The sequence below is a fragment of the Vanellus vanellus genome (genome assembly GCF_965231255.1).
Source record: "Vanellus vanellus genome assembly, chromosome: 4".
Taxonomy (NCBI): Eukaryota; Metazoa; Chordata; class Aves; order Charadriiformes; family Charadriidae; genus Vanellus; species Vanellus vanellus.
The window spans coordinates 2,496,171-2,639,801 of record NC_138909.1 but is presented as its reverse complement, the minus strand read 5'-3'; the positions used below and the strand labels follow the sequence as shown (position 1 = coordinate 2,639,801).

At 46.8% G+C, this 143,631-nt stretch overlaps 3 protein-coding genes across 3 annotated transcripts; 1 reads left to right on the top strand and 2 right to left on the bottom strand.

Annotated features, from left to right (window-relative positions):
- Nucleotides 1-21,988: 21,988 nt before the first annotated feature.
- On the bottom strand, nt 21,989-29,183 carry CCNG2 (cyclin G2). Its single transcript, XM_082482537.1, has 8 exons — nt 28,935-29,183; nt 28,622-28,760; nt 27,533-27,670; nt 26,257-26,507; nt 26,007-26,085; nt 25,813-25,911; nt 24,713-24,918; nt 21,989-24,182 (listed from the first exon to the last, which is right to left on the bottom strand). Exons 2-8 carry the CDS (start codon nt 28,730-28,732, stop codon nt 24,050-24,052), a joined length of 1,017 nt encoding a protein of 338 aa, XP_082338663.1. The 5' UTR covers nt 28,733-28,760; nt 28,935-29,183; the 3' UTR covers nt 21,989-24,049.
- Nucleotides 29,184-44,687: 15,504 nt separating this feature from the next.
- On the top strand, nt 44,688-78,866 carry CCNI (cyclin I). The gene is made up of 7 exons (XM_082483154.1): nt 44,688-44,887; nt 61,543-61,699; nt 71,571-71,705; nt 75,105-75,179; nt 75,350-75,490; nt 76,290-76,520; nt 77,173-78,866. Exons 2-7 carry the CDS (start codon nt 61,586-61,588, stop codon nt 77,629-77,631), a joined length of 1,155 nt encoding a protein of 384 aa, XP_082339280.1. The 5' UTR covers nt 44,688-44,887; nt 61,543-61,585; the 3' UTR covers nt 77,632-78,866.
- Nucleotides 47,599-142,983, bottom strand: SEPTIN11 (septin 11). Its single transcript, XM_082483153.1, has 10 exons — nt 142,933-142,983; nt 113,503-113,617; nt 109,534-109,729; nt 106,848-107,034; nt 104,402-104,563; nt 102,526-102,622; nt 101,300-101,468; nt 96,436-96,568; nt 95,200-95,387; nt 47,599-47,947 (listed from the first exon to the last, which is right to left on the bottom strand). Exons 1-10 carry the CDS (start codon nt 142,957-142,959, stop codon nt 47,650-47,652), a joined length of 1,572 nt encoding a protein of 523 aa, XP_082339279.1. The 5' UTR covers nt 142,960-142,983; the 3' UTR covers nt 47,599-47,649.
- Between the last annotated feature and the right edge of the window lie 648 nt (nt 142,984-143,631).

Genomic DNA, 143,631 nt, shown 5'->3' with positions numbered 1-143,631 from the left:
AAAGCTGGTGTACAGCAGAGCTCCCTGGGCTCAGCACCACTAGAGAGCGGCAGACACCAGCGCCACGGATGGCAGCCGAGCAAGGAAAAATGGAGTGGGAAGGGAGATTTTAATACAGCCCCGGATCTACCCAAGTGTCTGGGTCGTAGGCAGAAGATGACAGTAAAAGCTGACCGACTGTACAGGAAAAATCTTAACATGTTTGTAGGTGTTACATGCGCCTGCTCTCATCACGGAATGGTTCCCCCCCCGCCCCCATCAAGAAAGGTAATTTTCAGAAGTATTTCTGAACCACCAGCTTTAAATTTTTTTTCCCAGTTTGTCATTTCTGTTAGCGACCACGGAGCAGTAAAACTGGATGTTGCCAGTGCCATGGCATTGCCCGGGGTCATCAGACCCGAGCACAGGTGGGTGCTGCACAAAAACGGGGGTGCCCCAAGGAATGGGCATAGAGACGGGATGCAGACGAGAAGGACCAAGCAAACGGGTGACGGGATGGGAGTAAACAGAGGAAACCTGGGGAAGGAAAAAGGGAAGGAAAGAGATGAGATAAAAGGAGAGCTTCCTCGTCTCACGTAACACACAGGTTGGGGCTCTTTGCTCAATTCCCAGGTGAGAGCAGCAGCAACCTGTGGAACTGGCTTGTCTTGATGTTCTGCAGCAAAGCACAGTTTAGGGTAGGTTTTTGGGTGGGGAGAGGCGCAGAGGCATCCTGGAAATCTAGAAATGCGGGTTAGACCCTACAGATCCTGCAGCAATGTAAAGGGACCTTCATTTGAGGGAGGATCGAGGAAGACTGCTGCATAGAACAGCTATCACCCTGTAAGATGAGAAGATGTAGACAGAAAGCCTTCTTTCTCCTCCGCTTCAGGGGCACTGGCCGAAATCTACAGTGTAGGAAATGAAAATAGCCTGCAGTCAATGTATTGCCCTGGAGAGACAGAGCATTCCCAACAGGGAAAAGTGCACAGGACTACCTGTGGGTGGAAAGAGGAGGCTGGAGAGCAAAACCACCAGAAATGGAATAATCTCACAGCATCGTGCTGCTGCAGAGCAGTCAGAAAATGCCTCCCATGCCCAGTCGGGGAGAGCCTGCGCTGTCCTGGGGAGGGCAGAAGGAAAAAGGGACACTCCTGTACAGCTTCACCATCATCAGTGCACCCCTAATGCGTTTAGAGGTGTCCCCCAGTGATGGCAAACAAAAGCAAGCCCTGATAAGCAAACTCGGGGTGCGCGTTGCTGCGTAGGCAAAGCACTTCAGTGACTGAAAACACAGGGGCAGGAGGGCACTGGGGCAACATGCAGGCCAGGAGGTTTTGCACTGCTCTTCAAAAGTTGGCATCACCCTCCAGACAAACTGTCGCTCTGCGTATCCAGCACAGCAGGCTTAGGGATGATCACGCGGCCGGCCGATCCTATCTTAGGAAAGGCATCCCTCTGAGCAGAACCAGGTAGACAATGACGTTTGTTAGTCTACATGTTGTACGCTGCCCTGCTTCGGGCTCTGAAGCCCAGGATTTCCTTCAGGGAGACTAGAACCCTTCTTTCCAAATACACCTGGAAACCTTAGCGGGTATAACCGCTGCAGCACATCTGCCTGACTTCGCAAGCAGCCTAAAACACCAGAGTTGTTTCCGAGTTAACCAAAATACACATTTCTTGTGCTTATGGCTCGAGAGAGTATTAACGTAGCTACACATCCTACCTAAAGCCAGCGTGGCTGAGGAATACATACTGCGAAGGACTCCCACTGCTGAACTATGCTGCAATAACACACTAAAAGCACGTCAGCATTAAAAGGACAGTCAGCTAGGAAAGCATCACCCCTGTTTTTCCAAGTCCAAAGACACTTACTATTAATATATCTAGAGCTTTGCTCGAAGCATGAAGATGCAAGTTTATGTGCGGCGCCTTTTTAGTATGTGTATACTGGCGATATTCCTAGCTAGAAAGCTTGTAGGTTAAGTAGCTGAGACACAAGTGTTACTGTTCAGCTGCACACCTGGAAACAGCTGGAACCTGTTAGTGTCACAGGAAGCCCGTGTGCCGCATATAAAAGTAGAGAAATACTGCAACGGCTGAGGCTTCCCACCAGGAGCAACTGGAGAACCAGAGCGCTTTGGTGGCTGGAGTACGTGATCTCGCCGCTTTTGTGTTTAACTGCCGGGAGAGCACACACTTGGGAACTCTGTTCCCTTGAATCCCAAAGAGGAGCAATGGTGGGACCAAAGTTGAGGGGAGCTCGAGATGAACTCCCTTCCTAATTTCTCCTGGGTTTTGCATCCCATAGACACGCTTCCCCCAAGACAACGTTGGATGCTTATTTGCTAAGAAGTAACACGGGTGCGGACCTGCAGTGTAGGACTTCCAGAAAGGAAAGATAAAGGAGGGAGAGACTGAGAAATGGTACTGTTACCCTAACACCCAGCTAAGCCTGTGAGCCTTATGAGAAACTTATGAGAAACTACTAAGTTACCCCAAAGTCCTCTATTCCAATAGTTACCGAGATTTGCCCCTGTAAAGCGCAAGACAGCTTGTGAACACAACGCATCACGATCTATCTGCTTTTGTACAGCATTTCTTGGTTTTGTGTCAGTACTTCTGCATAAGTGATACAGGTGTCAATTGACAAGTTGTAAACTACACAGTTCAGTAGAAACACAAAATCCTTCTAGAATATTGAAGTATATATGGACACAATACCCGGTTCTTTCCGGACAGGCGCAGGAGGGCAATACAGGAGCCAGGGTCGCATTTTCCCCAGGGTTTGTGCAAACTGCCACCCAGAAAGCATTCAGGCCTGGGTACCAGTTGATATAACCAGCCTGTTTTACAGTTATCTGTCTGAGCCTCACTTGAGCCTGGTTTTTCCTGTTTGACATACAACTGGTTATCGTTGGAGCTGGAGGGGAGCGATACTGGGAAAGCCACGGGGCTGGAGGGCATTCAGCTGCTTCCTGGAGAGCGACACAACTTGGCAGGGAGGGTGGGCGAAATGCGTTTCCACACCAAACGTCTTCAAAAGCTGGGATTTTTAATACTTTGGAAATAACAGCCAACAAAAACTAATAGTTGAACGATGCTTTAAGTCTATCGCACGGTAAACCTTACCTGCTTCAATGCTCCTCCAGCGTTTGTAGGCAACTGCAATGGACCCTCCCAACTGTTTAATTTGTCATGCTAAAGCAAACGATGTTTACCCGCCCGGAACTCAAACGTGTGGGACTGGGAGACCACATAATGCAGTGGACAGCATCACAACAGCGTGATTCACAGCAGATTTACACTGAGCACAGCCTCACCCAAAGTGCTCTCTATACTCCAGTTGAATCAGCCCATGGAAGTGTTTAAAGGTCACGGTGCTAAATGCCATTGGAATATTTTTGCCACTCAAAGGACTCCTTCCTCTGTCATCCCTAGGATTGGGCCTCCACTACTTCAGGCAAGGAGAGAAAGGCTGCTATATCCTGCCTCCACCGCTGCCAGATATTTTATGACACACACGAGATCAGTCCCTACCCCGGCTCTTGCACAGCTCCAAGGTGAGCTAGCCATGTTTCGTCCCCCATCACCGGCTCTCCATTGCTCTCCTGTCAGTCTCCCCTGAGACGTCCTCTCAGATGGGCAGCCACAGACCCACAGGCAGGAAGCCCTGCCTGCCTCCCCTCCTTCTCCTTCTCGTTTAGACAAGTGAGGTGAAGGCGAGAGTCTGATTACACGTCTGTGTCACGCTCCCAAGCTGTCACCAGTTCCACCTCCTCACAGGTAACGCCACAGCTATTTGCCCTACCCAGCTGATATTTCCTCGTGATATTTCCTCAATTTCTGAGATATTTTCTGAATTGCTTGAGCCATCAGCATGTTTGCCTAAATAGCAGCGCGCTCACACCCTCCTCCCCCAGCCTCTCCTAAGGTTAGTCACCATTCTGCTTAACCTCAGACTAACCTGCAAGCAGGAAGCCCACGCTTCTACCACACCTACGGAAAAACCCTTCTTTTGAGGCGCAGTTACTCTGTGCTACTCGTACCCAGAATAAGTGCTAGCATTTGGGAGTCACGACAGAAGCCCACCGCACGCCTGCTTCTGTATAATCAAGCCTAGGAGACATCAGGAGGCCCTTTGCCAACACACAAGATCTGAAAGACGAAGGAAATTATTCAAGCCCATTCTTCGTTCCTGCGCAACACCTCCCAAGCAGTGGCAGTCATAGAATCGTTTTGGTTGGAAGACACCTTCAAGATCATCAAGTCCAACCGTTAACCCAGCACTGCCAAGTTACCACTAAACCATGTCCCTCAGCACCACATCTACACGTCTTTTAAACACCTCCAGGGATGGCGACTCAACCACTTCCCTGGGCAGTCAACCACAGGACACACAGTGAGTGTCCCACACCTTCCCGACCAGGTATGCGACAACACAGACCCTTCAAAACTGTGTTTAAAGAGATATGAGTCACATGGCCATCAGCATCAGGCCAGACAGTATTATTTCAGTTGGCAAAGGAGCAATTTTGATCACTGGCTGGTGCTGTCTGAGCCCCACCTGCACTGGTGCTGAGTCGAGTCACTGGTAAAAGGGGGAGGCACAGCTATATGGCTCAACACAGTGCTTCAGGACAGGAACCCTTCCCTCGGTTTGCTTTCCTGGTCCCCTTTAGATTGAAACTTTGCCCTGTCTCCTTCCCCATTAGGGCAGCAACTCCAGACTTGGGATGCTCAGTTCACCAAGATCTATACAGGAATTTGCCTCCAGCTTGCACTGGTTTAAGCAAAATATCAGCCATGTACCATTCTTACCCCAAACATATTGCAACGGCATCAAAAGCCTCTTCCCTACCTCACATTGCAAACACACTATGGGAATTTCCACCTTCTCTGCAATACCTTGCAGAAGTTCACGGGAAACAACGGACCTTTTTAAATCTTTATTTGAGCCTGAGCGAATTTTTTTGCTCTCAGCAAAGTCCCTGCTCCTCGTAAGAGCCTCAGATTACCTTCGCTACTGAGGTACGCCAGGTTCTCCCGAGAGACTGGCTACCTCGCTGTGCTCGAAAGCAAGCGGGAGCCTTGCAGTTTGTTTGCGCTTTGAAGCGCACGGAGGAAGTTGTGGTTTCTTCTACAATTAGTAGCAAGGAAGAGGCAAATCTTCCGCCTTTTCCCTCTGGAAGGAGCCTGGGACCTGTCAGCAGCTTTGTACACATCACTGTTCCCAGCGCTTACGCGTTCACCAGCAATATTAGCATGTTTGGGAAGTTACTTCAAATTACGAGTACTTAAAATGGATGTAGAAACGGTCACTGTCCTAACCCGAAACCTCTGTTCTGTAGACATCATTTTCACTGAGAAAAATAGGTTGGTTCGAAGACACAATGGGAAAGCTTTGCATGGAAAAAGTAGGATCCTGGGGCAGTAACAACAGAACATGGGTTTTCCAAACACACAACTTTTTTCTTCTTCCAAAGTCCAAACAGTCCCAGCCTGTCCCCAAAAGCCAGAAGACACCGTCACCAGGCAGCAAGTCCTTTTCTCGCTTGCTGCTCTATTTGAACAGTCACAGCCCTCTGAAGCCGAAATCGCAAGCCCTTCCTGTGCTTTGAAAAGACTCGAAGGGAAGGAGGGAGGAACGCTGCTTTTCCCCCTCCCTCCCCGTCCCCGAGCTCCTCAGCTCCCAGTATTTGGTTGGAAAAGCTACAGGGAGTTTCAGAGTCATTTCTCTTCCCCACAGCCAGCATGAGGGTGAAACTAATTTCTTGGGTGCTGCTCCCGGCTGGTTTTCTGCTCCCTGGGGCAGAAGGGGGTTGTTTGTGACCTGGTGGCAGTGCACTGCACTACTGTTACCCGGACAATCGTGTCCTACTAGACAGGGACATAATTTGCAAGCAAGCTACCTTGAAAGCCTAATAGAGGAGCCCATGTTCCCATTACTGGTTGGGTTTTTAAGCTCTAGGTGAAAAAAAAAAAACACCAGCAGGAGCCCCTTGTTTCACCTGTTTCTCAGTTTTAAAAGCTTGACTTTATCCCTGCTGTCTATTTCCCAGCTCCAAGTTTCAGATGCTCCGCACCTCCACTGACAGCATGTTACTCACTGGCTCTCTGAATGGAGAGCACCTATCCAACTCTAGAAAGTTTAGGACTTCTCAAAGGAGCAGGTGGAGCTCGTGGGTTGTTATTTTATTGAGATGAAGTTTCAAGCCCTTGAAATAGTCACGTTTCCTCTAGGAAGCTTTTAAAATGTAGAGGTGAAGAAGTCCCTACAATTCATTGGGACCTTGGAGCCAGAACTTCAGCAAGTATTTTGGGATCAGATGTAGTGAGATCCAAGGACTACACTACCTATAGGACCTTCAACACTGCCTGTCTATTAGCTTCCTCAGGTGTATGCTGGCTCTGCTCCTTCCTCCATTCATTCTCTTCTTATTCCTCTGCTTCAACAAGCCTCGTTTGGCAGACAAAATAACACATCTCTCCCCAGAGAGAAAAAAACAGAAGAAACAAGCCAGAAACAACCCCAAAAGCTATTACTGTGGGTTCAAAACAGGGTAACGGCCACTCTCCCCAGTGCACTCTTTCCTTGTTTCAACTTAATTAGAGGAAAAAAAAAGACTCTTTCCTTTGTTCCCCAAGACCACCCTTTCAACTATTTAGAAAACCACTATGCCAGCACAGAACTTTCTAACAGAGGATAAATTTCAATTCAGCATCTTCCACGACAAGATGTGTTAACACCAACAAGCCTGCGTTCTTCAAAGGACAGTACGCGCTCCCTCACCCTCATGCCTAGTAACACCCAGCTGAGAAAGGCTCCCCACTCTGCTGTCAAATAAAGACTTCTACTTGCACTTGGAAGAAGATGAGGTCAAGGCGTATTTCTATGAATAAACAAGTTCCTATTCAAGTTAAATAGCAGCCACCAGCATAAACTACGAGTAAAACAATTGGGAAAACTGTGTATACTTACATATCAAAGTCTAACCGCTGTCAGTAGCTGTAAGAGGAGCAGTGAAGCAAGACTTCTGTCATCTCTGCAGCCAGACTGGGCTTCACAGCTCTGTTCCCAGGGGCCTCTCTGCTAAGAAACGTGGCCACCAGCTTTCCTACAACCAGCAGGAAGCTCGCTGCGAGGGCAGTGTCTACACCTGGGCTCAGCTGGGAACTCGTAGGCTGCCCAATTCCTTGTAAAGCACTCCCAGCTGGGAGCCTGGGAAGGTGAGGGACAGCGATGCTCGCTTCCGTGCATTCCTCAGCTATCTGGTGATTGACAGCAAGAGAAGAGGATGAGTTGAGCTAATTAGAGGAAGACAGAAGCAAGTTAATGACATTTTACCCCCTGACTACTTCCTACAGGCTTCTGTCAACCCCTTTCAGCAGTTAATTCCAAGATTAAATTTTACAGGCTCCAAGTGGTGTGTTAGTTTGCAGAAGTGTATGACCTGTGAGGGGAGCACCTGGTTTTTCCCTACCCGAGAATCCACCACATCGTCCCGAACGCTGGGACAGGGGAGTTATAGCATCTCCTCCCTGCCGAGAGCGGGGTAACGCTGGGAATTTCCTTTGAAGTGCAAGGAGAGGATGCTAGAGGAATTCTACAAGCGCACGAGGAGTTTTCTTCACCATGTGGAAAGCCGCTTCCATACAGCGGTACCGAAACGGGAGCACACTTCCAGAAATCCTCAAATGTCTTAGTAAATCACTGTTGCTTGCAGCGGCACGGGATTTTCCTTTCATTTATGTTCTGCTGCTCTCTCCCCTCTTTGTAGCAAAGCTTTTCAGCACGTTTCAATCCCTCAAGTCAGAAAGTAGTTTAGCATTAAATTTGTGCTCAAGGAACCAAAAAAATCCAGGATTAACAGGGTCGCCTCCCTCCTTTCATTCTGCTTACATGTTTCCAGTGACCCATTTTACACAGCCTTGAGGGCTGGAGGGACTCTCCAGCCAGATTTCTCCCAGTTGTTAGCATTTCAACACGTACGCAGAGCTTGTTTTTCCCCAGCCATGATAAAGAGGATGCAGATTGCAAAAGAGGTAGTTTCTCACTATTCCAGCCACTTCGTGGCAGGGCTACACAGAAGAGCCCTACAATAATGCAGTAAGAAACAGAGACACAGTTCAGATAACTGATTAAGACTGACATTAAGTACTGGAAAAAAATCAAACTGCCCTTCCCTTATTACTTCCTTTTTTTTTTTTTTTCTTGAAGTCTCATTCCCTGAGAAAGGCAGTGAAACGACAGGATAAACCGTGTGACTTCCAGGAGATTATTTTCTTTCCTAGCCTCAAAAGGCTTTGTTTTTCTCAGTACAGCTAAGGCTTACGCCGAAAGAAAACTTTAGGAAGTTCTTGATAGGAAAGCTGTGCCGTAGGTTTAGTCACGTTCATAGTCACCCACTCCAGCAGCGGGCTGCTAGGATTGGATCACGTAACGTTTTGTTCACAATGCAATACCCCAGATAAACACAACACCTCGGTTTAAAAAAAGCCCCTTACAGGGGCTGCACGTAGAGGCATGTCAAACCTCAAGTGCCCCGCAGGCTGCGCTTTAAAAACCTCTGTCCTAGATGATTTGTCTGTCAGGTAGGTTCTTTTTCCCCCTGGCCCTCTCTATTTGCAGGTTGTTTTCATCTGTGGAAGTTTCATTTCTGCTGATGCTAACGAAGCCGAACCCTAAGCAAAAGAGTCTGATTTCCATCAAGCCCTCCAACTCCCTCGAGATCTGGTGTGAAGTCGGCTAAGAAATCATTTCCCTCAACATCTATTATCTTCCTACAATTTCTGCTCTAACATGCTTCTCTACACAAAAGCATTTCCCTGTCATTTCCCCATCAACTGCAGACAGAAGAAAAGACTACCGTTTCCCTAATCTGTCTTACCTCTCTGCGTTTCCCCCCAGCCTTCCCTTAAATTAGCCCTCGCCATTTAAATATTACAGACAGCCACAGCCTCCTTTTTACAGAGGAATCTGCAGCTCCGTCTGCTAAATTTAAACAAACGGGACGGCCGCATGATTTCTCTTTGCCCATTCTGCCCCAAATAGGCTATTTTATAGACCAGTGACAGCTGCCACTCGGCACTTCTTCCCCATATAAGCCCTGGGGCTGCAGGTTTGCCTCTCCATCGCCCTGCAGGAATGGCTCTGTTACTCCTACCAGTCTAGCACTAAGCGTGAGCAAACAGAGAACATTCGTGTCTCGGCTTGAGCATGTTGCGCTTCACCAAGAGGACATTGCGGGCATCCTCTGGCCAGCTCTTAGCTTGCAGAAGACTCACCTATCTATGCTGTTTCAAACTCAGGAGGACTGATTTGGCCAAGCGTCAGTGTGAGATTACATCAGAACGCCTGTCCTCTGAACGGGACCCACCCTGCCCTCTTTGCTCAGGTTTTGAGCTGAGAGGGTTTTGCTGGTGTCGATGGTGCCGAGCAACACACACGCAGAGCGAACGCAATATCCCCCTAAGGAGTGTTTTGTGGTCACGTTGTCATCTGCTCCTTCGAAGACAGGCCAGCTCCCAACACAACCGGCAAGGGGGTAGGTACGGGTGGAGAAGTCAAGGCATCCGTAAAAGCCCAAGGGAGGTATGGGTGGGTTGTGAATGTAAACTTGGAAGCAGGGAGGAAAAGAAAGGCCTCTGGTCTTTGTAATACACTCTGAATAAGGGATTGGCTTGGTTTTGCAAAAAAAACCCCCACAACTGTGTCTGAGTTATCAAGGGTGCTTGAAAGGCACTCAGCTACACCGGATTGGATCTTTCCCAGCTGTCAGCAGCAATTTCACTGGAAGACTGTGAATGAAGAACCCTGGAGAAAAACAACAATTCCTCTGCAAGGCTGGGCACAGGCAGCACTGGTGGTGTGACACACAGCGCATCGCGCTTAGTTACATCCTTTTTGGCTCAGGGGGTAACAGCAGCCCGTGGGGGATCTGCTTCTGCAAATTTATCTGCCAGAGGTGAGCAAGGTCATTTAATCAGCAACTGCCTCTTGTGTCAAGCGACTTAAAACTACAAATTCTACCTCTGAGCTTGGATTTCTGTCCAAATCTCTCTCATGGAAACAGTCTTATAGCTCAACCGTGATGAGTGCTGGTATTTTTCCATTATCAAGAGACCACATAAACAGCAAAGACATCCTCTGTTGCTTTTTTTGTCATACAGGAACCTGTCCTCTAAGAGTTTCCCAATTCCGGGAAGGTAAAAAAGCCCATCGAGTTCTTGTTCCCATCTCACTTTTGTTTCTCTTCATTTGGCAAGATGAAAGCATTGCTGCCCTTAATAACTTAAAGCATTTTGAGAGTTTCAAACCCCTGGCAGGGACATAAATTGTCCTGATTTTTTACCCAGAAGGGCACGGCCACACTATCAGGAGGTTCACGTAAGTAATCATGGTTAGGTAGCATTCCAAACACGTACCAAAAAGGTTTACATGCCTTACTTAAGCTAGAAATAAGGGAAGAGTCGCTCCCCAGTCTGGGTTTTCATATCCCATACCAGCTGCTATAAACCATAAGAAGCCTGTTGCTTAACACCTTACCTGACAAAGGCCAGCGAAGGCAATAGCGAGCTGAGGAAGAAATACTGTACTGGAGCCAAATAGGAAAAAAAATACAGCTAAAGTAAAAGGAAAGTGAAAACAAACTATTTGCTAAGACAACAAAAAAAAAACCCCAAACTATTTGCTATTAGGACACAGCAGAGTATGTTGCCACACAGGACACCTGACCTCCTTCACAAAGCTAACCCCGTTCAGCCCAAAGAACAGATCTGGAGACCAGGCTCAAGGCTGTTCCGCAGGGGCAAGAACCGGGCTAGTGGGGCTCGAGTTAGTGTTTTGCCGGGTCAGGATGTGGGGAACCAACCGCTAGCATAATGGATGGCTACGCAGAGCAAACTGTCACAGCTTCACAGTATGGGAACCCCTGTTTCAAGGATGGGTTTGGCTGCGTGCTACATTAGAGATGTCACCAGTCACCCTTCATCCTTCAAGGTTTTTTTTAATATGCTTCTCAAAATAGTTTATTTTCAGTCCTTTAAGGTGAGTCTTATGTCCAGAATCTGATGTTCCTTCTCCGGCCTTGATAGGGTGCGGGAAATAACTTCTGCTAAGCGCCCACTTTCTGGAAATTGTGCTCCAGCCTAGATCCTCCTCCCTGCTCGTACAAACAAACCAATCGGCATCACTAGTCAGCTCCAGACATGTTTGTGGCTGAAGATAAAATAGTAAAGTAGATATTCTCCATCTTATACCTTGTGATCTTTGCTTATATCCATCTGCTCAAAACTTTAAGACACTAGGTCTGGCCAGTTACTCCTGGCCCAATCTACTGCGGGGTATTTCCGCTTCTGAAATGGAAATTAAAAGACTGGCCCAGTCTCAAAGTGCAGATTTGAATTTCAGACTTCCTGAACTTCAGGAGCATTCTGACTTTGTTTTAATTCAGCCCACAGTAATGCGGGACAGCTTTGCTCGCTTGTTTGTTTTCAAAACCCTGCTACTAAGATAAGAACTTACTCCAGCATTTGCAAAACTCAGGTGTTGATTGGGTATTTTATACCCAAAGTTTTCCCTCTGGCATAACCCTAGGATGTATGAGACCTGAGTTTCGAAGCTCATAAGTCTCTTCAACTCCTTCAGAAAGCAGTGGCAGATGGAGGAGTTCAGCTACTGGAAAAACCATCCTCTCCGCACATAAATGGAAAAATGCTGCTCCTGTTTCGCATCCAAACAGCCTCTGTAAATCTCCGCTAGGAACAGGGACAGTCCTGCTTGAGCAGTATTCCTCAGAGTTCCGTATAACAGGTATGCATCGTGTCGAGGGAGCAGCCTCTGCTCCAACAGCAAGCTCTGTGATTACAGCCCAGCCCGTGTCACTGTTGGAGGAGACGGGGCAATCTGCCAGCTCGAGCCAGGCGCTTAGGGGATCCAGCAAAGGTGGACCAGCAGCCCGAGCGCAGACTGGCCGCGCTCCAGACTTAAGATTTATTGTGAATGCCTTACAAGGACTGTTGCAAAAGCAAGTCCCTGTAGCTACCTACCTCCCCTTCCTCAGCTTCTCCAGAAATAGTGAATCCTGGGTATCCTTGAGTGATACAATAACACAAGGACTAATCCAGTCCTTCCACTGTTTCGTAGCCAAGATGACACTACAAGACTGAGCCTGACACAGGCAACACCGATGGAGGCAGTAGCCTGGGGATGTGCAGCTTCTTTCATACAGAACTAGTTGCCTTGCAAACGACCAGGCCAAATTTTGCATACAGATGTGCGGGGTTTTCCAACCAGGCGGGAAAGCGGCTCTACTCAGCTAGCTAAATTTCCATAGCATAAACATGCTGCTCAAAAACCAGCCTCTTGAGGTCGGGTTTGAAGCACGGACTAGAGGAAGTAGAGAAAAGTGTGTGCTGCTGTTCGCTACTTGAAAAGGACTTTGATCTCCAGAGCTGACAACCTAACACCTCCAAGCAGCAATACATTTCACAAAGCATTCCGTTTGCCTTTTATATAACGTAAGGCACACAGGACATCAGTTGAGGGATAAGTAGCAGATACACAGAGCTGCCATCTTCTATTGAGTATTAAAAAAAGAAGGAGGGATTTCCTGCTCACAGCTCAAGAAAAAATGTCAAAAGATATAAACTGATCACAGAGCAGCAACATCAAGCGATGGCCAGTGCAGACCTAAATGCTCCACATGCCACAGCGTCTAAAAGATTCGACTGGAAAGACCTAAAGAAAGCAATAATGTAAAAGCTTTCACATTTATGACCGGTGCCAGCACAGCTTCAGCCCTCTGAAGACTGAAAGCTATACAGAAAGCAGTTCAGCCCTGTGACTTCAGGTGGACTTTTTGTAACAGATCAATCAGAGGGGCATTCGGAAGGCAGGCTTCTACAGCAACTGTGGGCAGAGCCCATTAAGTAGAGTAGGAGAGTTAGCAAATTCTCCATTACACAAAGTCTCTCTCCAACAACTGTGGCAGTACAAAAAAAAAAAAAAAATTCCAAATGAACAGTGATTGATATGTACCTCAGTATACCCAGCACATTGTAAATAGGATTTCATTTAACAGACAAGCCTTTACCCGCTTTCTGTAGAAACCTGAAGCCATCCTAATCTTTTCTTTTATGGAGAATTACATGCCAGTTGTAGGGTGGCCTCTAGAGCATCCCATATTAAATGCAAATCCCTCATCAAACTTCTTGCAACTCTGCATTTGTGCACCATGGAAATGCATTCGAGGGGTGCATTTCTTACGGAGGCAGAGTTAGCCATGTAAAAGTGGGACCTTCAACAAAGTCCCCAGTGGCATCAGCGAGGACAGCAGGGCATAGGTTATTGCTGAGTGCCTGGGGAAAGTCCAGCCCTGCAGAAGTTTAACAGTGTCACTCAGGCTCATTTTAGACACAAACACAGCTCGCTATTTGCATTTGAAGAACGGTGCTCTAACAAGGCAGCTGGCTGAAGATCCTGCCCAGGGCAGTCAGATGAATGCTAGAAAAAGGGAGGCTGAAGGGCTTTGTCTCATCTTTCAACATTAAAAGGGAAAAGAGTGAAAGAATTCTGAGATTTTATAAATTAATTCAGTATTATATAGCTGGGGGAGAGAGAACGTTGGCCCACCTGTACAGCAACCGGCTACTCTGAAAGTGATGGTAAGAAAAGCAGCAGTAAGCGAGCCTGGTTCCCCCCCCAGGTACACCTGGCAAAGCCAGCCCAGATGCCTCTTTCTGTGTTGCGGCACGGATTTACCCTTGTTCCTGCCACAGTCCAACTTTTCCAACGCTACCGTCAGTCTCCATAAACTCGTGAGAAGGTTACCAGGCTTCCTTCTCATTCCAAGGGCACTTCGAAATACTGGCTACTGAGATCTTTCTCCAGACTGCCGATTTGCGGAGAAAGGCTTTCCACACTGCTGACATCCTCCATATATTCACACTGGTGGCTCACGCGTCTCCCTGCCTCTCCTGGTACTCCAGCACTGTGCTCTTGGAGCTGCAGCCACTGCCTGCTCTTCCCTTCAGGCCCAGCGATGTGTTGATTGCCTTTAATAGCAGGGCACATCTGTTAAATTGCACACATCCAGCAGCCTTTGCAACTAAAGGTCCCCCCTAAAGGCACTAAAGGTCACCCTAAAGCAACTAATAGGACACAGCTGAGCCATTCACAGTCCCTGCCTCAGACATTGTCTCTTTTTTGCAGAGACTCAAGAGAGGGATCCTAAGTGGTTTATTCAGCAAGAGAGAGATGATATCCTAAAGAAACATTTACTCATCCCAGACACTGAATAGCAGCAGTCTGCACAGGAATGGCTGGTCCCACTTTCTGCTTAATTGCATCTAATTCCCCAAACTTATGTTTGAGAATACGTGCTTACTGCATGTGCAGCTGCCAGCGGCCTATCTGATCAGTGAAGCAGGAATAAAAGAGTCCCCTCTTTCTACAGTACCATTCTCTGATCATCAGACAGGTTAATTGCCTGCTTTTTCTTCAACTACACATCTAAGAGCCAATGTTTTTTCTGCTTTGTAACTACGGCCTGGCAAGATCAAAGCTTATCAGCAAATATCCTGGGCCAAACCCCCTGCTGAGCGAAAGCTGCCTGCTGCACCCCGAGGACGATGTTATCATAAAACCTACTTGAGGCGGGCAGCAGGCTTGGCCATGCTAAGCCTGTAGTCAGCCCTTTTGACTTTGCTCTCTCAGGTCCTAATGTTCTCCGAGTGCTGAAATAGTCCCAGGGAAAGAAAGGAAGCAGGGGACAATGTCTTTCATGTCTTTGGTAGCTGAATCTGGCTGGAAGCTCCAGGCCAGTGAGCATCAATGTCCACCAGGACTGAGATTTTGCCTGCAGGACCACCTTGCTGGAGGAGCCGAAAGGTGGAAGAGGGAAATACTGGAGAATGCACAGTGACATGTAACCGGGAGCTGTGCACTAAAAGCTCTGATGTTAAACCAACCCAGAGAAGAAAAGACCAAGGATTACACTTGACTGTAGGTACTCAGGAGTCAAATGTTGCTGCCAGGTTGCTTGACTAAAGCAGAGAAGCAGAGGCACTGTCGCAGAGATTAGAAAGAAGAGGAAGTTACAGCCGCTGTTATTCCCCTGGATGAAATTAATCCATATTCATCCTGGAGATCTGAGAGAGTGCTAAGCTACCACCACAGGTAAATTCTTGTTTATTAAATCAGCTAGTAGATGAGAGGATAAGAAACCAGACATTATTACAGCCAACAAAACAGCCCTGAATTATAGTGATCTTTTGTATTCGGCTGTATCCAAAGATACCAGGTGAGACTGCTATATGCAAATAGAAATAAGATACACTACATGATAGACTAAATGCACAGCAAGTAAGCGCACAGCACTTGGTTCACTGCAGTAACATACCAAGCACACAAAAATGATAGGGAAAGATTATCATTCTTATTTCGCAAATGGGACAACGATTAGCTAAATTTAGGGTGGGACAGCAACTACTCAAAAGTCACGTTGAAAACCCAAGACAGAGCTAGGAATCCAGCCTCTATCATCTTCCTGACAGTCAAACGCTTTAACTGACCTTTCCAGTCTGTAGGAAACCACACACCCTGAACAGCCATGCGTGACAGCAAAGACGACGGGCCCTTTTCTAGAAAGTCATGGCCACAGCCTTTGGAATCTTACCTGCATCAGTGACTGCACCAATACACAACTGGTACATAAAACAAAGATGTAATAAGCAAGGTCCAACACTAAGCACAGTATCCCTTCTCCTTTCCTCTTTGTTTTTACAAGTGCAAAGACATATAACTGCAGTAGAAAGACAAATCCAAGCACCCTCCCTCTAAAACCCTCCTCTAGAAACCCAAAGGAGAAGAGGCTGCCAAAAGAGAAAAAAAAAACAACCAAAAAAAAAAAAAAAAAGAAAGAGGCCTGTTCCTGTTAGAAACTTGTGGAATATCACCAGTATTCAAATGTTTTCTGCACTGTCTCACTGCAAACCAGAAAGCCTCAGTGTTGTGCTCATCACTGGAAGAGCTCTCTTCTGCACTGACCCTTGTCTTTATCAGCTCCTGACCCAAACCACGTGGAAGAAGAGTGGAAATGCATTTCCCCCTCCTTGGATATTTAAGGCATAGTACACACTTTAAGAATAGTTCATAGGCTGCCCATAAGAATAGAATGCCTCACTCTTTGCCAGTTACCCCAAAAATCAGCCTTAATAGCAAGTAACGAGAATGTGAAATCAAAGAAAGAATGTATTTCGTATACTCCCAATATTAATGCTACAGTTACTTTGTTCTTTTATCTGCAACTTTATCCAAACAATGTACTAATTTCTAAGGATACTTTTGAGCAAATCCATGAGATGTGCTCTGTTCATCCAGGTTAAGAAAATCTCAGGACCCAGACGCTCAGGTGGAAGCCACCCCTCACGCCAAATGTTCACACCGGAGATTATTTTCAGACAACGTTCCCCCATTTAACATACCTTGGGCAAAGGCATATCCCCTCCAAATAACATAGTTAATAGTTGTCTAGCATTCAGCTAACTACAAACAAACATCCAACATGTTATATGACTGTACGTTCCTCTCTGCTTGGCAGGATAAGGTGCATGGTTTTTACATTGAAACAGAAATTCATGTTTTCATAAGCATTAAGCGCCACACAGCGCGCATGTGTGCGGATCAGAGGAGTATGCATCATCACCATCCACTGATGTTAAAGAAAACAATATTCTGAGAACTAATGTGGAATTCGAGAGTTTGGGGTGCAAGAGTCAATCCCTAACTTGGGATTGTAAGAATACCGTTAACAGCTATTCCAGTGGCTGTGGAGGTAACTAATCAAAATACACATCCTGAGAACAGGACAAAACCAAATTCCTTCAACAGAACCACACTGGATTTCACAACTGATCTAAGTAGCTCATGTTGCATTTACAGCATTGAGTTTGTGGCTTTCCCTGATTGCCCAGGCAGGATAAAGGTGGCAGGATTACATTTAATGGAACAATAAAAACTTAGAAAAGCAAAAGGCATCAGGCAGATGACCTCTGGATGCACTGGACAGTGCCACTGGTAAGACAGCACTGCTGAATTCAGTAAGTGGCATTCCAAAAAGGGGAGGTCTCAAGCTCATGAGCAACACACCAAAATTGCTTCTTGCAGCATGGTTTGAGTGAGGGACAGCATGCAGCTGCTGAAGGAGCACGCAGAGCATCAACCATGACATGGCAGCGTCCCTTTGCTCTCCTGATACAGCGAGGGAGGAGCACGCTACCTTGCTCTTTGTCACAGAACAGCTTTGCCTTCCTATTTGCCTGACACCGTGCCAACGTCTCAGGCAAGGAGATGGCACGTAAACCGCACCTAGTTTCTGATCATCTGCTGCACAAACCATTAGACTCCTTTGCTTTTGTAATCTTGGCAGGACAGCAAGCCAAAACCAGGGGTGACCTCAAGTCCTTTTGCTTCTTAATGTAGTTAGTAATTGAGCTCTGGATTAAAAAGACGTTCGAGATCCCTGGCTCAGTCACTGTACATGAGAAAACTGCCATTTAGACCACAGTAATGTTTTCCAAAGTTCCTTGGAGACTTGCGGTTATAAATTCAACCCTAACCTTTGAAACATTTTACCCACAGCTACGTAAAATCCTCAGAGAAAGAGCATACAGGCCCCTGCAAAGTAAACAGAGAAACTGCATTTCCATCCTTTGCGTAACTTGCACAACTGCAACTCTTTAGCTTGGCCCACATACCCACCTGTAATGTGCAGCAGGCAAAGCTCTAGGTGCACACACAAGGCTGTTAAAGAAACAGTGCCCTTCAAGGCACAGCACAGGACCTTCCCAGCAAACAGAGGGTATGTGTACTTGGAAAATGCTGAATACGTCCTCCCACAGCAACTGGGGCAGACGGGGGATGTTATCAACCGCTCCTAAGACCGGTCCTGCCATGCTACCAAAGGCAACATTACATTTGAGTGTGCATCCCTGCCCGGGCACATCTATATGTACCAGCACTATAATATCCCGCTGGGAAGAAAGAGGTGGCCTAGCTCTCCTCCCAGCTTTGTCTGCGAGCCCGGCTTTCTCGTGATCCCTTATGCATCCCACCTTTCCGCAACAGCTATGTAATGCTCCGTTTGCAGCTGATTTACCCTTGACAACAGACAGCTACAGTAAGGAGCTATTCCTATCTTTGTTCTACTGAGGGGGAACAAAGGAAGCGAGAGATGCAGAAACACACAGAAGGTCAAGGAGGAAGCGTGTGACAGAGGAAGGAGTTGCATTTGCCTTTCTAGGACCAGGAGAGTTTCTCACCACAGACTAGTTCCCCCACCGACTGCACTGGGTGGGAATGAAGCCAGTGCCGAGTGCTCTGGAAATCCCATCACGAATGCTTCCTTGATTTAGATGTTTTAATAGTGTTTACATCTCTATGATGAAGACGTACTCGCTGCAGCCAAGAAAACCCCACCAGCACTCTTTGAAGGAAAAATGAAACGCTTCATTAATTCAAAAATTGTTGAGATTGCAAATCAGGAACAGAACATACAGGTCTAGAGGCAAGATTACTAATAATTCATGAGCAAAATGCTATGTTTATGCAACACTAAGGATGAGATTTTAATTGCTTATTACACTAATTGATTTCATTCGGTTGTTATGGCAACTTTCTCCTTTTAGTATATGTACTACACCAGACTCTTACAGGCTTAAGCCATAAAGTAAGGCTGCGTGACACATCACAGTTGCAACACGTATGGTAAGATAAATAATACTGATTATCTGCTCATAAGATACACAGTAGACAGAGACCATACTGTCTAACACCTTCTAGCCTCATGCTTTATAAATTCTACAGTTTCTCTTGCCTGTCCCAACTGATGACTTTATGCTTATCTCCACCACTAGCTATTCTCAGTTTACATTACTCAGCGCTCTGCTTGAGCAAAAACAGTGCCCATTTTGTGTAGAAGCTAGTTAGTAATGGCAGCTTTGACAGCGCATATGTTAGACATTATCCCGTTTATATTCTGACTCTTTCCCAGAAAAGCTTTTACACAACAGGAATTCAGAGCAAGTGCTTGAAACCTGACAGTCGAGACCTGAAGTCGAAACCATGCTTTTCGCTGTTCAGAAGAAAGTACGCAGTGCAGTTAAACAAGAACACCCAGCACAGGCTTTGCTCAGTTATACTTACACATCCACTCCTAACTATCCCTCCTGCCCAGTCTCTCCCCAGCGATGGTGGAACTGCTGCTCAGGTGTAAACATATCCACTGACTTGCGCGCAGTAAAACGCCTCTTGCTCTCTGAGCAGGTATGCTAGCGAAGCATGTTTTGCTGGTCCGCTGGAGTACATCCTTAAAATCTCTTGCGAGTCACCCGTCTCACATGCATCAAGTTTTTAGGGAGCTGAAGACAGCAGCTGCGAAACAGACATTGTTCAGAAATGGAAACTCAGACATTTTCCCGTGTTACAGGCCCTATGCGATGTATTTTGAACTGGAAATTGCAGAAGCTGGTTTCTAGTCTTGCCCTAGTATCTACCAATTCACATCATGCTGAGCTTCAAAGCCCCGATAGCAAACTGGTATCACAAGTCCAGCCCTTTCACAAGCAAGCAAAGAAATGGTATGAAATGGTAAGGCAGCAGTGTCATTAAGATCAACCGTTTACTGTATGGTTCACTACAGTCATGCACAGAGCCTGCTCTAAGCACTGACCAACAGAAACACATCACTTATTCAACCACAAAAAAAGGGGGGAGTTGTTAAAGGCCATGGCCTGAACACACCGATTGATTTATGCTGAAAGGTTTTATTGCTCCGTGTCACTTGTTATGTGATCAAGCAGCAAAGAAGTCAAGTTTCTTGTTTAAAAGGCCATTATCGTTACTTAATTATAGAATGACAATTCACTAGGAACAGAAGGGGCTCCACTACTGATCCCTCGCTGCCCAGTTCAGCCACAGGAGAGCAAGTGAGGAGTGTAACACCTCAAGATCCTCTCAGAAACCAGGGCTCATCTATACCAATGCAAACCTTCAGCACTACACTTGAAATATACGTTAGGCAACACACTATCTCAGAAAGGCACTGGGAGTAACATCCCACAGCTCATACATAAACCACGCAGCTAGGAGCTGTCCCAGGGGACGTCCTTCCTCCCCACAGAAACATTCCCTTTCAGCCCCCTCATCCCCACCCAAACCAGTCTTACTGACAAGGCAGTTATGAAAATGAGCACATATTTCAACTCTCGAGACTGTAAGTGTTGGAAGTTTCACCTCGTGGTACAAGAAAGCCCAAAGCAGTATTTAAAAACCATGCACGGCTCTGCTATTAAAAATGAGCCAACCACCAAAAGCCCCATTCTTTGAACAAAGCCAGGCAAACCTCCTTTGAGGGATACGCAGCTATCTGACCCGGCAAAATCAAAGTTGAGCCTAAATTATCGAACCACAGAAGTAAACCTGACAACGTTCTTGCAAGCAAGTTTCTTTTCATGTTGAGATGAACTTGAAAGGGGCCAAATGTCACACCTCAAGCTTTATTAAACAGACTCATCTCACAAGCTGTTAGTAAACCCAGGGACATCGCCCATGGCTTCCTACCTTGGTAACAGCCCACCTACGCAGCGCACGCATTATGTGCCCACTCCCAAGCAAGGTGGTTGCTGTACTGAAGCGACCCGAGTGGGCACCTTTGAAGTAGAAAGCTGAACATCTTCGCTGCAGTAGCTTTCATGTTCAAAGCGGTCACAACAGAGCGAGGAAGCCATTGCTCTTAAAACATTACAGTGCACGTTTCAAAGATGAACGGCTCCATTACATAGTTAACTTTCAATGTGAGTTATTAGACAGCAGGGAATTTCATACAGAACTTAGGAATATCAAGTATCCATCTCTCATCTGTTGTATGTGGGAAGTGAGAAGCCTCGTAGTATGCTCCTGCGCTTAAAAAAAAAAAAAGTAGCTGTGAAGGCCGTGAAGAAAAAAAAAAAAAAAAAAAGAAAGAGGATTATTTTAACAGTAGCAGTGGGCCTGTTCTTCCCACATGCGCTCCCTGTCAATGAGTGACACTCATTGCCAGCCTCACCGCACCCCATTCATTCCCAGCCTACACATGCTGCCCCAGTGCTGGAACATCCGAGGCAGGATTTCCCTTCACAGCAGCAGTGGCTGGAGCTGGAAGACAAGCGGGCCTGGCAGAGGGAGCACCTTTGTGCTTTCTCTTACTCCATCCCTTGCACAAGGAAAAAAAAAAAAAAAAAAAGAGGACAAAGAGAGGGAAAATCTGTATCAAGCTACAAGGTACAATAGGTCTATCATTACGCTTTAGAGCCATCTCAGTGGGTAGCTGTGTGCAGCTTCCAACTCCTTTCAGTCTCTCTAGGGCTGGGAACACCTCTCCAACAAGAAGCACTTACAACCCCCCTGATTCCTTAATTTTTGCAACATAGGCACCATTTGAAAATACTTGGGCAAGATGGGCAGGATGAGACGAAAAAGACACAAGATCAAGTTTGTGTCTGGTGTTATTGTAGGTGTTTCAGATTGCCAGGACACATTCCGAGACCAGGTTTCACTCAGAACTCTGGGAACAACAGCAACCGCAAATCCAGCAAAACCCGTAACTTTTTGCCGGTAATGACCCCTAACTTAACCACTAGCGGGAGCTCCCATTTGCCAGATGTGCAAATGCACCATTCGCAACACTAGTTCCAGCATGACAGCTCCCAGCTACAGCTGGGTGATAAGCAGAGGGTACCTCACACGACCCTCTAAAACTGATAGGATCAAAGCAGAGAAGAGATTCCCATCCAAGGCATACAGAAGTCTGTCCTTTTTCTTTGCAAACTGCTTACCAGAACTTCTGGGGAACTCTGAACACACCTGCGGTACCATACGAGCTATACAGCCAAAAATAATAATAATAATAAAAAAAAAACACACAAAACAGGCCAAAAGCTTCAACTAACCAACTGTAACTCACACCAGTTAACAAATACAGCAATTGGTTTATTTTTGTTCTCAAATGAAACAGGACTCAGTAGGTTCGTTACCTGCAACCAAAGTACTCCATTTCAAAAGTGAGCTTCCAGGCACAGAGACTTGCAGCAAGAAGTCTTCAGATGTACAGTATTTATATCATACAGAGTACACAATAAATTACTATCTACATGCAACATACCTACAAAAAGTTACATACAATGTAAAAAAATACAGTATTTTCTGCTCATTTTTTTGTTTTAAATTTTTTTCTGTACATTTTTTAATTTACATTTTTATATACATTTTTGTAAACTTTTTGTATTTTTATAAAACTGAAATCACATAACAGTTACAAACTCACAGCACCGCTCTTACCGTTCTAAAACAATGCTTTCGTCTACAAAACAGCCTTTAGCTTGTTTGCTCCTTCATTTCTACTTTGGCACCAACACACTTCACACCCTTATTCTGAGCTAATTAGTCTGCTTGCTACCTAACCATGTTCTCAATATGGAGAAACACAATCATACTTCAATTTGTGCTTCAATAATAAAGTTCAGAAAAAAACATTAACTACTTCATCAACATCACATTTACCTGATATTACTGCATTATGTCAACTTCTCCTGCACTAACTGCTTTATATAAGCATGCAAACAAGTCGGATTATGACTCAATCAGTAACATGAATATACTGAAAAACAACTACAAGGGTTAAATATTAAAAGGAATGGACTTCAAGATTTACCATGTTAATAAGTCTAAGCTAACAGTATGGTTGACATGTTAACATTTAAGATTTTAAACACAACGTGAATTTTGGCATAGAAACATCTGCATTAAAATATGAAATTACTCCCTGCCATACACTTTAGACTATCCTTTAGCGGAAAACCAGTATTGACTAGAAAACTCCTTCTTATCATACATATTCCTGTTGTGAAATAGGGATTCCTGAAGTTTATAAAAACCAAGCTTTAAAAAAAAATATCCACTTAGGAGTACACAACTCAGGCAGGATCCTGCTGAAAAGGAGCATGGCACACAAAGTGTTAAAGCAGTTTCAGTATTTGGCCCTTTTGACAGTAAATCATTTCAGCCTGGTACTATGTATACATATCATTCCACATAACCTACCCAGCCCATTTGATCTAATCTCAAAATACTGGAAGAGTGGAGGTGCCCTCAAGAGGACTCCAATCCAACCTCCTGCTCAAAGCAGGGTCAGTGCTGCATTCAAGCCAAGCTTGGGGTTTTGTCATGTTGAATCCTGACAACCTCCCAGGACAAAGACTGCACAGCTCCTCTTGGTCCACTCCCATGCTTGACTGTCCCCACGGAGTAAGCTTCTTCCATTAACTGAGGTCTTCACGTTTCAATTTAATGAAATCCTCTCATTCTTGCTCCATGCTTCTCAGCCAAGACCCTGAAATAGTCTCCTCCTCAGTGACCTCCTCTTAGATACCAAAAGGCTGCTGTTCAATCCTATTTCCCCCCCCGGCGAAAGCCACTTTGCCAGGCTGAATAAGCTCATTTTGCTTAGCCTCTCCTAACACATCCTGTGTCCCAAATCGCTTAATGATTTTGGCAGCTTCCCGTTGGACTTGCACAAGTTGATCAAGGTCTTGAGCCTAAAACTGGACACTGCTCCAAATAAGAATGAATGCCTAGTCAAGGGAGGAAAAAAAAAAACCCTACTGCCCTTGATCTATTGGCTACACTCCTGTTAACACAGTGCAGTATGCCATCAGCCATCATGGCTGCCAGGGCACAGTGCTCATGTGTTTAGCTGCTAAGCATTTTGGACCATCAGGTACAGGACTACATTTATGCTTGTTTACAATAGAACTATACATTAACTTTTTTGCTAACCTGGGAACCTGAATGGGATTTTTTTTTCTTCCTTCCTTATAATGACAACAGAAAAACACAAGGCAGGCATTCAAAGCGTTGATATGCCACAGCAATTCTTGCCTTAATACAGTTTACAGATTACCACCTCATTTATTATTGCCAAAAGACTATGGTGCAGTAAAAATCTCAACTTAATACAATCAAGACTTCATGCTAAGACCGACAGCTAAGAGTTTGCCACTTTGCTTTAGGTTTGAGTTCAAAGAAGAAGGTGCCTTCCAGGTCACTCGGAGGAGAGCTGCTAAGGCTTTCTTCTCCGCTGCTCATGTCTTCGCAGGAGTCTTCACTAGAAGGAACAGTAGGAAAGGTAATTTAAACAAAGCACAACCCCTTGAAAGTGGCAAAGTACTCCTCAATCCTGTGTTTTCTTGCACGCTTTTCTGTTCCTAGTATAACATGCCAGATCTAAACACTTCTCAGCACTAAGGCTTAAATCATAACAAAGTACAATTTCCTTTTTCCTAATGCCAAAAATCTCCTACCAACCAAGAAGCCAGCGTTCAAGACATCAAATATAAATTACTTCAGAAGACTACAATGCTTTAACCCCCATCTTTTAAAAAAAATAAAAAAAGAAAAAGCTACACCTCCCCCCCCACCCTGCAAAGCATTTGTACTTTCTGTACCACAATCAGTTCCACACTTTCTTTTCTTCTGTTTAAGATATATTTTAAGTCCACCAGTATTTTCAAAGCTAGCAATTTTTTTTTTCCCCAATTAGTACTGAATAAGCCCAGTTATACAGAGTTGCCATTAATTATCTCCAGAAAACAAGAAATCCCAACAAATTAAACACCCGGTAGAAGTTTTACCAACCTCTCGCTTTCATTGAAGCATCCACCCTCTGGTATTGTTGGCAACTCAGGAACACTGTAGTAACTGTTTTGTAGATTCTGGGCTGTACGTCTCGAAACAATCCAAACTAGCTTTTTATGATCAGGCTTGCAACATTCTGGAGAAGAATAGTCTGCTAGGCATTTTGAGACCAGTTCCCTCCAGTAAAGTAGGTCACTATCACTTATCTGAAAAGCAAAATAAGAACCTATTTAGTTTATTACACACAGGCCCTAAAGATAACCCCTCCCTCCATTTTACCTTCTTGGAAAAGACTTGATAAACATATGAGTCATAACTGTGATACCTTTGTCAAAGTTGGGCTGCTTTTGAAGGTATGCTGCTATACACTAGAAATATCCATGTTGAAGTGTGAGTTGACAGTTTGCCTGTCAGTTGCTGTTAGCACTTTTATTTTCGCTTCCAAAGGAAAAATGAAACCATGATTATTCCATTTTGAAACGGAATAATGTCATGCTTTAAGGAACTACTTCCACCCCTCAAGAAACTGGGTTAGTTCAATTTGACTGTAAGAGTGAAAAAGCTTGTTTTACACCATCAACTGATACAGCATGCAGCTAGAAACTGTAAATCCTATGTTAATTATTCAGGATAAGAGAATAACAAGCTCAGCAGTCGTTATAGTCCCACGAACCGATTGGAAGTTTCTCTAGAACATACAGCTAGAACTGTACAAGCCAAATCAGCTGCTTGTTAAAGCATGTATTGTGTAGGCATTAGGTCAGCACTTCTGATTTTATACATTTAAGCTATTTTTTTTTAAACCATAATCCTTTTGCTTGCCAGGTAGCTGCCAAGATGTGCCAGTGCGAAATGACTACCTAACCTCATGCTCTAAGCAGCATGTTTTTTGCATATGGCATTCAACCAAAGAAGCAATATTAGTTGCAAGAGTTGCAGGCAGATGCTTAAAGACCCATTTCATTGCTCATTTCAGCTGATGCCAAACAGTGCCTGTAAAGACTGTACACTGAAGGTAGGGGTACCTTAAATGAAACATTGTACATCACTGACTGCACCAGTCCCAACAACTGCAAAGACAATCCACAGAAAATACCTACCTTAGAATGCTTCTGAACTCGAAGAAGGATCTCAAACAGCTCAACAGATTTCAAAGTCTGAACTTCTAGAGTGAGAAGGCACAAAGCCAAGACAGATGGCTAGAAGGACAAAAAAAAAACACAACACCAAACATCGCTCAGCATTATATGAATCAAAACCTACTGAGAAGTCAAATAAAGTCACTTGTACTTACTTTTGCTTTAGAAAAGACCAGACGACAGTTGCAAGCTTTTAGCTGTGCTTCCAATTTGTCGAGATTCAATACTTCTTTCCTGTAAGGCACCCAAGAGAAAAAGCATTTGGATCAACAAGCATTCACTTGTCAGGAAGTAAAAACTAAGGAGCTGCCTCTTCTACAGCTACTGCCATAATCAATTAAGGGGCAACTGAAAAGAAAAATGGCTTAGCAATCACATAAACCACCACCGGTTAACTCAACTGACCTTTCTGAGGTATGACAGAGTACAATAGTATGGTACAAGTGCAAGAAGGTTAAGGCAGTAGTAGCTTTAAATTCAAAGTGCAACTTTTCTGAAATTATCTTTTCCATCCGTTTCAGGTCGGACACAGTGCATTTACATTGGCTGATCCGAATGATCTCATGAGCAGATGGAATATTGCATTCTTCTTCAACTACTCGGGCAGCCAGCTGGAAACAGCAAACTCCAATGCAAGATAAATGCTTCGGTTTCACCTAAAAATAAGAGGAAGCACTATGAATACTTCCCCCGCCATAAACAATGTGATTATCAAACAGCAACATGAACAGCTCACCCAGCCTCAGTGAGCTGTTTAGAATATTCTTAGTTCAATAGAAAGAGATTTGCTTAGCTCAACTAGACCTGACACCAGTCAGCACGTACACCTCACTTAGTCATAATTTATCACTTAAGTTTCAGTGAAACACACCTGGCAGAGCCAATAAAGCAATATCGACCTGCCATAGCTAAGTCACAGGAAGTGAAGTTCAACAGCTGAGCACCCTCTGTTGAAATTGCTCCACATCACAATAAAAACTGCAGTGAGAATTGCAATACCCCGCTTCTCCAGGCAGCAGTGCTCACGTACACTCATTTAAAGCCTATACAAATCCAGCCTGAGCCTGTTCTAGGCAGTCCTATCCCTCCACAACTCGTTCCGACCTCTGCTATTCTCTCCCATGTACTGGCATAACATTTTGTGCAACCTCAATGCCAGTCAGACCAGAGAACTGATGCAACTTTCGTTTTTGTGCCAACTTAATAATGGGGAACTCGTTTAGGTTCAAATGGTCTGCCATAAAGCAGCACAAACACAAAAACATCCAGGGAATGATCATTTGGTGTTAGTTCCAGCATCAAGCTAAGCTTTAACACAGTACCTAGAAATAGTCTGTAACACAAATTGTTTTGTTCCTTCTTAATTCCTCTTTTCTTAGTCTTTCACATCCACATGATGAAGGCTACAGACTTAGAGGAAATAAACCATGCTGCAACTTGCCTTTAGAGGTAAAACCACCCCATAGTATAAAATAGTTAATAAGTCACATCAATGTAATCTCATCTGTACTCAACTTTAAGTTTACAAAGGACTTCAGAAATGTTGCCAGCATGGAAAGAAAAAATAGCCACAGTTATCTCCTAGATCACAACCTTCCTCTTTTTATCAGACAAAAAAGTTCACAGGAAGCTCGCATACTCCCAGCTGACACTATAGCAGATCCTCTCCCCCTCAAAATACCTTCATAAGAGCCAAGAATCTGTCCAGAATGTTAACAGCCAAAACAAACGTTTCAGTTGCAAAACCAAAAAAGTTGGTCAGACTCCAAAGATCTTCCACCTTGGCATTCCTTTGTCTTGGACACAGCGTGTTTTCATTCTATGGCAAGAAAAGCAAAGTCAGAATTATTCAGTGGCAGCAGTGACGACTGCAACCACTCACTCCCCAAGTCATCTTTTACTTAGATCAAAAGCAAGCAATTATTTTCTTCCATAAATACTTTATTTCTCTTAAAAAAATAATTTAGATACTTGAGATTCAAAACACTTGCCCAAGGTACAAGGATTACAGCCAGGTCCTGAGTCTCACTGCTGCAATATCCAGCACAACCACATTTCCAAGTACGCACTTGTTATTTTAAGACAATAGTTACCAAATGCATGCAATACACAGCGACTCCTGACCTTACGGAAACAGAGATGACCAACCTCAGCTTAGTCTCCTCTCCGCCTACATGTCAATATTTAAGCAACAAAAGTTCTGCTTGTAAAACAAACAACCAGACTGATTTCAGAGGCTTTGTAAGCCTGCCCCAAACTCAGTAAGGAACTCTTGTCATTAACGTGGAAATGTTTATGCTTAGTTCATTTCTTGCTGTTCAGCACTGAACGTTTCTAGGTTCATTTCCCTATACCTTGCTAATGAAAAGCAAGTCACTTCCCCATTTGCTAATTGCATACGTGACATCCCAGCTTTCCCGCAGTGGTACAAGACAGCGGTACAAAGCTCCCGAGATGAAAATAATACACTTCTCTTATGTGTGCACTCGAAGTTTAATAAGCAAGCACCTAAATATTTTACTTGCCCTGTAGGTCATAGTTCTCTGACAATGTACTGTATGTTGATCAGTACAGACGGAGTTAAAACAAAAGGCAAGCGCCATTCAGAGGAAAGAATTAACTTTCCGAAAGGAACGCACATCTCCCTCCCTTCTAGCTCAGTTTTTTTTTTTTTTTAAAAGCGCTTATTTCCTGCCCTGAAGAGGCAGCCTTATCCACTCCCCCAACCTCCTCTTACCCACTCCCCCCTCCAGCCCGGCCCCCCCCTCACCTCGGCGGCGCACTCGATGAGGCTGAGCCCCTTCTCGCGGGGCTGAAACCGCCCCTCCTGCTCCAGGTGGAGATTCAGCTGCTTGAAAAGCCACAGCGCTTCGCTGCTCATCTTCTCCCCTGCCTCCGGAACCTTTCACCTTCACGGCAAGACAACGAGCCGTCAACAGCTGGCAGCTCGCCCCCTCCCCGCCAGAGGCCCCTCAACCGCTCCCCCCCCACCGAAGGAGGAGAACCACCCACCCAGCACAGAACAAAGGGGGGCGACAAGACGCCTCAAAGAAGGGGCAGTCCGGCCCTGCCCGTACACTCACCCGGAGCGGTGGTTGAGGGGGCACCGGGCCCCCCTCCCGCGGCCCTCACCGCCCGGTTCCTCCGCGGCGGGGAGGGGGAGGCGAGCCCGGCCTCCCCTCACCGCACGGACGCGGGTCGGCTCCGCCGCTGGCCCCGCATCCAGGCAGGGCCGCCTGCGCCCCCGCCCGCGGCGGGTCCCGCTCGTGTCCCCCAGCGAGTCACGGCGATGCCCGGGGCAAAGACACCATCCCCGGTGGCCAGCTGCCGCCGCCGCCGCCCCGGCCCCGCATCAAAATGGAGGCGGCGCCGTCCCCGCCCCCTTGTTTTTGTTCTGGCGGCCCACAGATGGCCCCGCGCGGAGCGCTCCCTGCTAGGCCCGGCCGGTGAGGCGCCGCCGAGAAGTAAAGTAGTCCGCTCTCATTCGCGCACCCGAAGGATGCCCCGAGAGGGGCTGGAGATCAGGGAACAACTCAACCATCCAGGGGCAGCCCTGCTCGGCGAGAAGCCGGGCGAAACTGCGCTCCTCCGGAGGGAGTACTAGACACCAGCGGAGGAAGACATGGAAAAGCCACAGCACTCCTTTAAAGGGCTCCCACAGCGGAGCCTTTGTGGCGGCGGACCTGTTTTAAAAAGTCCGCCCAAACCCTCCCCTGCTCTGATTGGTCCGCGCTCTCCAGGGGCTGATTGGCCGGTAGAGCGACTCTCGCCCCTCCCCTTCCACACCCGGCTGAGAAGGGAGGGGGTGTTGTTTACCCGCGGCGATTGGTCGCTCAGCGAGGGTGGGTCTCTCCGGATTGGCCGGACGAGTTCTACCTCTGCCCCGCCTACGGCTCCGGGCCTTAGCAACCGTGAGGGATCCGTGGGCGCGCGCGGGGCGCCCCGCGCTGAGGTGTTGGGGGGGCGGTGGGCGCCAACGGCCGGAGCCCAACCGTCACTCGGCTCCACACAGCTGGACCGGCCGAGGCTCCGGGAAACGCCTCCCGTCTCCACAGATCTCTTCGCGGTAATACAGGATAAAGGCAAATGCTGACGTGCTGCCCCCCAGGGGGGGCGGCCTGAGCTAGTTCAGCTACCCGGGTGCCGTTTGGGGGGGACCCTTTTCCTCAATGCCATTTCTCCAAGGTTCAAGACACCCATCTGGATTTAAAAGCCCCATTTAAAAGCTTCAAACTTCAAAAGCTTCATCTGAAAAGCTTCCAAGAATCAAACTTATTCACAGTCTGGTGTTTCAGAGTTTCTAGGATGTGTAGTTGCAAGGCTTCTCTTCATAATTGCAGTCCATCTGTGTGGAGCGTGAATCCCAAGGTTTCAGGTAATGGAGGGCTAATGGGAGCAGCTGGCAGCTGTGCCGGTGCCCATCGAACCCCGAGCAGATTGCTCGTCAGAGCTTGCATCAAAGGGCTCCTCAGCCTGCAGCTTAACGGAGGCCTAATGACAAGATAAAACGGGATCTCGCAAAATACATCATCGTCTGGAGGATTTGTGGGGCTGTTTCAACATGTTCCATGTGCCGTCTGTTTTTCGTGGACAAACACAAAGGAACAAATGTCATAGGACAAAACCAGTGAAACCACAGCGACTCGTGATGTGTACATATTGGAGACAAAAGTCTGTGGTGGCGACTCCAGCAGATTAGCATTCAGTTTGATCTAGCGAGGTTCCACCGTTTCAACAAACAGAAAATGTTTATTAAATGTCGCAGTCTGGAAAAATAAGCCGCCTTCTCTACAAAACAGTCAGCAATGTTGCTATGCCAATCTCTATTTCTAGGCACAGTTCCTGTCTGCTCTGCCAGTGATGACGGCCAACAATTTCTTCAAGTTTATTTTGATGACAAGCGCTCTTAGATTCCCATAAACATGCACAACTTTTCCTCGGGTTATTCCTGACACAGGCCAGCACTCTTGTAGGTACCATCAGATACATCTGAGCACCCTTAAACACAGCACCCCTGCACGGCGAATGAACTGGCATGGCGACTGGCATATTTTTTGTGGGATAAAAGTAGTTTTAGGCACTGAAGTTGTGGATCTGCTTCAGTTTGAACAACACTGATTACTCTTAATGGAGTTGACTTCAAACTGACTCCTTGCAGTGGCGTCATCGAGGTGATGTTTACAGGATGAGGCTCTGAGCTCCAGTCTCTGTTATCCAGACTGCCCTTGGCAGTCGCCGCTTTTTTTTTTCTTCTCTACATTCTGAAGCGTATCTTGCCATCACAGAGATGGAGTATGGATGTTCTTCCTTCTCCGACTGCTGTATTAAGCCACGTAGTGGAACATATGTTTCGCTTTACCTAAATGGCAAGAAAGGTTCATTTTGTAAACACCTAGCACGACAACTCTAAAAATGCTAATTCCGACATCTACTTGAAGACATACGTTGTTTTCCCCTCACTAATGTAAACCTAATAGAACACTCTGCAAAATTATCATTCATACATCATGTAATTTGAGGGGGGGAAATGTGTTATAAGAACATGTCTCAACAGCGCTTTCTCTGCAGCCTTGCAGCAGAAGGGCTCATTTTCTACATTAGGAGAGAAGGATCCCTGCCCCATCTTTGTGCCTCTGTAATTACCTGATCTGTTGCAGAGAGCGGAGTAGGATCAAGAAGAAAACAAACCAACCAATCCCAAGGAGCCTTATTATAAGTGATGCAGTCATCAGCTTTGGGATTATAAATGGAAAATTAGTCTGCTCCCTGTACTGTCTGGACCTGGCAGAACCATCAAGTGTTGCGCACAAAGGAGGAATCATGGTAAGGTCTAGAAATAAAACCTGTTTTTTTTTCACTTATGCAAGGAATAATTTTCTTTCAATGTGGCATTTATTTGTGATTAAGGGAAGCGTGTATGTGGGGGAGAAATGAGAAGTGTTTCCAGTATTATGAGAAAACACAATTTATCTATTCTCTAACATGCTGTACTTTACAGAATACCAATTCCTTCCTGACATTCTTTGAGACCCTAAAGATGCATTAACTGAAAATAGTTATAAATTCCTTAGCTACACATGCTATAGCACTCATTGTTTAGAAACAGTGACAACAGCCTTTGAGAGGGGAATTCTTGAGTTACACTGAAGCAGAAAGCTGGTGTGAAAGCAACAAAAAAAAGGAATGAAAACCCATCGGAAATCTTTTGGGATCCTAATAAAAGCAAAGATTTATACCGAAGCATTAACTCCTGCAAGACAAATTTTAAACTAAATAAAAATGTGTTCTGATGTGAGACTTTTCAATGCCATCAAATTAAAGAGATATTTTAACTAGCCTTGCTAAACCGTCTTCCAATACGGCTTGGCAAAACTTGTCCTGGCACATCTGCACAGCAATTCATCGGCAATAGTTAGGGATGGCTAATAGCTGCCTATCGACTAGCAGGTGATGGTATCGGAGATGTTAATTGGGCCTTGTGGCATGTGGATTTCCAAACTGAAATAGGATTACAAACCTTCATGATTAAAGGACACACAGTAATTAACACCCTAGACGGTCTGCCCACTCGGCAGTTGGACACCTAGGTAAAAACAATAGGGGTCACTCAGAACAATAGTTTCCTTTGAACCACTTAACCAAAGAGCTCCCCACGATTTACAGCCAGTAATTAACCCAAGTGCCCCACTGCTATCCCATTATACTGGTATGGAGGACAGCGGCACCAGGAAAGCAGCAGTGCTGAAAACTGGAAGGCAGAAGTCACAGAGTTGTGACTACTTCTCTTCCCGTGAGACCAAACTGCTGCTATGTGATGATTAGGGGCTTAGCACCTAATTCTGTGTCTCGTTTGGCCAACATCCTTGTTTTCTGCAATGATGGAAGAGACAACAGCTCATGCGTGAATTAGCATTTTCTTCAAACATAATTCACGCTCATTTGAGAATATGGGTAAAGTATCAAACATCAAGAGAGCCTGTGTCAAATGAGATTAGCCCTAGAATCCTTCCCCCCTTGAGAGCCGCTTATTCTTTCATAACTCTTTAAGAGGCATGATATGAAAAAAATATAATGTCTGTTTTAATTAAATGGGATGATTTGACAGTTGGGTGTTTTCTGTTTAAGAGGGGAGTAAAAGTAGGTTCTTTAAGCAAATAAAATAACCTCAGGGTGTAAATTTTATTTTTATACTGAAATATACATATTAGAAGACACATATAAAGGTTACATACATATGTATATGTATACACACATATATGCATACCTGAGAAATATTTTGCAGATTCTGTTGCTTTTGGAAGCAGTTAGACCAGCGCCTGGTGATAAAAGCTATCAAAACTGAAGCCTTTGCATAGGATTCCCCTCTCTAGACCCTTTGTGAGGGAACCAGTCTAGGAGATGAAATGATTCAGAAATCTGCCAGAATTTAAAACTTGTTCCCCTGAGAGAAGCTGCTAAATGAGAGTGGCATTTGATCCTCTAGTAGCCACAGGAGTAAATGTCGCCACTGGAAACAGCTCCTGTCTTCAGTACAGAGGAGTATAATTTCACACGTTTCACCTTGTGCTCATGGAAGTCGGTCAAGTTCAGGATTCATAAATAAATGAAATTATTCAGATGTATTAAGTGCTTCCTAAAAGACGTAAGAAGAGCAAGGTTTGCCGCTCAAGGATTAACGTAAATATAAGGTTGGGGGAAAGGTTTGCTGGCAACATGAACAAATATAGAGCCAAGCACTGACAGTGCGTGTATGTCTGTCTCAGTGACCACACCCCGAGTTCAAAATAGCTGTTGAAATTAGGAAGGGAGCGTGCAGAAAAAAGAAACCCATCTTGTTTGCTCAGGAGAAGGGAGCTATACTTAACAGAAAATATTTTGAGCCGACGAGACCCAAACACAAATCAATGGAAACTTAGTAAGTTCAGGACAGACTGTAAGCTGTTAAGAGACTGTGATTTTTGTCTTCCCGCTGCAACATATTGCAAAGCAGGGCAGAAATAGCATCTAACAGTGTTCATGGGTAGGTGAGAGGAATTTCCATGACAAGAGGAAGCTCACCACAAAGGGAAACGCAAGTTAGCCTACACAAGACATTTTCTACCAGCACAGCTGTGCCGTTGAGGTGTATCGCTTTGTTTTACAGTGCAAAGTTTACACGTTTTTTTGATGGGCATCCAGAAATGCTTTTCAGATGCATCCAGAGAGCGAGCCTGGCAGTGCCGCTTGCTCGTTGGGATCTTCGTTAAGCTGTGAGGCCTGCCACATACAGCTGACTGCTGGGCACCTTTGGCCAAGCAGCTTGCATTTTTTGACAGGCCAGACGCAAAGAACCCTGGTGGTATACAGAGCTGGTTATAGATACCCTAGAACACCAGTGTATATTTAAAGGAAGCATCTATAATTCTTGTACATATTATAGATATTTACATAAAATTATGTATGCATTTAAGCTGGTATAAAGCTGCCATTTACTGATGCCACATACTTTGTTTACCAAAAAAAAGCTACCATTTTTATACCATTATATTGGTGTAAGTACCCCTATACCAGCATAGCTGCATCGAAGTCCTGGGACAAGAGGAAGTGCATCTGTATAACTTAAATTGCGAAACTTCCTAGTACAAAGGCGGCCAAACTACAGCTAAACACCGAGGGAGCAGCATCGGACTTCTAGAGGAGATGAAACATTGATGTGAAGCACTGAAGGTGACTACAGACCTCCATTTTCACGGACTCAATTAATATCCAATTTATGTGGGTTTATTGCACTGTTCTCCTCCACACCCATTTGATCTGGTTTCATCAGAGGTACTTTTGACATTAAACTGTCTCAGGAGGCATTTCTGAATCCCCTCTGACAACAGAGAAACCTCACTTCTGACTCCCAAGATGAGGTTACTAGAAGAGAGAGATCAAAAAATCTATTGGAAAACAAATCTTTCCTAGAAAACGTTCTTATTCCCTGTACAGTATTTGGCATAAAACTTGTGAAACACAGCTAAAACCTGAATTGCTTGTAGTGCTAAAATCTTGGTTCATGAAGGAAATTCTGAGTCTTCATTGAGAATTTTCACTGATGCAAAAGGATTTTGCCTATTATTTCACGGCTCTGAGCAAGCCCATGTATGGTATGCTGCTAGCCACAGAAATCCGTGATCCCCGATACTGAGAGAGGGTGAGGAAATGGCCAAGAGTGAACAGCATTCTTGGGCAAGCCTGATTCTCTGCCTGTGTTGTCATGAAGACCTCTCTCTACGCAGAGCTGAAAAGATCTCACTTGGTGTTAAGGAGCTAACCACCAAGCTTGCAAGCACACTGCCCACTGCAACCTACTTTTGTAACATCACCAAATCTCATTTTGGAGGCCTGGAAAATTGCTCTGGCATGAGAAGAGGAAGGGGAAACTAGACCCCACACCCATGCAAACCCTCACGTAAAGAGGGTGAGAAGGGGAAGGCACAGGTGGATGACTTCACCAGTGCCACGTCAAGAATATTTGCAGTTTTGTTGCTCACAGGTTGTTGTTGCCCCACCTTGTTCAAATTCCACTCTCTGTGCGCTGAGAAAAGGAAGGAATCACTCCAAATCTGTGACACATTTCACCCCTTACTCAGTGAATACAATTATTATTCATGATTTCTGTGTTGGGTAGGTTTAGGTTCCCTTTGTATTAGTCCCCTTGCAGCTCCTTTGTGAGCCGGCTCAGTCGCACTGATTTCCATTACAGCTATTGTCAGAAATCTATATTGCGTCTTTGAGTCTATTAAAATATTGCTTCCTGTCTTTTTTAGATAATAATATCAGATGCATATATCAATTTTCTGCCCGAACACATTGCAGGCAGTATTTGTAATGGCAGCTGAAGCAGCAGACCCCACTCTGATCCCACTGACGTTGTGCAGTGAGGGTAATCTTTTAGAAACCAATAGAATTACACCAAATGCCTCAGCAACGTGCTACAGTGCTTTTATGGCAATAATTTGCCTTCGGTGCAAGTTAAATTGTCTGAAAGGAAGCTGTATGTTTCAATAACCTTGTGCTTGTCTAAGCATGACCACGTAACTAGCAGTTTGCTTATAGTTCTCTTTTAGTAACGATTTGTTACTGGAAGGTGTGTTTCATTCACTGTATATTTTTGTCACTTATTTCAAGTGGGTTCTTTTATTTAATTGACAAGATAATTCTAGGCAATGTTGTACTTAAGGCTTTTTAAAGTATTTTTTTAGAAAGGTAGTTGTGCATAATTTCAGAAGGCATTTTAAAAATCATAGGGATTCTGCATAAATGGAATTTAAATGAGTGATTAACAGTTAAACCAAGAAAAAAAGAGCAGTCACCTTTCTGACTGTAGAACCAGGCAGCTGTTGAGTAAAATGATTTGCTCGGAGGCATTCAGTTACAAGGACCGGGAATAGATATTTTAAATTTATTTTCAGATCTTACGTGGTGCAAATGCATTTTATATAATTTGGATTAAACACTAAGACACCGAAAGACCCTTTGCACAAAGCATCCTCGAAATAATAGGAAGATACGTCCATCTTGATTTCTGTTTTTTAATCACGGTAAGCAAGTATCATGAGAGAAAATAGGTAAATAACGAAGTATAGATGTTCTGTACCACAGAGCTCATACATGGCTATTGGGAGATAACATGGCAGGTCACACCTTGCAAATTACACCTCATCGGCTCTTAGCAGAAGCCCTCCTCAGTAGCAGTCAGTGACAAATTTCTGGCCACCAGTCAGATATCCCCCCTCATTACTCATCACGTCGCGCCCTGCTGCCTTACCAAAGACATTCTCAATTCTTTACACACTCGCATTTCAGATTATCCAGTCTGAGTTCTTAAATGCAACAAGCCATTATATTTCAGTAAGGCCACCTTCTAATGAGCCAGGCTTAATTTGAAAGCCTCGAGATGAAAAATCCCTTAATTATCTAATGTGCTGCGAACAAAATACATCTAATTGTCCTTTCCCAGGATTTCTTAAGCTTACCTTCTTGTAAATCTTTTGCTAAAATTGAGTTCTTCACGGCAATGTCTTCTACACTTTGCATAGGGTAGCCATTAACTGTAAATAAGAAATCATGTCAGCCTGTATATTCTTCCCTTTGTCAGACTATGCAAACACAGACTGTTATAAATTATCACAGACAGAAGGTTTTTTCCAACTGTAAGTGTGAAGAATTTCACCCCTCAAATCTAGCGGATTGGTTATTCTTACTCAAATAACTAGCAGTTGGAGTTCTGGATATCTGGCAGAGTCTGCCGATCTTATTTTATTTCCTGTGCCAGAAATGGAATATTCCATTTTTTCCCTTTCTTTCCAAACGATAACTACCTCTAGTCATTTCATGTCCATTGGTGCATAATGTGCTTCTCGTATTTCCCAATAATAATTTATACTTTGTTTCACAAGATTAATTGCTGTGTGCTAGCGTGAACAGAGATGTACAAATTTCCATGCACAGTACCACAGATGTTTTCCAAGTAACAGCTGCAGGAACATTTCCAGCATAGTTCTATCTTAAGCTATCATATCCAGGCACATTTCACTAACATACTCTTGATACTTGCCAGAAGAAATAATTCAGATGTACTTTCTCAGATGTACGGTCAGTAGGTAGCTCTGCCTGTCTGGAAATAGCTGGGTCTAACTCAAGAGTTCAAACTGCCTAACCTTGTATTTAGGATCACATATCGCACGGTTCCGTAAATACTTACAGAGTGTGCAGAAAATCCTCCAACACCTTGCCTAATCTGTGTCTGCTCTCCTCCTGCTGTCAGTGCAGTCCGTGGCAAAGCTCCCATCTCCTTCAATGGAAGAAAAGCCAGGCCTTAGCAGCAAGGATTCCGGAGCGAGGACAGAAAACAAAGATTGCTGTATCCAGTTTTGCTGCCAGGTGATTTTTAGCAAACGGGAGTATATGTCGCTTTTGTAAAATCTGCAACCTTTCTTCTATCCGAAAGAGCGTCAGTGAAAATGATCCTGACTCACACAGAATAGTACAAGTCACTATGTTACTGGGCAGCAAATTATCTATTTAAGAAGGCATGTATACAAGTGTCAGAGAAATACTATACATTTTGCAAGATTATAAACTCCTACAGTGCTGAGCTCTCTAGGACATAAAATATCCAATTACAGAAGATGATGTCTACAGTGAAGCATAACCACAGTCAGGTAATTAACGTGAACCGCCTTTAAGTAGTCACATGGAGAAAAGAAAGGAATTTTTATGTTCTGGAAGGGAAAAATGTAAGTAAACCTGCATTGAATAAGCCAGACAGAAAGAATTTTCAGGTATTGTTACTCACATTTTCTCCCTTCCTGAAAACCACAATAAAGTTGCTATAGCTGAAGGCTTGTTTGGAGTAGGTATGCTCAAGAGTACACAGCTGTCATTACCTTGATTTACCTTGATGTCTGTCCCCATCGTCTTTATTACACGCCATGTGGAAAACTATTCAACCTCATTTAACTTTGAAATTAGCCCTGCTCTGAGCAGGAGTTCGGCCTAGGAAACCTCCAGAGGTCCCTTCCAACCTCAGTTATTCTTCAATTTTATGACTATTTACTGCAGTTAACACCTCTGCGTTTATAATGCCCATAATGCCCATTTGCTTATTGATCTTGGATTGTGAAAGTAGGTCATTTTCTGCTTCTTCTGTACTGCCGTATTACCACTGTTTTGCTTTTAGCACTATTAAGAAAGGCCATAAGGCATTATATTGTAGTGTAGAAAGCAATTAAAGAAAACACATCTCTTCAAATCAAATTATACAAGAATTAAACCTAATGGCAGATTATGACTATTGGAAAAGACTTTTTCAGAAATTGGGCACCATTTTATCCTTTAGAAGGGCAGGTCAAAAAGGTTTGGATACACACAGTTAAACTAAGGAGGATTTTTTTCCCTATAGTGATTTGGATTCAGGCACGTAGATCATAGATATGAAGCAAAATTAAGGAGAAATGTGCACGAAACATTACTATCAGCTAGCTGTTCCACTATATCATTGATGCTGCCAATACTGAAAAGGTAAAATTGGAAATGCTGTAGAGGAGGAGATATATTTCCATCTGCTGTTGGCGTTCTTGCATGTTACAACGTGCGTTTCTGACTAGTCATCTATTTTTTAGGAAGAACGATTGATTTGCAGGTGCGATCCCTAGGGTAAGGGACACAGTCTGAAGTTTTTACTATTAGCAAGTTAAATGGAATAGATTGGAACATTTTCCAAATAGTAAAGCAAACCGCAGAAAATATCTGTTCTGGTTGAGAAAATTACATTATGGGGCCATTTATTTAGTAAAAATAGATCGGGTAAAAAGGTTAATTTAGTGTTTGCAGTTCTCCTCTCTGAATTCATCACTGAATGTGAAAGAGGTACTTCATTTGCTAAATGTAAGCATGCATTTCACTGTTCTGGATGAAAGCAGATGTTCTGGATGAAAGCACTGTTCTAGATGAAAGCAGTATGTCTGTGTTTCAAGAATCTCTATGATGGGAACAGATAGTAAGGGAATCTTCTTCAGCTCAAATAGCAGGGTTTGCTTCCCTAGTAAATAATTTATATTCCTGCTGTTAGGAAGAAGTTGCAAGAGACTGTCGGAAAGCAGCGCGGTAACAGCTATGAAGTCCTAAGAGGCCGTGGAGATGTTACACTTGATCTGGCTCTCCTGTGATTCAGCTTATGATGATTTCTAATTACAACAGACTTCTTTTAACATGTGATTCTGCGGACTTACAATCAAAACCAAGTGGCTACATACCTGCGAAACTGCCTCTCCCAGCATGAGAGGTGATAGCTTCTGATAAGGGAGAGCACTAAAACTGACAATTGGTTTAAAATAGATGGAACAGATTGCACAATTGCATGTTGACTGTGCATGCTACGTGCAGCCATGGCTGCTCTTTCTGTTATCTTTTTTTAAAAAATTTAGGTATCTGAGATACTCACTGTACAAGCGATTTTATTGTTAAGCTTGTTTTTTTCCTAAAGCCAACAAGTATTTGGACAGGGAATTTATATTGCTTTTTTTCCTCATCTGTTTCAGAAAAAGTAAACCAACGTAGAGTACTTTGGGAAGGGGGCTTGCTTGCTGCTAGTCTCTCTTACTGGCCAGATGCTTCTTCCTGTTCCATGCCAGGACAACAATTTAGCTTCAGTTTCACTCATGGAACAGCTGAATTCTGCTTGTGAAAATGAAGCCAAGGTTTGTCTGTCCAGCTGCAGTGAAAATCTACATTTTAAGCTGAAAGAAAGAGCCTGCATCTAGTTTCTTTTTTACCTTTGCCACATACTTCAGGAATACTAGATTATTTTTTTTCAAAGGGCAATTCATTATTGCCTGTAAGAACAAGCATAGCTAATGTACTTATAAGGTAGAACAGTTTTATAATTTCTATGTGCTGACTTCCACACTATTTACTTAGAAAATTAGCATTCCATTGATTGATTTATTGCAGAGAAAAAGGGTAGGATTTGCAAAAACAACTAGTGATTTTGGATAGTTCAGTTTTCACAGGTCAAAGACAGTTCAGTGCTCAAACCCGTTTCATTCCTGTTTGAGAGCTCCTATGTGCTGATGATTTGTATTTGATGAGCACTTAGTCCCAGGAAGCTGGGAAAAGTCTTGTCAGGTGATTTCACCATAAACCATTTCTTAGGATTCTCCTTGTTTCCTTCCAATGCTTTTCCCAATGTTCCACAATATTGTTTTGCAAACTGTGCCTCTAGACAAAGAAAAGGGGGTGTAACTTTCTTTGCAGTTTTTGAAAAATCACTTCCTGAGAGTCTGTGTCATTCCAGCCTTTGAAAAAAGGAGTTCCCTCCAAGAAAAGAAGTCTTTCTGAGCCCCGAGTAAGCCTCAGTATGATATTTCTACAGTACTATCAGCATACATATCTCTCCTGATTGCTTCGATGAGCCCTCAGATGCCTCTGCAAAGGTTTCCTCTACCAACGGCCCAAGCTCAGCCTGCCTACGGGCAGGCAGCGGAGATGCTCCAGGCCCTTCCTCTTTCGTGATGAATGTGACTTCCGATGAGAGCTCTGCTGCTCACCAAATGTTATGTCTGAGATCTGTTTTGAAAAGCACAATAGGACTTTTTCCTTTTTTTTTTAAACATTTTGTGTGTTCTTCAAACCAACATCAATATTGCCTTCATCGGGCTGATCAAAACTTGCTTGCTATTCCAAAGATCTCAGGTTAGCAATAAATACAAGTTAAATAATGGTTGGAGTCAAAGCACAAACTCAGGAATAACTAGACTTGGCCACACTACACTGAACTCGACCAGCTAAATCCAAGCAGCAATTATTATTAAAAGTTTGCATGTCTCTAGCCCCTCGGGATATTCGAATGCTTTACAAAATATTTTAATTGAGCCTCACAACCAAGCTGACATGAGGGTAAATTTATCCTTGTTCTGAAGCTACTGTCTGCATACATATTTGAACTCATCAAGCTTGCTTGCCTGTGCTGGACTTTGTGTGCACATAAGTTGGGTGGATATGAAAATCAGTATTAACCTTTGCATCTGCGGGTTTAACTGACTGGTCAGAAGTCACGCAGTGAGCAGCGCTTGGGTCTCCAAAGCAGAACCCAAAGCCAAACCACAAGACCATCTGTTTTTCCCTCTGAAGGGTGTTTAAACAGCACAGATATAAATGTCTACGGCAATGATACATGTCCTTCTTCCCTTTTCCACATACTGGGATTTGGCTGTGAATCCTGTAGCACCTCTTCTTTCCCTCCACTCAGCGGCAGAAAAATCAGGCACTGCGCAAAGTGAAAGGCAGGTACTACAAATGCCTTATATGTGGGATTTTTCCATTAACGTGGATCTCTCAGTGGTCTAATATTTACTGGTTTGTCACCTCCCTAGAGCCCAGTCTGCATTAAGGCAGTGGCCACTTGCATGCCATCACACTGTCTTGGGAGCCGGGCTTGATTGATTTTGCTATCACCAGAGCAACCCATATTGCTGTGAGCCCCCTGCACACCCGGACAGAGTATCCACTGTACCTGCTGGCTGTGCCCATGCAGTTGTCCCATCAAGTCTCTTTAAAATAGACGTGCTTCATGTCCTTCCATGCGGATGAAAAGACCTTCTCCCTGCTACTGAACCGTACTTCTTCCTTGGCTGACACGGTACTTGGGGTCTTTATACTCTTCCAAGGTGTCTGATTTTTGTACAGTGCATCAAGTCCCTGCATGCGGAACACCTGACTGTAATGGTGCAACGGCCTTACTCCAGGTGCACTTCATTACATTCACCTGGTAATTTTTTTTTTTCCTACGTTTGATATTGCCTCCTTCACTTTCTCCCCAGGCAACAGGCCCAAACACATGGAGTTGTTGCTGGCTGCCTCCATCTCTTTCTCAGCAGTCTCTCTAAATCCCTTGGCCTTGGCAGCCACTTACTTATGGCAGCCTGCCCACCGTAACTCTCACCTGCTCTGGGCACATGCTGTGTCTTTCTTCTCGCAGTATGCACAACTGTGCCGCGGTTTTGACCCCTAGCCCAGACCTAGGCCACCTCCTACAGAGGCTGGAAGTGGTCCTGGGAGACCTCGCCTTCAACTGACCACCCTGCTGGGACAACCTGGTCTGAGGTTCCTTCTGTGCCAGGGGACTCACTCCTCAGTCTCAGGATATCCTTTGGAAGGAGTATCGATCCCATAGCTGACTAGTTTATTGAGCTACTTCCAACTAAGTTGTGTGCCGCCTCAAATGTCCCTTCCTACTGTTGCTGACCATATAGGATTGTAATAGGACATATCCAGCTGAGGGCATATTCAGCACAAGACGAACAAAAGGAACTCTGTTGTGGTATGTCAGCACTAGAGGTTCCTGCCAAACTATCAATTCCACAGTCTGCTGGTCTGAGGACATGCCACACTGTCTCGGCCTCTCAGCGCTCACATGCGAAATGTTCTGGGAAGGGCCCGGATGGAAATCCCTTGAGCAAATAGTCAGAATATGCAAGAAGTGCTGTAACTGTGGGAGTGGGACAGTCTCGGGGCACTGTCGGTCAGACCTCCAGCAAGAATTTCCCAGCTAGAGCATCAGCTCAATTATCTTCATGCAGTCACTGCCACAAACCACCAGTGGGACAACCAATTTTGGAAAACCGTAACAGCTTTACAGACTTCTTAAACACTGATCCTTAAACAATGAGACCCAGAAGTAGTAGAATGAAATTGGGAACGCTAGATAAAAATTCCAGTGGGACTTGCCCTTCTCTGTGCCATCTTAGTTCTGAAAGGCGTCTCCTCTTTCAAGATAAAAAGCAAGAAAAATGGAAGGGAGCAGCACGCAGAAGCTTGGATTCGAAGAGCAGTTCAGCCTATGCCCAGAGGAGTTTGGTTGCCGCAGCAAAAATAGCCTTTTCATTTCAGTCTCACAAGCGCGGCCCAGGAGTTACTAGAGAAGGGGTTAAAAAAAGCTTATGACAGATGAATTTTTAGCAAACCGATTCAGAGTTAATTTGTCAGGAAATAAATAGAAAAAAAAATTCCTTTGCTCTCTCTATGCTTGATTTATGTCCCTGTGCTTATTATCTCTAGAGGAAATCCTCCTTTGTGTGCTGTCTGAACAGCTAATAACTACAGATACTGGAAGGAGTTTAAAGAAAATGAGCTGCCTTTGCTCTGAACTTCGGGTTTTTATCTGCTAATCTCAACCTCTAGTGGTACAGCAAGGTTTCCCCGCTCATCTTCACAGGGCCAGGGTTTTCATGCAAATATTTATTCTGTTCCTGGTCTTTACTGTACAGTATTATAATACACCCCTAGCCCCCTGCGGGAAAATAAGAATTAAAAAAAAAAACAAACAGCAGACTTATGTTACAAAAAAAAAAAAAAAAAAAATTGAACACTCACAAGTTTAGTTGTCCAGTTCTTAAGAGGAGCGGACAAAAGGAGTAAAATGGAGCTGTGGGAAACATCTCGCCTTCCCTGGCACTTGAGGCACCTCTGTCAGTGGGACAGCCGGGCGGAGGGGACGAGGACGGACAGCCAACCCCTCCTGCCGCCCTTCGTGCCGGGGAAAGGCCCGAGGAAGTAAATAAAGCACGAAATGGCTAAATTCCTGTTTACATCTTGCAGTAAATAAGGCGACTCTGGTGACAGGGAGCTCTGTCGCAGCAAACACAAACACGGTACGGACATAAACGCAGGGCGAACTCGACGCTTTTGCTGAGCGTCCGCACAAGAAAGTGTTTGTAAATAAGCGTCTTTCCTTATTGTTTCACGAGTGTTTTAAAGGAGAGAGGGGCGGGGAGCCGAGCACCCGCTCCCCACAGCCGCGCAGGCGCCGCGGAGGGACGGCGGAGAAGCGGCTGCTCCCGCTACCTCCGCGCGATCCTTCCGCCGGGCGGCCGGCGGCAAGGAGTCCGTCCCCCTCCCTCCCTTCCTCCCTCCCGGCCGCCCGCTCCCGCGTACCGGGCGGGCACGGGCGACCGGCGAAGCCCCTGAGGGTGGGCGGCGGAGGAAGTGGGGGGAGCGGCGCGGCGGGAAACGAACGCCTCCGCCCGGCGTTGTCCCCCCCCGCGGTGGTGCTGAACTCCAACGGCCGCCGCGCGCGCCGCGCCGCGCCGCTCCGCCCCGCCCGCGCGGGAGGCGGGGCTGGGCTGAGGGGAGGCCGCCCCGCCGGCCCTTCTTTCCCTCCCCTGCTCCCCCCGGGAAGCGGCTGGCTGCGGGCTGCCTCTCGCTCCCTCCCCCCCCCTTCCCCTCCCTTTTAATTTTTATTTTATTTTATTTTACTCCCCCCCATCCCCACCCCCGCGCGGCGGCGGCGGCGGCCCGCCTTCACCCCCTCATCATCCCCCCCACACACACCCCCGGCCCCGCATCGGCCCCGCCATGGCGACATGAGCCCGCCGGCCCCCGCCGCCGCCGCCGCCCCGGACATGGGGCCCGCACGGTGCTGAAGCGCCGCGGAGGAGCCCCGCCGCCGTCGCCCCGCCATGGGGTGCTGATGGCCGGGCCCCGCCGGGCACCCCGCCGCCGCGCAGGGGAGGTGAGCCGGGGGGGGGGGGACGGGGACAGGGGGGTGGCCGCTGCGGGATCGGGTGCGCAGGGCAGCGGGGGGGGGGGTGGGGTGTGCAGTGCGGTGCCTGGGTATACATCGGTGTGTAACGCTTGTGCAAAGAAGGTGTGCATCGCACAATGAGTGCCAAACACAAATCTATGCGGAGTTGCCCCCCCCCCCCCCCCCCTTGTCCCATCCCAGCGCATCTGTGCCCCAGGTGTGAGCGCTTCTTGTCACAGCCCTGGGCCGGGTGGCTGGCTCTTGGTGGCGCACGTAATTTGTTTTTGTTCTCTTGTCTTCGTGGTACTTGGTTTGCAGAGGTGGGCTACGCTCTCCCCCCTTCCTTCTTTGCCCTCCCATCTGCGATGGAAGAAGTTTTCTTGAAAGAGCGGCCTTGTGTTCTATAAATCGGTCTCCAAAGGGGTGAACTTAAAAAAGTGGGGTTACTGTCGCTTATTTCATGCTGGTGGTAGAAAGCAGACTTGCAAAAAAACCTCCGGAAAACTTGTCTGCTGAACACAGAAAAGCCCGTTCCCTTCTCCTCCCCTTTTGACCTTGTTAAGGAGGGAAAAAGGAACAATCCCGCATTTTCCCAGTCTTAAAAATAAGGGTGTTAGAAAGCAGACTGTTTCGAGCCTGAATTTAAAAGTGTGTTTCAGCATCAGCCTTTGTGTGTTCCCAAACCATTCTTTCCACGGTGTACTGCAACAGCCTGTACATGGCACGGCCCCTTTTAAAGATAAAAGGGTGAGATTTTTTATTAACCAAATATTTAAATTGAGCAAAATGCATGTGGTTGAGAAGTGCCCTTTCTGGAGCATATCTCACCTTTTTCCTCCAGGGGTGGCAGATGTGGCTGTGGCCTCTCCCTCCCCTGGGGCCACTCTCTGGCTGGGGCTGACTACTGCCCCCCTGCCCCAATTTAAAGCTGAGGGGTGTGTGAGTGTGTGCATGCATGCGTGTGGAGCCTGGGTTTTGCAAGGTGAGGTTGGACAGGAGTTCGTCTCTCAAAAAGCAAATCACAGCATCTTTTCCTTGTCTGGAGGGTTTGATTTTGGATCCCTGCAAATAATTCGGTTTTGCTTCTAAAGTAGTTTGGCTTGCTCGTAAAGGTAGGGGATGGCTTGCTCTCATTTGTGCCTGCACAGACCTCGGCATGGGATGTGGGAAGCTGATCTTTTGGCTTCTCCCCATCAGGAATCGAGCTTTTACATGGTGTGTATATATATATATACACTTCTAATTATCCTTCAACCCTATTTAGAGCTTGTGCATAGCTTGATATGACAGAAGTGATTTGAGATGCTTCTTTTACTGTGTCCATTCTGTGTTCTTACTGAGTCCTGTGCTTTGTTTCCTCTGGGTCCTTATTTAAAAATACTCTGAGAGTGCTTCTGTCATTGCATGATAAGAGCCTTACTCTATCAGGACCCTCTCCACAAAAGGTCCTGCTCGGTGCATGCCTGCTGGGGCCGGCTTTCCCACTTTTTCATGTTTGGGGTGCAATGGAGCTGCAGTCAGTGTTGATGAGAGCTAGTGGTGAGCAGACCAGTGCTCCTGCGGGGTGTTTCTGCTCTGGTGTTGCCATCAGCAGCCACTCGTGGATGCAATTGAGGGCATTGACATGCCTCAGCACAGCCTGAGATTTTCTGGGTGGGGGCTGCCCCAAGCTAGCAGCCTTGCCCCCCCCCCCCCCCCGAGGGCAAAGACACCCCATTGTCAGCCCTGCCACAGGCCCTGGCCTTTGCCAGTTGTCCCCTCCTGAGGCTATCAAAGAGTGCAATCTGGGGCCACCTGTGTCTCACTGAGGCCAGCTGTGCAGCCTTACTTTCTGGACTCTTCTGCACAACCAGGTGGTAAAGGGGAGCTTGGATTGATTCAGGTATAGTTTTAGGGAAACAGCCATAGCTCAGTGGTCCATATCCCTACACCCTAAAGGCCTTGGTATGCCTTTGTCTGAGGGACCCAACAAGTCAGGTCTTGGGAATCTGTGTTTTCCAGGGCAGGGCAGTATCCAGGGCTGTCTGTCTGCCATCCTATATTAACTCTTTGATGCAGTCTACATTTACTTTTTAAAATGTGTTATTTTCCTATTTTGAGATTATTTGTTACAGTAATCTTTACACAAATTTATCAATTTAAATACACTTCAGTCCAAACGTGAGGCTGTTGAGTGAGCACCACTACCTTTGCTTGTGTCATTGCCCGAGGATTAACATTTCAAGTCAGTAGGTAGACCCAAGCGTTTAGCTTTTTTACAGCTTTGAGCATCTCCCCTGTAATTACAGTCTCTTAACATTTTCCCTTCTCAACTTCTCTGTGCTCAGCTGCTTCTTAGTGTACCTCATGCAGGCAACAGAAATGAGAACATGAGCAGTGTTCGCTCAGTGGAGTATGTCTTCCCCCAGGGCCTGTGTGAAAGATGCTTTCCTTTGCACACCTGCAGCAATGCACTGGTTAAAACGGTAATTAATCTTGACCTCCCACTGAACTGGCTTTTGGGGAGCACATATATTCACAGGGTTAATCTTTGTGTTTTTCATGGCATTTTTTAGGAAATAAATTTGGTGCAGCTGTCATGCTGATATAAATTATCCATCTAAACTGGGTGATAGAATGGACAGATACGCAATCTGCAGTTTATGTCACACTGCTCTGTAGCCTACCAGATAGAGATTTTAAAAAGGCCAGGCAGGACCAGTGGCTTCAGGAAACCTAGACGTTGTATTTTGACTGCCAAATGATAACCCTTAGGACTCTTTTGCCCAAGCAGGGAGCAAAATGCGAGTAAAGAAGATGATGTCTATCTCCAGATGGAGTGAAACACAGTTGTGGGATCTGAAGGTCCTCCCCCTGCAAGATGTAAAGTGGGTGACTAGAGCCAACCTGCTCAGCAACAAGTCGTGGCTGTTTTCCTCCACTCCCATAACACTGTGGGGGCTAGAGAAGGTGCAAACCTGGATACTTGTCACCAGGACACTCCAATGAAGAAGCAGTAAATCCAAGCTGGCCATCGAGGAGGTGGATTTCAAGGGGGATTCTGGTTCACTGTGAACAGAGAATGGTTTGAGAATTCAGCACAATAATAGCTATTTTCAAATGCTAAAAAAGCAAGGTGAAGTCACTCCGATGGAAGGAAAGTCTCACGTGTCTCCCATCACAGTATGAAGCAGATATAGTCTGAAATGTTCCCTTCCTGTGTTTGCTAACTGCAAATAGTATCAACACTGATTTATTAACCATAATGGGTATTTGCACTTGCAATAAACTCATCTAAAAGCTCACTCATGAATAACATGTTACTGCAGGTACCCCATTTTGCTCATCAGCCCAGGCATCAAACACTTTCTTCACTGGGATGACGGGAGGTGCTGGATGAATCCATTTGCCAGAGGCTTTTGCGCCTTTTTGGTGGTATTTTGCAGTATACAGTAAGATCCCTTTTCTTGGCTGGGGTAGCCCTTGACTACAGTGGTCTCTTAGAGAAGAACTTGGCTCCCAAAATCTTCAACCTTTACCTCCCTAACAATTTCAACTGTAGATTTTGGGGGTGAACAGCTGCCACGCAGCCAAAAAGCCTGCTTCCTTTAAGGATGCAACTGCTGTAATACTGTGACCATCAAATGCAGCTTAGTCTCCATTTATGAAAGCACTGCAAATATGTCTGTACTTGCATTAATAGGAGCAAAGGGGGACTTTGCACTACACGCTCTGCGGAAACAGCGGCAGAACTCTGACTGCCATTACAATACTGCCTCAACCATACCGTTTTCTCTTTTATCAGTACCCCCACCTCCCAAAGTTTCCTTCCCTGGGTTTATTTTATTTTCAGCTGAGAACTGCTGTTTTTTGGTTGTCTAGAACAGGGGATATCAAGGCTGTTACATTCGTTCTTGTTGTGCAGGAGAGATGAGTATGTAAGGAAGAGCCAGAGCCATGCCCGTGCCATCCTATTTTTGCAGACAATTAGAATTAGGTCCTTTTCCGTATTGTCTAAACAAGAGGCTAATTAGTCAGCAAGCTCGAGCTCCTGGAGGATAATTAAGCTTTATAACTGTGGGTTCTCTTTGGTTGATGAGAAAGAGGAGACAGTACCCTCAGAGCCTAAGAATGCTGCTCTGCAGCTACTGTGCTGTACCTCATAATTGATCTATTGTTTCAACAGCAGATAATTCCTCATTTCCTCATAATTACTTCTTTTTAGTGCCTCACACTGTATCCTGATATTAGCTGTAATCACTGATAATTTACCCTGAAGCCAATCAAAATCTGCAAAGCGAAATATTGGCCTTGGTGAGCATTTATGCTTTCAGATAAAATTCTCTTTTGTTGTTGTCAAGAGGAATCAAGCCATTGTAGTTACACATTTTTTGGATGTGGGTGTTGAACTGGGTATAAACTTGTTTGGTTTTGTTGCTGTTCATTTATGTTAATGACTGACTAGTGCCGAAAGACAAAAAGAGCTACTGCTGAATCCTGTTTCTGTGTTTTTGCCCGTAGAGGCATTGTATTAATTTGGTTTCAGGGGATTATATTACTCAAAAGGTAGTGCGTGATGCTTTAGATTCTGAATGCCTGTTGGCCCTTGCCTGTAGAGAGTTAGCTTTTATGAGCTTGAAAGCCTCTGGCCCTATTTTATGAAATTACAGCTCTCATACTTTGCAAGCTTGATTTTCCTCAAAGTGAGTTTCTTCAAGTTACTGTTGATTTATACCAACTTATATTGGTGACAGGAGAAGTGAATCATACTCTACATGTGTTGCTTTTAGGAGACTAGCAGTGAGATATTACATAATGCCAGGTTTGGTTGCCTGCCCCCCCCCCCCCCCCCCCCCCCTTTTTTTTTTTTTAAAGCCTTCCTGTTCTGCCTTCAGCATTTGCTGCTTGAAGAACTGATTGAGTAGCTGCTCTGGGCATACAGCTGAGCCCTCACAACTGTGCTGCTTTGAGCCTAAAGCCCTTAAGACCAGAGTGGTTGAGGCTGGAAGGGACCTCTGAATGTCATCTTGTCCACCGCCCCTGCTCAAGCAGGGCCACCTAAATCCAGTTGCCCTGTACCATGTCCAGATGTCTTTTCAATATCTCCAAGGATGGAGACTTCACAACCTCCTTGGGCAACCTCTGCCAATACTCTGTCACCCTCCCAGTAAAGAAGTGTTCCTTATGTTTAAAGGGAAAATCCTGTGTTTCATTTTGTGCCCCTTGCCTCTGGTCCTGTCACTGGGCACCAGTGACAAGAGCCTGGCTCCATCTTCTTTGCACCCTTCCTTCAGGTATGTATATATATTAGCAAGATCCCTTCACCCCCAAACCTTCTCTTTCCAGGCTGAACTGTCCCATCTCTCTCAGCCTTCCCCCGTAGCAGAGATGCTCCAGTTCCTTCATCATATTAGTGGTTCTTTACTGGACTCTCTCCAGTATGTCCATGTCTCTCTTGTTCTGAGGAGCCCTGAACCAGACAGCACTCAGGTGTGGCCTCATCAGTGCTGAGTAGATGGGAAGGATACCTCTCTGCTGGCAACACTCCTCCTAATGCAACCCAGGATACCATTAGCTCAGCGGGTCACAAGGACACACTGCTGGCTCATGGTCAATTTCATGTCCACTAGGTCCCTCAGGGCCTTTTCTGCAAAGCTCCTTTCCAGCCAGAAAGCCACCAGCTTATACTGGTGCCTGGGGTCATTCCTCCCCAGGTGCAGGACTTTGCAGTGACCCTTCATGAGGTTCCTGTCAGCCCATTTCTCCAGCATGTTGAGGTCCCTCTGGATAGCATCACAACCCTCTGGCATACCAGCCACTCCTCCTCATTTGAGGTCATCTACAGACTTACTGAGAGTACTCTCTGGCCCGTCATCCAGATTATTAACAACATTGAACAGAACTGGACCCAGTATTGACCCTTGGGGTACACCACTGAGCACCACCCTCTGGACACAGTCATTCATCCATCTCACTACATGCTCATCCAGTCACTGCTGTCAATAGTGTGCCCACATTTTCCCTGCCTTCCTTTTGTTACCTATGTACTTATTCAAGCCCCTCTTGTCTTTGACTTCCCTTGCTAGATACAATTCCAGCTGTACTTGGGCTGTCATAACCTCATCCTCAGCTGCTCAGTGTTTCTGTATTCTTCCCATCCTTGCTTCCACCCTCTAATGCTTAATTTTTGTGTTTGAACTTTGCCAAGAGCTACTTATTTATCCACACAGGCCTCCTGGCCTTTTTGCCTGACTTGTTTATCTGTTGGGATGGAACTCTTGAGCTTTGAAGATGTGATCCTTGAATACTAACCAGCATTTTTGAGCCGCTCTTCCCTTCAGGGCCTTGCCCCATGGGACACTTCCACGCGGACCTTCGAAGAGTTCAAAGCCTGCTCACCTGAAGTCCAGGGTTGCGAGCTTGCTGCTTACCTTCCTCCCTGCTCTTCAGATCCTGATCTCCACCATCCCGTGGGCACTGCAGCCAAGGCAGCCTTTGACCTTCACAGCCCCAACAAACCCCTCCTCATAGGAAATTATGAGGGCCAGCAGAACACCCCTCTTTAGCTTCTTTATCACTTGGGTCAGGAAGGTTGTCATCAATGCACTCCAGGGACCTACTGGATTGCTTATGCTGTGTTGTCCCTCCTGCATATGTCAGTGTGGTTGGAGTTCCCCATGAGGACCAGGGTCTGCAAACATGAGGCTGCTTCCAACAGACTGCAGAAGGCCTCATCCACCTGTATTCCCATCTACTACAGCATCACCCTTAACTGTTTTCTCATTAATCCTCACCCTCACCCCAATCCTCTCAGTGGGCTCCTCATCCAGCACCAGGCAAGTGTCCATGCATTCCAGCTGTTCTCACATTGAGGGGAAACTCCACCATCCTCCTCTTCCCAATGTCTTTCCTATAAAGCCTGCATCCCTCTGCTGCAGCACTCCAAGTGTTCCAAGTTGTGGGAACCATCCCACCACCTATCTGTGGTCCCAAGAAGACTGTAGCCTTTCAACTGCACACAGGTTTCTCACACCATGTTTATTCCCCACGCTGTATTCATAAGCATACATGCACTTCAGAGAAGCGCCCCAATGTGCTTACGCTCCAGAAAGGGTTTGGGAAGATTTTTCCATAATGGTACCTTGTAGGTGTGTCCTTGCTTACATGCAAATGCTGGCAGTGACCCCACTGAAACCTCATTTTGTATTAATTTTGTGATCCTTTCCTGTTATGTAACCACACACCCTTTGCTCATTAACCCTGTCCGTCACTCTCACAGGGCTCCTGGTAACTATCCCTGCTGTATCATACCTAGTTTGAAGCCCTCCCTATAAGGTCCCATCCTAATAGCAAATATACCTTTTCCTGGCTTGGTGTGGTAGATGCCATCCCTCCCAAGCAGATGCTGCTCCAAAAGCAGGATCCCACGGTCCTAGAACCCAAAACCCTGTCGCCAACACCAGTTCCGTAGCCAACTATTAACCTGCACTGAGGAGAACGTCACCAGGGCCCCCAAGCTTTTGACTGCTGCCCCCAGATCTCTCGACACTCTCCAGGTTGCCCCTGATAGTATCACTGATGCCCAGGTGGAAGAACAGCAGGGGTAGCCATCAGAAGAATGGACAAGCCCAGGCAGTCCCTTCACAACACCCCAGATCTGGGCCCCCAACAGGCAGCAAGCCTCTCTAGATGATAAGGCAGGTGAGCGCCTGTCCCCTGCAGCAAGGAATCATCCATTACAGTCACTCACACATTCTTCCCAGAGGTCTTGCATGGTTTAGGGTCAGGTGGCCCATATCTTTTGCTTAAAGACACATCTGGCTCCTCTTTTAACAATAGTGGTGAACCTGTTTTGCAATTACAAGCCCTTAGGTGGGGTAGGAACTTTCCTTTTAGTGGCAGAAGTCACCCACGTCCATCCTTCCCATTCTCTAGTGGTTTCACTTACCTTGATGGTGGGGGTGGATGCTGAAGTTCTTCCGGCTGCTGAATCCCAGAAAAGGTGCTCTGTCTCCCATGAAACTTCTTTGATGCTACCCAGCCTGCTCACTTCCTCCTACAACTCCTTCACATGGCACCACAGCTCATTCAAAACAACATAACTCCTGCAGGACAGAGGGCCATCTCTGCCAGCCTCAGAAAGAGGCCCTAGGCACTCCCTGCAGCTTCAAGTGCTGGGCTTATCATCCAAAACCCTGCCTTCATCAAACCCTCTACCCTAGTGGGGGCAGCTCCTCCAACATCTGCTGGTGGAATTGCCCTGTGGCATGCCACCACCATATCCGAGACTGCTTACACTGGAACATGTCCAGCTCAGTCCCCCTTCACAACAGCCTTCTACAAAAACTTCTGCATTTAGTAGTGGGGCCTTGGGCCTGGCTTTTATATAGACCTCACCCAAGCATTGGCTAACAGGGTGCTTGACCCTCCCTAATTAGGGGGCAGGTGCACCCTGGGTAGCTCATTAGAAGTTGCTAGAGCTTCCTCAGGCCTATGGTCTTGTGACTCCCCTTATCTTGTCCTTACCTAGCAACAGCAACACCCTCAATTTTCTCAGAGGGTTCCCAGGTGTTTCCCAGTGATCCTGGACCACATTGTCCCCAAAAGATCCAGAAGGTCCCAAAGCAAGACCCAGAGACTGCTGCGCAAACCGGGGTTGGTTGCCTCTGGTAGCTGTGCTCGTTCCTTTGTTGATGGTGTGCAGACAATTTGCTACAGGGCTCAGCTGTTTCTTTCCAAGATTTACCCATCATTTAGGTTGGAAACAGCATAAAAATAACTGGCGTCATTTCAGCAAACACTAATTTGCAAGTGCTTTATACCTGTCTTGTGCTTCAGTTCTGAACAAGGAGGTAGCAACATCTTTTCCACGTGACCTCAAATTGTCCCATATGAGGGCTGTCCACCCTTGATGTGATACCCCAGTGCACACAAGAAAGGCTCACATTCCTGACGTGGCAGCACGGCTGTTTCTAAGCATCGAGATCTGCGTGCCAAATAATAGCAGGGCCCTTTCCTGCCAAAATGTTAGCCCGAGTCCCTTAGCTGATTGTGCGGAGTTTACATCTTAAAGGGGCATCTTGCATGCATATCAGCAGCCAGATGATGAGCCCACACTGTTGAAAGAGTATAAAATGTAAGCATTTCTTTTGCAAGCGTTCAGAAAATGGCATAGAGGGGGTTTTGGTTTGCAAGGGGTTTGTTTTTGCTTAATTTAATACATGCAAGCAAACAGCCTCCATCAGTTAATAACTTTTCCTTTGATTTTTAGGTTCAAATAAACCAAAATCTCAAAGCAGAACTCATTAAAGTATATTGAGTTTCATCTCCTCTTTGCATCAAATGCATACGTTACGCAGCTGGAGCTGGTCTCCTAGGGCTGGATTCTGAGTTTACCTTTTATCCACAGTTTACTTGGTATGTTGCCACACACTGCCTCGAAAGGGAAAGGAGCCGTGATTGAAACAGCTTGTTTGCATCACTCGTGAGCTGCGGCACAGAAAATTTAAGCTGTTGCTGACCAAAGGCCTTTCTGGGCAAAAGCTGCTTGGACAGACTCATCTTGGCAGTTGCTGAGACAAAAAGGAAATGCAAACCTCCTCCCTGGAGCCATTAGAAAAGGGGGTAGGGCAGGCATGGGTCTGGAAGCATGCCTGTCTCGCCAGGAGGGAAGAATGGTGACATTGTCTAAAAGTTCAGTCAGGAGTTCATCTTCTACCTTGTTTTTTTTTCAAAGTCCCTGCTTTGAAAATATCATTTAGGCTTCCCTTAAATAGCAAACCTGTAGTGTCAGTCATGAGGGTTGGGGAATGAAGTACACCAGAGATTTCTTAGAACTAGTCTGGTTTATGGGTGCTGGGTGTAGGAGAGAAAAGGCTGAGCAGCAGACATAGATTTTACAAAGCGGCTGCTGTAAAATAAAGAATGGCTCAGGCTTGTACCTGCAGAAACCCCCCGAGTGACAGCCATCAGACAGCAGCTTTATACCACTCCCGTCACCAGGGGCTCATTGGCACCCTCTCTCCTATTTAAAAATGCCCTCATCCAGTTATTTTTCCCTCCCCTCAATTATTCCCCCAGTTTTCTTGATGATTTTTTTTTGTTACCCTTAGGGAATACCATGAAGAACCAAATCTGTTTATGTTTTCTCCCACATTGCTGTATGAATCCAAAAGTGTTATGGTGCTGTGGCAAATTCCATCTGAGCTTTCCTTTTTGAACAGAACAGAAATAGAAGATGGTGGCAAGAACAGTGCACTGCTGTGGGCCATGATGCAGCCCTCTCCAAGAGTGCTCCTGCTCCTCCTCCTTAGCTGCTAAATAAGCCCGGGGATTTCTCTGTTTCAAAACAGACTTAAAAACGCCTCCCTCCCCTCCCATCAAAACACTGCTCTGCATTCTCTTTTTGCAGTTGCAGACCAGTGTTTTTTAACTGTCAGGTTTCTTTAAAATGTTTGGAAAAACTCTTCAGTTTGGAAAACTGGTGCTAAAATGAGGTCAACTTTATTTGCGCTCCCAGGAAAAATCTGGTTGGAGGAAAAGAAGTGGTGAGTGTGTGATGTACATGAGCCTGCCTGAATGATGCTGCCAAAATATCTCACAGACTTGCCTTTGTAGCAGGTTGTGGGAGTTAGCTCTGGGTGAGTCACGCAGACAAATGGCAAGGGCCCTCTTCATTTCCCAGCCTGAATAAAATTACCTCTTTCCGAATTTAGGTCTGTTGGCTGGCTTATACACAAGTCAAATACGCTGCTTGTTAAAGGTGCAATATCATATGCGTACCTGAGGCATATTTATGTTTGATACTAATGCATTTCTCATGGGGGAACACGTTCTTATTTTAATGTATATTAGTCTTCATTCCATAGAAGTCAGTGTGTTGCTTCAAATACACTCGCTTATTTAGATGTTGAAATTTGAAACTATATTCCCAAACATCTTTTTCCCAGTCATTTACCTTGAAAAAGATCGTATATTGTCTCACAACTCCATCAAGCTATTTCCACTAACCAGGCTGCAACATGATTTGCTTTCTACACTCAAACCAGTTGATTTTAACCCACGCTGGTCCTCTGCTTGTCACTCTTACATCAAGTTGTGCTTTGGCAAGTTGAAAAGACAGAAAGCTAGGCATTGATTTCCAGTAGTGAGGCATTCATGGGAAATTTTACTGTCTATACCACAGAAACATTGTCCTCTTAGAACTGTGATGTGGCACAGAAATAATGTAAAATTGTAAAAGTAGTTTATGCCTGCTGCTTTTTTATTCTCAGAAGTAAGCAAACACTGTAGGCATTTACCTCTGTCTGGCATAAATTTCCAGACTGCTTTACTGGCATGGGTGGAGGAAAGCGTTAAGCTAAGAGAAAGCCCCAGATACTAAAATTAACATCCATCCCACCCCCCCGCCCACAGCTTTGAAATTTCTAATCACGACTTGCAGTTAGACGATTTCTTCTAGCAGCGCAAACTACGTTTTGATCATTTGAAATCACAGATGGCTGGCTGGAGCTCGGAGGAATTCAGTCTCCTTCCTCTCTTCCTTCTGCTTCACCTTTCTCCCCCGCCCAGGAAAGTCTGTTTTCAGGTCATCTGTAAGATTGTATCATTGCTTGCTAAAGCTGAGGCAGATTTGGCTGCTGGTTGCTGAAAATACTTACAAGTTATGCAGTGTGGTGGTTAAGCTCTATTGGAATTACCCTTCTTGTCCAGAATATATCACCTGGATTTATGTGGAAAATAAAGGTAGCATTTTTTAGGCTCTCTCTAGTCCTAGAAATCTTGTTAATTATTTATGGAATGAACTATATTTAAAAAAAAACAACCCACACAACGAAAAACAAAAACCCAACCCACAACCAAAACAAAAGAGGTTTTTATTCTTGCCCCAAATGATTTCAGTGATCCTATTCACAGTGCAGTTGTATTGGCACAGCTGAATTGCAACTGGAGGTAGGGGAAGATCAGGAACTGTGTTATGAGCTTGTTCTGCCAGTGGATAATACGTTCCTGTAACTGCGTCTTTTGTCTGCAGGAGGTACTTTTTATTGTCAGTGCAACAACAACAACAAAAAAGCCTAGGAAAAAAAAATTAAAAAATGGACTATTTTGCATCCTACACAAATGGACACCCCCCAAACCAAAAAGCCTTTCTGGTTGGGTAGCTATCTTCCCCAATTACTGCAGAAACTGCTTTTGAAAACGGTAGCCTGCAGCACTTAGCAGCATAAAACTTCTCTAGGGAAAATTAAAGTACCTCTTTAAGTAAAGTTAGCTATAAACTTGGATCAAAAAGAGAGATCTTTATGAGATGGGTTACATTTTATGGACCAAGTTGGGGTATTTTTAATGGAGAAGCAGGTGATTTTTAATGCCTCTCACAAGTGAAAACCTGACACCGAAGTTTTGACTCTCTAATTTCAGAGCAAGATTCAACCTGCAGCTTGTGACCTTGCTCACAGGAGACTTCAAAACAAAGCCAATGCATTGACTTGGCTCACTTCTCCTTTACTAACTTTCCAACTGTTCTTTAAGAAGTTTCAGTGTAGCCAGTTGGCCTTCCAGTGAAGATTAAGAAACTTTAAGTACTGTTTGAACAGTGGTTTAAAAACTCCCAAAGTGACCGCAGGAAGAAAAAAAACCAAACAACAAACCACCACCCTGGAGCTAAAGTTTAATTTTAAATCAGGGAAACAGAAGCAGAAAGCTAGACTGAGTTAGTTTATAGTGACTGTCACAAATGCAGCAGTTCCTCTAGCTGTGGGTCTGTTGGGCTCAGTCTCAGAAAAATGCATGCAAGTTTTTTGGCTGGAGCAAATCTTTGCTGCCAGGGCAGTCTCAGCCCTTCTCTTGCTACCGCTGTTCTCTTCAGAGATGCAGGCTACCTTGACAATATCTTTACTGCTGATGGGAGCCTCGACGTTGCTTTTCTGCGATGCTCAGGTTTTACCATCTTCAGCTGAGCAGAAAGAAGGCAGTCTGGTCCCTCTGTGGTCTTCACCCGACTTCCATGAGCTGGATTTCGGGAAGCTGGGCCATCCATCCCGTTTCTCATCCTCTCTGAGCAGTGCTCACTCTGCAGTGGCTCTCTTGTTTTTGTTGTGAAGCGCTGCATACATGTAGAGCATGCTGGCATTTTTTTTTTTTTTTAATGGCGTGCATTTATCTGATTAGGAGCTATGTAAATTTAGATGCAAACTCGTTTCAGCCCTCAGGGTGCTTGGCGAGTTGCCTGGCGTGCTCTTGGTGCTGGAAAAGTCTGCGCAACACTGTTGCTCCAAGGGAAACTTTCAAGCGCGTCATTCCTCTTCTTTTTTTCCTTATAAAGGTTATTGTGCCTCAGCCCTCATTGAATTACCTCCCTAGTTCAGAAAGGAAAGGTTATTTTTCCCTCTCTTTTCCTCTTGGCAACTCAAGAAGAGTTTGCCATCACTGCTCACTAAAAATGTCCCTTGCAGGGCTATTGGTATTTAAGCGTGCTCCAGGGACGCCCCTGGGCTCTCTGCTGGGGCAGCTGACCTGCCCAGGCAGTACAAGGACAGCCTAAAAAAGGATCAGGGTAACGAAAAGATCTTTTCTGGGCCCAGAGGCCTGTGAAACCTGTTTGTGTTGTAAATACAGTGGGAATGTTTGTCAGTCACAACAAAAAAAAAAAAAAAGATGCCTGAGGATGCTCACTTTGGCCTGAAATTTTTCATGTGTTTTCTCCAGTGATTTGAGGGGTGGCTAATTGCTCTCTCTTTCCTGCAAAACCAAGAAAGGACCATCAATATTTCATATTAGGAGACATGGTCGAGCTAAATATAGCTACTGCTTTTCTTTTGACAAGCGTGCAGCAAGGAGCTCGCTGTCGCCCGGCTCTCCGCACTCAGTGCTGGTCCCCGTCTCTTGGCCGAGCTTTGGGTCTGGTCCTAACTTTTGTGTTTTTCTCCGTGCATGCATTTCACCTTGTGCGTCGCTGAGCGCTTGCACGCTCCTTTAATTGTCATCTTCTTCAGGTGTGGTCTGAGAGACTGTAGCTGATACCCTGTTGGATGTTACCCAGTTAGCATTACCCGATACATAGCAAATGACGATCTGCAGGCTCAGTTAAATAATAAATAAATTATAAAAAAAAATAATCACCCGTCTTTTGCTCTGCACAGGCCTGGATGCGGGTCCTGGATGGGACATTATTTCTAGGGTCTCCCAGCTCAACTCCTTACCGTCTGCTGGACAATCTCCCCAGACAAAATATTTCCCTTGCACCTGCAATTTGAACTGGTTTTTTCCATCAGTGAAGGGGGGGTGCAGCCCTCATCAGTGCTGTCCTCATTTTCCAGGGCTTTACACCTCCTTTGGAAGCGCTGATGGATCTGGAAATGGTGGGTGATCTGACCTTTGGGTGATCCAGCCCAGCCCACAGGGAAACCTGTGTCTGATGGGAGGATAATGAGATGCTAATGAAGACCCGGGGGAACGAGCTGGTGTCGGGGGAGGCTATGAATGTGCATCCCTGTTTCCCCTTCAGCTTCACCATCAGCCCCGTTTCCAGTGGTAGGAGTGTCACCAGGATCACCCTGAGGTTTAAAAAAGAAATGCCAAAAAGACTAAAGGCGCATAAATAAGCTGCGGTACAAGCCACGGTTCTGTTCAGAGGAATCACCTCTTCCCTGGCAGAGTCTCCCTCTTGTCAAGCGAGGAACTTCTAATAGCGATTTTTCAGTCCACGGTGATACTCAGTCAGCCATTTGGGGGCTGATGGGAAGTGACTTTGAGACACGCTGCAGAGCACTTTGAGCCCTTTCAGGAATCCTGGTTTCGAGGTGTTCCCTCTAGCTGGAAAATCTGTATATGGCCCCAATCACCTTGGGTCATTACAGTGACAGGCTGGAAACCTCGTGCAGGGTATGCCAAGCCAGTACAGCCTCTCCTTTGTTCATGGAGAAGCATTTGTTTTATAAAAATCTAATATAAAAGGGGTTTCTGTTCAGGACTGAGAGGCTTGATGTTAATTTGCCACTTAAAACCTGCTTGGCTATAAGTGGGACTAGAGTGCGGTTTTATGCCTCGTGCAGGTTCTGCGTGAATCGTGCCCATTAAAAACTCCTGTAAATTGATAAAGAAAAATATTTGTTCTACAGTTTCCCTTAACTCCCTGAAAGCACTCTGGATCTGCATTTGTTCAGAGCTGCCGTTGTTATTATTTATAACAAACTGATTGTTTTCACTGTGAATTTTGTTTATTTTCTCTGATGGAACATGTTGCCTTATTTCCTGTAAATACAGCATAAACTGTTGTATTAACAAACTGGTCTTTATAAAATAGCCTGGTTAGCGTTTGGCCAATATCCACCTATTGCGGATTTCACAAGAGCTCACAGAACGAATCGAAAGTTTAAATAACTTTCCCATGGATTTACCCTTCAGGGCTGAATTGTTTTGCCTAAATGATTTAATACTGTCAAGAAATTTGCGGCCAGCGTGATGGTAAGCAGTATTAGAACAATTTGAATAAGCTTCTCAATCAGATCGTCTTCTCCATTTGAAAGCAGGTGGTGGAATCTGTTGTATTTTAAAAAAATTCAAAATCTGGCCTCTGCTTTGTTTTTCATTTCAAATTTACAAGTTTCTTGACACATTGTTACTGCTGAGTGAGGCTGCACTAGGGCCAGGAGAACCCCCTTTTTTCTGTTTTGTGTATAGCTGAGTGTTTTTGCTTTAAATTGTGTGCTTTTTGTCATCGCTTCTGCCAGTGGAAGCAGGTGTTTCTGAATCCTGTGGGCCTTGCAGAAATTTTGTCTGTCACTTACCTGGCTTGTAGTCAATTCATGCTTTGCAAACGCTGTCACTCGGTTTGCTGTTTTTTTCTTCCTTTAAAACGCATTTCCTATATAAATTAGAGATGTGCCCTAAAGTTTTGTCGATCTAACATATTTTCAGAGTGATTAGACCCAAGAGGAACCATCCTGAACTCCCTGGTACATTTGCATTGCACATGAAAACGGGTCGCAGCTTCTGTGAGAAGCTACAAACCATTTCCAGAGAGGAAAAACATTGATCTTTTTTTGTCGGGCTTCAGCTTGTAAATCATTTAAATTCTCAAACAAGCGTTCCTCTGTTTTGCACAGAACGTCCTGTTGCTGCTGGGAGTGCTGGGCTAAGGCTGGCACCAACCAGACTCCTGGGCTGGGGTTTTTGAAAAACGTTTGAATGTCAGTCTTAACTTCCTTTGAAGTCACAGGTAGACCGGTTGTAACTTCAGCAAGATTAGGGCCAGGGCCACCAATTTACTGAAATCCCCTTTATATTTGCCGTACAGCTCCTCCCTCTTCTCAAGTATTTTTCGTACAACACCCCTACCTTTTAGTGCTGCTGAAGTGGGAGAGGTCTTGCCAGATTGCCTATGTAACAGAGAAGCAGAAAACCTCAAAAGTGGCAGGACTCTCCAGCCCACGTATGTGTTGGGAGATCTGTGGACGATTTTGGCCCAGCTTCATCTGAATCTGAGCCGACCGGTTTGGGTTTCCTTGGGTAGGTTTGCCAAGTACCTGACGATTGCTGTCTGTGTTACAGATGAGCCTGTTCCATTTCTTGCAGCTTTTAGTCACCTTTGTGCTTTCTTTTGCTCGGTTTACCGGACAGGCACGGCTCAGTATTTCACCAGGCTGTCTTTGGTTTTGCAGGTAGCTGTATCCAGCTGGGTGGCAGGTGGATCCAAGGGTTACCATGAAGTTTTCAGGACCCCTGGAGAGCCAGAGGTTGTCTCTCCTTCTGGAGATGGCAATCTCTAGGGAAGCTCAAATGTGGAAAGCACATGTGCCGAAAATTCAGCCCAATCAGGTAATGTCTCTTCTTCACATCGTTCATCTTAGTAAAGGCATGAGACTGTCCTCTGGTGTATTGTTATGTGAACAACTGAAGGTGTTGCGTGAGAAGTTACCTACTGCTTGAGACCTGGGAAATCAGCCTCTGAAGTATGTGATTACTTTTTTATTTGAGGGACATACGTGCCATCAGTGGTACAGAACACACTCTACAGCATACAATGTTAGAGCTCTGCTGTTGCTTGTGAAAGCACATACGGATATTGTCTCAATTAAACTCATTTTACTAATTGTGTGGCTAATTAACACACATTTCTAGTGGGTATCAAGTCTGCAGCAGTTGTTAAAAGCAGCTTAATTTTCGTGGACTAAGTTCACTAATAACAGCGTTGAAATGCTGGTTGCTTTCCACGTGAAGTGACATCTTCTCACATGAACCGTTACCAGTAGCTTAGCCCAGGCCTCCTCCGGAAACAGCATATTCACAGCGAAAGCCTGACTTTGCCGTCTTTTCCCATTTGGAGGCCTATTCTTCCCTAGTGTAAATCAGCCCAGTTCTGGAGGGCAGGCTGTAGCTGTATCAGCTGAAGCCAGATGAGGACCTGACTCGGTAAGGCACCCTCTACTTCAGGAAGAACCCCACTGACTGTCATAGGACTATTTATGCAAGCTTGTGTCGAGGGAAGCAGAGCCAGGCGCCGGCCTGTTCCGGTGAGGAATGTTCTCATAGGTTGCCCAGAGAGGTTGTTGAGGCCCCATCCCTGGAGGTGTTCAAGCCCAGGCTGGACGTGGCCTTGGGCAACCTGGTCTAGTGGGAGGTGTCCCTGCCTATGGCAGGGGGGTTGGAACTTGATGACCTTCAAGGTCCTTTCCAACCTAAACCGTTCTATGATTCTATGGCTGGGGGAAAATTCAGGGTGGAAGGGACTGCAGGGGGTTCCAGTCCAGACTCCTGCTCAAATTTTGCAGCAGTTGGGAGGTCGGACCAACTCGCTCACGGCCTTACCCAACCTGGATTGTGTTGTGCTCCTTGCGGAGGGGGTGTCTGTCTAGTATGTGCACTCAAATTGCCTGTGAACTCCACAAAGTTTTGTTTAAAACAGATTGTGAAACGTGAGGACGCTTGTCATAGAGTTTCTGGTACTTTGTCATTGGGTTGGGCAGAAATAACCACACTAATGGGCTCAGGTCCAGTCTTTCTGTTCTTGATTCATAGAAAATGTTCACGCAAGTGTGTCAGCTGTTGTCAAAGCTAATCAGGGTAGTGTTTGCTTTTTCTGTCTGGCAAACAAAAAACCTGCTGTTGTTGTGTAGGAACAAATATGTTTATAAGGGGCTCAGTATTAGTTTTGTTAATCCACATTTAGGTTTCCAAATAAGCGACCTGGTTGTCAGAGGTGTTGAGTATATTGTAGCTGTGGCTGTCTTTGGGGACGTACAATTTAAGACCCTGGTTTATGGTAAACCAGCCTGTTATTCCATGCTGGCGGTATTCCTGGGTTTCGTGATTATAATGTAGGGAGATAAGATTACAGTATAACGAGATAGGTTAGGGACTCGGAGAGTGTAAGCAAACCAGATTCTTGTGTGAAGATTTCACAGGGACAAGGCGCTTGCATTTTTGCCGTGGTGAAGTTGGTTCTGGTGGCTCAGAAACTACCACTGGCATTAGACAGCCTTCCTAGCGATCCCTCCCTTGCAGCATTGCGTTGTCACTCTTTGAAGATGAGGTTCCCCACGTTCGAGTTATCGCTGCAGCAGAAGGACTAACCTCAGCCCTGTCTGCGGTAAAGAGCAGTTGTCCTGCTACCAGGGACCTTGAGGGGGGTCTTAACGTCACTGCGGTCGAGGTTTACAGCACCTCGCAAAGTGTTGTCCTCAGTGGTAAATACTCAGAGATGTTCACGGGACTTTGGGTCGTCTGCTGAATATGAAACCAGGGGGGCAACTCTATTGCCTGCTGCAAAAAGTCAGAGTAGGATACAGTATGGAAACAGCCTGATGGCTAAAGCCAGTGTAAAGTTTGTGCTTGATAGCAGAGTCTCAGGTCTGGCCTGGACAAATACCAAGTTTGTCCTTTTAGTGTGTAATTATGTCGTGATGATGAAGGATCTCTCCCCCCTAACCCTCCCACACTTTGACAATATCGCTGAGGTCTATGTTTGGGAGTATTTCCCTTTCCTCTCTGCTTGTCCTCTAGGGTTTCTACTCCTGGAATCTCCAAAACTCTGTTGTCTTTGTAACCTTTTTCTCTATATTTTTCTACGTGTCAGTTCTGACATTGACTTTATCAGCCAGAATGCCTTACTATTAAATGTTTTCTAGCAGTAAATAATCGTTAAATTGGATCGAAATCTCTGTGTGTGTATGCGTAAAATGTACCAGAGTCAGATTTAAAAGAGAACATAAACACAGCTGTCTGCTCTGGGGAAATCCTGACTTGCAACGCCACGGCGCAGCTGAAAACCCTGTATTTGTAGTCACGTATTTCTTGCTGTTCCTACAGTTTGTGACACCCGACTTTTCAAACTGTCACGTGTTCCTCCACTTCTGCAGCATTCATTTTGGCTGTGTTACAGTCATGGACATTCAGTGTGAATGATCCTATTTTCTGTAGTACGTGGAAGAAGGTCATATTCCCTAACATCTACCGCCTTCTTATGAAAACAGCTGCAGTAGCCTAAAACCTCACTTGTATGAAGCTGTTGTTTATTTCCCATGACAGTCAGGAAATCTGCATCCTTCTGAGTATCAGATCTGGCAACCCGAAGCGTGTGTAACTTTCCATTCCTTGCTGCAAAGGTAGACTGACTACAGGAAAGGTTTTAATGAAGTCATCTGGTTTGCAAATGGGAAAATGTGAGTGCATCTACATAAAGAATCTAATGCTCAGATTGGAGGCATGCTGTAACTATTTTTTAGGAGCAAACTTTCAGTTTTGACTTGTTAGGAAACATTTTTGGTTCTAATGTTTAAAACCAGAACAAATTCAGTTTCTAAATATGTGTCAGAATTGAGATCTTTGAAAGGAAGAAAGAAACTCATAGTTACAGAAACAGGAAGACTACATCTTTAGTACAGGATGCAGAATCTGTTGGGGACTTCAGTCCTGATAATGTATGTAATTTTTCTGTTTCGTTTTTACTTTTTGTCTGAAAAGTCCCATTTCCTACTGGCATGTATATTTCTTTTAGTTTCCCTCCTTTAAACGTAGGCCACTGGCTTCGGATGTGTTGTAATATATCAAAGTCAGACATCACAGGGGCTTTTCAGCCTGAAAAAATAGGTGGGCTGAGTCTGGAACCCTCTTAGCGCTTCTGAGTGTATTTGTTTTTTTTGCCTTTTTTTCTTTAATCTTTTTTTTTCCTCTCTTCGGTTATACAATATGCAGATGACATTCAGAAGTTTTCATGTCATTAAGGCTTGAGAAATCAAGTGGTAAAGACTGGTCAAAGGTTGATTTTTGTGTGTTACCAAGTAACTTTGCAGCAGAGGGGTGTGTAAGCCAAGAATTTTATTTTTATTTTTTATAGAAACACAGTGTCACTTCTGTCATTTCTCCTTTCTTGCCCGTTCTAGCTCTTTCTTTCTGTCTTCTCCTTTGTTCTCTGTACCTCTAGAGGAATCAGGAGACCTCAGTTTATCTCCAGTTTTTCCACTGTCTCAGCACATGACCTTGGGTTGGTCTTTTAACCTTCTGGTGCCTGTTTTATCCAGCGGTTAAATTGGAGGCTGACTTACCATTTTTGTAAAACATTGTGAGGTTAATGCATCCCACTCTTCTGCTTTGCCGAGCGGTAATCCTTCTCCCCGGTGTTTGTGCACTTTATTGTGCAGATGGCAGCAGCTGTGCTGCTTAAGCTCTCTGCTGCATCACTAAACCGTGGGCAAACCCTACAAAAGGCCACTTCTGAAAGGTGTCAGGAGAGCACCTCTAATTCCCAACTGGAACAAGTGAGAAGCAACCCAGTGGGTGTCACTTGGGGGTCGCTCTGCCGTAAAACAAGCGTTCCTGAGAACCAAGGAAGGACCGATTTGGCCACGATGTTTACAGCTGCCCTTTGCAGAAACCTCCCAGTCCTGCTAAAGGTCACCTGCTTGCTCTCCGAGGAGCCCACAGCGGGACTAGGTAGAAACAAATAGGGGAAAGAGCAAAACATCTCTGTCTGGGACAGCTGACACTAAAGAAAGAAAGTTATCAGGTAAGGTGTTTTTCCTAGATTAGGCAGCAATAAAATTGAGTCATATTTGAGTTCACAGATAGTATTTTTTTTTAGACTGCATTTTTTTCCAAGTCTCAAGGGGGATTTGTGCTGTGCTTGCACTCTGGAACCTGAGTCACAGCTTCTGGCCCTCCAGTCTCACGCAGCGAGCATGCAGTGGGCCCCGTGGCAGGGTTGTTGGGTCAGGGACGGTAACACGGTGATTTGGCTGTCTGTAAACAGGAAGCAGAACAACAGCTCTGCATGCCTCTCACCATCGCCAAGCCCTCACAGGCAGCTTTCTGACAGAATGCCTAAGAAATGGGGTTTGGGGCACTGATTTGGGAATCAGACAAATAAGATCTTAACCGTCAAACACGCTGGAGGCCTCAGGTCTGTGTATTTCATATGGGGCACTGTACTCCCTCCCTTGGGCAGAATTAGACCTCTGCGCTCACTCACTTTGGAGTGGCAAAATGACAGACACGGTGAGTGCGGCGCTGCCGTTATTCGGTATAGTCACCTGCAGTGCCGGCATGTCGACTGGTCTCATGTCATGTTACTTAAAATACCTGCCAGGAACCCCTCACAGAAGCTTCCTGTTCGCTGTCAGTGTCTTCATCGATAGAGTACGTGACAGACAGGATATTTCTTGATAAGGAATCCGGCAGATAATGGCAGGAAGCAGGTAATTGTGATGTACCTCTGTTTACGCAATGAGAGAGAGGGAGAAGTTCCCCATTCACATCCCAAACATTCTGTTAGCTCCATAGTTCTGCAAGGTGGCTTATTTGTGTTCGTGCTGAAACACAAAAGCGATGGGTTTACACACACTGTTGTGCTCTGAAAAGGTGGGAATTAGCATCACATCGTCTGCTTGGAAAAGAAAATAGAGGTCTGTTGCTCACATGTGGGTTTGGAATAGCTGTGACAGGTTTGCACACCTGACAGGCCTGTTGTGTTCCTCGGGTATCACGTTTTGCGCTGGTACCAGCCGGGCTCATTGTGTGCAGCATTCTCACCATTGCTCCCGATGGTTGGAGGTGTTTGTGTGCTCCACAGGTGGAAGATGGGAAAAAACCTGCAGAAACCTCTTCTTTTTTATGGAGATTCCAAGCAGGACTGAGCAGGATGGAGGGGGAGGAAAGGAGTACTGTTAAAGAGCAGCAGTTGATGTTGCGCTCTGCAGGAGCATTCAGCCTGCCACCTTACACATCACTGTCGGTCCCAAGCACAAGGTAGATGAAGAGATAGCTGTGAGCAACCAGCTGTAAGTGCGCAGGGCAGTTTGTAAAGATTACTCTAAGGCAGTGCGGCAGCAGTCTCTTCACTCTCAGCAAAACGCTGTAAGGCACATCTGCAAGAGTCCTGCCTGAACTCTGTGGGGTGTTTCCTGCATAGCAAAATAGTTCTGAAATCCCTCATGCTTCGTGCAGCTGCCCACTGGCTTCCTGCTGCGGGCGAGCTGAGCGGCGCCTCCTGCAAAGATCTGCACGGGCGCCAGTCCAGGAGAAAGCACTCTGGCACCTGCACGGGCTCAGGCTGCGAGTGTGTGTGTGTGTGTGTGTGTGTGTGTGTGTGTGTGGCAGGTACATAGTCTCCCTGCAGCAGTGGGGGTTCCTGGGCACCCACAGTCGCACAGGGCGAGCAGGGCTGTGGCTCAGCCAGGCGCCTGCTCCTGGTGGTGATTGTGGTGAAGAGCTGGGAGTGCCGTCACTTTTTCCATGTCAGGAGTTATGCGCACATTTGCTAACCTTTGGTGCCGGGATGGGCAACCAGATCTGTAGGCCGGGCCTTGCTCTGATCTGGCCTCCCCTCCAAAAAAAGGGTGGGGGGAGCACCAGCCACAGGACATGGATTGTCTGTCAGTCCTGAGCACGGTTGTTAGGGCCGTCTTGGAGCAACCTCCTGCTTCTGTGTGAAAACGGAGTCTGCCTGTCCCAGGCTTGCATTGCTGTCCCCTAATTAATGCCGTCATGCCAGGCTAGCGGGCTTGTCCACCCTGGGGGTTAAGTCCTGCAACAGTGGATTTGTGGTGACAAAACAGAGAGCTGGGCACATGCAGATGCAGTGAGTGGCAAAAGGCAACATCTGTGGGAAAGCACCTCCACACCAAAGAGGAACTTTTGCTTTCCAGCCCAAAGGGACTTTTTTACATTCAGCTGCCATCGTGTCTCATTTTTGCTTTTAATTTTATGTAACTAAGGAACAGTGACCTCGCTGCTTAATTAATTTCACAGTGCTGCGTTGCTTATTGGTGTTACTAGGATGTCATGGGTACACCTTTGAGGGAGGGATAAAGACAGATACGTTTGCGTGGGAAGCTCCTTGCCCTGCTTGGCAGTGGCAGCAGGGTTTGTGGGTGGGCGTCTCTTAAGATGGTCCATAAAGAACTTTCCTAGTGTTGAAGGGAAGAGGTCTAAATTCACCTGGTCTCGTGTGCGGGGATTCTCCCCCTGCCTTTGTGCTCCTTTATTTGCTGTTAGAGACTGGAATAGACAAACATATGTAAGGTTGATGTTATTACTGGGGACTGACCTCCTTTCCTTTGCTTTCCTAGATAGTTTTAAGAAGCCAGATTTTCTTTTGAAGCCTTACTTCTGCTGTGCACACACCTAGCTGTGAGTTTGCTTTGCAGTTGTTCCTTCATGTTAAAGGAACGTAATGTTCTGTGTGGGGGCTGTTTTTTGTGGGTTTTAATTTTATATCTAGTCATACTGTTGCTTTTCAGTGGTTTAGGTTAAGTACCATTTCTCTTTTACGTGGAAAGGACAGATGTAACCAGGGACCGAGCATACAGTTTTTTATGTTACGGCCTTAGCATTCAAAGCTAACTCCCGACTGAAATTTTGCCTTTTGGCCTTATGCCACCCATGAAGGGTGAGAAGACACAAAGACAGATCTCAGGACCACTGAAGACATGAGAGGCAGCATAGAAAGACACTCTTACCTTTCCCACCCATGCTGTTTTTATGAGAAGACATAACCTTTTGCTTTGGCAGGCACAGGGAAACGAGCACTGAGCCAGGACAGGCACCGCCAGGAGCTGTTGAAGCTGATGCACGTTGCCGCTGGGATCTAGCAGGAATGGGATTTGCCAGGAATGAGAGGAGATGGGAAAAATCCCCCTTTGCTGCTGAGACATGACCCTACCTCCCCAGCAAAAAGTGCAACAGAGGCCATTTTTCACACACCCCCCTCAGCACAGATATGATATGGCAGGAGGGAATGCGGGCAACAGGGGCTGCTGCCCTGTTGATACGGACTGACAATGCAGCTCCTCCCGTACCGGCCAGGGGCCCGAGCCCGTTCCAGCTGGCTTTACGAGTAAAGCTGTTGCGACAGGACCAGGGTGGTGATTTAAGAGTCACAGGCAGGTTTTTAAAGTCACTTTTATTTTGTTTGAGGGGGTGGTTGCAGGTTGGCTTTTAGCAGGTGAGCTTGTCCTGCTGGATTCACCCAGATACTGCATTTCCAAAATAATCCTCTAAAATCCACAATATTGTCCAAAGCTGGCTGCGGTATAAAGCCTACGTGTATAACTTTGTCTCCTTCCATTTAAAAATACACGCAATGAGTAAAGCAATAAGGAACTTCATCTTCACTATCACTCCTCCCCTTGCTGCCTGTTTTAGGTTCAGTGTTACAGGCCTCGCTTTACTACAGGAGAAGTATGGCCCATAAGGACAGCAAGTAAAGGACATAGTGTTGCCCATTTTTCTCCCTAGCTACATCCTGCTGCCCAAAAGATGTTTTCCAGCAAAGCATTTAATAAACTGCTTACTGCTGTGTGGTGCATTCATTATACTCCCAGCGCGCATCAAACTAGTGTGTGCGGAACGAGTGCAAGGTGTTGCTGACAGCAGGTGTCCTGCCCCCAGTGGGGCTCAGATTTCACCCTTAAATTGCAATAATGATTTTAGAAAGAACCATTATTTCTTGGAATTGAAAAAATTAATTTTCTCTTTTCTCCTGAAAAATGGTAAGCACTTTTTAAAAAGCCACACTTAAACCAAGAGGCATCCAGAGGTCCCGGCCCATCTGGATCACATACAGTCCTGCTGACACTGTTACACCATCAGGGCTTCCTGAGAGAAAACAAGGCAGGACTTTGCTCTCCTCAGGGGAGCACCCGATATAGCACTGAAGGCACGTTTTGCAGGCAGAGGTAGTATCGCTTTATTACCCGGGCCAGTACAGCTGGAGGAAACAGCTTTGGATTACACAACCCTGCATCTCGAGACTAGATCCTGCTACAGTAACTCTGATAGTGCTGTATTTTTTCTAAGGGAATTGGGTGACCTGACTGCTTTTCGGCTGTGCACCCGCTGTCACACAGCCCAGACCTCAGCCCTGGGGCTCACGCCCTGCCCGCACCCCATCTGTCCCACACGGTGGTGAAGGTGGAGCTCAGCACCAGTAAGGGAGTTAAGCACAGAGTAAAGGTGTCATACTGCAAGTGACAATGAAAGGCGTGAAGCTGGTAGTGGCCCTAGTGTAATTACAGTTCTGCATGCAACGCTGTAACAAAGTGTGTTACTGTCAGTGTAAGGCACACGGTAGGTACTTCAGTGATAGATGTAGCCTGAAGTACTCAATTTGCATCATTGGTGCTTTTGTTTTATAAAATTCTGCTACTTCCCACCCACTGTGGTATTGGCGGGAGGACAGCTACAGCCCAGCCCAGCAGAGATGTTTGTTTGTGTAAACCTTCGCTTTCATTTCAGCAGTAACTGAGCAGCCAGCCTCATACTATTTCCTTCTCTCCTAAACTGTCTCGGCAGCAGCCAAACTGCTGCCGAGAGCATGAGGACCCTAAGCACAGGGAAAGATATTTGTTTGGTTTCATTTCTGGACAGATCCTTGCTCATCACCCCTAATGATCGCTGTTGAAGTGAGACCAGACATTTACTTGGTTGAATTGAAAGGCTCTGGAAAAACTAAATATTTCAGAGAATAAGTCCAAAAGATTTTATGTCAATGACTGATCTGTATTTGTGGTTGAAATTCAGCTATTCTCCAAACAGATCAATGGTGGGGACTAGGGCCAAAACGTTAAAATAACTAACACACTAAACCCAGCCTTTTTTAGGTGAAATTGTACCTGCTTTACCCCAGTTCACAGTTAACGGTACTGCTAAAGGTCTTTTGTAAACTGTTTGGAATTTTCTTTTTTTAACATATACTGAGCTAAAAATATCCCCACAATTTGAAAGAAAAATAAACCTTTCCTCTCAGAACACCAACTCGGTCCCTCCCCTCTGCTGTTTGTCAGGAGCTGCGCACCCCACTTGCTCTCATTGCATATCTGTTTTTTTTCTGTTAAAAGAAGGTTTAAAAAAAAAAAAAAAAAAAAAAGTCTCTTAGAGCTAAGCCAGAGAATAGCCTGTCAGTACTTGAGAAGCTAGAATACATCCTTCCTCTTTTCCTCAAAATACAGTGAAATTTCTGAGCCATGTTTGAGGTTGCTGTAAGTAAAGTGGTCTTTTCCAGGGTAGATTTCTCAGGATGGGGTAAGTAACTGCAAGAACAAAGTGGTGATTCAGGCTGGCTCAAGGCCCCCCCCCCTTTCCAAAAGCGGCTTTGTTTCTGTGCTCAGTAACTCCTGCAGAGGTAAAGTGTTTGGTGGTCTTTTCTGACTCGCTCAGCCTGTGTATAAGAATAGTTTGTTTTTCTCTCCAACAGGATGTAGCCATTTCTCCAAAGCAGAGGGATGAGGTCATTCAGTGGCTGGCCAAGCTCAAATACCAGTTCCACCTTTATCCAGAAACGCTCGCCCTGGCCATCAGCCTTTTGGACAGGTTTTTAGCTACAGTAAAGGTAAATATTTGCAGATATATAAACCGAAATAGATTTATACCACCCACTCAGGTGTTTCTGTGTACAGTCCTAGTGGTGTGGCTGCACGGAAAGGCTTACTTCCCCCCTCTGCTCTTACACACATAAAGGATGTTACCTGCGCTACTTCAGGAGCTGAATTGCGGGTTGTGGAACTGGCAGCACACGCTGCCGCCAGGAACTCTTGGAGGTAGATTCTTTCCATAGTCATTGTTCACCTGGTGAAAGCAGCCATTGCTTTAATGAGAACACTCAGTTCTCGGGAAACTCACCCAGTGCTCCTACCTGCCAAGCATATTTTCCCTCTTTCCTCTGTTCTGCCCATTTCCTTCATGTAACACAGCTCATTAGTTTAAATGTGTATTAACCTCAGAGAAATGCAGCACCCTTCCTCTTCAACTATATGTTCGCTCTTAACTTGGTTTAAATGTTGAATTTGCCTCAGCACAGTACCTGTTCCTTTAAGCAATCAGAAAACAAATCTGGAGAGAGGTTGGGCTTTAGATAAAAAGAGAACCGTCTCTACCACAACCTAAATAGATTCATAAAGCTAAAGGAAATGCCAGCTAGCCCACAGTTAGAAACTTCGGCCCAGTGCCCTCTGACAGAAAAGCGAGGGAAAGTCCCTGCTCAGCTCTTCATTTCTCTGGTGTTTTAACTGCATTTAATCTGATTTATACCACCTAGAATTGCCGGGAGCACCTGCTAACAGTGACCTAGTTGCAGGGAACAAATAAATGTTTGAGGATAGATTTGGGCCTGGCAAGTGTGCAGGGAAATGGGGAAAAAAAACAACCAACCAAACAAGGCGGGGGAGGAAATACAGCCAGAGGTGATTACTTTTCTGAGAGCAGTTCACTACTAACAGTGTGACCAACTAAGAGCTTAAGAGTGCTGTCAAGTCAGGCAGATGCGAAGGAGAGAGCGTGGTAAGCAAGCATGGGCAGGGGCCATCAAAGCGAGAGGCTGTCTGCTCCCACTGTACTGAACAGAACAGAGACTGTGCGCCTGCTTGGTTTTAAGGCTGTTACGCCATAGAAGATGTTAAAAAAACGGCAAGGTAAAAATCACCATCTAGGCTACCTGCAACTGGGATCTGCTGCTCCTGTGTCCCTGGAAGCCTGCCACAGACACAAGTTAGCTGTGCCATGCTTTGCACCCGCCCAAACCACTGAACCAGCTGTGGGCCAACCCAAAATCCCTGGCCTTGAGTTGTGAAGTCAGGCTCTGGGTAGCCTTATCTCTTACCGTATTTGCTCAGTTACATTCTGTGCTCAGCAGATCTGCAGTCTCATCTGCACGTGTGTCTGATCTCATCACCAACACTGTTAGGTAAGCAACACCACTTGGGAGATCAAGCAGAAGAATGTACTCTCAGCCTGTGCACTTACATTTCAATGTGACTTGGTTTGGTAGAAAGCAAGTGACATCATCTATTAACCCACCCTTTAAATATTAATAAATATTGATAATGTTTTATTTACAAGCCATGGAAGTTTTTATTTTTAAGATGATCTTAGAGTAGCTGATTTACTAAAATACTGAGATGGGAAGCAGATTTCAATCACTCAACAGCTAATGCCCTCGAGCGCAGTTTTTCTTTCAGTAATTCACAGCAGCCAAGGAGTCTGCAGAGAGAATGTAAGGAGTCTGCTGTGTGCTTCAGGCTGCGAGCAGGAATGTGGAAAGGTGTTTTGTCTGGGTGAGCGTTGTTCAAACAGCTCAGGGCTCTGTGCTCCCTCCCCCAGTTTTCCTCTCCCGTAAAGCCATCATTCTTCTGATGCAGCTTAACTCCTGTTTTTTTACCAGGCGCTACTGTATGGGATTTTATTATCACGACAACTCAACTAGTCCCTTCCCTTCATCATGAACACACTTGGAAATTGCTGGGACTGGCTGCCCCTAAGGCTATTACCCAGTCATGCTTCGGTGGCCCAGGCAGCAGCCTGTGGTGTTACTCTCTGTACAGCCCTCGTTAACCCTCCACAGAGTGGTGTTACAGCCACTCTTGGCCATGCTTGCCCATGCACAAGCACATGTGTGTGCACACCCACCCACCCCACCACTCTACATGTATCCAAGTTTAAATGGCACTAGAAAGCCAAAGCTCTAGACATAGCACAGTGCATTTTAGGTAACTGAGGCTGAACACCGGTAAAGATCTTCAATTTGGACACAATCCCGTGTTCTTCTCTTGCTGCTTTCTGGAAAGTGTTCTGGATTTCTTAGCAGCTCATTGAATAAGCGTTAACGTGCAGCATTTAACCCTTTAACCACCCCACAGCTCTGTTGCACCTGCTAAAATTTACCTAGCAAAAATAAATCATGGCAACAGTACAGGCTGTAAGTGGATTTTCAAACTCAGCACAGGATTTTCACTTACCTTTGCTTTCAGCATCTCCTAATGCAGACAGAAGAGGATCAGTTGCCAGTAGGCTACTGGAGGTGGGGGCCTGGCTCGGCCGCTGTCTGCTCACTCGGCTGTGACAGGGCTTACAAACAGTGCCGCTGCATGCCCTGCCCCCAGCCACAAAGGGGCCGGCAGACACATCCTGTGGATTTTACACTGATTTTCAAAATGAAGTCCTCTCTTGGACAGTCAAATTGACAAAGATCGCTGCTAAGCAGAAACTCCAGCAGATGACCACGTTCAGAGCATCTGCTTAGTCTGGTCCATCACAGGGACTCTATCTGAATAGTCACAGCCCATCGCCCCCCGCCTAGGCCCATGAAAAGTTTATGATGCACATGGGGGGGGGGGGGGGGGGGGGAATCATCGCCCTTTTCCCTCCAAACTTCAGTTACCTTGCTTAAAACAACTCTCTGTAGGAGTTGTACAGCTCTCTCAGCTCTCTCTCAGTAACCCTTGGGCCACAGTTTTGAGAACTGCAGTATGAAATGACATGAGTGGTGATTTTTATGGGTGTTTTGTACTTCCCTAGGCAAGGACAGAGTTTTAAAATTCTTTTATTTTCTTTCCTATTCTGTGGCCGGCTCCCAGCAGCACTAACAGCAGAGCTCGCTGGAGCAGGTGGAACAGCAATATTTTTTGGCCAGATGACAATCTGGCCCTTCTGATTTTCTCCCTCCTATTTTCTACTGCACTGCCTAAAAAATGAGCTCTTTCCACTCCAGCGCCACACATCAGTGAGTGCCAATTACGATCACGGGGCTGGCAAATTGCTCTTTTGCCTTACGTCATGGAGCATGGATTTTTGCTTGGCGCGGCTTGCCACTGCCGTGGCGTAGGTGAGCCTGCTGATCCAGAACGCCTCGCACAGGCAGCTGAGACCCCGGGGCTCAGGATGTCCGACCAGAAAGGATTATGCATCGCTTTTTGCAACACATTCACACAGATTTCTCTGCTCTTTTGTACCATAGGCCCGTCCAAAGTACTTGAACTGTATTGCAATCAGCTGCTTCTTCCTCGCTGCAAAGACCATTGAGGAAGATGAGGTAATTTTTTTGTTCTTACTACCTTAGCGTTGTCCAAATATATGCTCTCCCAGTCCTGCCTTTGCTTGCATGTAGTGGCTAATGCTTGCCAGGACAGGAATGAAGGATTTTGTGTGATTTCTATAACAATTGGTTCTCTCGTGTCTTTTTCTTTGCCTTGGCTTTTGCAGAGGATTCCAGTACTGAAGGTATTGGCTCGGGATAGCTTTTGTGGTTGTTCTCCAGCTGAAATTCGCAGAATGGAGAAGATTATCCTGGATAAACTGAACTGGGATCTTCACATGGCAACGCCACTGGATTTCCTTCATATTGTAAGTGAGGGGCGATTTACGTTCTTTCTGGCATCTGTCAGCGTAAATAAAGACAAAAGAAAGACTAGACAAAAACTCTGCCTGCAGGGGAATGAAGGCCTCAGGATGAGGTTGTAATTTCTCTGTACAAATAGTTTCTGAAAGAAAAAGCCTTGCCAGACAATTTCAGGAGACTTGTGACACTTGGGGTGCAATTTCCGAAATATGGGCCTGCCATCTGACCATCTAGCCTGTTTTGATGCTTGTTAAGCCACACACTAAAACTCACTGCTCCTGAACACCTCGCTGCATAGTCTTAATTGCTAGTGGTTTTACTTAAAGCTAAGTGCCAGGCAGCGTGCAAACAGTACGTAGAACCAAGCAGAAAGCACTTGCTGCAGAAAGGCACAGCCAGAGAACCAGATTCACCGATGAGACAAGACAAAAGGAGATGTCCTGAAGTTTTCTGTTGAACTTCATCTTCTGTGCTTGCTCAAGAAGCAGTTTTTGTCTAGACACCTGGACTGCCAAACCTGTGTCGTTGAGAGAGAAGGGTGGAAGGGAACAGCCTTTTGCAGAGCCCTGAGAAGCCTGGTCCCCAGGCAGATGATGTATACGATGGCAGGCAATGCCAGAAAGGCTGCACCAGACTGTTGGTGGGGTTTTTTTCCATGGTGTGGAAGTTGCCTTGAAGGTTAAGCTGCAGGATCCTTGCGCATCAAAAAATGTCACATGCCATTCTCAAGGTCTGACCTGGCTTTGCCTGCAGGGTTGCCTGTCAGTGATGCCAGCTCCCTCATGTGCTTGTTTCCCCCCCCAGTTCCACGCAGTTGCGGTGTCCAACAGGCCTCAGCTACTGACCATCCTGCCCAAGCTGAGTCCCTCTCAGCACGTGGCGGCGCTCACCAAGCAGCTGCTGCACTGCATGGCCTGTTACCAGCTGCTGCAGTTCAAGGGCTCCATGCTGGCGCTGGCCATCGTCAGCCTGGAGCTGGAGAAGCTGCTCCCCGACTGGCTGGCTCTCATCATCGAGCTGCTCCAGAAGGCACAGGTGAGGGGGTGCTGGCACCACACGTTGCAGCGGGGAGGGGCTGGGGCTGGCAGAAGTCTGCATCTTGCATGGTACTGTGGTTATCCAAGCCACCCAGGGCTTTCAGGTCCCAAGCTGCTCATCTCTGCCTGCAGCTGCGCTTTTGCGAGGACTGTTGTGCTTCAACCTGAAGGGACAGTTTGTCGGGACAGTTCCACAAAGGCTTCACCTTGACAGCATCCAGTAGGTGACAAAGGGTGGAGCCACATGCCCTGATGTATTTGGGCTCTCTCTGCACCAGGGAGAAATTAACACACTGGGGAGAAAATCCTAGTTCTCAGCATACTGGGTGGTCTGGCAAGTACTGGAAAGACAGACACTCAAGCTGCTAAAAATACGCAGTGAAACCTTTTAGTATCTGAAAGGTTTTTTCTCCCCACTAGTCCCATGTGGTATAAGAAGGAGCAGGGGTCCGTATCTTAGGAAGTGGTCACGTTGAGGGTCTTTTTGGTCCTTTATCACTTCCTTCTCCTGCATCCAGCATGTCACTGAGAAGTTTGGCGCATGGGTGGCTGGTGCGTTCGGAGCTCTGGCCCTGTCCTGGCCAGCAGCCTCTCCTCTCCGTGGCAATGATCCCGCAATGCCAGTATCTTTGCTTGTCTTCCCACTCCAGATGGATAGCTCGCAGCTGATCCACTGCCGGGAGCTTGTGGCACATCACCTTTCCACTCTGCAGTCTTCTCTGCTGCCCAATTCTGTATATGTCTACAGTCCCCTCCAGCATACCCTGGTGACCTGTAACAGAGGAGTGTTCAAATGCCAGCCCTCCTCTGTCCCAGGGCCAGGTTTCTCCAAGGACAACGGCAGGCCAGAAGTGCCAGTCACAGGTACAGCTGCGCTCTACCAGCGTCTGCCAGCTCCCAGCGGTTGCAAGCAAGCCTCTGCCAAGCGGAAAGTGGAAGAGATGGAAGTGGACGACTTCTACGATGGTATCAAACGTCTCTACAATGAAGACATTGCTCCAGAGGTAGTGGCTCTTGAAAACATGGGCTCTGTCTGTGGCGCTGATGTCTCGAGGCAGGAGGGCAACGTTTCCCCTTGTCCGCCTTTACAGCCGGTGTCTGTTATGTAGCTGTGAGCACACACCACCTGCTCCGCCACAGCTACTCTAGAAACCACGCAGAACCTGGCACCCCCTGTTCTCAGTGGGGGAGAAGGGGCCATACCTTGTCAGGCTGAACTGAAGGGAGCCAAAAAACAGAAAAAAAAAAAATCCCAACCCTTTTTTGAATTTTTTTCCTTGTGCGGCTAATTATAGTTCCACTATTTAAGCACTTAAAAACACAAAAAAGTATAAAAAATCTAAAAAAGACCCAAAAACCAAACAAAAAAAGTAGCAAAATATTGTTTCTTTCTAGTGTTGTCAGTTCCACTGTTTTTCTGCTCCTGTGTATTGTAACCCATCCTTCATGTCCAAGAGCTCACGTCAGTCGTGCAGAGTTGTTCCAGGTTTCCCAGCCAACTAACACCTCTCTGATTCGATTTCCAACTGCTCCTTGCTCTCTTTCTGCTTGCTCCTCTTTTAATTCTCAGCAAGTCTTGTGCATGATGTTCTGTACTACCTGACCTTCACGACAGCTTTCTTTTCCCTTTCTAAAGAAAAAGACCTTTTTTGTTTTGTTAGCACTTTGGTGTTTAAATGTGATAATATTTAAAAACTGGATTTATATAAAAGGTTAGTCTGAAATAACCAAAAACAACGCTCGCAAGCTGCTCCACACTGAAGTAATAGCCACAGGAGTGTGAAAGTACCCTAGGAGAACACTGGGGCAGCCGGCCACTGTGCTCTCCGCCTTACACGGAGACTTAAAACAGTTTGCGTTTTCAAACACAGTAAGCAGTTAATGGATTTTTTGTCACTTGTACAAAAACGGTATTTTTTTCTTGTTTGCACCAAGAAATATTGCACTCAGTGTGGATGTTCACCAATGCTTGACACTCTATGTCAAGTATAAACCTTAAATTCTGCAGTCTTGTTTTTTCCCCCCCATCTGTTTATAAGCTTCGCGTGTGACCAGCACTGCTCGGTGAGGTGCTGGGGCAGCTACGTACGCCTGAGGTTTGAAAGGTGTGTGATTATCAGCCACAAAACCAAAACAAAAGACCCTAACCCTCAAGTTTTGTGTTCATGTCACTTCTAACCAAGAGTAAAACCTCTAAAAAACTTGTCTCTTTAATGTTACACCTCTTTCTCAGAATGACCTGTCCCAATTGTAAGCTCTCTCCACAGCCCTGAGGAAGGTATTGTATTTGGAGCCATTGTACTGATGAAAGCCTTCTGGTAGCAATAAAGAAAGTTGTCCTGGATTCTGAGTCTTCTTTTGTGCTTTTCACCTGGGCCCAGGCTCAGTTTTACCTGGAGGCCACAAAAGAGCCGCTCCATGCCAGACCTGCGAGCCAGCAGCTTTAGGGGTGCTGGGGGAGTCACACAGCAGACAGCCTCTACAGGGGTTCCAGCTTTAGCCCCAGCCCTGGCACCCCTCACTCCCTCCTCAGTCACTGGGGCTGTTCCCCTTCCAGGCTGAGCACGGGCCAGTCGGTGCACGGCTGGGACACTGCTACATCTCATCTATCTTGTAACCATCTCCTGTGTGGTGTTCTGAAGGCCCCACGCAGGAGTGGAGGTCCCCATACCCAGGCTGGCTGTAGGCTCCTGCTTGCCTGATGTCCCTTCTGGGGAAAATCACATTTGATAATGAAAAAGTTAGCACAGACTTCAGTTCTGCTCTTTAGTGTAAACTCATAGATTATAGATTTTTCTGTCATCTCATGTTCCCAGCTGGCTTTTATTTCGTGCACTTCGGAGCCGGCCCCTCCTGCCTCATGTCTTCCGAGGTGCCATCCTTTGTGTTGTGCACAGTCCACTGCAACAAACTTCTCTTGGGTTTCAGCTTTCTCCCTGCCCGTGTCCTGGAAACCACCTCCTGAGGCCAAATTTCACAAAGGAGCATGCGCCTTCCTTCCCGTCCTGTCATCTTTATGGTACAACCAGGCCCTGACCTTTTGTCTCTTCCCTCTGCTTAGTAGTCTCCAGCGAGGCTGCTGCGTGGTCTTGGGGCTTCACGTAGCACACCCCGAGCGAAATACCCCGGCGCTGCAGGATTTCCACGATACTGCTGCTCAGTACTTCAAACGCACTTCAAGACACATCTTTCCCGGTTAAATTACAGAGCATAACAGCTCTAAATAAAAATAACCACCCCGATTTCCAACACTAGCTATAACAACATCGGCAGGGGAAAGATTAGAGCCAGGTAATTTTCACACCCCTTGACAGCCAAGCCAGGCACCCGTGGTTTCTGCACAGAAGGGAGTCTTTGTGTGCGCTTGTGCTCGCTGCATGTGAGCAGCAGTTAAAATGATCCCGCTTATCCTGGAGGGAGCAGCTGCTAAGAGCTCCGGCTGTGCACGCAGTTGGAGAGAGATGAACCGTATTCTGACGATATTGGCCTACACGGTACAAAACCGTGGAGATAGTTTCGTGGGATTACAGCTTATTTCAGTTGGCTTCCAACGGTATGAGACACACTGGGGGGAAGAAGATGGGGACCAAAGTGCCATGGCATTGTCATCCCACAGCAATCAATCTAAGCCTCACCTTCCATTGGCTTCTCCCCTTCCGCACGCTCTTTCCCTCCCAGTTTAAAGGATGCGTTACCCTTTACTCCCTTCGGTAGCATCAGCGCACAGGCACTCCTGAGGACTACGGCCCAAACCTATTTGCAGACACGCACAAGGAGAGGAGCTGGCACGGGGCTGGGAAAAGGTGTTTGCTTGTGCCAGCTGGCAGGGGCCTGGCTGGAACAGAAGGGAGGAAAACTGGGCTTCAGGAGAGATTTAGGTACTGTTGGAACAGTTCTTTAACAGTTGTGCTGCGGCAGTGGTTGCGAGTCGCTTTATGAGAAAGTAGGAGTTTTCCTTCTCGCCGTTTTCTCCTCCCCAAATGCGACAGGACGAGATCAGGTCCTGGGCTGTCCCGACACCAAGCACATCCCCAACTCATGCCAGCCCCGCGAGAAGAGCTCTGCAGCGACTGAGCTAACTGCTGAGCTTGTCTCATCAGCCATCAGGTGGACCAGAGCAGAGGAACCTCTTGTTGCTGCTTTGGGGAAAAGCAACAACTTTTTATTTTGCAGTAAAAGGGTAGGGGCATAGCTCTCTAGCAGGAAGTAGCTTGTGAGAGTCACAAAGTTAACAGTTTTACAGTATCATCAGCTGCCTTCAGAACCGTGCTCAAAAAACACAGCATCTTTCTGGCTCTCCCTGTATTAAGTGTAAAGCAGGGAAGGGTCACTGCCCAGAAACCTTCCAGCCTCCCTGTGCTACACAAAGCTGAGCCCCAGCCCAGCACACACCTGCGAGGCAAATACCCAAAGAGACAGGACTCAAAACCTCCCTGGCTGCAGAGGGAGCTTTCGTGCTCCCAAGTCCCAAACACACAGGCAACTCCCCCAGCCCTGGTTGAGCAGACTGCCTTTTTATTTTGTTGGCACTATACACAAATCCACAACGATGGTCTTTTGCCTGGATACAGGCAACTCTACCAACATAAAACTAAGTTCTGACAGACAAAACCCATTTGGTAGACCTACCTCTGCAGGATCCTGCTGACAGGCTGCTGTCCTCACCTAGGGCCTAGGACACTTGTGGGCCAGCTCTCTGGCTGGGTTGCCCAGCAGCATCCTGTTGCCTTTTGCCTTTCTGGATATGAAAGGAAACACAGTCTCTGCAGCTGCAAACGCACCTCTTCAACTTGTCTCTTTTCTTCCCCTCTATCTCTGCTGTGAACTCACTGGTTTCCAACACACCCTTTCAACCCACCGCCACATATAGAACGTATCCCACTGAGGAAACGCCCAGTTGTGCCTGTGGTACCTCGATACACCCAAGAGCTTGGCTGCACCATCGGGGTGTACAGATGCAGCTGGATACAGGGGATTAACTTTCAAAACCATGATGCCCCAAGTGCAGGTGCCCAGCTCTGCTGCGAGCCACGGGCCACAGACAGTGCCCCAGCTTACCCCTCCCACCCGGCATCGACTTGGCCATAGGAGAGTTGTGCTTTGGGGACTGGCCAACCTGGGCCTCAAAGGCCAGGGCTGGCCCACAGCCATTCCACAGGGGACCACAGCAACATCCCACAGTCATCTTCCGCTTTGCAGCTCTCCTCCTGCTGCTGGTGCTGCGGCTACCTGCGTCCCAGGCTAGCTGGGACCAGTAAGAAGCCCAGGGAACACAGGTCTGCATTGCTTGCTGCACTGGTGTACAGATTTATGGTGTTTTGCAGCTACAAGGGTGATGCTCGAAGACTTGACTTTGAAAATGAGGCACATCCCAGCAAGATCAGCTCCCCCACATAGCAAGGTCCAGCTGATTTGGAAGTAACCTGCATTGCCAGACCAAAAAAATATTTCCCACTTCCTTCATTTCCTCCCCACAAAAAAAAAACCCCAAGCAATGATGCATTCCAAATGTGGCCCTGACCCATTTGCCTCACTACTACAGTAACGGGCTGACTCATACGCTCTTCCCACTGTCAGAACACTGGACGGTCCCGGAGCGCTGCCAGGGCTCCCTGTTACCCACAGGAGAATATCCCCTGGTGCCCGTGATTCACGTAGCTTTCCCACAAGCTTCGCAGTGCTCCAGTGCTTCATGCCACGGACCTGCCAAAGGTGCTGAGCACAGGGTCTGCCCCCTCTAGCGAGGCCCAGAGCAGTGAAGGCAGGAGCCCAGCAGAGCACATGGGTCAGGTGAATGGCTCGCTGGAAGCCAAACCAGTTTCTAACTGCAGGCTCAGCTCCCTGCTGCCTCACTCCCTCACTAGCACTGGGATAAAACCATCACATCTGTAAAACCATACATGTTATTACACAACACAGTTCCCCAAAACCCAGGGAGCACCCCAGTGCACAGCTGCCATGTTCTAGCACAGCACTGCTGCTCGTTTCCAATGCCTTCTAGCAATAATCTCAGCTCACCTTCCCATGCTGGGCAGCTGTTACCCTCTGCAACACCCCATCTTCCCTTCATGCCCCACAAAGTTTGGCTTCGCAGACATGATAGCAGTAACCTCCCTGCGATCTTCTGCACAACACTGCCTCAGAGAGACGCCAATACACCTCCTTCACCCTGCTTAGCCTGCGGGACCATGGTACTGAACATGGAGGAGCTGCTCGTTCCTCGAATAGCTGGTAGGCTGATACCTCAGTCCCCTCTGGCCAGCACGCTGTGACCCAGTCCCAGCCCATGGCAGCCAACAGCAGCACGGCACTGCACAGCCCAGCTTGTGCCATGGGGCACCTCCAACCTGGAAACTGTTCCTACCTCTGGGTTTGGGGAATTTTTAAAAGTTCATTTTTACTCTCCAGTAGTGATAGGAGGGTTAAGCTCGCAAGCATAATTTTAAACTTGGCACCCGCTCACTCTTGTGGATGAAGCAGATTTCCCAGCTCTGCTGGGGACATTTGGTGACACTGAGTAACAAATAAGCTCTCTGGGCTGTCCAGTAACAGGTTTCACACTGCTGTCCCCTCCCTGTGCTCACACCTCTTCCTCTAACAGCTGCATGCAGTGGAGGAAGCAAGCCAAAAGGCACATGGCCATCCCTTCCCCCTGGCACCAAGGTGTGGGAAAGCCTCAGCGACACTCAGCTCAGCTCCTGTCCCCTTGTCCAACACACACATCTCACTACAAACACCACTTGCTGCGCCCATACGTGCTTTCTGCTCTGTTCCCCACCCTCTGCCCCAACATCCACCACCACCAGATTACGCATGTCAGATGTTTCATTCTGTTCCCTCCCCCCGCCCCGGCTCCTTAAGATTCCTTACGGCTCTGTTATGCATGAATTTACCTTTAAAAAAACAACAAAAACACAAACAAAAAAAAACCCAAGCCCAGCAAACCCCCAAACCTTCTGCTGATACCATCTGCATCAACAACCCCGGACAACAAACTCCAGAAGTTTACTACCTGCTCTGTAAGAAAGATACTCCACGTTTTCAGCTGATTTCCACCCAGCCAAGTGCCTCTCTGGTTCCAGTCATGCCGATTAGGTAACTAGCGGGTCGACATCCACTGCCATCACAACTTGGCGGACTTTGTAACACAGAATCACAAACATATTTAGGTTGGAAGGGACCTCTAGAGGACATCTGCTGTAACCTCCAGCTCACAGCAGGGCTGATCCTCCCTCTCATCTCAGCCTTTCCCTCTCCCTACTGAAGCCTCCAAGCCTTTGTGGTCTCACCTGACAGGCTGCTGCTCCATCCCATTTATCATTAGTGCCCTTCTCTAACTCCACTATGTCCTTCTGGAGACATGAAGTCCAGAGCTGCATACAGGACTCAAGGCAGCAGCACAGCAAAACTCTAGAGCTGCAAAATAAAGGCAGTTTGTGTAAGCCTTGGCATTTGGTTTGTGCTTATCTGCTTCTCTTTTACATAAAGCTTTCAAAAAATTCTATTTGAAGTTTAGAAGTCCACCAACAAAAGGGTTTTGCCTCTCTTCAAACCTTCTTGACCCAGCAGCACTACTGGTGGGTCACCTAGCCCCAGGCCCCTCCACAGTTGATGAAAAACAACCTCTTCCAGTATAGCCTGGTGCTTGCAAAGGGCAGAAGAAATGCCCTAAAAGCAGAGGACTCGAGAGCTCCTTGGAAAGCCCAGAGCTGACCCAGCAGACAGGAGTCCATCAGCATACTTCAGCGTTGCCAACCTGCACATTTGGTCATGTCCTCCTACTGTCACATACAAGGTTTCAGAGTCACAGAGCACAGCCACACGGGTAAGATGATGGGGTTAGTAGCACTTGACAGCCTCTATTGAAATAAAGGATCACCTCCCCCCTCCCAGTTTCTTCCTTCTTACTTGCAGTACATGATGCGCAGCCACGCATGACTGAGCCTGGGTCCCAAACCACTGTCATCAGCACAACACGGGTGACCTGACATGAGGCAGAGCCCAGCAGAAGAGCTCTGTTGCCCATCCGTGATAGTGAAGTACATAAGTGACTATTTCAAGAAAAGCTATAGCACGGTGATGGGATTTTACAGGCTAGACCCCTACTACCACCAGTTAAACCCATACTACAGTTTTTAAATGAAAAACAAAAGCCTAGGGAACGGGAGAAACATAAGGAGAGGATTTCAGCCCCTGAAATAGAGGCACTGGGGAGGGTCTCACCACGCAGGATGCTGTGGGAGCCATCCAGCGGGTGGGTTGGCCTCTGGGTGAGTAACCAGTAGGGTATTTTGGCAAGTTGGAGGCTACCACAGAGGGGGCTGCGCAGATGAGGCACAGCAAGGCCCCTGGGCCCGAGGCAGTGGTCCCTGATGCCACAGACAGGCTGAGGCACCAACGGTGAAAGAAAAGACACAGCACTCAAACTGGGCATTTTAATGGGCAAGACATTTTCCCAGTGAACAGCACAGAGACCACCGGCTGGAGATGATGCTCGGCCCTGCACGAGGCATCGGGGTGGCTCAAGGACCAGCACGCCCTAATTCCACAGCATCCCTTGGCTGCAAAGTTAATGACAGATTTCAGAAAATACGTGGCTCAACCCATTGCTTTTGCCAGGTATGGGTGGCCCCGTGCACATACAGCACCGTTGCCTAAGCCCTGTCAGAACCAAAACGATTCCCTCCTGCAAGCGGTACCACCTCTTCCCCGTTAGCAAAGCATCCACAGAGTTTCGCAGAACAAGAGAAGAATTAACACAAAGGTTTAATCCAGCAATGCCCTCAAAGCCTCAACCTGCGAGGCATTAGCCAGGCTGGTGTGTCCTCGGAAGGCTGATGTGAAACGTTTGCTAGATCTGGCGCTCTCACGGCGAGCACGGCTGGCTGCAGAGCAGACCCTCCGCAGGTACCACTGAAGCCCTGCGAGCGGGCTCCATTTATTGTATTAATGCAAACTGCGTCCTAAGCTACATTTGTGCAAATACTCACATCCCTTCAGCGCGGGCAGCAACTCCTTTTACGGCCCGGGTAAATCGCTACAGCACACACACAAGGCCAATATTTAATACTCTTTTCACTTGTATCTATAAAGTCACTTAGTTGGTTGCAAATGTTTTTTCCAGGATAAACGCTTTTTCTGCCACTTTACAAAAATAGCCACCTGGCTGGCGGGAAGTTTTACTTATCTGGACCCTGTCACCGAAGGATGCGGAAAAATATTGTGCTTCTGAAGAAAACCAGCAGATTTCAGCAGAGACCCTTGGCAGCTCGCGCTCTACACACAGGTTGGGAGAGGCAAGACCTAGACGATTTAATAGTACCTTTTCCATCACAGGTTAAAGGAGGTGAATTCTTAGATTAAGGTTCAGAAATGAGAAGAATAAATCACTAGTATTCGGTTAAAAAAAAAAAAAAAAAACAAACAACGGTGCATTACTCCACATGAAAAAGTTCCAAAGCAATCAGGCTGTCTCCTTCCATCCATCCCAAACCAGCTAGAGGTCACTACTCACCAAATGTACAAGCTTTGTTTTTTATCTTCAAACAATACTTTGGCACCTTCCAAGTTTTTTGACTGAATTAAAACCCAAAGTAAACAAGTTATAAAGTTCAACAACTATCCCACATTCAAGGCTGTTAAAAAAAATAATCCCTAAATTCGGCTTCATGAAAATAACACGAAGCCCTCAATCCAAGCACAAGTCAACGCAGCTCAGTTGTATGGGAAGAGAGCGAGCTGCTTCGCTCAGAAGCGGATCAGCCAGAAAGCGATAAGGCCTTGACCATCCAGAACAGGCTCCATCAATGCGACAGTACGGAGCATCAGCCATCTCCGCTTCATGCGGCCGCATACTGAAAACAAAGTCACCTGGGTCTAAGGACTTATTTTCAGCACGTGTCGGAGGAGCGCAGGACGTACTTGTGATGAAGTTGTGGTGTCCAAAGCAGCCAGACTTGATCTTTACAGGCAGAAATTAAGTCCTCTGGCTACGCACACTCACCCTCATCCAGTCTGTCATTCTCTTTGTCATCAGCCACACGTGCATATTATGGCAAAAGGAAAGAAAATGAGGAAGGAGAAAAAAAAACCAAAACACCTAACTCGGTGCAATATCTCACATTATGGCCAAGCTCCCTCCTCCAGCCGTTACCTCTGTCATTTTTGGTAGCCTCAATTCTGCCGTAGACGCGCCGGGAGCAGGCAGATCCCGCACAGAGACACACAGCACAGCGCACCCTCAGACGCACAGGTAAAAAACAAAAAGGGAAGGAGAGAAGGGCGGACGTGATGGAAGAATGAGATGGCTCTTCTCCTGGTGGGGGTGCCCATAGCCGCAGGCTCTTCCAGTGCCCTACTGTCCACTGGGAGAGAGGGTGTGGGGGCTTTGGCAAGATGACGGTTACATAAAGAAGAAGCTACAGAAAAAGAGAAAAACAGAAGAGAAAAGAAACAGAGGTTCAGAATTGAAATTAAAAAGTGAGAGAGGAAAGAAAAAGGAGGAACAACATTTTAAAGAACGTAAGCCATGAAGGGAAGAGCGCACTGGGGAGGTGTCACATGAACCAACTACACCAGAGGCCTGAACTCCAAGACACGGGCTGATTTGGAGAACAAGCTCACAACCACCACAAAAAGTGACTGACAGAGACCAGCACAAACCTACAGAGGCACCTCTGAGGCACAAAATAACCTGCCGGGAAACATCAAATTCCTCATCCCTTCCTGTCACACCATTATAAATGGCACCAGCAAAACAAAGTCAAAGGCCACGCGAAGACCAAAGCATTTGGATAAAAATATATTTCTTCTCCCCACTTCAAGTGTTGCCGCTATTTGTGTATGTAACCTAAAGCAGATACAAGAAATAACTGAGCTTATGGAATAAGGTTATTATTCAATTTGTAATTCAAAACCTGAAATATTTTAACATCAAATAAAGTGACAATATCTAACAGATGCATACATAACATTTGCATTAACACTGTATGTAGGTTACACAATTATTTAGTTACAAACATGGGTTATTTTCAAATAGCAAGGTAATAAAGTTCTACACCTATAGTTTAAGGCAATCAGGATATTAAAAATGTATACAAATACAATATTTCTACTGCTGTTCACAGCTTTATTTTCCGTTAATTAGAAAAACCCTTCATATTTGTACAGTTCCATGCTGATACACGCTGATGAGAGCGTCGGGGATATCACCTACTGCAAACGCAACCAAGGTCCTCGGAGAAGACAAATACGCACTCTTCTAACGTCTCAGAAGGGCAAATGGCAATTGGATTCAAATGGACATATCTGATATGATCACACACAAAAAGACATTTCCATTCTCACTCGGACGTTTTAGGAGAAGCAGGATGAGAGCTACCTGGAGAAACACTGGTCATGTTAAATAAAGACATGCTTCAAGAGAGACACAAAGATACAAATCTCCTTGATGGGATTTCAAGCTGTCAAAAGCCCAGAGAGAGGGTGACAGAAGTTGTGGTTCTCAGGCTGCAGAGGAGCCCGGGGTGGGCGCCAGTCGCTGCCTTCCCCCCCTCCCCGCAGCACCACACACCACAGGAGATGCAAGGCGATGCACTGAATGACCGCGAGCTCAAAGGGCGCCTTCCTACTTACTGCCCTCCTGCAAAGTAACTGTGCAACCCCAGCGAGGTTTTGCGGGAGCAAACCCTCACTCACCTCCGCCTTTTTGGGTGCCTGCTGGACGCACGCGTGCCCACCTCTACAGAGCCATCACGGCCTCTCTTGGTGACCTGGATTTTGTCTGTTTTCCCATTCTGGGGGTTCATTCCATACCCTGAGAACACTGTCACCCCAGAAACATTTCACTGTGCTTTCTTGCTCCTTTATGTTATTCCAAGGTTTGAAATCCGCCTTGTGAGGAACATGCAGCGTTACCAGCTAGTCAGCGCTGCCGGCTAATGCACGCCAAGGGCTGCGGTGCCTGCCAAGCAAGGCTTCTGCCCATGCAACTGCCTGTCCAGTTTCAGAACCTGGTTTCCTAGCTCCAAGCAGGCAGAGAAGCTGCGCAGGGTTGCTTTAGACGTTCAACAGGAGCTGGATGCCGTGTTTCCCTCTGGCTTCTTTTCAACATCTCAGCAAAAGCAGATCATTGCTGAAAGTTTTAAAGGAGTTTTAACAACGCCACTTGCAAGTAAGCGGACTTAAAGAACTGCCCCAGAAAAGCACAACCGGTTTCGTATCAGTAGCGAGGCAGAAAGGGTGAGTCTCTTACTACTGTACTTACATGCAAAGGTGAAAGCACATCCAACTAGATTTGAGCGTATCACTTACTCCATGCAGAATCAGGGACTACTGGGAAAAAAAGGCCTAAGTAAAGAGAAGAAAGAAGTGCAGCAGTAACAAGCTAAACATGGCCCAGCGGTTTAAGGAGGAAAAAAAAAAAAAAAAAAAGTCATCTACATCTCCTTTGGTAAAAAACCAAACCAGTACCTTTAACTTTTGTAAGTTTACGGTTTATTCCCAGTTTCTCCAAAACAGCTTGCTTTTTGCTGGAGAAAGAAACCCAATCAAAAATACATTAGTGAACTTGGTCACAGCTTTCTGTCATAAAAAAAAAAAAAAAAAAAAAAAGGAATAGCTAGACTCAGCTGATTTCCCTGCCAAACGTCCCTTGAAGGACTGTTAAAGGAAGCAGGACAAATACATGTTACAATTAAGTTTTCTACTTGGCACAAAATGCTGGTAATAAAAAAAGAGGACATGCACAGAGACAGCTGAAGCAAAGCATACCGCCACAAGCATTCAAGGATGTGCATGCGATGGGACAGTAAAAAAAAAAAACCACAACAAAACCACATGCCAAAACCTAAACTTCTTCCTTGATAACTCAATATTTTAAAGCTGGCTTTGCCAGAAGCCAAGAGAACCATAGTATCATTTCTCCAAAAACCCCTTGAAAAGCTATTTAACCTGACAAGAAGTGCATTGTCGTTGATGGAGATACAGTTTAAGAAAAAAAAACACAACACACCATAAACACACCAACAGAAAAAAACAAACAAACAAACTAAAAACCAAAAAGAAAAGGCTCAACTATTTTATTTCCAGCTTAATCTCCAATCAATTTTTGCTGTCTGTCCAAGACATCACATTTAGATATCCTCTTCCCAAAGCCATGTTTAAGCAGTGAGGGTTAAAAAGCAAGATGACCCAAAAGCTAACCCCCAAACACATTTTCCCATCCAGCAACTTCCGAAAATGTGATAGTTCTGCCTTTTTTTTTTTTTTTTTTTCCTTCCGGAGAGGCAGAAGTTCCATCCCAGAAACAAGAACAGAACTGCAGTGCGTGAGACTTAGGTGGAGAAAGTTATTTCTAAGAGTGCATTAAAGAAAGAAACAGGAGACTACCCAGCTAGGAGCGGTGGAAATGCTGGCTGTACAGCAGCAGAAGAGAAAGAAATCCAGAAGTCATAGAGTAAGCACGGCTCGCCACTTCTTGGGAAGGAAGGGAAAGACTCTGTCCAAAAAGCAATGGCATAGAACACACACATTAAACAGCCCAATTTCCACACTACACCGGCCACAGAGCGAGGCCTGGCTTATGCTACGTCTTCTTTACATGTTCAAGGGACATCTGAATGGGGCACTGTCCCTAGGGCGGTGGGGAACGCGGCGATTGTATGTCCAGGCACCCTTGACATGAAATTCTGGATCCCACAGCTTTGCAAGTCCATATTTAAGTGCGTGCAGGAATCCTCCGGACGGCTCTAAGGGGATGTTGAAGGCTACATCTTCCCCCCTGCCCAGGCATTTGATTCCTTAAGGGCTGCTAAGTCTTGCTAAGATCACGCACGTTGGAAAACAGGTACTATTTTAAGTGAGGTTTCAAAGGTTATGGTCAGGCAAGTAACACATGGAAAGCAATAATGAGAAATGGTCTTCTGCTCAGGCACCTGCAGCGCCACTTGGTTCCCCCAGCATTCAGCAGGTAGCTACTACCCTGAACCAGAAGGGTGGCTGTGAAAATATGCCCGCACGTGACAATAAATCCAAGCCAACTAACACGATCAAGTCAGACAACAAAGACAGGAACTAATAAAAAATATCATGCAAATGTAATGGCATGCAAGGTCAGTTAAACTTGTTATCTACACACACACCCCCCCCCCTCTCCCCCAGCAGCGGGACTCACATTGCTGTAACACATTAGCTATTGAAGGGATACGGGTCGGACTAAACTCCAGGGTTTAGCCACACCGGGGACTGGGCTGTGACCTCGTACAGCAGTAACTCCCCGAGGCTGGTTTCTGCGGACCCAGGGAGCCATTCAGCACAGGGCTACTGCAGCCAGCCCTCCCAGAGCCGGGTAGGCTAGCAGCACCGAGGACCCGATCCAGTCAACGATGCTCACTCGAGCTGCTGACAACCAGCCCTGACGCTCAGTTCAAATTTAAGGCCAAAAGTGATTTACTGCTGCTGGTTTTGACCTGAAAAAACACACGGTATCATTACCTCGTCCCTCCACCCACCCCTGAACTTCCAGTTGCATACAGTCCTGTACCCAATCCTTCTTCCTTCTCGTTCCCACTATGTTATTAGATGAGTTAATAGTTATTCATGTTAAAAAAAAATTAAAAAGTAAAAAAAAGAAAGAAAACAGATGGCAGAGACACATTACTGCAAAAGCAGGTGAATGCAGGAACATCCTTGGCTTGACAGGCTTTATGTGAAGCTTGCACTGCAAGTTAAAAAAAGAACAAAAACAAAAGAAGTTAGCAATAATAGAACCCAAAATGGAAAAAACAAAAACAAAAATCAAAGAAAGCTGGGAGAGCCAACACCAGCAACCTGCTTTGGTGGGTGGGCATGCAGATGGATTATGCAATTAAAAAGAAATTGAACCTCAATGCTGGGCTCTACTCTAGCCTACGACAAGCAAAAAGAAAAACTGAGGGGCAGAACTAGAGAACAACCAAGCACGTAAGTCAGACCAGGTTGCAGTTTGTACGTGGTTGGTGTCTTTAAGCTTCGTTTTTTCAGATGGGCATGGCTGGGGGGTATGGTTGCGGGTGTCCAGTTTGGGTTACTTCACACGGGCGCTCTTGCAGAAGGCTGTGTGCTTAGCCTTTACCCAAAATCTCAGGTATCTGGGACCAGGGCACCACGATGTCTCCCAGCACAGCAGCTTCCACACCCAAGTCAGATCCTTCAGACATCAAGAAAGCCCTCCGTTTGCTGGGTGTTGGGCCAGGCCCTGACACCCCTTACAGCTCAGGTTATAGCTGCGCGTTAGAGCTCAGGGATTGCTCCGGGACTGAGCATGGCCCACGATGGCCAGACCAGTCCAGTCCAGTCACTTTGGACTGGAAACTATTATATAGAAAGGAAACTGGAAATAAATTTTTCATCTGGTGTTCAGAAGTAGCTTGAAATAAACAGAAACAGAGCCCAAACAGATGGTCCCCGCTCCTGGGGGGGTTGAGGATGAGGAAGTAACACAACAGCACGTGTTGAGGCATGCATGTGGCCATCTACAAACAACAGGCAAGCACCAGAAAGCTATCTGCTGCTCCTATTTGGTTTTGCCCAGTCCCTTGCCAGGAACCATCTCCAGATTGTTCAGGTCTGAAGCATGGTCCCATCTCAAAATCAAAGCAAGGGCTTTATACATATACTCAGCCCCACATTCAGGAAAGTACTTGAGTACGTGTCTATTCTACAGTCACACAAGTGTCTGAGACACACTGATGTGCTGTCCTGAAAACCGCACACTTCTGTCATTGGGCCAGAGCTGCAATAATTTTAGATGAAAAAAAACCATCAGTTACAGGAATCTGAGAATTGAATTATGAAAAAATAAAACAGTATAAAAATACAAGTTGTTCCTGCAAGAATAGTCTAGAAACCAAGAGGGCCACGGTGTCCCTCACGGAGTTCGGCCAGCAGCAGATTTCACCCTGAGCCCTCCCTCCAGCTTGTACAGCACAATGGAAAATCTGTTGTCCAAGTTGGAGAAATCTGATTCCACCTTGAAGAAAAAAAAGCGTTCCCGCAAATTACTTTCTGGGGAGGCTACGGGGATCGTGCATGGCAAGGATTTCCCCGGGCAACCGCACAAGAACCACCGCAGCCCATGTCAGCAGAGAGAAAGGTTGGAAGCCTTACCTATACAAACTGCAGCTTTCCATTAGAGCGCAAGGAGAAACTTAAAGCCTTTAGAAAAACCAAGGTGTGCTACAAGGCAGAAGCATCAGCGATTCCCTTTAAAGCCTCCGTTAGTAATTCAAACACTAAAGAACAATTGAGGCAGTTACAGCACCTGGTGTGGAGCGACACTGAAAGGACACACTAAAACACGTGCACGTTCCTCATGACTGGATTTCTGTGAATGCATCAGCAAAGCAGAAACTGTGTTTGTTACCGTCGCTAGAAACATCCATGTATCACACCCACAACATAGTGTATGTGCCAGCCAACTTCACAGAAGCAAATAGTAGCTAACACTCGCTACCTAAAGTTACAAATCTCCCCAGACCATTATATACTGCACTGGTCTCTTATCTAAAAGGTGAAAAAACTGACTGCAGAGTTCGTAAAAATATTAAGCTACCAACTCTATTTAAGAGCTAAGAAAAAGGGTCTCCAAAGTTTTCTGTTCTTTTTAGGAAACAGGTCGCCATGTCTGAATTCTCACGTGAGAGAAGACCTGTGTTTCAGCCTACCCTATTTACAGGCATCGTCACAGAACAGTATTTCGGCATGCTTGGACGTCAGCTGCCGACACCGGTTCTGAAGTTCAGCACGACACTGGTCGGTCTGTAATGATTTCTATACCCAAGCAGAGCATGCAGCACACGAGCACTCTATGCATCTCAGCGGGTGCCGAAAGCCGGGTTCTCAGTTAGCGTAAAGCAGCACGGCTCCATAGGAGCCACATCAATGTGCATCAGCCGAGGAAGTAGCCCTAGGCCCTCCCCACCTTCCCCGGGGAAGCCAGGGGCGGAAGCAACAAGGGACAGGTACCGAACCAGCAGTAGAGACAGGGGACATGCAGTGAGCGTCAGCGTAACTTCCCAGAGTATAAAAATATACGAGTATAAATGCAATACAACAGAACCTCATCGGCTCGCGCTGTAAGGCAGCTCAGACCTGGCGGAAGTTCACAGGTTAGCAAAGGAGACAAAAGCGTCTCAACTAACATTTCGGTTCTTCCAACAGCGACAGCTTAGTGTTAATTGGGTAGGTTACTCTGGCAGAGTCTGTTAGGGAACACACCCCTTCGCTACCGGCTATTAAGAGAAGCGTGGAACTGTCATTTTGTGTGTGGGTTAAAGCAGCCTTTTCCTGGGAGACTTGCTGCATCGCCACCTTTACCGCTTTCCCGATTGCGGTTATCGACTAGCACCGTTATCACAGATGACCCAGAAAGGACTTGCATTAGTCTTCCCTTATTATATATGGAAACAGCGGATGGAAATTACAACAGGAAGCCTCAAAGCAGCCCCTATTACAGTAACCTGTCTTGCTGCGCTATACAAACCACCCAGGCACAGTCTACTTCACCTCTGCAAGGTCTGTCTGGCTTCACCGTACGTATGACACCTAAGTGGACCTTGTGTTCTGGCTTTTAAAGCATGGAGAAGTAGCCAGTATGATTTAATAAATAAGGGTCTCTTGCGCTAATGGCAAGCTAAACATAGCTATCTCTAAGTACAGGCTGCGAGAAGGAGGTTACGTCAATTTGGATCAATCTAGAGCTCAAGGTTTTCAGCAGAGCTCTGCAGTGACTTAACTCTGAGCTAAAGTCAACGACAACGTTACTCCAATTTCAACAGAAGCAGAGTTAGGTCCAAGCTGAGCACATCTGAAAATCTCACCTCTAAACACTGACCATGGGACAAACCCTGTCCGCAGATACACTTGGTGCCTACTAAATTGCTGGAATCTCAGAGTACTGGAGGGAATAGGATTATACTGCAGGGAATAGGATTATACTGCTAGTATACAAATATAAAATAGTAGAAAACAGTGTCATTATCTTTACTAAAAGGTAAGGGTTTCTTAGCTTATTATGTCAACTTGAGACAACCACAAATGCTATTTACCTGCAATCATGGTACCATAGTAGTTTGTTTGGGTTTTTTTTTTTTTAATAATAAAACCACCACCACCAAATTTCTTGTTTTTAAAGCAAGCTTCCAAGTATTCACTTTTGGCACTAGCATTGCCCATGTAAAAATAACATGGTGGTTTTGGTTTCTAATCTACTTCTACTTACAACCTTAAAGGAATGGGAACTGGAGACTACTCTTGGGTGAAAGAAAGGAAGGGTGGATACCCCCTTAATAATTTTGGCTCAGGCAGATAAATCTGAGTCCAGAACATGTCAGAGCTGTTCCAGAAGATGCTGGACAGATCACAGGTCAAGCCTCCAGAACCTGATTGCTCTCCCATACCAGTCAGACTTCAACATAAAATTTAAAGGTACTCTTCTAGAGAAAAATTAAGATCATGTCCCTGGCCCACCCTTTAGAAAAAAATATTTTATTTGATCAGGCTGATAAAAGCCCGGTTTCCAGTCTGGTAATGGGAAAAAGCAAATACAGACATGCAGCAAGAAAGAAAAAAAACAAACTAAACAACAACCTCCCGAATTGTAATAATCCCTACAAAGGACGAGGGTGACATCCGCTTACTTTTTCTTGTCCTTGTCTTTCTTGGTTTGTTGGGAACCTGCCTGCTGAGCCTGCGACTGTAATAGCTGAGCTGCTGCTTTCTTCTTTTGAAAGTTGTTCAGCTCTTCTTCAAGTTCCTTCTTTTTGTCTTCCACTTTTTTCTTCTCTTCTTGGTGAGTCCTCTTTAGGTGGTCAAACTTTTCGTGAAGCTGCCGGGACAGAAACAATGAGAATCGGACGAGAAGAGAAGCACATTCACCCCAATTACTGGTCATGATGTCTGAAGCGGTTCTGCTGGCACTGAGGCCTCAATGCATTAACAGTAAGTCGTCACTGGCCTGTTCCAAGCACGCCTGACTTTGAGAAAAGCCCTGCAGTTAACACACACTTGCACACACTGATGGCAGGAATTTAGGTTGCTGTAGGAATATGACAGGTCTCTGGACATTTGCAAATCCCCGTGTCCCATTACACATTGGTGTGTACCTAAGTGGAGTCTCGTGCCAAGCAAGAAAACAGACCCATTCAGGGCAATGCTCTTCTCTCTATCTCCGTAGAAGCACACGCTCCTCCATGAGGTCCCAGAAACAGCTCCCTCCCCTGGCAGGACATTTACATTTTCTCTGTCCCACAGTAATCGGCGCTGACCTATACGCACCGAACAAATCATGGTAGGGCAGCTCTCAAAGAGCTCTGTCACATCCCTCTACAACTGTGCTGAGTGGGACTTACTGCCCTCTGGGAAGTCCTTGTCTGCTCAGTGAAAGTCTCCAGACAGGCGTGACCGCTCAAGGGCTGTGCCATAGCCGAAGATCCGCTGCACATCAACATCACTGAGCAGCAAACATTCTCTCCTCTGGGTGGGACTGAAGAGGAGAGAGCAGAGAGGACTCCCACGGCGCAGCAAGGCTGACGTTTCCGTGGGGTACGTAGCCACAGCTGCTGTTAGCATCACGCTGCAGCGCCTCCCACTCGCTCCACACTGTACATCCTCCTCCAGCTGCCCAAAACCAGGGAATACTCCTACTCCATTTTACAGGCACAGAAAAGCGGCAACGGGCTTGTGCAATGGGGCGACGCCACAAGTCCGTGGCAGGACAGGGAACTGAGTTTATATATGCTTCTTGAGGCTCTTTATGTACAGCAAGCACCTTTGCAGGCTTGATGGGGCAATCTGGATGCTCACCTTCTCAGGGAAGAAGGAAAAGTCCCAGCCTAAACCCTCACACACCATCCCCCGAGTTACATCATACTCACATCTTTCTCTGCTTCCTTCAACTCTGCTTCTTTCTCCTTCACTCGCATGACGAACATCTGCCTCATTTCGTCCTCCTTCTTCTGGAGCTCACCCAGGAATTCGTTCCTCTTCGCTTCGTAAGTCTCTTGGAGACTGTTAAAAACACAGAAAAAACAGTCAGAGCTGTGTTTCAGAGCTGTATTTCAAGCACAGTCATGAGTTTCCAGCCTTCGGTGATCTCACTGCACTGCGTCATCACAAAACTTTGTCAGAGGTCCCTGACTGCAGAGGCATGAACACCTTCTCTGAAACCAGTCCTAGCTTGCTAGGTGGCAGCAGTGGGAGACAAATTGCCAAGTGAAAATGAACACACGTTTCGGGATCCTGTAAATCACTGAACGGGCAGGATGACTATCCTCAAAAATAAACAGCCACTACGAAAGTATGTACAGCAATCCCCAATACTCCCATAGCTTGTGATCTGTTGGAGCCACACCTTCTAGCTTCTCCCACTGTTTGTCCCGAATCTCTCCGATCAAAGCGCAAGATCTCTGGAACAGACACGGGCATACCAGAGTGCAAAGTCTGGCTTCGTGCAGTTCATTAACCGTGACACTGACACAGAGTAAAACCACTTTTCACTCCTCATTGCTAACGGATTCAGATCAGGAGCTTTATTTAGATAAAGCCACATTGGGAGACCTCTCTTCCTCCTTGAGCTGTCAAGGGAGCCCACGCGAACAAGCAGCAGCATTCCTCCTCCAATTAACCACATAACTGGATTTCTTCATTCCTTTATTCCCCCTCTGCTTCCTGGCATTTCTTGATTTCCCCAGCAAAGAATTTTGACACAAAATATGTTGTCCACGCACCTCAGATTCAGAGCCTCTTAGGAACTCTGGATGCCAAATTCCTTTTCATTTTATTCCTTAAATGGATTTGGATATTTCAGCCATAATGATAGTGTGGGAATGATAACTATTTCCCCCATTTTTTGAAAACGCATTTTTTTAAATGAAAACACCATTGATATCACACACGTACTTTGCATCCATGCGTCTAAGGAACACATTAACCGCTGGGCTAGTGGAGCATCTTAATCCCATTAAAGCCAAGCTTTTGTCTTTCCTGGCACGTGGTGGGGGTTTTGGTGTTGCTTTCATTGCTTGGTTTTATTGTTTGCATTTTTTGGTGGTGTTTTGGGGGGTGGAGGGCAACGGGGGGAAGTGTTGAGCTAGGGAACAAGATTTGACAGGTAAACTCAAGTCTTGGGCTTATAACACTGCTAACTGATGGGCACTTCAGTTGCCTCCCAAAACACAGACAGGATGCCTAGAGCTGCTCTCGCACAGCACTGCCCACCCTGCAGGAATCACACGATTCCAGCTGACCGCACCAGCTTCCCACACATCGAAGCAAAAAATGTTCGTTCTAAAAGTGACATAAATCTTTTCGTGAGAGAACAGGGCGAGAGGCATCTTTAGATTCTGAACTAAATCAAGAACCAGACCACTCACAGTAGATATAGATCAGGAGACTCGAATCAAAACGTCCCTGAAATTCAGTCTTGGATTTAATCCTCTGACCGTGGACCCTGAAACTTAAATTCGTGAACCCTTTTGAAGGGTCTGGCTAGAGCCTAGTAAAACCCTGAGGGCAGATTGGCCTTCGCTGCTCAGTGAGCAAAAACTGAACCTGCAATTAGTGACACACTATACCAGGGAGCAGCAGAGCCTTGCAGACCGAAATGGAAAACTCCGCACACCGTTAATCGTATCCTGTATTGCAAACAATTTGTTGCAAAGCCCATTTATCGAAAACACAATACCAGGTGACCGGCAAGCAGGAAAAGGCTGGTGGGAGCGAGGGTGGTGGGGGTTGCTGTTAAATTGTTCCAGGTTCAATATTAATCCCAGCTTCAAGCTTAAAAAAAACCCCACAACACTTACCACTAACCTAAAGCCAGCAAGCATGATTCTCTAATGAAGTGACTCTGACTTCCAGACAAGCAAAGTTCTCAGGGAAACTGGCCCGGCAACTCCAGGCTGCATATGAAACAAAACCACTTACAGCCCTAAGGAATAACAGTCCAAACCAACTGGGATCCCTGCAGCTTCTCACAAAGATGACAAGGGAATTTGCTTTTTAAGTACACAAACATAGGAACCTAGATTACACGAGTAACTTGATTCCCCAGCACACCCCCACTCACACTGCATGATGCCCTTGCAAATAGCATTATTTATAAAAACCGTTTTGAGAAAATTAACCAGAGCAGCAGAGAAACCAGTCCACAACAGACGCACGACAGCAGGAGGCTCTCTGTGCAGAGGGCCCCATTTCACAGAGCAGATGCCTATGGGGGCACTGGTGCTCCCTCCTCACCTCCTGCAGCTTAGACAAGCAGCGGGGGTTCTGCCAGCAAGATGGTCTCGCCATCATCGCCAGCCTCCCTTTTTCACACCTCGCACAAGCGCCTACGCAGCACCAACGGTTTTGCTGGGGTCTTTTGCCCCGCTCACCCCAAGATTTACAAAAGTTCCCTGCTGGTGACTGATGCAAACTGCCCGGAGAGCGGCGGCCCCTGTGGCTCCCAGGGCCCAGACCCGGGGGAAAGGCATGCTTTTGATCCCTGGTCTCAGAAGGAAGAGCAGAAAGAACCAAACCTACTGTTTTCCTCATTTCAGATATACATCAGCCTCAGCCAAACAGCTTGGGATCATAGGTTTTGTTTGTTTATTGGAGGGAGGAGGCACCCAGAGCGAAGTGCTCTGAACTAGCACGTACCAGATGGAGAAATTCTGTACATTTTCATTTCCTTTCTACTTATAGCTTGGTCAAAAGAGGCCTCGTCTACAGGAAGCAATGGAAATTCCTCAGATTCCTCAAAGGGAAGGGCTGAGCCCATCTTAAGCTATTGCTCTCCAGAAAGGAAATCCAATAAAGCTTCACACTTGGGCTAAGTAACAGAACTGGGCTCGACCGATTCCAGCAGAGTTTCTGTGCTGCAAGAGAAATGCAGCTGCACGAACTCAGCCAGTCGCAAATAAAACTCTGAACTGATGCAAACTCTGTGTCATGGCACAGACCTTGCTCGGCTCATCGTGGAGCGCTGTTCTCCAGAAACTTGAACACAAGGTTCCCGGTCTGCCTTCTGCTCTGGAGCCTGTCTGGCTTTCCCCTGCTGAGGATCACAGATGATTCCGTCCGCAGTGATCTGCGGAAGTCAGCTGTGTAGCAGCTATCTCGGGGATGGCACAACAATTCCTCACACACACACACGTGTGTTAGGGGGGTAAACCCACATCGATGCACATTTGATTCTGACTGCCTTCCCCCGGGGCAGAGAGGAGCGTGGGATGTTGCTAAGGCAGCGGGTGCAATTATTGGGGAGAAGTTGTGGAGGAATGGGAAACAGGAAATGAAAGAAGAAAACAAATACTCCCTCCCAAATTCCCACACAGCTGTTGTCCCTGGCTAATGACTTGGGCTTCAGACCAATAAAGCTGTCTGACAGCATCAAATCTGCGTTCAGGAATAAGCCAAACCTCAAGCAGCAGACAACAGCACCTTCTTCACAACGCACCTTGGAGCGGCTGTGAAAAGCTCTAGGAGGATCAACAAGAAGATTTATCCCAGGATCTCCCCTTTCGTAACCAGTTCTAACTCTACACATGGGTCAACTTCATCGCAGCACGGACACAGCTGCACTGAACAAGCTGGCTGCCAAACACAGTTGAGCATGCAGGGGAGGAAAGGGGGCACTAATGTATCACCCGACCACCTCAAAACCTGTCCCCCTCCAAGGGCAAAAAGCCTCAGGAGGAACTGCTGAAGAGATCAAACTCACTATTCAACAGATTCACTCAAGCCTCCGTGAAGCTCATAGTACCGCCAGTAGGAAGATGAGCATAAGCTTCACTTAAGACTGGACAGTTCGCAGGTTTTAGGAAAGCAAGAGCAAGGATGGAGAAGATACACAAAAAAAAAATAAAAAAAAATAAAAATCAACTTCCCAACCCCCAAACGAGATTCTCCCAGCTTGAGAAAGTGACAAGCCAACAAAGTGAAGTTAGCTGATATTAACTGTTCCCAGACATGCCTACAGGTCCAGAATGCATACTACCACCAACTCCGTCACTGTGTCTTACACAAACATGCCTGCTTCCGTGATGCTGAGGACACAAAGAAACCAGCAAACAGCAGTGATCCTCACGGCAGGCTCTGCATTACCGCAGCCGCTCAGCCACGTACAGCAATGGACAGTTTCAAACACGGACAGCAAAAATCAGTTTGCAGAGTCCAGCGAGGAACCGCTCTCCACACTGAGTGAGAGGAGGAGCATTTAGAAGTCAGTCCTTTTGACACTTTTTAGTACGGGCTGACAGATAAAAGGTGGGAGATAGACTGAAAGGCACACACATGTGAGTGAGGGCCAGCAGGGATGCTCAGAGAGGGGTGCAAAGAAAATTGATACAACTTAAGCAACAGGGTACAGATAGATCCACGGACAAGTGCTGCTTCTTCCTAAACTTACCAGGTTGATCTGAAACGAGTCACATTCTGCCTTCAAAACACATAACCTTCAAGCACCCTGAATTTTGCAGGCTTTAGAAAGCCTGTACGGCCTCCACTATAGGGTTACAGACTTTTTCAAAGTGTTAAGGCAAGATTTGGCTTTCTCAGCCACCCAAGCGTTTCCTGTACAAATCCTCGGCCTTGAGGGCAAGACTGCATTGCACAAGGTCTTCCTCCCCAGCCACACTTTAAATATGAGCTGCTCTAAGTGACCGTGGCTATTCCCTCCCCGGTTCTTGCAAACATCGTCAATCCCAAACCCTCACATCTCTCTGGCTGTACAAGCCTTGAGTTACGCTTTCCTACCTGAAAGGCTTGCTGTCCGGATCCGTGTCCTTGAATCCCATCTCTTCAAGTTTGCAGCGCCTGTACAGCTCGTAGTGTCGGGTGTGCGTCTGCTCTCTCAAGTCCTCCATGTTCACTCGGATCAGCATCTCCCGCAACTTCACAAAGTCACAGTGGTTTTCATTTTCGACTGCAAGAAAAGACAGACCAGCCACAGAGAGAATGTTAAACCCGGGAGCCAAATCCCCCCTTTTCCCTGGACCCCTGCCCCAGTTCAGCAAGCCCGAGTTCTTCAGGCACACAAACAGAACTCCAAATCAGCTTGCACCAAAAGCCCTTGCTGAATTGGGGGTGAAACCATCCCACGCCAACACACAGGCACCAGTTCAAGGCCTTTCACTGGATTTGCAAGATGTCTGGGCTGCCCATCTGTCACCGAGCTCCTGTCTCTCCATGCATTTCTGCACCAGCAAGGTGATGATCCATTTGCACACAGGATTTCACTTCCAACTCAAATCAACTCTAAACCCAAGTCACCAACTGGAGCCCAGGCGGGCAACAAAGTCTCAGTTTCTAGCAGCGGTGAAAGGAAAGGTTATGAGAAGACCAGATCTTCAAAGTCTCTCTGGTACGCAACTAAATGTCTTAAACTATCTGGTCCTAGTTGCCTGGGAACAGCAAGAACCCAGCAGGATCCATGTCAGGTCCAAGCCTTCTTAAACACATTAACTTCTTTCCTAATTGTGAGTTATTTGCAGTATTATCCTCTGCTGTAGACATTTTGTCTGAAGCTGCTGGAGGGTCAGCTTGTATTTTTGAGAAAAACTTGGTGAGTTTTGCAGAGTTGCCCAGCGAATGTTCCCCTGCAGCTTGCTGGGCCATTCTCCAACGGGATACACAGCTGTCCCAGCCTTCCCCGTTGCTCATGCTTTTTTGCTAGCAGAAAAGCATAATGAACATAAAATGGAGATTTCAGTTTTCATTTTTCAAGCTAGTTATTTAGCATCTCCTAATAACGTTACCCTGATTTTACCAAAGCCTATGGCTAAGTTGACACCACCACCCTCCAGTCAACTCCCCTCCATATCTAGATCTAGGTTGCAAAGTCCTGATTTTGAGGAGAAGTCTTAGAGCCGTGACCTTGCTTTCTCAAGACAGATTTTGATAAGGACCCTCCAGAGATCAATGCACCTTTCCTCAGAATGAGACAGGATGACAAGGTCTTATTTGTGCTTTCGGTAACATACCCTGCACAACACCCCAGGGGTACTGCCTGGCTTTTGCCATCTTATTGCCGATCTTCACTTCTTCAGTGCTGCCAACTACTGCAAAAGGAAGGTGGACCTACAAAAGGAAAGGGACAATAAGGTTAGGGATTTCCTTCGTTGCCTTGCCAGAGATTGTTTCTGAAGAAAGCTGTTTACTGTGGCAGCTGTCCTGGATTTAAGTTGCTTAAACATCTTTGCAATTAATCTGGCATTTTAGAAAGAGCAACAGGACAGTGTGAATGAGAAACCTGCTCAGACTTAAAGTCCAAAATTCTGAAGTCCTAAAAATACAGGAGACACACATATTTTCCATGTAATTACAAAGCACAACTATCTTAAGCACAGAAGCAGTCTTACACACCAGAATTGAATTTGAACACTGATGAAAAATAATTGTCAAACAATTAAAAATAGAAAATAAAGTACCTTCTCCCAAGGAAGGCAGACTAAAAATTCAGGGGTTTTCTGCTGCTAGAAATAACTGCTAACGCTTCTTCTTAAAAAGGGCAAAGCTGTGAGCAAGGGGAAGAGCAGTGCCGACCCAGCCCTGGGCCGACACGTCTGAGTCACCGAGCTCTGCTACGTCCCAGTCTCTCCACGGGTGTGGTGGCGACAATCTGGGATCTACTCCCAGAAATGTGGCTGCTGCCAGGAGAGAGCTGGCCTCTGCCACCAGCCCACCCCCACACTGCTCTCCCTGCCTTAACAGCATCCAAAAGGGCTAGGCACAAGTTCTGGGAGCGGGTGCTGTGGCGGCCAAGCCGTGGTCACAGGCTGGGTGGAAGGGGAAGAAGCCAAGCGTTAGAGAAGATGTGATTAACTGGCAAAGGAGTTCCCCAGCAGCCGGGCTGCACCAGAGGAAGGCAGACGTGCTGCACCCTGGCAGAGCCATGTCCCTTCTCTGTCCCAACTTCTCCCTGTCGAGAACACAACAAACAGGGAAAAGAAGCAATACAGAAGTTTGCAGAAGGTCTGATGGCCAGCTGGACATGACAATTGCCCATCTACAAGCAGTTGTGCAGAGAAACTCACAAAAGCCTTGAACTTGCGAGAAAATGGCTTAATTTTGATGCCTCTGTTCCCTGTAAAACCACAGATAACTCCACTCACCCTTGCACTTGCTTTTGAGTGCTTTGGGGTTAGCACGTCCTCTTGGGTATTACGTGCCCCACCAAAGCCACTCAAGGGCCCTGTCAGCGCTGCTGTGATGCACGTCACTGCCAGAAACCCCGAGCTCAGGTTCTTCCCCTTTAGCTCAAAGTCAAGCCCATGGGAAACAGTCGTTTCCCTCTATAAACCCCACCAAAGCATTTCCTCTACCCTAGTCCTGTCTGCCCTCAAATGCCACCCCTAGCACTAAAGGAATGAGAAGGAGGTGAAAGCCAGAGCTCTTGCAGCTGATGGCCACCGGCCCTGCTGAGAGCTAGAACATCACTGATAACGCCCCCTCTCTCACCGGAAAATGAAACAAAGGCAGAAGTGAATCACCCCCAACTAAGAAACAAGTGGTCGTTTGGGACAGGAAACTCAAACCCCAGCCCTCTGCCCTGACCGCGTCGGGGCCCTGCCTCCCATCCTCTTCCTTTCCCAAGATGGGAATACTACAACAGGGCAAGGATATGAAAAAAGTGCTCAGAGAATCATTTGCCATATAATGAACTATATCAGGCCAAGCAGCCCACAAGTGACACGCTGTCCACCTCCAAAAGCCTTCTGGCCAGCCTGATATCCGTGCTTGGACTGCTGTTTTAAAGCCAAAAGAAACATAGCACCCCATGCTCTGCCATCAAAGATGGGTCCACAGAAACCAAGGCAAGCAAACCCCCCCTAGAAAAAAAGAAAAAAAACAACATACACTCATCGTGGCATTTATCTCAGCCACTGTCTCTTCATCTGTTGGGAACTGGTAGATCTGCACACCGTTGCTGACCAGCTCGCTCATGATTTTACTCTTGAACTTGTGCAACTCATTTTTTGCAATGGTGTCAGCCTTGGCAATGATGGGGATGATGTTCACCTGCAAGACAAAGACAGCACCTCCACATACAGGACTGCACATGTTGCATCACCGGGAGAGGATGGAGAGCAGCATGCATCCTGCAGCCATGGCCCTATAAGTGCCACCAGCCACCACCTCCCCAGCGGAAGACCTTCCCTGGAGCTGCTGCTGACAGCACTGCCGCCTTAGACAGGATTTTCAGGCAGCAGCGATGATGGCCTTAAAAAGAAGTCAAATGCAATTTGGCAACATGCTATTTCCTGTCCTGTTGTATTTCCCTCCTCATCCAAATTGGCTGGACAGGAAATGCTGTCATAGATTACTACAAGCTGTTCAAAAAAAAAAAAAAAAAAAAAAAAAAAAAGGAAAAAAGGAAATTACCATCGAAGCGCTTCTCCTCCACGCTGCAGCAGGCGGGATTACTCCAAGAGAGACACTCAGGCAATAGCCTCCCGTGGGCGTTTGCCCGGGTGTTATCCGGGACACCCAGGTGGGCAGCAGGGCTGCTGTTATCCCACTGGCAGTGGAAGCAGATGGTCTGTATCCAACCACACAACACACAGGGAGGGGGCTGACAGTGACACAGGCACGCTTCCTCCACCTGCATGCCCTCACACGCTCCCATACACCGCTGTACTGCGGGACTAGGGTTGATTTCTCCATGCACAGCTCTAAGACAACCATCCAAGAGAACCACATGATGGGGTTAACTCAGAAATTCAAGGTAAGTTACTGACTTTCTTCCCTAGACAGCTGTTTGCAACACTGGCAGCAGGATGGCAACCAGCAACCCCATGCAGGAGCCGAGGAGAGACAGCATGGTACCCTCAGTGCAGCTGAACAGATCGACGCACAGCAAGCGCCACGCAAGCATCTGCTTTGCTAGGAGAGGGCAAGAATCCATCACGACAAGGAATCCTGCTCTCTTTCCCTTTCTGCTCCCTCCAGAAGGACAATTTCCGCTTTTGATCTTGCAGGATTTGCTTTTCCTTGCAATAGCAGACAGAAAGGGTAGCGAGGAAGACGCTGATATTGACCTATATGAAGGGATTTTAACTACAGTACTTGAAAATCCTCTTATGTTATATCTCTTAATTCTGTTCAGAGGATGGCCTGGAGTTATTAAATCCCCCTTTGCCAAAAGATAAAACATGAAGGCCAATTAGCTCACTTTGCGTAAATCTCCATAACCCTATTTGAAGCTGAATAGGGCAGGGATCCTTCTCCATCACTGCATAATAAACAATCAATAAGCCACTCCAGGAAATAAAGAGCCATTGTCGTTATCTTCTACAAAATCAGGATCCAATGAGCCAAAGGTGCAAGGCAAACCAATTTAAATTGCTTAATCATGCTGTAAAGCAACACAGAAAGCTCAGTTTCAATACTTGAGTTTTACGTTTGTATCTCAGTTATTTTCCCTAGAAGAAGAGATGAAATTCTTGCAAGTATTTAGGAAAACCCCATGGTTTAAATCAAGCTCCGTTCCCATTCTTGCTAGTCATGACGGTAACTGATGAAGCACATGTCAAATAACATATTTATTCAGATTCTTCTTGTTTATCAGATTATGGTTAGAACAGCATTACATTTGCCATAGAAGATCAAATCACTGTTTGTGTGTAGCTGGATGCAGTCAAAACATGCAGACACAGCATTTTGACTCGTTTTTCATCAACTACTAAAATGACCTGAAGTGGTTTAGGTGTACTTATCTCATACACACTTACCAAATCAGGTTTTGTACAAGAACCTAATTAATCAATTGGACAAAGTGAAACAGAGATGGCAACCATGTCTTAAGTGCTAGAACTAGCAGAATTCAACTTCAACCTCTCATTTTTATTTACGCATTTAAGGAGGAAAAGGCACTTTTCTCTCTTTTTCAACAGCTAACTGATCTTTCAGTTGTGAACAAATCTGTCACTGAACTCGGCTGAGTTAACCCCACAGGAAAGCAAAAATAGTGGTCTCCTAACGCATCCTCAGAAACAGAGCTTCCTGCTTTCAGACTGGTAACTTTATAGCACAGCTGTGGAGCAAGCGGCCAAGTTTCCTAACCCAAGATGGGACTGGAAGAGAGTAGGAGCTCAAACTCTTAATAAGTCTCTGCAGTATATGATTCAGTGACTAACGACCCATTCTAGCAGCCTAGCCCAAGGTAAAGTTTTCACACAGCTTATCTGCAACGCCCCGCTGCTAAAAGCGGACAGTGATTTTCTAAGCAGGTTTAACTAAGCCTGTAGCAAGATCCTAAAAGCACTAGTAGGGCCACGTAAGGGTCAACATGAGCAGCAAGTACCTTACTGTCAAGCTTCTTCATGGTGACCAAGTCCAGGGACTTCAGCGAGTGTCCAGTCGGTGCAATGAAATACAGGCAGGCGTGAATTCTGGTGTCGTGGTAATTGAACAGGGATCGTTTGATCTTCAGCTCTTCTTGCAAGTAGGCTTCAAACTGTGCATCGATATATTCTACTATAGGCTTATAGCTGGAGAGAGAAAACAGGGCACAGAGAAAACCAGGGCATTCGCTGCTGCGACAGCACAAGTCACCGATCGGCACTCGGGAAGCTTCATGGGTGCTCTGCCCAGTACCGAAACAAACGCTGCTCTTAGGACCCTCCTACACTCCCTCCTTAGCAAGTGTGTCTTTCCACTCGGTGCACAGGGAGCGCGTTATGGACATATTAGCTAAACAAACTGGCAAAGACCCTGGACTTCAGGTGCAAGGAATCCACACAAGGCTTCTACCCTGAAAAACAATGTGTTTTACAGTCTCTGCAATTAAAGTCTGAGCTGCCGCTCTGCCAATGTCACTGGCTATCATCCAATACAAGAACATTTAAACATGAACCCACCATCTACCCTAGCTTGCCCAAAAGCTTGTTTGTGATCTTAAAAGCAGGAAGGGAGACTGACAAGGAGATGCCACGAATTTTTCAGGAATTGATATCTGTGAGCAAAGCTCAGGAGACAACTGCACCGTTTGGGTACTTTTGGGGGACCATTTTGTTAGAGAAAAAAATGCTGGTGCAGTATAACATGCCCTGATGTGACTAACTGATTGTGCTCACGGAAAGGTAACTTTTCAGTTTGCTCCTCCACCCACCGAGGGCAGCCTCGGGCCCTGCGGCCCAAGGAAGCTCTCCAAGGAAGGCACCGAAACCAAGGCACCAAGACAACACTGCCACTGCCTTCAGCGCTGGATTCACAGCGGTGTTACTGCCCTCCCGCAAAAGTAGTTGTGGGGAAGACGACGAACATCAGGAATTTTCAGGTCCTCCAGAAACATCCTCCTGACAGGCAGCCAGCGAGGCTCTGGTCTGGCCCCTCTGCTCCAGAGGCCAGTGCAGCTGTTTGAGCAGTTGCTCAAAACCCTCGATGAAGCAGAGCAGACTCTTGCATGATTTGCCAAGTAAGAGCTATAGCAAGAGACAGACGGTGTTGCGCGAGAGCTGCCGACACCAGAGACCCATGCGACAGTACTAAGTACTGCTTGTTAATTTGCAGGCACAGAGGATATCATGAACATCACTATGTGGGTTTGTAACACCACTGCTGCTCCGGTTTCTTTGCTTTTGGCAATTCTGTCTCTAACCACAAGACCCCCCAAAACCTCAGACAGAGGCATGTTGCAAAGACAGCAGTAAGGCCTTGCATTGGGAGATCATATTGGAGAGAGCACCACAAAAAAGCAGAGCAAAAAAGGACTGAGCGGACCCAAACTAGGAGCCCAGAGAAAACGCCACCCACTGCGGCCATATGTGTCAGGACACAGCAGGACAAAAGCTATCCCTAAGCCCTGCTGCCCTGTGACTGCCCCTCTCTCCAGCCACCCGAGAGGGAAGTTGGAGGCGCTTCACCACCAATACTGCTGCCTCTTCTTGTCTGCTGAATGAGGCAAATGCAAAGTGACCCGGCAGTAACAAGCTGCAGAGCATCCCCGCTCCGAGCACCTGCTCCTGCTCCTCCTCCTCCTCCGAGCAGCTTTTGTTCTCGCCCAAGAGCATATGGCAGCGGCTGACATGCAGAGCCCTCCCTCCAGCCGGCACACAGCCCTCCCCGTTTTGGCTCTGTAGCATTAGTTAGGAGCAGGAGCCGCAAAGCGGGGGCACCAGTTGCATTTTGGTGTCAGGTCAAGCAGCAAGAAAGCATTACAGAAATAAAGCATTGCAAAATCTTTTAAAAGAGTCTAGAGAGCTTTGCTTATAGAACAGGAAGCAGGACCTGCTCAGTCTCCATGCTAATGGGGATCTCGGTGGAAACTTGGATGTTAAGTTTGTGTTTTCAAAGAGCTTATGCTGTATGTCTCCCTGGTGCCCCAAAGCTTTTGGTCAGCATACACGCTGTCAGCCAGAGTACCCTCACTTCGCAAGGTGCAGAGAAGATGATTGCAAACAACCCTCCAGAGGGAGCTGGGATTACTGCAGCGAGGCAATGTATGGCTCTAAGATATAGGAAAGGCGTAAATTTGAGTATTAGTGAGACTAGTTTTAACACTACATCAAAAGTCCATATGGATGGACACAAGGGATTGCTTAGGCCGCCCAGAATGTTTACTTCGTGCATGCAACATGGAAATCAGCACCTGAGTAAATCCCACTTTGACTCAAACATTGCAGGATGGTGTGACCAGGAACTATCATCTGAGTCCCAGCTCCCTAAAAGATGTGCTGTAATTGCAATTTGAACTCATGCTTTCCACTATTTACATGTTTCAACTCAACCAGACTTCAACTGAGCTGCACAGAGACACTGAGAGCAGAAACACAGTTTCAGTCCTATAGTCTAGTTGATCTGTTTGTTCTTCCCTTCAGTTTCTTGACACTTGTACCTGTATCCCGGGGTGAGTGATGCTACCCGCCACACTTGGATTAGGAAACAACCCCAGGAACAACGAGGGACCTACTCCCCACACAGGGTGACACCCTTCTGATCTCAGAGCACATCAGCACCAGGATGCCTTCTCCTGACAGAAATAAATTTACCTGTCATCTTTGTTAATTTGATCGCCAAATCCAACTGTGTCAACAATAGTCAGCTTCAGACGGACATTACTCTCCTGGAGCTCGTAACTCCGGGCTTTCAATCTCACACCAGGCTCATTGTGCGTCGCAGGTTCACTTTCAAACTTGGTATTGAACAGAGTGTCCATCAACGTCGACTTGCCGATGCCAGTTTCTCCTGAACAAAAAAAGAGGCAGCGTTAGTACGGTCTGATTACTTTTCCTCATCTCATTCTCGGGCACATTTGCCAAGTTAAGGAGTTATTCCACTTGGGTAGCACTGGAATTAGGCTGCGTGCACATGGCTAAGAAAAATAATCCCTGCAGGAACAGATGTCTTTTGAGACAGTCCCCATCTTTACCAGTCCCCCAGGACTGAACCAGGGACTTTGCGGACATCAGGAGGTGACAGCAGCTCTGGCTTCTGCTGCTGGGCTCCGAGTAATTTCCTCTGCAGGTCACACCGCCTGGGTCTCTGCAGCACACCTTGCAGACATACCCGATCAAAGCACCACACGCTGGGGATGGGAATCCTAAATGAGCCCCTGCTACGCAAAAGCTGCTACCCTGACAGATATCAAGATAATCCGAATGCCTTCAGAGCTAGAAGTCGTCACCTCGCAGGTGAAGAGCTAGGCTGCTGCGCTGGGAATAGCAAGAGAAATTTGTGGACTGTATTTTTAAGGGAAGCGTAACACAATCATAGGCATGGACACTGAAAGGGGCCTCACCAGAGATACTGAGCACCACTGACCTCAGGGATTTTTCGTTATTTTGAGGAAGGAAAGGGGCTTATTTAATACACACACACACGGGCACACGGTCTTTTCCAATACTACTACTGTTAACATTTCCCATGGGAAAGGGAAATATTGGAGAGGATGGGCTGAGGCTTATGAGACTCCCCGAAGAGAAGGTACTAAGCTTTAAGGAAGGGGGGGGACACAACGAAAAAAAAAGCCACGACAGTTTTAAGAACTGTTACTTAGACATTTGCTGAGTAAGCCCCCCTTCTCAGAGAAGGGAAAGGAGTCCTTCCATGATGAACCAGCAAGTAGCTGCTGCTGCCAGAGCCCCGTTGCTGGACTTGCTACACTGGCAGTACACCACAGACAAATAATCATTCCTTTCCCATGAAAGCGTTTGCTCCCTGGGGTCTTCAGCTGTTGCCTGTGGTTTTTACCTCGGTATGACCCGACTGATGACACAGGCTCCCTCCTGCTTGATGGCATGAAGAGCCCCAAACTCCCTACACCTTGCAAGCAATATCTGTGTTCAGGACAGCAGGAAGCTAGTCTTGCTCAAGAAATACCCAATTCTCTTTTTATTAGCATAGGCTAAATCCTAGTTCTGGTATGACTTTTTTTTTTACAGAAGCAAGTTGTAAATTCTCTCAACTCCGAATCTGAGTCTCAAGGAGGTTTGTTTTTTTTTTTCCAGCTCAGTTTCCATTTCTTTTCCCAGAGAATCACAAAAAAAACCCCACCCCACATCGTGACACTTGGAGAATGGAAATTTGAGGCAGGGATACATAAAAAGTTTTTAAAAATCTAAAATAGCACACTGCTTAAATACTGACTTTTAGAACTATTACAGGTTCACTAATCCCCAGTGCAATTAGTAACATAGATGAAAACGTTAGCCTAAATCCCATTTTTAAGTCAGAAGTGTTTGCTTAGCAATTACACTCACAAATTGCTACTGTTACCCATGCTGCGAGCAGGGGGTGGGTTGAGGTAACATCCTGAAGTTGCTCCAGCCAAAGAGATGCTGGGATTTGGGACAGACCCCCCGGACTGCAGTGGGCAAGCTCTGACATTTGCAGGTCAGGCTTGTGAGGGGTCCTATCCCAACCTGTTAAACCCCTCAAAAATCTGAAGAAGTGGTGAATAACCAAAAAGTAAAATATCAGGTAGGAGAGGGAAGCCTGCATCTGGGATTGCTCTAAAGCATCTAAGCTGTATGCAGCTCTCCTAGCGTGAAACATCTCTCTCGCAAAATACGCAAAATGCCTACTTTGAATACCTCAGAAAACCATTTAGTATTTGTGTCCACAGAAAAATTTGCCGCTGGTCAGCAACTACCTGTTGCTCTGTGACACTCGACAATTCATTTTGCTGCCTTTGTCTTTGACCATTTTCCTTGCCAGGCTCAGGAAGGTAAGTGCTTACTTACAGCCCAGCAAAATAATGGAGCGGAGATATGCTTCTCACAGCATTCCTACCCTGGGAAGCTGCAGGACACAAGGCAAGCTTTTAAAAGAGAAGGAAAAAAATGAAAGAAGGGGAAGACAAAGAGTATACGTGACATTACAGCTCAAAATTTAGGCCCACATAGAGCGCAACCCACATAAAAAGATCCATCCTAAACTGACGGCACAGCCTGTTAATCTCTGAAACTACATATTTTAGCGAGCTCCTGATGTGAATGCAGTGCTGATGCACGCTGTGCTAGACGGGCTTTGCAGCATTTTATCCACGCAGACCACAATTAAAAGCCTCACATTACAATGCCAGAGTTAATTGTGTCCTTTCTCAAAACAGAATTTCAAAAGTTTGGTTTTGTGTTTTGGGCTTTTTTTTTTAAAAAAAAAAAAAAAAGGGAGGGGTGGGGAGATTTCTATTCCTTGAACAACTGCAGCAATTTGTGTGAAATTTTTATTTGGGGGAAAAAAAATGGCCGATCAGCACATTTTACAAGACAAAAGAGTTAGACCAAATTGCTGTGTTAACAGAGACATATGAAGTCACACTAAGAGAGGAATATTTACTGCAAGAGAAAAAGGCAATTAATTTATGCCATTTTGATCAAAGAGCTGCCTGCTAATCGGGCTGCTCCCTGCTGAATTTTAAAGGGTTTCACGCTGCTAGAAGAGTCACGTGAGGGTTGGTAGCCTGAGCGTGCAGAAGTACAACTATTCTCTTATCTTCTTCTTCGACATGCAGAGCTACAGAGAGGAGTCTACTTTGCCAGATTACGTTTCAGACAGCTCATGCTGCACTGCAGACAGAAATTCTCAACTTATTGTAGAAAAACCCCAGTCAGAGGGTTGTGGGTTTTTTCCAGCTAATTAATATAACTAATTAGAAGGGATAATAGTCCCTTCTTGCAGGCTTAAATGAACAATGAACAGAAAGATGTTTGTAGACTGCTCTGCCAAACTAAGAGTAAAACCCACCATTTTCATCAATTCACAGAACTACATCCTGGAGGCATCTTGAAGAGCTCCACCAACAGGTCAAAGCTGTTTTGGCACACAGCTCCTTAAGGCTGAGCAACACATTTCCAACTGCATGGTATCCCCAGAGTGCTGAGCCAGCAGGTATATCTCTATAGCCAACAGGAGTTGCCTCCCCATATTACACCCTCTCAACAATTCGGGTAAAGTAACACAGTAACTCAGGCTATAAAACCAACTTGCAGCGCCCAGATTACAGCAGAGAACAGGTGACAGGCTTTGTTCTCAAGTACATCATTTGGAGACTAAAAATGGCATCGCTTCCAACTGGAGAAACTAAGAATATAACGAGACAGGCAGGCAAAGCCTGGAAGGGAAGGAATGCAATTTATTGAGAAACAGCCTCCGCGCCCAACTCAGAAAAAGGCAGATTTAAGTTAACATTCTTTTAAAAATACATTTAGTTCCCAAGTTAGTTCAGTTCACTTATGGGCAGCCCTCGGGGAAAGCAGAACTGCAGGACCATCAAAAGGGTAGATTTTTAACACCTAGAAATGACCATGTTTTGACTCAGGGCACCGGGTAGAGCAAACGAAAAGAGGGACACTAGATTTTACCCTGGAGCAGCTCTGGGAAGAAACTGTCGCTTTCCTGCCACTACAGTCCCCACTGGCTCAGATCTTACCCTTTGCAGGAGGCAGAAGATGCTGATTTGCGGATACATTTGCACTCTCTGGCACGAGCTGACCGCTCAGTGGCACAAGGTGACTTACCCACACAGAGGATGTTGAAGCAGAAGCCCTGCGACGTTGACTTGTTGACCAACTGATCAGGAAGGCTGTCGAAGCCCACATGGCCAGACAGGGACAGGTTCCTAAGGTCATCGTTCTGTAAGACCAAGAAGACAGACATTTAACAGGGTTGCAACACCACAGTCGGGCAAGAAGGCTGTGCTTACTCCTGTCAGAGTTGTGTAACACCACAGAACTTTTCAGGACACGGGATCTTTCTGTCTTAGGTTTGCCTCCCCAATGTGCTCTCCTTTTACTTCTATCCAGCTCTCTGCTGTGGGGCTCAGGAGCTAAAACATCTCCAACCCCAAGGCTTACAAACACCACCAGACTTTTTCTCCACGCCTGTGACTAATCTACCATGATTCTGAACCAATTCGCAACACCCAAACATTGTTTCCGAGGCCTCAGCATCACATATCCCTACAGTTACCCAGAGATTACTTAGGCAGACACCTGGAAGGGAGACAGTAAAACACCGTCATAGCTGCAAGCAGAACAATTCCTGTTTAGTTGGTGAAGCAGCCGAGTCTGCCTCCTCCATGTCCACTGTACAGCTCTACGGCAGACACCTGCCGACCTCCCATTTGAAGACTCCCCCAGCAGCGCGGGAGCTTCCCCAAACCACCCAGTGAGGCCAGCTCTCCCAAACAGCACACGACAGAGTGACACAGCTTGTGATGTAGTCCTGGTTGCACCTCCAAAATCTATCCCTGATAGAAAGCTGTAGAGGCAAGCAGAGAAACAAGCTCGTGCTCTCCTTGGCTCAGACTTGCTCTGTCCTCCCCACAGTACAAGGGAAACACCATTCTCGGGGACTTGTGCTACAACCCTTCAGCATGGCCACAGCAGGACATAGCTTAGATGGAAACACCACCTCTAAAGCCAGTTAAATCTCTTTCCAGGTTTTACAGGCCTTAACCGGAAGGGAAAAAAGCATGCACGCTACTCTGCGAATGCCTTGGCTTACAAATAACCTCATCCGACACGAGGTGAGAAAGCAGGGCAACGTTCCCGGCGTTTCCTGCATGACCTACAAAGCCTACTGTGTATGTCCCCACGCCTCCCCTTTTTACAGCAGGGAAAGAGCCAGGCCAGGCACCCCAGACATGCAAGTCACCCCTCCTGACCCACTCTCCTCCAGACTGCCCTGGGAGCCTGAGCTGATAACATCTAACACCCAAAGGCGGTGCCACGGAGGGTAATGGGGCAGCACAGACCTCACAGAAGGGAGGTTTGAAACACCTCCAAGATTATATTTAGGACTTTTCTGTAACAGCTGTACAGTAATTCACAGAGCGGCTTGGAGAAAGAAGCCAGCCCGGTTATCTCTTCCACAGCAAATCACATTTATGCCAATATCCTGAGTACAGATTAAAAAAAAAAAAAAAAAAAAGAACCAAACCAAAACACCTCCTCAGCTGCTCCTAGAGCAGCTCCGCTGTTATTTCGTGCCATGTTTTTCTCCAAAAGTTTGTTTTGCTTAAGATACTAACCTTTCTCCAAACCCAAACGTTTCCAGTAGTCACTCCACCTAGGCCATACTGTTGAGCTACATTACAGCCACGGGCAGCCTCAGTATGGCTTAAAGATGTTGGAAGCACCAGCTGCTTTTCCATAAAATCAGTGGGCTTCGGACCAGACATGGAAAAACATACTCTTTGGTTGTTAAAATAAGAATCAAAAGCAGAGGAGGACTTCCCACTCTCCATGCAATTGCTGAGCATCCCCACTTCCTTCCTCAAAACACACAGACCAGCCACCGACTGCAGGAAGAAATAAGTTACATCTGGGCCAAATGTAGATGAAAATACCACTCAAACTTAAAAAAAGCCACAGAAATTCTGACAGAGGCAACATCTCGAAGTAAAAATGTCTAAGTCTGTGCCATCACCATTTGGCACAAAGAGCTCCTTTTCGCCACGGTGGCACACGCAGCTTGACACCTGTGCTAGACACCTAAACCTTCTTTTAACATCCAAGCCAGGTGTGTCTGAAGCCAATACACCATACTGTTCACCTCCATACACAGGATGGCTATTCAGGAGCACAGCACCACAGAAGCTTAAGGTGATTAAGAGCTGCCACCTCCTTCACTCAGGCTGAGTAAAGAAAACAACATGAAAGAAACCACTTACCTGCAACACTGATTTTCCTGGAAAAGCCTCAGGCAGTGGAAGGAGACCCTGGGATTTATGCATGATGTGAATGGGTTAAATATCTGTAACGTTAGTATTTTTAACAAGCCAGTGGGCTTGGGTTTATGATTAAGTGAAGGAAGCTCGGAGCAGATCCCAGAAGCATTAGGTGCCCATGACTCATAGCTTCACAGAAAGTGGTGGGTGTTGAACAGCTCTCAGCACAGCACCAGTATCTCTTTCCCTGATGTATTTTGGGAAAGCAAGTACTGCCTCATCATCAGTTACTCAGCAGGAACAGGAGTTAGACTCATCTCTTGCATCTGTGTCAGTTATTTTTTGCTGCATACCTTCTTTGCTTTAGCTCCCTCCCCTTCCCCCCCCCCCCAAGTGGCAAGTATCAACAGAGGAAAAAACAAAAACTATCTCTCTATTTTTCAATGCCAAGTATTTTTCACAAGCCGTGCTCCATAACAGGAGGCACAAGTGTAGTCTGATATCTGCCCAAAACACTCACGAAAAGCTGAGAGGCCCAAGGCACGGGCAGAGATGAAACACAAACCCAAGTCTCCACCTCCCTCGGTATTCCCCGGACTGCAGCACATCTCACTGAGTACAGTGGACACTAAATAGGTGCATTTCTGCCGAAGTACCACAGATATGCATTTTGGACAAGGCAAAAGAGCCAAAGGGATTAATGTTTCTAAATATCTCCCTCCACACGCAAACGAAGGTGTCTTGTGATATAACAGCCGATTCCAGTGCACGCAGATGGACTCAGAGAGCCGGCACGTTTTTGGGGGAGACGCAGGCTGCTCCTCTCCGAGAAGGATTGAAGGGAGGCATACACACTGCATAACTTCTTATCACCGCAGCCAGGCCTCTGCTGTTGCTTCCACCCTCTTCAAGGGGACACTTTACTCCTCCTTGGCAGCTGCAGAGACTCTGACACAAGGCGAAAAACCCTGCCTCCCTTCTCCGCTCTGCCCACAGCGGAGGTCTGGGCAGCAGGCTGGAAGCTGCAGGACCCCCCCCCACCCCGAGGCTCTGTGGCCCCTTTAGCAGAGGCACAGGTCAGCCGAGGATGCTAATCAAGAAAATGACAATGGGCAATTTTACCAATTAGCCCAATTGGCATTGGACTGGGCAGTTCTGGCTTTATTAGCTCAACAGTGCTACAGTTGTCAGCCCTCAGGCTGCCTGGGGAGGGGACAAGGACTGAAACCACTGCAAACAAGCCTAGATCACAAGCTCAGGTTTTATCCACACGGAAAGGAAGCCTTAGCTGGAGAACAACAAGCATGATTGCTCAGTGTATAATTAGCAGAACAGACAAGTGATTCACGCGTTCAGTCTGGCAAAACAGAAGTGTTTTAAAAACAACGGGACGCTAAGTCAGATGGCCAGGCTGCTCTGGCTGCAAATCGCTGTGACAACCTCCTGAGAAGAGTCAGTGGGCTGGGTTTTGATCTCAACTGAGTCATCCCATCATGAACTGGGTGTCTCCAGCTGAAGAACAGTCAAAGGCTGACACAGGCCAAGGTCCTGCCCTCCCGAGACAAGCACAGAGCTCCCGTGCGCACCCAACAAGCCAGGGGAGCAACGCTACACGCACCGATTCCTTCCTCCTGCCACGGGGCTCTTCTTCTAGAGGAAGGCAGCAGTATCGCCCAGGTACTTCCCCCTAAGTGGCAACGCATATCATCACCCTGCCTCACCGACTTCTTCCCAAGGATACTCCTCATTTTCCCCTCAGATGATGAGCAGAGCTCAGCATGCCTTTAAGCTCAGCACAACTCCTCCTCTCTTCCCCAAGTACTGCACCTAAATATACTCCTACACTAAACCAACTCCTCAGCTGTCACTCACAGTAACACAGTTCTAAGAGACGCCTTATTAACACACAGACAAGTTGCTGTACCTGGAAGCACTAGTCTCTCACAAGCATGCTAAAAGAGTAACTGTTTGCCAAGCACCTCTCCCTGCTTGCAGCTTCAGGAGCTATGGACAAGATCACCATGGGTAAAACTCCAGCTCCACAGACTTCTATAGAGATCAGCCGGTTTATACCGGACAGGCCAGGCTTGGATGTTTTCAGATGTCAGAGAGCTTAAGACATCCCAAGAACAGTCTTTATTTTTAAAAAGCCTTCCTTAAGACACAGCCACGTCTCCTCTACTGAACTGCATATAACAGGGCAAATCCTCCCTTCTTCACATACCGCGCTCACAAGCGGGAAGCGATTCTGCACCTCCCGAGCTGTATGGTAACCCCTACAAAAACTACGAGTAACATGAACAAATAAATGCTTCTTTTTGGGGAAAGATGCTGATCACTTTACTTTTCTTTGCAGAGTGACCCACAAGGCATCCCACAATTGATATTTCTTGGGTCAACAAGGATCTTTCAGATGCTGTTGTTGCAGCTGCTGGTTGTAACTCTAGCAGGGCAAGGGAAAGGTTAAGTAAAGCAGAGACAGGCCTCCAGAGGCACAGCCTCCACTATGTGCCATCACTATAAAGAGATTAATTGCCAGGACCCCACATCCTAGTGCCCTTAATTTTAAGGAAAATAAATAAAAGCCTTGCAAAAGCTAAGAAAGGGACTGCAGTCTCTACTTCGGATCTGGTTTTCTTCATACACAGCTCCTGGTGGCAAAGGTTTTATAGGTCAAGCAATGCCATAACGGATGCTCTGTGGCAAACGGGGGGTTTATCTGGATGTAATTCAGTGAAGCTTTATAAAACAATTTGGCTGACGAGGCACGTGCAAAGAGAGCAGCAGCTCATTCCTGCTAAACCACGGTGGCTTGGCAGAGCTAGCAGGAATAAGGGGAGCCTTATTTTCCTCATTGGAGTCAGCAAGACTATGCCTGCGTGCAGATGGGGAGGTGGATATAAAGGTGGGTCCCAGGATCACCAATTCATCACTTCTCCAGAGGCAACACAAAGCAGAGCTACGTCCTTACACTTCAGAAGGTGTCTGAGATAAAGCAAAAGTGCTCTTCTCCTGGGTAGTACAAAGAGACTGTCACTCCCAAAAGGCCAAGGAGAGAGGGTCCACAAGGACACCTGTACTTATTGCCCCAGTCCGCTATCCTTGCTCAGGACTTAACCATGATGACGGCTGTTCCCTCAAGCCAAGCAAGCTCCTGGCTGAGCCCCTTCTGCTTTAAGGCTGCCGGCAGAAGGTTCCCCTTCAGCCCCTCCTGGCCCACTGCTCCTGGCAGCTGGGGGTGAGTTTCACACGGCCTCCCAAGAGTTAAAGAAAACAAAAGCGAGCCTCAAATTCAAGAGGGAAAAAATGCTGGTATGCAAAATATCAAGCTCAACCACAAAAATGAATCAAGTGTTTAGTTATTTGAGGCTACACGACTTCGGAGGCACCTTTAAGAAATTCTGAAGGCTTTCACTGTTGTCAGCAGCTCAGGGCAGCTACATTTCTGCCCCATTACTAGGCGCACGTTCCTGTGTTTCTAAAGGAATCTTAGATGCTGCATCCAAAGCCAGGGAACTCTGAGATACTTTAGTCTGCTCAGACAAAAAGGCAGCTCAGGAAAGAGCAGTGAGCACAGAGGCAAAGAGCAGTTGGCAAGAGACAGACCTATCGTACCCTCTCCCCATGTTAAACCCGAGAGCCAGGGTCCCTGCCGGCGGGGCACAGAGTATTCCCAACACCTACTCCACAGCCAAACTCACTGTTTAAGTCGCTGAAACAGCACCCACAAGCCCCATCCCTTTCCTTACAAGGACTTAAGCGATGGTTAAACCCTTAATTCTTGGACAAGGGAACTCAAGTATAATAGTATGGGGGGAACACCAAAGGCAAGAACAATTTCTTCCCCCTCTTTGCCATAGCTAGTGCAGTCCTGCCACAAGAAAACAGCCCACAGCAATCAATCGGTTAATCAAGAAAGAAAGGACTGTGTTGTTTTAGGCTAGGATAACCATCAGTGTCACCAGCAGAGGAGGGGGAGTTCCTGTCTCCGTGCTTTTTTCTGCTGGCTGCAGATGTCTCTGGGAGCTACTGAAGCCTGGGAGGTCTGTCTTCCTGCCCTTCCTATTTCTTTTTTCCCCCCTTCTCTCTCAACAAGGGAGAACAGACTCTTCTGGAAGACATATTCTCATAGATTCATGTCTCATAGACATATTCATAGATTCATGTGTCAAGCAAGCCACGAAGGTCCATCACAGAGGTAAGGCAAGCTGGATGGCTAATGCCAACTCCCGCCCTGCCACCAACCAAGTGACACTGCTCCAGCTATTGCCCAAGGGCTGGACCTCAGTAAACCATCTTGTCCTTCCTGGATAAAAGCTGGCACCAGCTGTAGCTGCTTAGGGGCACACAGCTTCTCAATAATGCATGCTTCATTCATTAAGTCCCCTGCCCCAGCCCTCCAGCAATGTCTAAAACACCAGCAAGGAGCCAGGTCTCTCCACGCCCAGTAACAAGAAATACCCTTAAAGTGTTACGCCACAGCTGGCTCCCTCAGTCAGGAACCACAGAGGTCACAGGGAACACCAGAAGGCTCTCCTTGAATGTGCTAATTTTTTGCTTTTAATCCCAGAGAATCAGGATAGCAGAGAAAGTTATTTTGTGAGAGGATGGCTGGAAGCAATTGGGCAACAAAGCACCCGGCAGCAGCAAACAGGCAAAGGGAGGCGCGGGTCTCTCGCTGCCCCTCCTTGCACAGAATATTGCTCTGCAGATACATGAGATTTTATCTGAGGAATCAGCAGAGGGAGGAGGCTGCCAGCGGGACAAGGCAAGGGGTTCCCCTGAGGACACATGCTCAGATTGGGTGATGCTGGACCCGCTTACATTAGCGGAGGCAGTAACATGCAGAAGTGATGGGGAGGGAAACATCCTCTCTCTCCAAGAACGACGCTGTGGTGGGGAGCACAAGGCCCATCTCCCTGACATTTTTCGCCAAATATCCCAATGGCCAGCGGCTCACAATTGGGAGTCGCAGCCCCTGCCACGCAGCAAGGATGTGCTCCCTGCAGCCGGTAGAGCCGCTGGTGTTCCCGCGCTTCCAAGGCACGCTGGCGGGGAGGCGAAGGGAGTTGCTTACGTTGGCAAGCTGCAGCAGCTCGGCAGGAGGATGGAGAAAAAGGATACAGTCGCATTCTTCTGGGAAGAGGGAAGTCAGCAAAATCTGACAATTCAGAAGTGACTGTAGAGTGGGAACGAACATTTGCCTTCCAGGCAAAATGTTTGGCTAAAGGTCAGCGCGAGCTCAGAGCACTAACAGTTCCGTTTATGCCAAGAACTGACATAAAAGACATTTTCCTCCATAGGTTTCCAAAAGCCATGGACCTTTCTATTTGGAGTAAAAATAACTAATGCCTCTAAAAGCCCCTGATGTCACAAACTGCTAACCAGCAAAAAAAAAAAAAAAAAAAAAAAAGCTGGACTTTGGGGATGATAAGGACCATATGTGCATTCCAGCAAGGCTTGTAAACTCACTGAAGGGGGGGAAGAGAGGAAGGGGGGGAAGGAAAAAAAAGAGACATAATGTGACAAACAAGAATGAAGACCATCCAAAGGCAGAGCCCAATGAGAACCAGATGCTTTTCGCTTCTCTGGCCAATCTCTCTCCTGACAGGAGGATGACGTGGAACTAACTGCCTTTTTGACCGCTTGCATGAGGTTCATGAAATAAAATGGGAGTTATTATTCAGTGCCAGGCTCCCCAAGTTGAAATGCTCCACTCTTCTTGCAAAAACCAGCATGTGATTTATTGCAGTTCCACCGCTTTTGTCTTCTGAGGTGCCACATGCAGGGAAAGGCAAATATATCCCTTTCTGTATCCCCAGCCATCCTCTTTTGGCCAGGCACAGCTAAGGAAGCCGGAGGATCCTTCACACCAGCCCTGAACGAAGTGTTTTCAGAGGGGATCGTGGGCCAGCAGACCACCAGCTGCTGCCTGGTGACACGGCCAGTCAGTTGGTGACACTAATCCAGTTTACACTGGCAAGTGCTGGAGAATGTTGGGCTTCTGTTAGACTTGAGAACGTGTAATTTTAAGAGGTAAAAACAACTCAGATGAGTAAGACAGAAGCTAACTGGGAGACAGCAGGAAGTCATGTCACTATACGGGCATTGGAAGTAGGTTTTCCTCCTCCAGTTCTTTTGCCCTTTTCCAGCCCTTCCGGCTACACCATCCCACACCACCACAGATACAGATGTAGTCCAGCAAGACAGCAGAGAGCAAAACGCCATAACCAGCCATTTCCTTCTGTATTCTACTGTCATGCACTCAAAATAGCCCCGAAACAGCTGCATCACAGGCCGTTAAATAAGTGGATTTATACTTTGCTAAAAGCCTTTAGCTGGAGGCACAGCGCAACACGGGACTCGAGACAGAGCAAAGTGTGATATATGAACTCGGCAAGAGTCCTAGTTCAACTAACGCAGCGGCTGTTTGCAGGGAGCTCTCCGGGACAGCGATCCTGAGCGCAAGAAGGTAGAATTAACACAACCCCGGGAACACAGCATCTGATCCCATTGCCAAGTTCTCCTCAAACCTTCCCCACACTTCCACCAGCTCCAGTCCAGTCAGGGGTGTGAACACAATCAGAGCAAAATATAGAGATTTTTAGAAAGAAAAGCAGCCCACAGGGCTTACTTATAAAACTGTAACAAGGCAGCACTGTTCCAATACCTGAATCAAATTAAGGGCCATTGCAAACAAAGAGCAGCAGCTCTCCTTGTGAAGTTGTGCAGGCACAGCCGAGCAAGGCTGGCTTGCACTTCCTTAACCCTGTGTTTTCTTTCCGGAAAAACTGTAACCGCACATCAAGGGCACATTCTGTCGGCTCCCATTCAGCATGCTCCAGGACTGAAAGGTGCCCCATCTCGTGCTCTGAATAATTAATTAGCCCTGGGACCTATTAGCAGGATCTGCATTAATACTGTGCGCTGCTGGCTTGCCCAGAGGGAGGTGGGGGACACCCTGGCACGGTGCTGCCCCACACACGGACGTGCTACAGTTGTCTGCGCAGACCCAATTTCCAAGTAGGGCACACACAGCTGTGTATATAAAGGCATATAGCTTCAGATCAGTTATTTACTAGATCTTTCGAGTCTGGACTAGAGTTAAGATTTATCACAGTAATTGTCTTCCTATCAAAATCGTAAGACAATGCTGATATACATACACGGTTTCTTCAACGTCCAGGTACCACAGCAGCGAGTACGCACAGGTCTCGACTTCAAAAAATAAATCATCATTCAGCTATGTGATTTCACACGGTCAGTGCACTGGCAACTTGTCTCGGGCTTGGAGTTACTGGAGAACCTAAATGAAGCAGGTAAACGAGCTCCTTGGAAAACCCCTACCAGGACTTTTAGTGTAACAGCAAGTGCTAGATGCACACTGGAATGCCTCAGGGAAACTTTACTGGTCCAGCACCACCAAGGAAGCGCCGATCCACCATTAACTGGATTGAAAGAACTAGCTCAGACCAGCCCTTCTTAAATTCATGTGACGTGCATATACAACACTACAGATATTAAATAAAAGGCCAGAGGAAGTATTTTAGATTTAGACAAGTATAGTGTTTTTACTCTCACTAGTGATGCGTTCACTTGAGTGCAGTTCTGACGAAGTAAAGCAGACAGCAACAAGAAAGCAGGAAAAGCAGATTTCAATGTGTTCACAGTATGGTCTAATTTTCTGAGCATTAAGTCACAGCCCTCACATCTGCTTAGAAAAGGAAAAGTGAACGTGCATAGCCCTTTATGGTACATGAAGCTCTTCTAGGGCACCACAGAAGTCATTCATCATTAATAAGAAAAGGTCAGCAATCAAAGAATATAGAGGGTTACAAATAATGTTGTTTGCCTTAGTATGCAGTTTTCTGTCTTCAGCAGGAGCAAAAGTGGAATTAAGTTGAACTGAACCTGTGCGCAGAGGAAAAGGTCAAGGTTTATTAAATTATTTAGCTGACAGTTCCGAAACTTTAGTCCGCAGACTTCAAGCTCTCAACTGACTCAACAGCAACGCTTCTCACTTGCCTTCAGCAAGTTTCTGTTTTCCTGCCTTTAACAGGAAAAGCCTATACAAAAATTTTCATAAATAGGACGTAGCTTCAAGGAGCAATTCCCTGTTTTAGCTGAAGCACTTCCTTCCCTCCCTCCACTTCATTAATTCTAAATTTTTGTGGTTGCCTTGAAAGACTGTGTTTTGTCTTTCCAAAAATGTTAATTGGCCAGAGTTCTTCCAGAGGAAAGCACATCAGATCTGGGTCTGCAGCACAGTCATAACACTGGTATCATTAGGAGGAAGACTAGAGGAGGCCACACTACACCAGGTTTTTTACCCGCTTCATGTTTTGCTGCACTGATAGACTACTACAGAGACATTTCTGGACCCAATAGGCAGTGCAAGACAAAACATTTTTCTTGCATGCAGCCCACAAACTGGAATGTTCCCACAGTCCTCTCCACATCCATCACTTGCAAAGGGGCAGGATCACAAAAGCATTTCATGACCACTACAATTCTGGTGATGCTCCAAGTCATAAAGAATCCCTGGACAGGACACCGGCAATTGCCCAACATACACTCAAAAATGTTTGAGCTCCATAAATGCATAAGACAGATGGCTAAATAAACATTTACAGCATCAGAAGAAAGGATTAACCCTCTAGTCAAAAGGAATCTAAGGATGAGCTTTACAGGTCCAGTTTTTGGGTTGCGGCAGCGATAAGCCTTTCATTCCAGAGATCTAAACCAACTCCCGTACACATGAAGAGTCACACTCTGCCCCATACCTATTTTCTGCACTGGAGTTTATGTTGAGCTATTCCTTCCAATACACAGAAAAGGCTTTCCGTGCACTCTAGCTGCTCGTGACTAACTACAAGTAACACAACGTGAAAGATGTTACAGAACAGCAAGACCCCATCACAGCGTAAGCCATCGAGGCCTCTTACGCAGCACAGCCAAACTCCCTTCGGAAGCTGAACATTCCCGTCCTCTCCAAAACACATCCTCAGCTTCCACTGCCAACAGACCAGCAAGGAAATCCAACTCCCATGACTAATTTTTGCCTGGGCCAGAGGAACTAGCTACAAAGCTGCAGAGATGTTCTACCAAGCTGATGTCTCCAAGAGAGAAGCGAGAGACTTGAAATCACATCTCCTGCTGTAGTCAGCCTGGGCAGCCCCAGCCAGCACCAAAGTACGGAAAACATCACTTTTTCTCCCTGTCCCCTCAACCCCTGTGCATCAGACCTCCATGACTGCAGACAGCAAAGCATGGGTACCATCAACTTCATCTGCTAATTAACTCAGGAGGAGCCTGTGTCAGCAAACAAGTGAAGACAGCCCAAATTAAGCCAGCTACCTACCATCTGGAACAAGTCAGCTGGAATGAGGCTTTGCAGACACTACAGCCAAGGCAGAGAAACCTCGTGCTGCCTCCCTGCCCTGTGCTGTGCCACAGCACAATAATTCAAGGGGATCTTGATGGCGTTGCCAACCAGCATCAGCAAGACACTCCTGCAGCCCCAACTGTTCTCACCTCATGCTTCACCAGCTGCCAGTCATCCACAGACTGGGATAAAAAGGAGCGGGGTGCTAGCAAGGCTGAATCCCTCTGAAGGCACCAGAAAAGCAGAGGCTTTTTCATAGAGAAATCTTTACACCATTCACAGACAGCAATAGTGTTTCCTCCGGACCCTCCGAGTGCTCTCACCTCCGCAGGTGGCTCAAGCAGGCACCATCACCCTAAAACAAGAGTGGGGTTTTCCCCACAGGAGACAAACCTGGGAACTTGGCACAGCAGGGAGGGATCCTTCCCCCAATTACAGGCAATGACACCAAACCTCACACTCGTCTGACAAGTTTCTTTTGCAGGGACCTATTTTCCAAACACCTCTATTACTGAGGCAGGAATTCCTGGGGAATACAAGAAATAGTTTCATTGGTGCGATTGGGAATATATTATAAAGGCCATGAGGCCACACCACAGCTCATCGGATGCACCGGGTTCCCGAGCTGTTGGGAGCACAGCTTCCACGCCAGGGCTGGATCCTGGCAAGGGGCAGCGGGTCTGTGCCAGCACAGAGGGTAGGTTCGCACCCAACCCCCAGCTCGCCAAGACATACACCAAGAAGGCAGAGTCAGCACCAGACCCCCTACTCCTGCTGTGGGCCCAGCCCCGACGCGCTGCATGTTCCTGGCAGAGCCTCTGAGCCCCCCAGGTGCCCCCTTCACAAGCACACACAGCACCTGCACAGCCCCTAGCTGTATTTTAGCTTGCAGCTCTCAGCCTCCGAAAGGCCGGGCAGGCCTTTCCCACCAGACCAAGCTCCGACCACACCAGGAACTTGAGTTCCTATAGTCACCTCAGCTTTCCTTACTCTTATTACACGAGCTGCGATGATTTCCTTAATGCTGCTTACTTCCCAGCGAGGTGCTCCTTAGCACAAAACAACACGTTTTAGGCCAGCTGCAGAACTTAGTTTCCAAAGGCTACAATTTTATCCCCTTGAATATAAGGAGCAACTCCGTCTGTGTGAGAGGCGGCTAGAAGGGAAAAGCTGTAAAGCCGAAAAGACCTGGAAAAGCAGACAAGTCCGCAGTATTCAGGACAAGAAAGAGCCACACAATTTGCCTTTATTTTCTTGGACTTTTACTTGTCATCAGGCAGGAACAGCTATTGAAGCAACTTAAATAACAAAGCCTATCTGACTTGGGGGAAATCCAGACCTCAGCTTCTTAACAAAACGCACAAGCAGAGACAAACCTGTCATTTTAAAACTGCTGTGGCTACACACCCACCAAACTTGAGTGCTATAAGCAGGCCTGGTAATGCCCAAGAGGTTTGGTATCATGAACTAATGCTAGTTGTGGCCTCAGCTGAAGCTCAGAGATTACTTTTACCTTTCTCCCTGCCTCGGTCTTCTCTCCTCCTTTGCCAGGGCTCGTGCTCGCTACCAGGCTTTCCACCAAGATGCTAACGATTTCTAAGCAGCCAGGCTCAAAACAGAACCCACCATGTGCCCTCCGTTTCAGTCTCCTGTATATTTCTGTGGTCCCCAAGCAAACACACACGCACAGTTTCGGACATCTGAAGACCGCTTGCCAGCTGCTGCTTAAAAAAACCACCATGTAACAGCACATGTCTGAAAGATAGACGAGTAGTGTTCTTCAGTGATGGTACTTAACTAGGAAACCATCGCTCTCTTCTGCAACAGCACTCAGTCCCTTGCCCATTGACTGTTCAGTACTTGGAGAGAAGACAATAAAGAGCACTGCCTCGGTCTCTGTGGGGAAGACACAACTCAGTGTGTGTATGTGTGCGGTGGGGTGTTCACCCAGCTGTGCTTCCAAGCACTGGCAAAAGACCAGCCATCATATAGTGATGCATAGTTCAAGGGCAGCCTCAAGACTAGCACTTCCCCAGTCCCCCCCCGGGGAATCCAGAGAACAAGACACTGCCTTTGCTGCGAGGTTAAGCTCAACACTGTAAATAACATTGTCTGTACACAAACGCAAGGCAACAGAACAACTTCTTACTGAAATCTAAGCAAAGTCCCCAACAAGTATCCGTTTTATACCGGGCACTGTACTACAGAAGTCGCTACAGCCTGTAATGAAGGCAAACATCACACGTAATATAAAAAGCTAAGTCACGGGCGACAACCCACTAGGAAAAGAATGACAGAGTATTAGTGTGCGGTACAAGCTTCATAATCTGTTGCGCAGACCAGACATCCAGCCTGGAGAAAGCCTTTCCCCCGCAACACAGAGCTGGCAAACGGCAATGTCCCATCATCAAGGATTTCAAGCAGATTTATTAGTTTAATCCTAATAATGCAAATAAAGCCAGAAGCATAACTGGCATTAAGTCACTACAGGTGGAAAAAACTTGCCCATGACGCCCCTTCACGAATCTCTCACTAAAGCACAAGCCTGTACACTTACCCTCCCCTCCCTCCCCATCCTCTGGAAACGGAGCCAGCTCGGTGCTGCCAGGCTGGGTGGGAGACGGGGACAGGGCTGGCACAGGTGCCATTTCAGTATCTGATCCCTCTTCCCAATGAAGGTGCTTCTGCACTTGTGTCTAGCTGGATATCCTAGCACTCGAGACCAAACTCCGTGTTTGCATGGACCTTCAGGGTCTAGAGTTTCTTCTCTCTTAAGATTTGATCCCTAACAGAGAGGCTGCAAATCCCCCTGTTAACAGCAAGGGTTTTTGAGGCTCAAGTGATACCCCAAGTCACTCCACCTCTCTTTTCCTCATCCCACTCTCTGGGGTCAGACTACCCGTTAGGATCCTGCTCACAAAGTTACGTGCACGGACACCGATTACCGTCAGCTAAAGGATTCGGGAGGACTGGCATAAGCAAGGAGCGACCAAAGCCTCTCACGGCCCAAGCAGCTGGGTGCTTGAGACCAAACCTAACTCCTTGCCCCCAGACAGCTCCCAGGAGACTGAGGTGCTCTGGGCGTGAAGCACAGCACCATAGCATTGCTACGCCAGACACCGACCATCATCACAGGTTGCGTTTGCTCCAGGCAGTTTCATATTTTACACCCTGCAATCTGCTTGCGCACATCTCAAGCTCAGCACTGTCAGGGAATATCCTCAGCAAGTTTCTAAGAAGCATATCTAGATTTCGGGGGAGGAAGCTCATTCTTTAAGAGATGAGACTAATCCCACGTTCAACTTCCCGCAAACACCAGCTATGGCACCACATTACATTCCTGGGGCTGGGAAGGGGGAAATCTCTTCAAGACTGTCCAACATGAAATGAAAAACAAGTAAAACATCAAGGACCCACGCTTCCCCTTCACGCAAGTAGGTTCAGATGCTACCAGCCCCTGAACCTTCAGCCAACTGGTATGTTTTCAAAAGCTCAGCTTTTCTTGGCCAACAATTTAAATTTTTGCTCTAGACGAAGCAACATACATACCTCAAAACAAAAAAGCCCAATGGGAACAGTCTATAAAGAGCCCAACATAAGGAAATAAGCAAGAGAAAAATATTTTTCTTTTTACTGTTGCTAAGTTTTATTAACACTAAGTGTTATTTTCAACAATTACATGTAGAAAACAAACGTGCAAAGGAAAATACTAACAGCATTTCTATAAACAAACTCACACTGGTGGCTAAACTCCAGACACTAATTAAATGCATCCTGTAACCATAAAATCCTTTTCTTACTTACAAATAATTCTGAGACCTTGTTCCAAAACCTACTATCAACTTTAGAGGGCCCACTGCTCCAGCCGTACAAAGTTTATACCACCAGGAAAACAAGAAAACCCCAACCAAACAAAAAAGGCAAAAAATCCCCTGTAACCTCAGGAAACATTGCACACTAACCTGACAAAACACACAAAGGTTTTCCAGTATTAAGAGTCCCATGGTCAGCAAGTCTTTTCTCAGAAAACAGTCCCAGGGTACATTGGCAGGAAAGGAAACGGCTCTGCCTTCTGTGGGCTTATTCTTGAATTTCCTCTCATGTCAGCAAGGGGAATCGGCCCCTTCTGCGCACTCAAAGAATACATCCAGCATCACCCATGCAGTAAGCTGATGAAAGATGCGGCAGTCACATACTTAACAGCACAGAAAAGCAAACTGATTTATATACTCAGGGGCGGAAGCAGCCACGTATTAACACCACCATATACACTTAATCAAATTAATTCACTTAATGATGAATAACTGTCTAATAGACACAGTGATGTTCTGCATGGTTTCCCATGACTATTCTGAGATCCCTCTGATAAAACAAGATCTGTCCATAACTTGGCAGCAGGTTCATCATTAAGGCCTGTAATCCTATGGTCTATATCAGTGATTTGCCATTTTCCAGGTGCTTAAGAAAAAGGGGGCCGGACGGCCTTTGGCCAGCGCTCAGAAGCAACGTAAATTAGCAAGCACAGTTCTCATTTGATAACTCTAAGCTCTGGACATCAGACAGAAGTCCCCTTACAAACTGTTATAAAACATAACATACAGCTTTATACCTTTTGACCTGATCAAAATATGGAGACTTCCATCTCTAGAATGAAAGAAACCTACTTTCTAGCCACTGGATTTCCCCCCCACACACCTATTACCATCAGGAAGGGGGCTTTGTTTGCTCCCTCCCTCACAGTTCCAGAAACAGCCTTCCTATAGCTATTTTTTCCAAAAGCTCTCTGTCCAACCACGGTCCCTGGCAGAGCTGCGTGTTCAGTGATCTCATGGCATATGTCAAAGTTCCAGAACATGGCTTGGTTATCAGTCTCTCAAAAAACGAGAAGACCCTGTGCGTTAGAGCCAACGCTTTGTTAAAACATCGCATGCTTTATGGGAACATGGGTTCCTTAACTGTGGAACAGTGAACTCGCATTTGAGCTGGTCAATGACCCCCCAGATTCAGGCAACACGGAGGTCCCCGCTGCTTCAGCAGTGAGCTCGCACCACCGGCATGGCCTCCGCAGAGCTCCAGCAGCCCCAGAGTAAGGCGGGCAGCACGCTGTGCTGGCCATTTCCTCACAGGTGACAACTACAGGCTGAGCTACAAAATTTCCCCCTCTCAGGGAATAACTCCCTGCCAGCCCCTGTGGGCCTTCGGGGAGTTTCTGCTTGTCAGGTTTCCGTATCTGATGCGGCAGCCCAACCTCCACGAAGAAACCCGACACAGGAGTTTCACCCTCCTGCCTGAAGGCCATGCCTCCTCCATCCGGCAGCCCAGGTGAGGAGCCACAGAATATTCCTGGCCTCTAACACCACCAAAATACCCCTGCAGAAGGCAACCACTCCGGCTTCTCAGATGCAAGCACTGCTCTATCCCACGACCACATCTGGAGGTGTAAGGTGCAAAGAGACACCAGGTAACATAAATTAACTACAGCAAATCTCCTTGTAGCCTTCTGTAATTATTCTCAAAGCAACAACAACCTTCACAGCTAAATTGCACACATCAACTTTTGCAAAGCAAGAGAGCGAGACACTTAGAGGGCTCACGGAGAGGTAGCTATCATCTATGGTCCTCCTCAGCTCTGAGGATACACTTTGTAATTAAAACCAACACGAGGGGAAAATGCCAGACTTCAATGGTGTTTTCAGCCCTGCCACAGAGTGGCTGGATGAGCAGAGAGCAAACAAACCACCATTAGCGGGAGGCAGGCACTGACCCTGCCCTACACGCTGTCAAAGGCTTCCCATCCTCATACCAAGGCTCCCAAATGCCTTTGTGAGCTAGACCTTTGGCTTCTGGTATCTCAGGCCTCCTCCTTCTGCAGCGTCACAACAGGCTAATTAAAAGCAGGAGGCTGAAAAGCTGGAAACAGGCAGGGCAGTGCTGCTGGGTTCACATCCGACTCTCAAGTCGGATGCTGAGGCAAGGCTTCCATTTCTTCACCCGCAGAAAAGTCACTCAACATGAAGCTCCTGAGCCAGATAGCAGGTCTGGAATGGTACCGAGCTGCCTTGGAGCTGCGAGATCAAGGCACCCGGCATCTGCCCAGACAGCCTGAGCACTTGAAACAAGGGGATTGTCTTCCCAAATGACAGGGATATTGCAAAGGCTGCTTGGGAAAAGCCAGTAGGTAAAAATCTCTCCCTGTGTTGCTTCCCACTTCTTGTTTGATGCATGAAGAATACTCATATTTAATACATTTCTGCTTACTTCAGAACACCCTGCCTAGAGCACAGCGCTGCTCTGCAGAAGGGCCGGTCTTTAGGAACTAAGCGTGACACTTCCAAACATCACCCTGAGCTAATCCATTGTTATTTTTCCTGCAGCAGGCCACTACTCACGAGACCATTGGCAGAGATTTGCAAACCGCTGGCATTTACCCACGTGCTCGTTGGAATTGTGTTCTTCCAAATTCATAAATTATTCCACACACAGGCTGCTGCAACATCCATTAGCTATTGATAGAGGTCTGCTGAAAAGTTAAACCAGAGCCATCATCCACCTCCACAGATGAATTCCTGTTGGCCACCACATTCTGCTTTGATTGTCCACCCCAGTTGTGTTTGCGCTTTAAAGGAAAGCAAAAGCAGTCAGATCCAGACTTACTTTTTATTTCTACACTCCTGCCAAGGCTTGCGCTGTAGCAATCCATGCCACTGCTTATTACACACCAGTATTAAATTAAACCCACGCTTCCAATGGTACTCCCTGATACACCCCAAAAGTGAACAGAACAAGTTCTGTAGCGTACGACCCATCTGAACAGCCCAGCTGCTCAGGCTTCTCCCAGACAGTCAAGCTAAACACTTACCTGGTAGAATTCAAAGTCTTGCAACCTTATGAGTGCAAACACCACATCGCACTCCACTTTGTTGAAATACATAGCTCAAGGACAACTTTTGGAAGGGAAGAATGGAACATTTTGCAAGGCCATTTCTCTGAATAACAATAATAAGCAAGAGGATTTGCCATTAGCTTGCAGCTCCCGCAGTTACTTTATGCCGTAAGCTTTGTATGCTCACTTTACTCAGATTTCTCATCCTCTTTTTCCCCTAAGAGGTGTCACTCCAAAGAAGTATGATCTAGTACCCAGGTCTGCCAGCCCCTTCTCATCCCACTGCCTTGGTAGAAGAGCGCAGAAGCAGCTCACGACAGACTGCTCTCCTGCAGTGAGATTTGCAAAGGCAGACCACCGGGCCAGCTAGGGTCCCACGCAGGTCACAGGCTGCCCATACTAGATCCCATTTTTCAGGCTCAACCTTAATTCCTTATTTTTTTCCTGGAAGCACCACGGTAGGCAGCAGGGCACGTCAGGTATCCCCCTGTAAGCAAAGCACTGAACTGTTTAGCTTGGCCAGCTAACTGTGCCAGCACATACCACGGAACAGCTGAGCACAAGTCGACAGCGGAGCAAGAACGACTGTGACAGCCGAGCAGGGATGCTGCCGAGCGAGCAAGCTCCACCGCACCGCGCTTCATCTCTCTGCAGCAGCAAGGCTTTAAAGACCTGACAGAGCAGGTAAATCCTGTCACAACTTTACGGAGCCAAACCTAAGGATTCGGGAAGACAAACATACCCAAAGGCAAATTCAGCCTGCTCCGAGCAAGCGTTTCCTGCAGAGGACTAGGCAAGATTAGTTCACATGAAGGAGCTTCCTGCTCTGACATGCTCTACAACTCCAAGTGCTGCAGACCTACCTATCCCAAAACTGGGGCACAATTCCCATGCGCGGTGCATGCTTTTGCCCTTGGCTTGAGTTATTTAATGAGATACCAAAGCAAGTGATCTGCTGCTGCAGATTCCTTATTAACGCTGCAAAGGCTGGAGATGCAGCAGGCTCCACCTCTGCATTGCTCAAAGCAGTAGGTAATGCGTGAAGCCACAAACAGCGCAGCATGGGTTGCTTACACCCCAGAGCAGCTGAGGTCTGACAGGTAAATAACTGCTCCGGGAACTTGGTAAACCTTCAAAGAGGAAGGCTAATGCCCAGCTCCTCCTGCCTTCCTCTCATGACTGTCCAGGAGAAAGAGCTGGGTTTGTACCTGCAGCATCAATGCTCCCACTCTGCATGCCACAGTACCAACACAGCACAGGAGCCTGGTCCTGCGGCAGGCCAGGGCATGCTGACCCCAGGAGAGTCAATGCAGGCAGGAAACCAGCCCTTTATTGGGCGCGCAATAGTTTTACTTACGTCTCTGTGGGCCACTCAGTAGCACACAGTGGGTGCAAACTGGAACATAAACCTCAGAAACAGACTTGCACAGTACTCCTACTTGTATAGGAGCCAGGAGGGCAGCACTCATCCAGCCATCCCCATCCTCCCTCCTACCATTCAGCCCACCGAACCCCGAGATGCTGGGCCATGACCCTCCTCCGCAAGACACTGCATCAGACGAGAAACACCAGGTACCCTATCCTGAACAGCATTCACTTGCCAAGATAATTCAGCATACACAGTCCAGAAAAAGACGCATTTACTGCAATTAATGTGGATGGGGACAGCACCTGCATGCTCTTCTCTTGGGACTTCTTACCATGTATTTTACATAGGAATCAGCCACCTGTTTCATGCCAGAAACATTGACCATTTTTTAGCCTGTGTGAACTTTACACTTCCCTTCATTGCACGTAAGCTGTATCCCAGCTAGCCTGCCTGGATTTATACTTCTAGCTTTCTGGCTCGTCCCGCTGGAAGAAATCATCAGGTTACTTGGTTAGGCTATAAAAAAAAAAATATTGCTTTCCTTAGGTTATATCAAAACCAATTAACGCACATCCCATGGAAAAGCTGCTTCTCTGAGCTCCATTTGTGGCAAGGCCAAACCGGGGGGGAAACGTGGCCGTGTTCAGTGACAGACCGTAGTCACACGGCAGACTACAAATTAAAATAATGTTTTTGTTTAAGTAACAAAACCAAAACACCTCTGGCTTTGATGTTTAAGTGGTTCTGGCCTACAACAGAGAAACTCACCATGTCTCAGGAATGCTCTACATGAAAATCGCCCTCAATTCCATTTACGTAAACCCAGAGAAACAAGGTCAGTGGAGTTACTCACACCGCTCACTTCTAAAACCTTCTTCCTTATTGAAATTACTTGTTAAATAGCCTTGAAAACATAACTTGCATATTACCCTATTTAAATACTTGTTTTCTTGAAAGTGTTTTTAATTAAAAGCATTAGTCCGGTAATGTTTCTGTGCCACAAGATCTCCCTAGATTTGGTGCAATAGGGCTAGGCTGCTCGTAAAGGTGACTACGGCCATGCTATTAATTCATTGATCACAGCCTCGCACCTTACAAAACAAAGGAACAACCATCTACTTTACAGTTGGAGAAAAAGGCAGACGAAAAAAATGAAGGTATTTGCCCAAGACCACCCAGCAAATCAGGAGCCGAAACGCTCGCAGCATGCCAACCACACAAGCTCTAATCCCACATGGCTCTCGTAATTAATGATCTAACAATGAATAATTGCATAACTCCAAATGCTGAATAGCAAAAGTGCTTTTCACTAGGAAGAATATTCAGCTACCTGGAAACACAAAACTCAAGGTCCCCTGACATTACTACTTTCTGGCAATTATATATCAGAAACCCAACTAAATCATTCAGTCACCATCAACTGTGCATCCCGGAAGGTAAGGCACTTCTTCGAGAAGTTGTTTAGTTTCAGCTTTCAGCCCGGCTTCTTTGTAATTCAGAGCATCAGGAAGGGTCTACCGCTGCTTCGCTGAGGAGCTGGCCCAGGGCCAAGGCAGAGAGTTTACAGGCACGTTCCCCCCAGTGTGAAGCAGGTCCCAGATCTGGTGCCACTCTCCACCTCCACTAGACACCAGGGACTTGTGCTGCAGTCACCAAAACGGCCCACTCCCCACAAGACCTCCACATTTATTAGGCCTGCGATAAAGACAGGACCAGTCTGCAAAAGCTCACTCAAAGGCGGGCAGGAGAGCTGCCTCTGGACTCTGGGCAAAGACTCATATCATGACTCCTGCAATGGGTCCGGCAGAGTGAAACGCCATCTTCCAGATGCCGGGACTGGTGCAGAGGCAGCACTGTAACTCTGACACTTCTTGTGCCCAGTCTCTATAGGAACCCCTCGCACATCAGCCTTGACACCGACCAGGGGAGCACCCCGAGGCCCCCGACAACCTGCTCCCCAAAGACGCTTAGCGCCTCGCACCCCCAGGGGCGCTCCGAGGCCTGGCAGGCAGCAAGCACCTTCTCAAAAGCAGGCTGAAGGCTCGGAAATCCTGATGACTAACCAACCTCTGAAGACAGATTTGAGGAGGCTGGGGGAGGAAAAAAAAAAACCCACCGTAAATTAGGTCAAATGCTCCTGGAAAATGCCAATTACTTTATATATAGCAGATTGCACTCAGATGTCATTTAATCTCAGCTTGCCTTTGTCAGATATTAGCTGAAATTCTCTGCTTTGCTTTGGCTGCCATATTAGAGCGCCATGTATTCAATATTAATGAGATAGATGAAAAAGAATGAGACTGGGTTGGCATTTTCTGTGATAAAAGATACTTTGTGGCAGAAAAGCATTTATTTAAAAGCATTAAGGATTTTTCTTGGCTTGGAAATTACATACAGTATACAGGAAAAAAAGGAAACCATTTTCAAATGTAACTAAAAACTTGATCTTCCGATTCTGGAAGCTAACAAAGGCATAATCATTGATTCATTGTTTCTTCTGTCAAAACCAACAACAGCAACAACTCACGTCTACACCCTTGCGCTTACGCACAGGCAAAAAACGTTCAGAGCACAGAACTCCATGACTGACCAAGAAAGAAAAGGCACAATAAGACCTGCTGTGGCTCAACCAGGACACAAAACAGATTTGAGGGAAGAAAAAGCAGCAGCCAACGGATGTGGTGGTTAGGTGGTGTGATTTACCACTAAAGCAAGTCACCAGATGATCTGGCAAATCCCTGCTCCTCTTGGGGTCTTGACATGAAGATTTGAGGACTGTGCACATGTTCAGTCCCAGACAGCTGCGTTAAGCCTTGTAATCACTGCTGGCATTTACAGCTAGCAATATACCTGCTCACAGTATGACGACCCAATCTTTTAGCCGTGAAAGCTGAGAATAAACGAGAACTGTTTCCAGTTATTTACTTCAGCCGTTTCTGAAAACATCAATCTTGACATCTCACACTCTGAACAAAACAAAAATAAAGACTATTGAAATATCACTAACCATGCTGTTTCTAGGTTCATTCTGCAGATATCCAAGAAATTTAATTCTACTGATTAAAACAAAAGGAGTCAACAAATAAAGATCTTTAATCATATAAAGAAGCCAGAAAAAGAAAATCCAACTACATTTATGCACAACCTCTTTATTGGCAGCCCTGTACATTTCCTACACACATCTGGAGGATGTGTGTAAGTCCACGTTATTGCAGAGAGATGCCAAGAACGAGCATCAATGATAACCAGATACCTTCACCTTTCCAGGTTGTACATTTCTTACTTCCAAGCTAGGCTGTTGCCTGCCAAATTTTGTCCTGGAAAAATAAAGCCAAGACCATCACCCTGCTATTCTTCATTCGTCTGAAAGCTGCCAAAAGCTCCTAGGCTGACTCAGATTGGAGGAGATGGGTTTTCCTAGGGTCTGAAAGGGGATGATTTGTGTGCTTTAAAATGCAAAGATTTGGCTGTGGCTACAAGTGGGAACCTCCATCTGAAAGAATAAAAGCAGACTCACAATTTGAGCTCTAATGCAGTTTGTGCTCTTGTACTTCATGGGGAATCAGTCACCATGCTGCCCTGTGGAAGAGGGAAATACGAGCTCACGCTGTCACCGAGCGAGCCAAGCAAGCTGTCTAACAAACTTGCTCCTCTCCCACCTTAATTCTGCTTACAGACAAAAACAGAGGCTGCCACCACCAGACTGCCAGAAACTTAATTCAAGCCTCGGTAATGTGCTTAAGTACAGCATTTAGCACACTTGGTGCATTCAACACACGTCTGGCAAATAGATTCTCTTGAGTCTCTTGCTTATGCGGGACATCATGCTTTAAATTGCACCCAGTTAACCCCCAGCTAAACACCCACAGACTTTGCAGAACACCTTCAGGTTCACTGTCAGCCCCAAACAGTCTTGCCAATCACTTACAAAGATCCCCCTCGGGATTCAAAACACTATTTCTCCCCTCTTCCATTCCCATCGCGTGAAAGAGGTTATTATAATTTTTGAATGAAATACATGAGATACATGCAAATTTCAAAAATAAAAATATTTTTAGAACTATCACTGCGCACAGGAATCAGTTCTCAGGCACTGCTGGCAAAGCAGGTGATATCTGTGGCAAAACCAAAACGTTTCTAAAACAAGTCTTTTCCTATTAGCTTGTGCCAAGTATTCTTTACCAGATATGGCAAAAAAAAAAAAAAAAAAAAAAAAAAACAACCACCCCCGCAATTACAGTACTTTAATAACATATTTCCAGCAACTAAATCCCATCTGAAAATATACCTGGGATGCAGAAACTGTAACAGAAAATCCAATCAGATAATAGAAAGATCTAAAGAAGCTAAAAGCTCAGATGGGGAGGAATTTCCAAAACAAACAAACAAAGAAAAACCCCCACCCGAAAACCCAGTCGTAGTTTGCTCTTTTCCATCACCTTATGGGGGATGCTACTAAAGAACACAAAAAGCCTAAGCTGGCAAGAAAAAGATTCAGGTCCTCCGTATTTCCAGCAACTTCGAAAGCTCGAATTGCAAGTTCACATCCTAAGGCTACTTAGCCACTTCTCTAAACACAGGCACAGTCTGTATTTTTAAATCAGGAGTCTCAAAGATAGCTCAAGACTTTTTAATTGCCGAGCTCAGCAAAATATTTTTCCTACTAGTGAAATGGCAATAATAGCCTTAGGACTACATGTTTCACACCAGCAGCGGGTATCGCTTATATTGGACAAACAGAGAGTGCAGCCACTGGGAGAAAGCTTGCAGAAGGGCTGGCTATTGCTGATGGAAAGCCACGAGGAGATTTTTCTCCTTCTCACAGCTTTCTCCACCACCTCGTGCAATGCCTACACCCGCATTAATCACACCTGCCCGAGCCATGCATGAAAAAAGCTCTGGCTACCCCTGCAAATCCTGGCCCATGTACATTAAAACCAAACACCACAGCGTAGAGAGGGGAACGGCATCCAGATGTAATACAGCGGCCAAAAAAGAGCATCTCTTATTCCCATCTCTCTGAATGCACCACATTGCAGCATGCAAACTAGCACTTAGAGGGAGCAAGATGATTGGGAGTAAGTTTTTGTTACCACTGCTCTCGGCTAAGACAGCAATACCCTGAACTTGGTTTTCTGCCTCTGATCTAGAGCATCCTCCACCAGTATTAAAGCTGAATGCTAACAGCACCGTGGTGTTTGTCTGAACCGTTATTACGCATCACTTATTACAGTAGGCTGGAGAGCTGTTCACAGAGCTGGAAGCAAAGGCAGCTAGAGAGCGTACCTAAAAAAAGCTTGAAGTACTATTGGGGGGTGGTGGTGCTGTGTTTCTTTTTAAATCACCTGGTTGCACCCAACTGTTCTGAGCTGAAACTGCTTCAGTATCTTTTCCTGCAAGAGCCACCGTAGCTCACCGGACTGAAGCCTAGAGCCAAACCAAGCCAGAGAGGTTGGACAAAGCAGAAGCATTTGCCAAGCCAACAGGAGACCCTGTCCCCTTGGCATGTCTCCTACAAAGCAAGCCACAGGCTACCAAGCAGCCTCATGCCCATGCTCTCGGCATGACCTCGAGAGGAAGAGGCACACCAAGGGCATAAAAAGAGCCACAACCCTCAAATCTCTCCAGAGCAGGCAGCCAGCCAGTAAAGCCATCTCTCTCGGGGGCTGCAGGGGTGGGAAGGGGACATATAAAACATGCCTCAGCGCTGAGTAAATATTTTACTTCTCAGATTCATGCTGCTTACTTAATCAATCCCCATCGTGATTTCAGAGGCACTACTCAGACACTAAAATTGATTCCCCATGATCTCATCCCCACAAAATAAGGATCTTCCAAGTATCTCCATCAGATCCTGACTACAGGTCAGCTCGCTTCACGCTGGAAAATCTCGAGGCCCTGAGCTCATGGTGGGCTGTGCCCCACAACTGAGGCTGTGCTGAACCCAAGGCGAGGAGGAGCAGGTTCCCACCATTGTTAACAACAACAGGAGCAACAAGAATTGTCTAAAGAATTTCCTACTGCAGACAAGGCACAGATGTGAACAAAGGAAGTGAAGAGTTCACCAACTAAAATACAGTCCTGTGTGCACCACCCAGGTCTGTTTCCCTGGCACATGCAGCTGAGCCAGGCCAGGCCCAAAAAGCCACACTTGGCAGCTGAAAGCAGGCAAGGAAGCCAAAACCCATGCCCCTGGCCATCTCAGCAGCCCCAGCAGTGCCACCCAAGTCCACGACACCACCATGTTCACTGGGAGGAGTGCCTGCAGCCCTACAATGCTCCCTGGAGGATACCCAACAGCAGGGACAGCTCAGCCTTGCAATTAGCTTGGAAAGCGACAAGCTGAAAAGTAGCCAGGGCACTACTGACCTGTGCCTGGATCATGACAATCCTCTCCCCACCCTGGGGTCCACCCCTGACCCACATCGTCCCCCAGCCTCTCAGTCTCAGCTCTCCACCTGCAATAGCTCTTCTCCCACCCAGTCGCATCTTCATCAGTGAAGATGACCAGACAACAAGAGCACACAAACACTCACAGAGACAAACATGTATCCCCTTTCTCAGTGCTCATCTCACTATTTAAAAATCAGTGGTCATGGTGGTCCTGCTCCACTCACCAGCGCACATGGATGTTGCTTTCCAAAGACACTGCCCCACTGCTTTTGCTGACCCCAGCGGGTGGTGGTAGATCTGCTGCTCAGAGAAAGACAAAGCAAATCGAGTCCTCAGCTCCATTAGCCCCGCTCTAGCTTCTCCTCTCTCTTTCATTCCCTCCCCTCCATGGAAACTGGCAGTCTCTCATTATCAAGTATTTGTAAAACAGATGGAAGAATATATTGTGCTGTATTAATATCTCAGATTATGTTTTCCATGGTTCCCATGTAAAATTTGTATTCCAGCTTCATTTCCATCAATTTTTGTTTGACTTGGAGAAGAGTATACATTAGTGCATACATATGAGCAAACATTAGTTTTGCTCCTTTAAGTACACCAAGCTAGGACTCTGTAAACATTTAGGATAAACAAATAAAAAGAAAGGTAGGGAGGCCAGAGCCCTCTTCCATGCTCTGAACCACCGAGAAACCATCCAGCACTGGTCAAGATGACGGGAATTAACCCAAGAGAAGGAAACGTGTACCTATCTAGCACATCTCAACAGTTTCCAGACTGCAAGTGGCTTATCTCACACGGAGCCCGGATGACCATATGCATCCTTCCACCCTGATGTGTGTTTAAGCACATGCATGGCTTTCATCAGCTGAGAGGTCCCATGGCAGCTCCCAGCACCAATCCTGCCAAACCTTTGCTTATGCATGCCTTTACATTTACATAGCAAGATCAGTCTCTATTAAGTCAAATGAAATTACAGGCAGTGCATTACACATGTGCCTTCACATCTGTGGGATCAGGGCCTTAAAATGAAAGCCGCCCATCTTACCAAAACACACCCTGCTCAGCTACAATTAAACACAGACACTTCAGAGCAGCTCGCTGAAGTTATTTTTTATGCATGCTTTTACAATTAACATAATGTCATATCCTGCCAGGACATAAAAGGTTGTGACTCAGGAATGTTATCATAGTTTTAAGTCAAACTGGCTTGCTTTTTGTTTCATTCCTTTTTTTCCTCTTTCCCCCTTCCTTTAATTCTACCCCCATGCTCACTTCAACACGACACACACCACTCAGGCCCTTATAAAATAAGATTATTATGTTGAAAGCTTAATGGGCAAGAGTTCCTCAGCCTTGCCTTGCTCTACCGTATAATTAACTATTTCTTCAAATTCCTTCCTACCCCCCAGCAACACAACAGCAACATGCGAAGTGGTAGCAGAAAGGATTAGATAAGAAGGTATAGGAGACGAAACACCCCCAAAATCTACTGGATACCAGCCCACTGTCCTTTCTTCTCTTATCACCGTGAGATAAAACAACTCGCCTCCAAAAAGCAATGATTCTGGAGGACGAACAATCTGCCCCACAGCTGCTTACAAGGTAGCTGAGTGCCCTTATCCTTCCCTCTCCCACACGCTTCTCACATTGAGGGATGCTCTATTCTGCAGTCAGTCTCACTGGACTGGACTCAGTGGCACACTGATATGAACTTAGTTTAACCGGAACAACACCCTCTGTGGATGCTGTTTTGGGATTGCTCCTGGACTTGAATTAACCAAAAACGTGAGGGGCTGAGTAGCGGCATCAGTTTAATGTAATGACAGAAAAATAAAGCAAAACATATACACAAGAACAAACGGCAATCACTTCTTCTAATAAGCCATGTTCCCGAACCTATTTCTGTTGTGAGGTTGCTACTCTACACAAAGCAAAACAGCTCTGCTTGGCAATACCCTTCAGCCTGCCTAAAAACCAGCTGAATTAGCTATTTCAATGCATCCTATTACGATGAAAAACAAATCTCAACTTCCAAGCACGCTTTAGACCTTAAGATCAAGGCATCATTTCAGAAGAAGCTTTACAAATTCTGTTAACAAACATCAGCTCTTATTTTGCTTAGTAGCGTAACTTCCCCACCTCCGGTAACACCATTAACTCCATCTCCATACATTTGCTTTGCCACATCAGAGGAACCCTATAGCCCCTGCAGATCCATAAGCGCATAATAAATGCTAAAAGAAACAGCCTCATCCCGATGACATCTTGAGCGCAGACCATTTTCTTATTATGAGAAAGAGCCACATTCAAGTCCTCTGCTCATGGGCAACATCTGTTTTACTCGCAAGCACTGAAAAAGTTACCGGGAAGCCGGTCAAGTCTCTCTCTCTCCCCCGGCCGACCATGCACAATAGTGCATTCAGTCTGGTCATGGTGGAGTTTCATTCACGTTTCTGCAAGCTGGATGCAAGAGAGACTTTCTCCCCTCCCTCCACGAGAACAGCATCTGTTAGGTTTTGTGGGCTTTCTCTCTGTAAAGAGGACATCTTTTGTCTTTCACTACATGGGTGTAAAAAAACCTCTCGGCCACCACATCCCCAGAAAAACGGTCACGCTGGAAGATGCGAAACAGTCGTGCCCCTCTGAAGACTTTCACGCCGGGGTTTCCACGACTGTTGCCCGCCGCAGCCCAGCGCCCAAAGCCTCGCCCCCAGGGGCTGCAGGCACTTCCCGGCCCCTCCGGCTGCCCACCCTGCAGGAGGCACAGCCCTCCCCACTCCCAGGTTTTCCCATCCACGGGAATCGGCGGGGCAGAAACACCCGCGGCAAGCCACCAAGCGCGGCCCCAGCCCCGGCGGGAGCAGCCCGGGGACCAGCCCCGGCGTCTCAAAGCGAAGGGCTCCGGGGGGAGCTGCCCGCCGCCGGGCCCGGCCCCGCTGCAACAAAGAGCCGCGGCCCCAAACCGGGGCGAAAAAAGTTTTGCGCGGCCCCCTCCGGCCCGGGGGACGGGCATAGCCGGCGGCGCCCCGGCAAGCCCGCCGTCCCCTCGGGCATCGCATCCCCGCAGTACACCCCTACAATTCCCGGCGCGGCATCCCCGGCGCTGCACCCCTACGACCCCCGGCACGGCACGCCGCCGTACTCGGGCGGTTCACCCCCAGCACCTCGCCCCTGACACCGCATTGCGCCCCTCCGTCCTCCAGCACGGCAGCCCCCGGCATCGCTCCCTCCCCGCCGCCGCACCCACCGCCGGTCTCCCCACGGCCACGGCCATCCCGGTGCGGTGCGGTGCAGTGCGCTGCGCTCCCCGGCCCGCCGCCGCCTCTGCGCTGCCTGCTAAGGCTGCAACATGGCCACCCGGCGGGGGAGGGCCCATGCGCAATGCAAAGGGGCCGGGCGGCGAGGCGGGACCCCCCCGGCCCTCCCCCGGCGCCGCCCCGACCGGCTGCAGCCCCGCGACCGCCCGGGGAACCCCGAAAGCGGGCCGGAGCCCCGGGGGGCTGCCGTCAATCCCCAGCGGTAATTGCAATGAATCCTTCTCTTGAAGGGCCCTCCCGGGAGGGGCCGCGCTGCTCTGCCCCACAGCCCGCCTGGGCTGGGGAGGGGGCGCCCGGCTGCCCCCCAGCCCGGCCGCCGGTACCCATCCCCTTCACCCGAAAGGGTCACTCTCTCGGACTCTGGCAGGTCCACAGCGATGGAGGGGACAGCTGAAAGGAAAGAGACCCAGGTGCTCCAGGGACCCTTACCAAAAGAGGGCCAAGCAAGCGACTGGCAGGGTCCTCCTGATACCAGTTCGGTTAAGAAGGAGGACAGGGATTCAGCAGAGAGATATCTGTAACAGGGAGTCAGACAGGAGCTCCCGCAGCTGGGGCTGTTTGCCAACGGGAGCCCCCAACGCCCTCGTATAACAGTGCAGGGACCTCATTCCTCTTATTTCTCTGAGCTT

Excerpts from the sequence above, each read along its gene's own strand:
- CCNG2 (XM_082482537.1), bottom strand. The coding sequence starts at position 28,732 with ATGAGCAGCGAAGCGCTGTGGCTTTTCAAGCAGCTGAATCTCCACCTG. Across the intron at positions 26,086-26,256 it reads CTCTGTCATACCTCAGAAAG|GAAAGAAGTATTGAATCTCG; the intron begins GTCAGTTGAGTT and ends GGTGCCTTACAG. Across the intron at positions 24,919-25,812 it reads GAGTTCAGAAGCATTCTAAG|ATAAGTGATAGTGACCTACT; the intron begins GTAGGTATTTTC and ends TTTGCTTTTCAG.
- CCNI (XM_082483154.1), top strand. The coding sequence starts at position 61,586 with ATGAAGTTTTCAGGACCCCTGGAGAGCCAGAGGTTGTCTCTCCTTCTG. Across the intron at positions 71,706-75,104 it reads GGTTTTTAGCTACAGTAAAG|GCCCGTCCAAAGTACTTGAA; the intron begins GTAAATATTTGC and ends TTTGTACCATAG. Across the intron at positions 75,491-76,289 it reads CACTGGATTTCCTTCATATT|TTCCACGCAGTTGCGGTGTC; the intron begins GTAAGTGAGGGG and ends TTCCCCCCCCAG.
- SEPTIN11 (XM_082483153.1), bottom strand. The coding sequence starts at position 142,959 with ATGGCCGTGGCCGTGGGGAGACCGGCG. Across the intron at positions 109,730-113,502 it reads CTTCAACATCCTCTGTGTGG|GAGAAACTGGCATCGGCAAG; the intron begins GTAAGTCACCTT and ends TTTTTTGTTCAG. Across the intron at positions 47,948-95,199 it reads AAAGACAAGGACAAGAAAAA|TGAACCAGAATCCCCCTTGA; the intron begins GTAAGCGGATGT and ends CTCTGTTCACAG.